A 130,443-nucleotide genomic window follows, 5' to 3' on the forward strand; every position below is an offset into this window, starting at 1 on the left:
TGAACCCGGGTCCCCTGCATTGGGAGCGCAGTCTTTTTTTTTCTTTTTTTTCTTTTTTTTTGAGGGCAGAAGATGAGTTTTATTTATCTCTTTTATCCCACAAAGAAATCCAGGTCTGTGTACATGTGGGCTATGAAAGAAGACAACTGAACTAAAACAGGACCATATCACAAAAAATTAGAATGCCAGATATTTACATCCTGGAAATGTGATGGGGGCATTATTCATTTAATACATAGCTAGCAAAAAAAGTCTAAAATAAGAACAAAAAAATTTTTTAAAGGTACTCAAGTCTCAAATTTTAATAAGATCCTCTATAAACACATTTGTTACCAAAAATTGAAACAGCACATCAAATTTTTATTACAATTCAACACGCTGTTCTGACAGTGCGGTGGCCAAGGCACCCAAATTCTTCAAGTTCCTTCCACACAAGCTAATTTGTTTCACAAAGTGGAACCAAAGTGTATTCAAGTCATTCAAATGCAAGGTAGAAAGGACATAGAAAAAAAAAGACACAGAACTTAATAGGTTATCAAAATATTGGTACACAATCTTTCCCAAGCTACTTCAAAATGATCCTAAAATTACCACCAAGAAAAAATAGTACAAGAATAAGATTTATGGCTCATTCGACTCCGTGTCATGATTACTATAATACTTCTTATTGTAATAATTCTCATCCCTATCCTCAGAAGAATCTCTATGAAACCGGCAAAAACGACAGCTACATCTAATTCTTTGCACTCTTGATCGAGTCTCAGCATCATTCTGCTGTGGTTCTCTTTGAGTGTCAGACTGAGGAACTCCTTTGCCATAGCGTTTTTTAATAGATTGAATCAGCCGTTCCATCTTCTCTCTCCGATCAGTTAACATGGTCCTCACCCCTCGCCTGTAGGGTATGTTTTCACCAAGTAACCGCCCAGTAGGTTGAGGTAGAATAAGTGGCAGTTTGATACGAGGGTTGAGCGTCAGGTTACTGAGGTTCTTCATTAACAGCTCAGACGTAGGTTGAGAGGCAACTGGAGTTGCCTGGGAATTTTCATCGATGGACATTTGAGGAGACTCCAGGGTCCAGGTTGGGTTAACCTCAGATGAATCCACTGGGAGTCTTTTCACAGCTTGAAGCTCCTCTTAGATCTTTGGGTTCAGGTGGAAGGTGATGCTTTAGACTCAAATTGCTACAAGATCGGGAGCGCAGAGTCTTAACCACTGCGCCACCTGGGAAGTCCCCCACCATTTCCTTCTTATCATTCATCTCGGAGCAAATGTCACTAACATTTCCTCAGCATGGCCTTCCCTGACCACGCAATTGTAAAGTATGCCTCCTGGCCACTGCACCACATCACCCAGTAGTAGAAATGATTGTATTCGTTTGTTTACTTGCTTGTTTGCCCATCTCCCACCACGTGATGTCCCTGACGGCAGGCACCTTGCCTCTCACATTATGGCTGTATCTCTGATGTCTGGAATAGTTCCCAGCATGTGACAGGTGTACATGTTTTTAATTTAATGAATAATCTACACTACAACTACATCGTAGAATTCATGAATGTATCATATACTAGACTCCGTTCATCAAACATACCTTAGTTTACCACACACTAGTTTGTTGGGAGTTGAAGACGGATCAGATCTGTTCCTTGACCTTCCAAACATTCCTCCTGGTTGCCTATGGTGCCTGGAGGACGGCAGGTCATAAACAAAACCTTTAACGCGATGAGATCAACACGTTAATAGAAGCGTGCACAAGAAGAGGGATGGAAATCCAGGCTAGGGAGCAATGACTTCTGCCTGGAGAAGCAGGTCATGGAGAGCAACAGACAGGACATTTTATTTGAAGAATAAATAGCAAATGGTAAGGAGGTGAAAGGCAACATCCCATACAAAAGAAATCGTGAAAGAAAATATAAGTGGTGTGGTGGCTTGATGTGGGGAGGGAGGGCACCAGGTTTGGCTGGAGCAAGGAGCAGAACCAGGTTATAAAAGGCCCTTGAATCATAATGAAATCTGCACTTTTTCCTGCAAGCACTGAGGAAATGAGAGCAAAACCCACTGTGACGGTAATCTTATCTCTGGATGTCAAGAACTTACCCTCTACCACTGCAGTCCTAGAAATGCATTAAGAACTGCTCAGGTCTACACCATTAGTGAGGATCTCGTGGCCCAGGGCAGAGGTTACTGAGCGTTGGAGGCTGGGAAGAAGTGGGGACTAAGGATTGGGGATCCTAAAGAGGAAGGGACTTTGGCAGAAGATGTGGGAGTAGAGAAGGCTGGGGGCAGACTGGCAGGGGTGGCGGGCAGAGGCCCCTATGGGTGGTGAGTAAGGGTGTGGTCCAGGGGGTCAGGAGCATGAGGGACAGCACTGGGTCCCAACCTCTTTGGGTCACTCTTTTCCCATCTTCCTCTCATTCTTCTCACTGTGGGCACGTGGAGGGAGTGAGGTGGTGGGGAGGGGATGGATGTGCAGTGGCAGGAAGTGGGTGACAAGATGAGAGTCTTTTCACATGCAACACCAGGGACTAGTGTTGGGAAGGGAGGAACAGAGGCGGTGGGGTGAGGAGGAGGAGGTGGAGAGGGAATCTCTCCTCGCCCCCCTCTCTTTCTATTTTTCCTCCACTGAAGGTCCTATTTTCAACAGATACTCATGGTAGAACCAAGAGAGGAGGTGGGGGGTGGGTGTTGGTTGTCATGTGGGAGACAGGACTGGCTAAACTCAGACGTGATGTGATACAGCGATGATTCTGCAGTGGCAGAGGAACAGGGCAGAGAGGGAAAGCGCGCGCGCGCGTGTGTGTGTGTGTGTGTGTGTGTGTGTGTGTGTGCACGCGCGCGTGGGTGTGTACCTCGGGGGTGGGTGTGTACCTCGGGGGCTATGAAGTGAGGGAGAGGGAATCTCTGGCATCGCCCAGTTGGGAGGAATGGGAAGCGGAGGGGCAGGGGCAAGTGGCCCGCGCAGATCAATGTTGCACAGTCAGGGATGGGCCGCAGCGGACCGGCGCCTCCTCGCAGACCGGACGTCACATGGCCTGGCTCCGCGGTGCCACTGCGGTGGCTCCTGAGAGTCGCGCCGAGAACGCCCTGATGGACTCCCACGGGACTGGTATTTGCCTTCAGTGGAAAGCGTGGCTCCTCTAGGGCAGGACCAGGAGGTGTAGATTAGAGAAAAGCATGCTAGTCATTTAGTCATTTGCTGGTCAGATTGTCTTTTTTTTTTTAATTAGAAAGCTTCAAAGACATATTTCACATTTGCATTTAAGCCTTTTCACCAAACTCCTAGAACAGTTCCACTTCTATGCACTGTTTTTCTAAAACAACACAAAACAGATTTTGGATCGCAAAACTTGCCTTCTCCACCAAGACCCCATTCCATTACTATTAGAAGTAACTGTTCAAACTTAAATTTTGATGGAGCTGGTTTAATTATTGAAACCTCATAAAGGAGCGCATTTAGATAAATGTAACACCTGTATGTATTTTAAAGTCAAAGTATAAGAACCGTGTGGTTATACAACACCAGTACTTTTTCACAGAATTGAGATTTTAAAGCTGAATGTGTACATATATATGTGTAACTGAATCACTTTGCTGCACACCTGAAACTAACACAACATTGTAAATTAATTAGACTTGAATTTTAAAAATGATTTAAAAAAGACAGATGGGAAAAGAGCAAAAACCTCAAAAATAAAAGATATCACTCTAATTATATAAGGAATATATGTAAGCTTATAAATAGGGTTTATCAATTTTTTGAGCATTATATGCACTGTTTGTTTTGGTTTACCAGCAGCTAGTACCTATTAAAAACAAGGTTCTGGAATCTTGCCCTGGCTTCCAGAATTTGGGAGGAACATTTTCTGGAAGCATATTTCTGTGCATCCTCTGTAAGAACAGCTCTGCTCCCACGTGTATGACAATCATTTATGCATACCTACTGGATGCAAGGTGCTGTGGCCACTATTCTGAGACATCAGAGGTATAAGTATATATTTGTATGTGTACAGGCAGAATAATGCTTTACTCATATGTTCTCTCCCACTGGCTGGTGATCCTCTTTAGGGCAGGTTCCATGTCTGTTTTATCTTTGTGTATTTATCTGATTTTAGGACAATGCCTCCACTATAGTTAGGGCTAATTAGGTGTTTGTTGCCTGCTGTTCAGTCTGCTGGACAAAAATGGTAAAGAGACCACAGAAAAGAAGGGTTTGGACAAATCCAGCTAAAACATACCCTTTAAGTGCATAGACTCCAACCTCTCCCAGAGTGTGTTTCCAACATCAAATAGTGATGCACTAAAGCTTTATTTTATTTTCTCCTTAATGAGTAGGCTGGCTAGCCAGGACACTTGAAGCTGGGAATAACAGGCAACGTCATTACAATCTCTGTCCATGATGACGTCATATGCGCTTAGCTCCATCCATTCAGCTTGCACAGCACTGGCTGGGAACATCCTCTGAGGTTACGATACCGGTCAGGTGTCCTGCGTCATCACTTTCCATTCCCTCCGGTGTCTGGAGTCCCATTTTAGCTGCGGGGATCATGCGGGCATGTCTATCACGTCACTTGTAGAGATGCCAGGACTGTTTTGCCTCTACTGTCCAGTGCCCCCACTCCAACACCGAGTGTCACGTACCGTGTGTGCAACTTAGAAGAAGAGCATCCAAGCAGAAGGCTTTGTCTGCAGCAAATGTTTCAGAAAGAAAGTACGAGACATAGAGAACAAACTTACAGTTACCAGAGGGAAAGGGGGGAGGGATAAATTAGGAGAGTGGGATTAGCAGATGCAAACTACTAAATGTAAAACAGATAAATAACAAAGTCCTAAGGTATAGCACAGGGAACTATATATATTATATATATATATATATAATATATGTATATTATATATACATAGAACTGAATCACTGTGCTGTACACCTGAAACTAACACATTGTAAATCAACTATACTTTAATAAAAGAAATAAATACAACAAGGAAAGTGTGAGCAAGGCAATTTCTCAGTGTTAAGTGACAAATTCACTCCCAATATCTAGGTAGCTATAACCTGAAACACCTTCTCCCTAGAGTAAGTGACAATAGAATAAAAAGTCCCCTGGGACTTCCCTGGTGGCGCAGTGGTTAAGAATCTGCCTGCCAATGCAGGGCGCACGGGTTCAATCCCTGGTCCAGGAAGATCCCACATGCTTCGGAGCAACAAAGCCCATGCGCCACAACTACTGAGCCCACATGCCACACCTACTGAAGCCCTTGTGCGCCTAGAGCCTGTGATCTGTAACAAGAGAAGCCACCACAACGAGAAGCCTGTGCACTGCAACGAAGAGTAGCCCTTGCTCACCATAGCTAAAGAAAAAAGGCCGTGCATGGCAACAAAGGCACAATGCAGCCAAAAAAATTAAAAAATAGTAAATAGTCCCCCTCTGAACAGCCAGGGCTCCAATTGTCCTTCAAATCCTCCTGCAATTCCATCAAGATTACCATTCCAAGGGTGCTGGCGGGAATTTTTAGTAACCCATTTTTCCACCCAGGAATATCTCTTTAGGGCAATCACTTCCATTTCATTGCTATTCCAGACCCAAAAAGGTAAAGAGGGAAATCCAGAAATAGAACTGGAGGAACAAAGAAAGCAAAGAGTGGACCAAAATGCTTTCTGAGAGTTATGTGGACTTTGTGGAATTTCCTTTCCCCAGGATCATCAAAAAATAGGTCCTCGCTGCCCTTCTGGGTCCTGCAAAGTTCTCAGCCGTGTACCCCTCCTAAAGTGAACACCAGGCTGGGCAGGTGGGAGCCCTCGGGCTGGGGGTCCTATCAGAGCAGCTGCGCAGAGGGAGCTCAGGGTTGCCAGCTCTCCCTTAGCTGGTTGCCAGGTTTCCGGAGTGTTAGAATAGTAACCAGTTGTTTCTCAGAAACAGAGATGGGGTTATCCACAGCCTCACATGCTAAATTTAAATTTAATGAAGCTCTTTCCTCACCACCCAGATCAGTGATTTTCAACCGGGCTGGTGGCGAGACAAGATCCCTCTCCAGGGGGCTGAGGGAAGCAACCAGCACGTGTAGTTTGAGAAAGCTCCCCGGGTGATTCTATATCCCACCTGCAAACCCCAATGCCTCTTCAGAAAACCACTGGCACGGATCTTGGATGCTGATGGAGGGCCTCTCTAGCTTTTTCTGCCGTTCGCCCACAACGCTCCTGACATTTTGGAGTTAACGTCTGAAGCACTTAGGGAAGATGACATAAGCTCCCTCCCCAATGAACTTTCCCTCCCTGTGAACTTTCTCACACTTAGGAGAGCGTAGCTAAGGAGGCTGGATAGCATACAGAGAACGAGGCGGGTATGATTAAATATCGACAACAGTTGACTGAGTGTCTTAGGTTTGTTCCTTGGAGCTGCCGAAGATTTCAAGTGTAAATTTGGATGCCATCTATCATGTCTTCTGTAATCCCTGCTGAACAGGGATGGTTGCACAGCCTGGAGCACAGGGCTGACGGTGGAGGCAGATGCATCCTTCTACTGTCCTGTCTCAGACACATCTTCCCGCTCCATATCCTTCTCTCGGGCTGTGAGCTTGGGAGGGAAGCTTCCCTCTTGCAGAGATGCCTGGGAGGAAGGAAAGCACAGACAGCATTTATCTCACCCATGACTGAAAAGACCCGATGACTTTCTAAATCCAAATGCATATCAGGGAAACCAAAATGAGCCTGTATTTTCAAAACTGCTGGTAATTTTCTGTTTGGTAAGCTGTGAAGAATTGCACATAATTGTGGGGAAGGCTGTTTCTTGGTTTTGAGGCTAACACTTGAATGGACCATTTAGTTATGCAAATAAAAGGCAAAGCCCCAAATTGGAAAATGAGACCATGGCAGACACCCCTTGATGGCCAGCACAGGGCTTCCCAGCTAAAGACCACATCCATGCCGCACTGGTTCTCAAAATGGTCCTGAGACTGTTTCAGGGGGTCTGCAAGGTGGGAATTATTTTTTTCAACATGAAGACAGTATATGGCTTTGCCACACCCATCCTCTCACAAGTGTACGTTCAAGCTTTCCTGACATGTGATATAACGTGATAATGAAACAGATTGCAGGAGCCAATAGGAGACTCCAGCTGTCTTCTACTAAGATGCATAATAAAGAGATGTGCAAAACAATGCTACTGTACCCATTCATTTTTTTGTGTGTGGAAAATACAAGTTGCATTTAATAAAAATATATTCTTTGGGTGAAACCTATATTAAGGATTTGTTGTTATTCTAAAATGAGTTAAGAAATATTCTTAAAATTTCTCAGTTGTTTTCTTTTTAAAATTATTGTTGTGATAAAATATACATCACAATTTAACATTTTAACTATTTTAAGTGTGCAACTCAGTGGCATTAAGTACATTCAGATTGTTGTACAACCATCACCACTATCCACATTCAGAACATTTTTTCACCCCAAACTAAACTCTGTCCCCATTAAACAATAAGTCCCCAATATCTTTTCTCCCAGTCCCTGGTAATCACTATTCTACTTCGTTTCTATGAATTTGACTACACTAGGTACCTACCTCATGTAAGTGGAATCATTCAGCATTTGTCCTTCTGTGTATGACTTCCATCACTTGACATTTTCAAGAGTCATCTGTGTTGCATCAGAATTTCATTCTTTTTCAAGGCTGAATAATATTCCACTGTAAGTATACACCACAAAATTTCTCAGTTTTAATATCTGCGGTGATAAATTTTAAGAGATATAAGCCACATAAGTAAAAGCTCTTTATGGTTCCACTATAGAAACTGCAGAAAACAAACAAGCAGGAAACAGGTATATGTTTTCTTGGCTTACCTTACAGCCAGCATGGCCATGTGTCTGAGTTCTCACCCATGAGACCTAAAAGTAGATGAGACTTACTTCTGAGAAAGCTTCTGCTTCCTCCCAAAAGGTCCAGGTGGGGGTCAAGGACATGCTGGCTGGCCCCGTCCCCTCCCTCCTGCCTGGAATGCCTGGCTGAGGCAGCCGTATTGCAACTGTGAGGGGCCACACTCGTGGCCTTTTGGATGACAGCATGGGAAAACTGGCCGAGACAGCATCCTTGTGCAGTCTCCTTATTTTTTTTGTCACCTCAGAGAAAGAAACACTGTTTGTTCAAGCTGTTAGTACGACTTCCTGTTCTTAGCATCCAAAGCATGGCTAATGGATACAGTTACTTAAAAGTGCTAAACCTTCTGTGGCAGGCAGTGCTGCAAACTTTGGTTGCCTTGAGAAAAATGTTTTATTCGTTGGTTTTCCCTTACCCATACTTAGAGATTATTCTGTGCCTGAAACAAAAAACAACACACAAAAAGGAAACGTGTCCTCTGGCGGGGCCACGTGTGTGTTTTGAGGGTTCCTGACAGATCAGCAGCTGGGCAGAAGATGGGGGAGCTGTCCCCCCATCCGCCCCTTCCCCTGCACCTGGAATGGTGCCCTTCCCATGCAGTGCGACCCAGAGACCCAGACTGGGAGAGCAGCCTCCCTGGGTGAGCCGCGGCTGCTTTGCTGGGACCCAGGATGCTGGTTCTACACACACAGCCCTTTGTCTCTGATTCTGGCTCTTCTCATTGGGTGTTCATCTCAACTTTTATCAACCTATGGCATTCGGGGTCCTTCTAACTTCACTCTCTGCTCCATCCTCTCGCTGCCTCTGCCATCGATCTAGGTGAAGTCCTCTTGCTTGTGGTTCTGGGGACCTAACACTCCCACGGGATCTCCTCGGGGTTGTCTGGCCAAGCCAGCCAGCCCGGCTGTAAAGGGGAAGAGCAGGGAATACGGCCACTTCAAGGACCTGAGACAATCACCCTGAAAAATGACGTGTGTGAAAACAATGCCTGGAAACAGAGGCACCTAATCACATGTTATTATTACTCTTGTGACTTTCCATGGGTGTCTTAGTAGAACGGGACAACTGGGGAGCCAGCATCCCCTTTCCCGTTCCACCTGCATTCTGCACACAGCACACTTCCTTCTGTGCCTTATTTTTTTCCTTAAGATTGCTTTAACGTTTGCTGCTATGGTGTTTCACTGCTATGAAACACGTGTGTGAGTGTGTGAAAGGGAAAGTGGGGGGGAGGTGAGGAGGTGACAGACCCTGTTCTTTAAGTGTGGAGATTGTACTCATCGTCGGAGACAAACTTTAGGACCCAGGACAGAAGTACTGCGTGGGGTGTGATGGATGAGGGAATAGGATGAGAAGAATTTCTTCCTTGTGGCACGGAAGGTACAGGACCTTCCTAATTCACACTCATTCTTTTTGTTTCCTCTTTCAGACAGTTTCTTGTTCTTTCTTTCAGATTTAACCTCTATAGTATGCACTTGCTATCTCCCATTTGTTTTCTAAAAAAACAATGTCTTCCCTTTATTCCCAGACATAGCTGCATGTTGAGCAGCCAGTCTGGGCAGGCACAACTCTTGCCCTCTAGACTCCCTTCCCAGACTAGGGGAATGTAGACTATGACACTGTGGACACACTGTAATTGTGCTCTTACTCTCTCTCTTCTTCTTCTCCTCTTCCTCCCCTCCCCGCTTCCCCTCCTTCTCCTCCTCCACCACCTCCTCCTCTTCTTCTCCTTCTTCTCCTTCTCCTCCTTCCTGTCCTTCCTCTTCCTCTTCCTCTTCCCCTCCTCCTCCTCCTTCTTCTTCTTCACCTCCCTCTCCCTCCATCCCTCTCCCTCCCTCTCTCTCCCTCTCTCTCTCTCTCCCTTTCCCCTTCCCTCTCCCCCTCTCTCTCCTTTTCACTGCTTTTCAGGACGGCTAAACTATTGCTGTATCATGTGCTGCCGGGTCATAACCAAGGAATGGAAGAGGCTAAACCAAGCCTGTTTATGTGGACTTTCTCAGAGGCCTTACCTGGGCAATTCCAGTGAGGTATCTGAGGGAAGAGAGCACTAGGTACAACTGATGTTTCCATGTAACTTGGTATTGGAAAAAGGAAATATTACAGAAAGAAAAAAAAATCACTGGACAAAGAAAGATTAAGGGGTTTCTTTTAGGTTAACAATAAAAGAGACAGACTAAAAGCTAATTCCCAAATATGTGGGAATATTCTTTTATCCATAGGATTATCATAAGTAACAGGAAAAATGGAACTTTATTTTATTGTGGTTAAAGATAGCTTTCCTGCATTTATGGGACTAGTAAAAAATGTTATTATACAGAGAGGTCACTTCAGTGTGCTATTGGAATGCATATGTATGTATAACTAAGCAAAGTGAATTTTTTCTCTTTCCAATCTGCTTTTCGTCACTTGAGTAAATGAGGTGACACAAGCAGAGCACACTGCATTGTGTCAGCACATAGTATGTGCTTCATAAACTTTACCTGTTTATGTTCTAATCTTGGGATTAACCAACCGACATGAATTTCCTGAATGGCTCAGCTACTGTTGTACACTTCAGATTTGGAGGACGAAAAAGCCAATTCGTCATCTACAAGGTTATTTACCATCCACCTTCTGCATTTAGAAGTGATTCCTTCATCTTCAATGTTCTAACATTTTGCTTACACTTCTAGTGTGGTTTTTTGTTCTTTTTTATACTATATTTTTTTGCATGTGTATCTCCTCTATTTGACTCTAAATTCCTTGAAGTCAAGCATACAGCACTGTTACTGGTGATTTGCACATAGGAATTACTCAATAAATGTTTTTTGGACATAAAAATTTGATTTACTGAGTCAAACTTTGTAGATGCCCTTTGATACTCTTTTTTATTCACGCCATATGTACAGTATCCTAAAAGAATATAGTTACCAAATTACATGTTTTCTTCTGATACTTATTTAAAAGGTGAGGATGTACAAGTGCAAGTTTTGATTTATAGTTGAAAGTATAAAGCTTGACAAAAGAGTGAGATCAGCATTAAATTAAGTTAAAAAGAACTTTGGGGAGGAGAAAGAAATTAGGAATTTGGGATTAACAGATACACACTGCTATATATAAAATAGGTAACAAAAAAGGACCTACTGTGTAGTACAGGGAACTGTATCCAGCATCTTGCAATAACCTATAATGGAAAAGAATCTATATAAAGAATAAACATAACTGAATATAAATATACGTAATTAATATATGTATAAAACTGAATATATATATAAAACTGAATATATGTGTGTGTATATATATATATATATATATATATATATATATAACTGAATCACTTTGCTGTACACCTGAAACTAACACAACATTGTAAATCAACTATGCTTCAATTAAAAAAACAAGAAACTTTGGTATGCTTATACCATGGAATACAATGCAGCAATGAAAAAGAATGCAGAATATCTACCTGTCCTAGTTAAAAGACCTCTAAGATATGCCATTAAGCAACTCTCCTTCTAAGCATCCCTCTTCGTGTTCACAGTAATGACACAGGTTCACCTCTCTTTGTCTCCTTGTTCAAGATCTGGCATCTTAATTCCAACCCATAGCACAGCACTCACGTCCTACAGTCTGTTGTTTTCTAGTTTCTTCCTGCTCTGCTAGTCCATGGTGGGTCTTCCTAAGATGTGACTTCACATACATCACATCCTTGGCCCACCCACATTTCTCAGGAGCCTGCATTTAACAGGTTTAGCGAGCAGTCAAGACTTTGCATAGTCTCACCCCTGTCTAAACTGGAGTTTTAATATTATATCCCACTATCTACTTGAGTTGTGTTCTAGCCAAATTCAATTGGGTGGAATTCAGTGGCTCCCAACAGTCCACTTTTGTTCCCGGAATTCTGGGGATCACGTTGCCCTCCTCTGTGATGAATGCTGTAATAGAGGGCATTAGATCCCGATTCAGAGCATCTGGCCTCTGTTCTCCATTCTTCCCTTTACTAGCAGGAAAGTTGGCTGGTGAATCCAAGTCCTTAGATTCTGCTGCCTCACCTGTGAGATCAATGATTTTCACCTTTCCAACTTCTCCAGGTTGCTATGAGGAGCAACTGAGCTATGCCTGCAGGGGTTTTAGAAAGTGTAAATAACAATACAAGTGTAAGATTTAGTGACTAATAAATACGTAGAGGTTTAAAAACATATATATAACAATACAATTGTAAGATATGAAATCTAATAAACTAATAAAAATGTCTTCAATAAAACCTTTCTCAGCTTTTAATAATCACTTATGGCCAATGCACCTGATTTAGCTGCCTCCTGGTATGTTTATTTTTTGTAAATATCTTCTCTCTCCAACTACATTGTAGCCTTGTATGGAAGAAATTACACTGTGGCCTCTTTGTAATTCCCAACATGTAACACAGTCCCTGCACTCAAGGAGCGCTCATTCAGTAGGGTAGCCTACTGTCCCCACCATAACCAGTAAGTAACAGCTTCCCCTTTCATGTTCAGGTGTATCCCAGTTTGGACAACACGTTTTCTGGTCACCCTATGAATAAGTGGTTGTGGATTGTGACCATGGTGCAGAAGCATCCTTCATGCTGCATTTTATCTGTCTTCTTTTCCCACTTCATTTTCCTGTCTCCGTGTCACAGCCAGATTTTTGACGTTTGTTCTTGAAATAAAGCAAAACCATTCATTAGCGGTTCTTTCACATGGAAAAATAGAATTGCAATTTTCATTTCAAGTCCAGCAGTATGTTAGGATGAGAGAATCATCTCCTGAAAAGCTGTATCCAAAATACGGTTGTTCTCCTTTTGGCTTAGCAGATGGAGACAAGGGCAGAAGCAGGTTGGCACAGAGGTGACCCAGAACAAACTCGATATTCTTCAAGTAGCCTGAGCTAACCCTTTTGATCTGAATGTAAGCACAGTATAAAATCAGCAGGTGACACAATGAGACAGCAATTTAGTTCTCTGATATTTTAAAACATAATTATAATGAGTGGCACAGGGGAGGTGTGTTTTCGGATGTCAATTATCATTGATATCAAAGGGATTAAGAAATTAAAATTTTATTTAGTCCCTAAGCAGTCAATTAAGATGTGATCCACGCAAGCAATGTAATTTGAGGATTTAGATTCTGGTTTCAATTCCTCTGAAAATAGCAGACATTGCCTTGATCTGAATTTAGCATGGCCCTTTTGGTAATAGGTACAATTTGTGAGCGTTCTCTCCTTGGCAGTGGTGGAGGCGGTTTTATCCTCCATGTGCAGAGGACTGCCTTTGAGTTGGGTACCTGTTTGAGCATAAGAACCCTTAATGTGAGAACTGCACTCAGTTCAGACTTGGAGGAGACAAAACTGTTACAGGATGGGAGGATTCAGAATTGATGCCTGTGGCCAGATTTCCCCTCCTGAAGTATGTATATTTTTGGTACAAGCGATGTTGTGTTAGTGTTCAGTATGCTTAGATACCTTTTGAAAAGCACAAAGTTTAAGAGGTGAGTGGTATGTTCAATGAACCCTGTGCTGCAGAATAAAAGCCAACTATTTGCTGGAACCTAAATAATATCTTGTTGGTTTGGATGATGTATCTTACTCAGGTACCAGCATCTTGATACAAATGTTAATCCTCTTATGACTTGGTTTGATTGAATTTAGATCCTGGCTTCTATTTTTGGTCACATTCTTCTGGAAAATGTCTTATGTGCCCCACAAACATCATGCAAGACCCATATTCTGAGGTAGATCTCAGTCTGTGCTCCTGCAAAAAACTCTGTTGCTCCAATGCTGAACTCAAGTGTCCTGCTGGTACATTCAAAGAACGGTGTTTCTTAACTTTCAGACAATGATAATTTAATGGATAGGATTTTCTCAACTTCAGATTATTTTTTTCCATACTTTTCTTTACACTTAAGAACTTGGATTGACCAAAGATAAAATGAATAAAAATTTAGCAAATAAACAAAAAGTCATGCATTTCCTGTTTTCCTTTTTAATGTTCATATTGATGGTTGGAATTTTATATACATCTATTAAATACAGTTATCCTTTCTTTTAGTCAAATTATCTTGGTTTTGGTGAAGGATTTGAATATACCAGTAGCTATCAGAGCCTAGCACAGGGTAGGCACTCAATAAAAGTATGTTGAATGTCTGATTATGGGCTGAATACAACATGGTCTTCCCAGAGAGCATCATGGGATTCTGCAAAGAGTATCCTGTCTCCTGAAGAAGTTGGTGATTCACCGAACAACCAAAGGCAAGACACTGTTCTAGGCCCCTGGAGAGACAAAGAAGAGCTAGATAGTTTCCACCATTCAAAGAATTGATAATCTTAGACAAAGTTTAATTGGTAAAATATGGCAAGAACACAGATTTCCATACTACCATATAAAGAAAGACAGGTGTCTTGGATAGACCTAGAGATGATCATACTAAGTGAAGTGAGTCAGAAAGACAAATACCATATGATATCACTTATACGTGGAATGTAAAATATGATACAAATGAACTTATCTATGAAACAGATACTGAACAGAACTTATCTGACTCACAGACAGAGAACAGATTTGTAGCTGCCAGGGGGTGGGGTGGGGAGAATTAGAAGTTTGGAGTTAGCAGATGCAAACTATTATAAAGGATGGATAAACAACAAGGTCCTACTGTAGAGCACAGGGAACTATATTCAATATCCTGTGATAAACCATAATGGAAAAGAATATGAAAAAAAAAGATTTGTTTTTAAACCATAAAATTGAATCTAGAAGAGATACTTAAATGTTCCTATGAACATCAGGAAAATTATTATACATGTGGAAAATGATTATCCTAATTTCATTCAAAAGGAAAAAAAAGAAAGATGGGTGTCAGAAGAGAGGTATTTTTCAATGGCAGAGTGAATTATTATATCTGATTGGAGGTGATCAGGACAGACTTCATGGTGGTTCTAGCACTTAATCTGCACCCTGAAGGACAAATTGGATGTTGTTGAGTGAATTTAAGATGTGTTGAATGAAATGCAGGAGCAAAAGCAAAAAGTGAGGAAGCATCAGGGCAGATTCAGCAAAGCTTAAGCTCTGTTCAGTGTGTGTGAGTTAGAATAAATTGGGGCCCTTCTGTGTAGAAAGTCCTACAGACCTGGGTAGGGGTTATGGTTATTTAGGAGAGCGATGGAAACCACAGGAAGCTTTTGAACGGGGAAGGTGATGTGACCGGAGCTGCTCTTTGGGAAGCTCCGTACGTATGGGATGGATTTTTTCTCCCTGGGAAGCAGGTAGGATCCTACAACCATCCAAGGAAGAAGTGATGATAACAGCAATGCTCTGTTCTTTAGAGTCCTTATCTTAGAGGACATACCAAGGTCAACATGCAGTAAGTATTCGTTTATTTATTTATTTATTTAGCTATGTCAGGTCTTAGTTTCCGCACAAGGGATCTTCCTTGCGGCATGTGGGACCTTCTGTGGTGGCATGTGGGTTTTCTCTTCTCTAGTTGAGGCAAGTGGGCTCAGTAGTTGTGGCGCATGGGCTTAGTTGCCCTGTGGCATACAGGATGTTAGTTCCCTGACCAGGGATCAAACTCACGTGTCCTGCATTGCATAATGGATTCTTTACCACCGGACCACCAGGGAAGTCCCAACAAGTATTAATTCTTAACAATGAGCTGTACTGTTACCCCCAAGGAGATAATAGCTAAGGGACCTGTCTAACATCTCCGCGACCTTGGGTCCTTAGAGAGGGTCTTTGTTTAAAGTCTGGATAAGTTGTGCTGGCCCAACTGCAAGGAGCGCCACACACTTCAGGGCACCAGGAATTTTTATGGTGATGACGACAAGAAGCTGCAAAGAGTCCTGAAGAAGGGGATCCCTTTTCTAAATTGCACAAAGTCTCCCTTGTATGCAAAAAGTGGGCAGTGGGTACATGATCCTTCAGAGGAAAAGAGGCTTAGATTTCTTTTATTTATAGAGGAGCTGCTCCATGTTGGCTGAGAGCTAACTAGTGCTCTTCATGTCTCGTTTGCCAACCTCCTATCATCCCAGAAACTCTTTACTAACCCTAGTATCTCAAACATTGGCCAAATCATGCCATTCTTAGTGAGGGTGTCCAGCCCTCTACCTACCACCTCGAGATCAAGAATCTTTCTCAGTCATTCGGAGAAAATCTTAATTTAGGCGATGGCTCTTCCAATCTCCCATGCTTTTTGTCCTCTTGCCAAAACTCGTGTAGGTTATCTGTTTCTAGCAGTTAAATGCCAGCTACCCTAGCGAAGCAAAAGAGACAGATTTTGGCTCTATACTTCCCTACACTGTTGACATGCACAATAACAGGACTGTATAAAACCCAAGTGCTATTATTAGCTCTGCCCCCCTGCCCCCCCCCCCAAATACCCCAAGTCAAGAGGTACACCAGTGTAGACATAAAAAGGGAAGTGGATGTTTTCATTTTGTTCCTCCAACTTTGATCCAGCTACGGCTGGCTTGGCCACGTAGCTGTTCTCCCTTGAGCGTGTTTTCAGGCCCCTACAGGATCTCTCCTCTTAGGGGTAAAATCATGTGGCAGCCCAGTCGGAGAAACAAGCTGGGGAGATAGTGCTTGCCTATTATAATTCAAAGGGTGAAGTCCTCCTCCCTCAAAAAATATGTATATATATGTAACAATATTGCTTTCTCCCTGTAAGTACAGCTACCCTTGAACAACACAGAGAGTAAGGGGCCCATCCTCTGCTGTAGCTGAAAATCCACGTATAGTTCATAGTCGCCCTCCACATAGGCAGTGCCTATGTATCCCTGGTTCTGAATTCTTGGGTTCAACCAACCATGGATCTGGGCCACGTAGTACTGTAATATTAACTATTGAAAAAAATCCATGTATAAGTGACCGTTGCAGTTCAAAGATCAACTGTATTCACCTTCTTTTTTTTTTTTAATATTTATTTATTTGGCTGTGCCAGCTCTTAGTTGTGGCACACAGGATCCTCTTAGTTGCAGCATGTGGGATCTTTAGTTGCGGCATGTGGGATCCAATTCCCCAGCCAGGGGTTGGACCCAGGCCCCCTGCATTGGGACTATGGAGTCCTACCCACTGGACCACAAGGGCAGTCCCTGTGTGCACCTTCTGAAATGTAGACATTGTTGCTACAACCTGTTAAGGCTTTTCTGCCTGGTGAAAAGCCCAGCTCACCTGGAGAACAGAGGGGAGGAAGGAGAAAAGGAAGGGGGAGGGGGAGACTGGATCTCACCCTGCCCGATTTTGGCCAAGAGCTTGTCCCCTTATGCACGTGGGTTAACAGACTGGCACAATGCCTGTAACTAAAAGAACAATTTCTCCAATAACTCTGTTTCTTGGGGTGTAGAAGCAATTGAAAAGTTCTTAGAGGTTTTTAAGATGTCTTTTTCAAATGACATTTGTTCATTCACCCAAAGTTTATTTATAAAACCAAAACTACGAATGGGACCAGGTACGTAATTTATGGGGTCCGATGCAAAAAGAAAATGCCAGGCCTTTTGTACAAAATTTCAAAGTTTCCAGTGGTTGTTGACAGCAGAGCATTAAACGAAGCATGGAACCTCCTGAGGGGAGGCGGGGAGCCTGGGGTGCTGCCTAGGTTGTGTGTCCACGCAGAGGCTTTTCTCACCAACTCTCCCTAGACCAGCTTTCTCAACTGCAACAAGCTGGTGTTCCCTGGGGTTAGGTCCCTAGATATTGGCATCGGCTTCATCTGGGAACTTGTTGGACGTGCCCAGCTTGGGCTCCTGTCTGTGTTTTAACCAGCCTCCTTCCAGGTGATTCTGTCTCATGTTCAAGTTTGAGAACCACTGCCACATGATGGATTTTGATGCTTAAAATGATGGATTTTGGTAAGTCAGACAGAGAAGGACACTACTGTATGATATCACTTATATGTGGAATCCAAGAAACACAACAAACGAGTGAATATAACAGAAAGGAAGCAGACTCACAGATGTAGAGAACAAACTAGTGGTTACTCGTGGGGAGAGGAAAGGGGGGAGGGTCAAAATAGGGGTAAGGCATTGAGAGGTACAAATTATTTTTTTTCTTTTTTTAATTTTTATTTTATATTGGAGTATAGTTGATTTACAATGGTTGTGCTAGTTTCAGGTATACAGCAAAGTGATTCAGTTATACATATACATGTATCTATTCTTTTTCAGGTTGTTTTCCCATATAGGTTATTACAGAACATTGAGTAGAGTTCCCTGTGCTATACAGTAGGTCCCTGTCATTTATCTATCTATTTTATATATAGTAGTGTATATATGTTAACCCAACCTCCTAATTTATCCTGCCCTGCTACCTTTCCCTTTTGGTAACCATAAGTTTGTTTTCTGTGTCAGTAAGTCTGTTTCTGTTTTGTAAATAAGTTCATTTGTATCATTTTTTAGGAGAGGTACAAACTACTATGTATAAAATAAGTAAGATGTGAAGGTATACTGTACAACAAAGGGAATATAGCCAATATTTTATAATAACTATAAATGGAGGATAACCTTTAAAAATTATAAATCACCATGTTGTGCACCTTTAACATATAACATTGTACATCAACTATACTTCAGCAAAAAATAAAGACAATAACAAAAGGAAATAAAATACAATACCATGTAAAAATAAACTAAAATAAAATGATGGATTTCAGAACGGAAGCAATCTGAGGGATCACGTGGCCTAACTATCTTGTCTATGAGGACATGAAGGCTGGGGTGAAGCAGAGTGAGGCCTGGAGTTCATGGTTAACTCCTTACTCAACCACTGAATAATTTTTAGAGCACCAAATGGCCTGTGGTTCACCACTCATGGTCACCTTCCCAGTCAAGCCAGCTCATATCCCAATTTTAAAGATGAGGAAATCAAGATGCCAAAAGTGTTCAATGAGCCGATGAGTGGAGCTGGGATTAAAACCCAGCGTTCTTAAATCTCCTGCCCACAGCCCTCTGCTCGGCCTACAGGTGATGCCGAGACCAGCTCAGCCACTCAGGGTGAATGACGGGTGCCACGGAGCATAAAGAAACACAAAGACAGACTTAAGAGAAAGATGGGACTGGGGGACTCAAGACCTCTAGGATCGAGAGCCCCGCTGATTCATCCCACGCTGCTTTTATTGAGCTCTTGGCATCCAGGAAGTAAGATAGCATAATGTTCCCACTCTCCCAGTTATGTCCCACAATTAATGTTTTCTTGGAAGTAACCAAATTTCGCCTTGTGCAAAGGGCCTCACATGACTGGGGGCAGTGGTCCTTGCAAGAACAGCAGGAGAATAGTCATTGCGTGCTCAAGCAGCATTCTAACTTGCACTGACCGGGCATTCCTAAGTCCGCACCCCTCGCTCCTCCGCTGCACAAGCAGGACGTCCTGCCCCCAGGTGCTCAGTCCACGTACTTTAACTACTTTTAGCCATATTTTCTGTTACATTCTCAAGGCTTCAGAAAAACATCTGAATGTTTTCCCACAAGGTAACATGATACAGGTGAGCTAAGCAGCTAGCCACTCTCCACCAGCATCAAAATCCAGCACCAACCAACAGAGCCCAGGAAATGTACAGCTCACAGTGGCTCTCCCTGGGGTCGTGACGAGGACTGATGGAGGCCGTGCCTGTTCTGAAGCTGGTATGTGTGATTTACGCTGTGTGGACTCGTGGATCTCGGCACTGGCACAGAGGTGAGTCTTGGAGTCTATTATCCTAGTCTAAGCAGCTGGCGGCAGAGGGATGCAGCCTAAGTCCTCTGCACTCAAGGTTCTTCAGGAGGCCTGTAATCCCCTCTTCTGTATCCTCAGGTCTGGCCCTTGCATTCCTCTCATTCAGTCCCTTTGAAAGCCTTGGCCCCAGCTTATCATTTTTTCCGTTCTTAGGCCAAGGCTATTTGTAGTTTCTCCACCTGTCACCATGTGTGTTAGGCTGCAAAGGGGGAGTGCAGCTTCGTGAATTGCACGATCCCAGCTCAAGCTCCTTTAGCACACCATGCTTTCTTTGAACGTTCCATTTGAGGAACCCTTCATGAATCTTCATAGCTTTTCAGCTGTTCCGTTTCACTTGGGTTGGGTGATACACACCGAGTTAGATACATATGAAGTTGTTTCATTTAGGGTCTGAATTATTTCCCATTTGTAAATGAGAGATCTTTGACAACTTACTAATTGCAAAATATGCTCATGATTAAAGAAGTTATTGTACCCGTCCAAACCATGCAAATGTTATAAAAGGATTCTTGTAGAAGAAGTACCAATGGAAAGGAAGCAGGAAAACATAGCAGAATAGAAAGTAAGAGGAAAACTTAATTTTCAGAGTGCAATTTACAGTGCGAATGGAAAATAGTCACCAATGCAATAATTAAAGTGGGAAATTATGGAGCGTATTAATCAAAAAAGAAAATAGAATGTATCATAGATCTAAATGAAAAAGTCCTGGAAGATAACACAGAGAAAATCAAGGTGATCTTGGGTTAGGTGATGAGTTTTTAAATACAATACTGAAAGTGCTTTCCACGAAAGGAAGAAATGATAAGTTGACATAGAAACAAACTTATGGTTACCAAAGTGGAAAGGGAGAAGGAATAAATTAGGAGTTTGGGATTAACATATACACACTACTATATATAAAATAGATAACCAACAAGGACCTACTGTGAAGCACAGGAACTCTACTCAATATTTTGTAAAAACCTATAAGGGAAGAGAATCTGAAAAAGAACATATATGTATGTATGTATATATCCAAATCACTGTACACTGTACACCTGAAACTAACACAATATTGTAAATCAACTATAGTTCAATAAAAAAATTTAAAGAAATAAGTTGGACTTCATTAACATTTAAAAAAAAACCCTTCTGTCCTGTGAAAGTTACTATTAAAAGAATGAAAAGACAAGCCGCACACTGGGAGAAAATATTTGCAAAAGATATCTCTCATAAAAGACTGTTATTGAAAATATGCAAAGAGCTCATAAAACTCAACAGTAAGATCTGAACAGACACCGTAAGAAAGAAGACATACAGATGGTAAATAAGTATATGAAAATATGTTTTACATCATATTGTCATTAGGGAATTACAAATGAAAACGATAATGAGATACCACTGTATACCTGTTAGAATGGCTAACATCCAAAACACGGACCACCCAGACGCTGGGGAGGGTGTGGAGCAAGAGGAACTCTCATTCATTGCTGGTGGGAATGCAGAATGGTGCAGCCCCTTTGGAAGACAGTTGGAGTTCCTCACGAAACCAAACATACTCCTACCATACGATCCAGCAGTAGTGTTGACTATTTACCCAGATAATCGTAAAACTTATGTTCATATGAAAGCCTGCATATGAATGTTTATAGCAGTTTTATTTATAATTGCCAAAACTTGGATGCAACCCAGATATCCTCAGTAGGTGAATGAAGAAACAAATTGTGGAATATTATTCAGTGATAAAAACGAATGAGCTCCCACGCCATGAAAATACATGGAGAAAGTGTGAATGCATGTTACTAAATGAAAGAAGCCAATCTGAAAACGACTCTGTATGACATTCTGGAAAAGGCAAACTGTTGAGAGAGTAAAAAGATCAATGGTTGACAGGAATTTGGGGGTGGGATGGGGAGGGTGGTGACCAGGTAGAGCACAGGGCATTTTTAGGTCAGTGAAACTATTCAGTATGATACTATAATAATGAACACGTCATATACATTTGTCAAAATTCAAAGACTATGTAGTAACAAGTGTGAACCCTGATGTAAATGATGGACTTTAGTTACTAATAACATATTAATGTTGGTGCATCAGTTGTAACAAATGTGTCACACCAATTGCAAGATGTTAATAACAGGGGAAATGAGTATTTTTTTAATTGAAGTGTAGTTGATTTACAGTGTTGTGTTAATTACTGCTGTACAGCAAAGGGATTCAGTTTTACATATATATATATATATATACACACACACATTCTTTTTTATATTCTTTGCCATTACGGTTTATCCCAGGATACTGAATATAGTTCCCTGTGCTACACAGTAGGGCCTTGCTGTTTATCCACTCTATATGTAATGGTTTGCATCTGCTAATCTCAAACTCCCAATTCATCCCTCCCTCTCCGCAACCTGGGCAACCACAAGTCTGTTCTCTATGTCTGTGAGTCTGTTTCTGTTTCATAGATAAATTCACTTGTGCCATATTTTAGATTCCACATATAAGTGGTATCATATGGTATGTCTTTCTCTTTTTGACTTGCTTCACTTAGTGTGATAATCTCTAGTTGCATCCATGTTGTTGCAAATGGCATTATTTCATCCTTTTTTATGGCCGAGTAATATTCCATTGTATATATGCACCACATCTTCTGTATCCGTTCGTCTGTCAATGGACATTTAGGTTGTTTCCATGTCTCGGCTATTGCGAATAGTGCTGCTGTGAACATAGGGGTGCGTGTACCTTTTTGAATTATAGTTTTGTCCAGATATATGCCCAGGAGAGGGATTGCTGGACCATATGGCAACTCTGTTTTTCGTGTTTTTGAGGACCCTCCATACTGTTTTCCATAGTGGCTGCACCAACTTACTTTCCCACGAACAGTGTAGAAGCGTTCTAGGGTAAACTAGTATTAAAGGGAGAAATAGGTGAGGTAGTAGATGGGAACCCTCTGTACTTTCAGCTCAGTTTTTCTGTAAACTTAAAACTGCTCCCCCCAAAAGCTATTAATTAAAAGATTTTATAGAGACTTCCCTGGTGCTCCAGTGGTTAAGACTTCGCCTTCCAATGCAGGGGGTGCAGGTTTGATCCCTGGTCAGGGATCTAAGATCCCATGTGCCCCTGGGCCAAAAAAAGCCAAAACATAAAATGGAAGCAATATTGTAACAAATTCAATAAAGACTTAAAAAAAAAAGACTTTATAAATGTAGAGTAGAATAAAGAATTAACCGAGCTTGAATTTCCTACCTCTGGATTTCTTATTATGTGGGGCTATACATTTTCCTTAAGTGACTTGTCAAATTTTCTATTCCTTATAGCCAAAAGTTTCCCAACATGAAGTTTTTGTTTGTTTTTGGTGGTGTTTTTGGAATAATGCCTTTTACATCACTCTGCATTCTCAATGAAAGGGTGAAAAAGTCTTACTCTTCTTACGTGTAAAGCACAGATACACATACAGTATTTAAACAGATTTACAGATTCTCTCTCATATTTCAATTTCATGGGGGAGGGGCAGGTTTTGAGGTGGTGGGGAAGACCAAAAAAACTCCTGGGGTGTAATAATGAAAAAGTGGTTGAGAAACACTGCTTTCATGGAAAAGACTGGAAATTTAGATAGCAGCAGGATGTACCGAAAAGAATATTTAATTTGGTGTCAAAAGACCAGCTACAGGACCTTCATAGTCACCTAAGTCCTTTGGACACATTTTCTCTAAAATGTGGGATTGCACTGATGATCTCTAAAGGTATGTTCAAGTGCTAACAATCTATAATTTTGTTTTTTATTTTTACAAATATGACATGTTTCAGCATTCGAATACAGTATTATCGAAAGCAGTCACAGTGCTAACAGCACCATGTAACCTTACAGTGAAGGAAACAGTAGAAAAATAAAATCATGTTGTCCACATGGGAATTGATAACCGTCTTTGGTTTTCTGTGTAGAGGAAGCGCTTCAAGACGAGCATTGACAAGAAAACTTAACTTTCTCTTGTTGATGGAGATAGGGTTCTGAGAGCCAAATGCAACTGGTCCAAGGGTGGTTGATATGCGACAGGGCTGTTGCCAAGGTATGTAACATCTCGCCTCCCTCCCCACTTCCACCCTCCCCCCACCCCCAAACACACAGACACAGACTCAGTCATGTGTACATCCTTTCGCCTCAATGGATATGAGGCTAGAGACTGTGCTTTGTAATGAAAGTAGAAAGAAGAGGTTGTGTTTGGAGGGAGATTGTGCATCAAAAAGAGGAGGGAAAGGATGGACCAGCTTCTGTTTATAAACTCAGGTGTGTGACGGGGACTTGAGGTACTCCGGGTGGGAGAATGAAGCCTGGAAGTTGAAAGAACTCTTCCAGAACAGAGCCTCTGGATTCAAGCAGAGCTATGTGGTCTTCCAGATCAGAAGATTGGAAGGGAAGCCCATCTCCTGGCCTCTGCGCAGAATCTGACAGTGCCCTGCCATCCCAAGTCCTGGAAGCACTGGGGCTCGGAGGTTGGTGGTCCATGGGTGGGCAGTCACTGAAAGTGGCTTTCAGGGCCATTCCGCCAGACAAGTGGCCGAGGAAAGGCAGGCCTGGCACTGGGAGGAAGCGACGCTAACCAATTGCTATATGAGCACTTGACAATCACCCCTTACATTCTCCAGGAACAACTGGGGGATGCTCTGAGGGGGGCTGAGACCCTGTTGTTATGCATATAAGAGCTGTTGAGTCAGTGGGTTAAGAATGATACCCTGAAATGGTACAGTTGGACCTATTTGCAAAGCAGAAATAGAGACACAGACATAGAGAACAAACGTATGGACACCAAGGGGATGGGGGTGGGGTGGGATGAATTGGGAGATTGGGATTGACATTTATACACTAATATGTATAAAATAGATAACTAATGAGAACCTACTGTATAGCACAGGGAACTCTACTCAATGCTCTGTGGTGACCTAAATGGAAAGGAAATAAAAAAAGAGGGGATATATGTATACATATAGCTGATTGACTTTGCTGTACAGTATAAACTTACACAATATGGTAAAGCAACTCTACTCCAATAAAAAAATAATAAAATGAAGGCAATGTGTGGAGAAAAAAAAAAGAATGATACCTTGTAATGGATCCAGAGCTTTAATGTGGGACGATGAAAACTTTCTGGAGATGGATGGTGAAGGTGGGTACACAACGAAGTGAATGTACTTTGTGCCATTGAAATGTACATTTAAAAATAGTGAAAATAGTTAATTTTAAGTTTTAACACAATAAAAAATGTCCTGCAGAAAAGCTAACTGCCAATCATTTTGTATTATGTTTTCTTTTTAAATAAAATTCATGAAACAGTTGTATGACTGAATCACTTTGCTGTACACCTGAAACACTGCAAATCAACGTTTGATTAAAAATTAATAAAACAGAAGTCTGGGAAAGGAAAATTGGATTAATATTTCTGGGACGTTCTCATCTGTGAAAATGATCTCCGATTTCCTCCAAGCTCTAAGATACAAAGCCTCACAATTCTGTGACTTAATTGGACAGGGATATTTGCAAAATAGGAAGGTTGGATGGATACTGAAGCAAAAAGTAAATGGAAGGTTTCATTTTTCTGTTTTATCCTTTCAAGGTGGGCTCAGCTGTAGTTCTAAGTGTCTCTACAATCTAGAAGCAGACTTCCACGAAATGAGGCACAACTGTGAAGGGTGAGTTTGTGTCTCTTGCATTTATAGTACGTTTTGCCCTTTCTGGGCAGAACATCTCAACACTCTCATACCCCAACCCCTTCCTCTTACTCTCAGCGATGCCCTTGCTTCCTCCACTTCATTGGTGACTCTAAAAGGCCATCAGGCAGGAGCGCCTCTTCTTTGGGAGACCACACGCGCCACCACCCTGCATCTGTACACATCTTCTCCACCATCCCCCCTCCTTAGGAGCCCTGCCCTGTGGGAAGACATTCGGGAACCTTTTTGATGTGGGCCGAGCGATGAGATTCTTGAGCAGTGGAGGAGCTGAGGGTGCGGGGCATGGAGACTAATATCACCCTGTTTGGTCCTGGAGGAAGACTGGTTAGCCAGAGACGGGTAAGATTCCTCAAGGGAGGAACAACCTAAGACAGGCACAGTCGCAGAGGGGCCAACACGGGTGGGGCACAGACCCCTAATATCTGAGAGAGGTCTCCTGCCCCCAGGGCTGTTTTGCTCTCCACCCCCAGCTCAAATCCACACCTGCTCAACTCGGACCCAGGAAGTAAACAAAGATAATTGCCTCAATCATGTGAGGCCTTTGACTGTTTATGAGTGTAACCTGAGAATGTTAGCCCACGAACTCAATAAAAGCAGCCTGGGATGAGTCAGCAGGGCTCTTGATCCGAGAGGTCTTGAGCCCCCCGGTCCCACTTTTCTCTTCAGTCTGTGTCTGTGTCTTCTTCAAGCTTGCGGCACCCGTCACTCACCTCGAGTCGCCGAGCTGGTCTCGGCACTGCCCCTTCCCCATGTGCTCCGATCCCATCTCCTTCCTCGTCACAGACACCTCGCTCCCTGTTTCTCATTTCTTCCTCGAATCCTTACTCCCCTGCTCTCTTCTGGATTCTTTCCCTCAACATTCAAATTTGCTCTAATATGTCCTACTTTTCTGTTTTCCTTTCTTTTCTTTTTTTTTTTTGACTTTTTATGAGTAAAGTTTTTTTCTTCTTTTTTCTCAATCCAATTTTTCCCCTTTACTACTTTGAAAGTCACATACCATATTCCTATTCTGTTAGCAGTTAGATGGGAATTACAACATGATATAAGCTAACTTCTGAAGTTAGACATCTTTATCTTCCTCCTGGACAATGCAAGGACTGTAGAGAACTGTGAAACTGAGCACCTGTTCCTGATTTATATGCTATTGTCATCATGCCTTTAAATAGACATGACATAAAAACATATAGCAAAACACATACGACATAAAATTTACCATTTTAACCATTTTTAAACAGTTCAGTGGCATTAGGTACATTCACATTGCTGTGCAACCATCACCATCAACCATCTCCAGAAAATATTCATCTTGCAAAACTGAAATTCCATACTCATTAAACAACAACTCTCCATTCTCTCCTCACCCAGCCTCTAGAAATGACCATTCTACTCTTGGTCTCTATGAATTTGACTCCTCTAGGTACCTCATATAAGTGGAATTATACAGTATTTGTCCTTTTGTGTCTGGCTTATTTCATGCAACATAATGTTCTCATGGCCACCTTTGCTGTAGCATATGCTGGAATTTCCTTCCTTTCTAAGTATGAAATACATATGTGTATATATCTCACACTTTGCTTATCCGTTCATCTGTCCACAGACATTTGGGTTGCTTCCACTTCTTGGCTATTGTGAATAGTGCTGCTATAAACATGGGTGCACAAGTATCTCTTTGAATCCATGCTTTCAGTTTTTTGGGAGTATATACTGGATCAAAGGTAATTCTATATCGCTGGGTCTTATAGTAATTCTAAATTTAATTTTTTGAGGAACCTCCATACTGTTTCCCACAGCGGCTGCAGCAATTTACATTCCCACCCACAGTGCACCAGGGTTCCATTTTCTTCACATCCTGGCCAACACTTATTATTTTCTGTGTGGGGGTTGGCAGATTTGGTTACCTTTTAAGTAACAGGATGCTTCCGTACTCAAATTTTGTAAAACGCTACTGAGGAAAAACATGGTAGATGGTGAGGTCCTCGTTTCTGGGTGAGATTTTTCCAGAACATACCTCTGTGTTCCTGCAGGTAGTCTTGAGTGATCTGACACTGAGTTCCCTTATGAGGTTGGGGCTTTGTAAGATCAAGTGACTTTGGGTAATAAAGGGAAAATGAAATTGTGTTCCAGTTACCTGTGTGTTTTTAGGGCAGAAGATGGCAAACTTTGAGTGTAAAGGGGTGAACAGTAAATGTTTTAGGCTCTGTTGGCCATGTATTGTCTCTGTTGCAACTATTCAACTTATTGTACCTATAATAATATAATTATTGTACCTATGCTTTGTATTTATAATAATACTCCATTATATGTGTATTTTATCTTGATTTTTTAACCATCAAGAGTTTACTATTTTTATTTCATACAGTTTTTTTTAAGATTAACTTTTTTTCATAAAATGACTTTTCTACAGGATTAATAGATCTGTTTACATATAAAAACAGAAAGGACCTCATTACAGTTAGATGTCACATAAATTACACTGATTGACCTGCATGTTTGCCACTTTTTTGTGTGTGCTTTCTTGCTTCTCAGACCTGCTGGCTGGGTTGACATTCCTTTACTCCGAAGTACATTCTTTAGAATTTCCTTTAGTGATGGTTTATGGATACAAATTCCCTCAGATTTTGCATTTTCCTGAAAAGTCTTTAATTTTCTCTAACTCTTCAAAGTGTTGCAGTTTTAACACTTTAACACACTTTTCCATTGTTGATGAGTAGTTGTGACTCTAAGCGTTGTTTCTTTGTGGTAAACTATCTGAGTTTTCTGAATGACTAAGATCTCTCTCTCTTTGTTGCTCTATGGCTTAACCATGAGAGGTCTTGGGATGGATTTCTTTTCATTTATCCTGCCTGAAATTCAATAAATGTCCAGAATCTGAGGTTTAGGATCTCTCATCAGTTGGGACAATTTTATGTAATGACATCTTTGAATATTGTCTCCTCCCTCCTAGATTCTATTTTGTGCTCCTGCAATTCCTACTGGTAGGACATTAGACTACTTCATCCTCTCCATTTTTTAAAACTTTCATATTTTCCATCTCCTTTTCTCTTTGCTGCATTCTGTTTGTTTGTTTGTTTATCACATCAATCGCTAGGTTTTCCACGTTCTCTTCAGAATACCTGGATTCGTTTTCTATTGCTGCCATAACAAACTGCCACAAACTTTGTGATTCCAAGCAACACAATTGTATTATCTTGCCGATCAGTAGGTCAGAAATTCATTGAGTTTGGCTAGTTTTCTCTGCCCAGCTCCCACAGGGCTGAAATCAGGACCTTGGCAGGACTGTGTTCCTTTCTGGAGGCTCTAGGAGAGGATCTGTTTCCAGCCCATTCAGGTTGTTGGTAGTACTGAGTTCCCTGTGGTTGTAGGACTGACGTCCCCATTTTCTGTCTGGCTGGTAATCAGGATTGTTTTCAGCTTCTAGAGGCTGCCCTCAGACATTGGCTCATGCCCACCTTCTGTCTTCCAAGCCAGCAACAGTGGACTGAGTCTTTCTGACACTTCTGATCTCTCTCTGACCTCAGCTGGGAAATGGTCTCCACTATAAAAGCCTTGTCACCATAAAAAATAATGCCACTTGCAACAGCATGGATGGAGTTAGAGATGATCATACTGGAGTAAGTCAGACAGAGAAAGACCAATATTATATGATATCACTTACATGGGCAATCTAAAAAATAATATAAATGAATCTATTTACAAGACAGAAACACTCACAGACATAGAAAACAAACAGTAGTATGGAATTAACAGATACACACTACCATATATAAAATAGATAAGCAAAAAAGGACTTACTGTATAATACAGGCAATGATATTCAATATCTTGTAATAACCTACAGTGGAAAATAATCTGAAAAATATGTATGTGTATAACTGAATCACTTTGCTGTACACCTGACATGAACACAATATTGTAAACCAACTATACTTCAATAAAAAATTAATTAATTAAATTGAATTAAAGGCTTGTTACTGAACAAGGTTCACTGTGGAACATTGAGGTGCCAAGGTTTGCAGCAGAGAAAAGTTTTATTCATGAGGCAGCGAAGCAAGGACCGAGGAGAACAAATTTCAAATCATCCTACCCCAAAGCGATGGGCTCAGGACATTTATGGGATAAGGAGCGGAATGGGCTAAGGCATAGGGAGAAGGGGGAAAGGTGATTGTAAATAAGAAACAAGTGAGGTAATCATGGTTTTGCACAGGCGCAACTAAGCTAACAGACATCTTCATAGGACACGTGTTCAGAAATTTGGGCTTTAGTATGATCCGAGTGTGGAGCTTTCAACCCTCTGACATCAAAATGTCACGGAGCAGACAGTCGCGCATGCCCGGTTGGAGGGTTGGTAGTCCTAACCAGTCTTAACCGGCCTAAGCTTGAACCAGTCGCAGCTGACTCCAAGTTCCTGAAAATCAACTCAGGCAAACATCTTATTGTTTCAGCCACGTGCCGCTTGGAGGACAGGCAAGTCTTTTGTGGCAACAATTAAAGTGAGCTTGATGGGTGGAGGCAGGTCATAGGTGTAAGGGATCTCATCCATGCCTGATTGCTCTCAGTTTCAGGCTCCCATGTTGACATTGGGCATATCCAGAGAATCCAGAATCTTCTCATCTCAGGATCCATCACCTTAATTACACCTGCAAAATCCCTTTTGCCATGTAACGTAACATTTTCACAGGTTATAAGGGCTGAGGTATAGACATTTGGGGGAAGGATATTATTTGGTTTACCTAAGTATATTTTCAGCTGTGTCTAATCTGTTGTTAAATTCCCCCTCAACCCCTGCTTTTTTTTTCTTCGCCGAGCCATGCGGCATGCATGATCTTATTTCCCCAACCAGGGCTCAAACCTGTACTCCCTGCTGTGGAAGCACAGAGTCTTCACCAGAAAAATCCCTCCTTTGGGTTTTAACTTTGTGTTACTGTAGGCTTTTTTTTTTTTTTTCAGTTCTAGTTTATCTCATTATTTTAAAATATTTTAAAGTATTTTACAGTCCTTTATATCTTCCTCATGTTTTTAATTCTCTTTTATTTCTCTGAACGTAGGAAGCATATTTTATTTTACATTCTGATTTTGATCATTTCAATATCGGAAAAGTCAGTCTGATTTTGATACCTCAGTTTTTTCCTGCAAGATCTTTTTTCTGCCTCCTATCTTCTGTATTTGGGGAGTTTTGAACATGAGCTCACAATCCTTTGAAGTTCATTGACGAGAATTTTTTGACCCTGGTGTTGAAGGTGTCTGGTCCTCCAGACAGCTTTTGGATTTTACTTCTACCAGGAGACTGAGGGCACTAGAGATTGATGGCCTTTTATATTTTGTTTTGTTTTGTTTTGCTTTGTTTAAAATATATTAAGGCATCAGTAACATATCTAATAATGTACACACATTTAAGATGTATAATTCGATAAAGTCGACATATGTATATAACTGTAAAACCATCACCACAGTCAAGATAATGAACATGTCTATCGGCCCCCCCAAAAGTTTTGTCGTGCCCTTTGTAATGTCTCATTTCTGCCTTTCCCCACCCCCAGGCAAACTCATTTGCATTCTGTCTCCGTAGTTTGCATTTTCTAGAATTTCATAGAAGTGGAAGCATGCAATAGATACTCTTTTTTTTGTTTTTTTTTTTTGTTGTTCTTTTTTGGGGGGGTGGTCTGCCTTCTTTCACTTGGCATAATTATTTTGAATTTTAACCATATTGTTATGTGGATGAAGTGTTCATTTCTTTTTATTACTGAATCATATTCTCTTGTATGTATATTAGTTTCCTGGGGCTTCTGCAACAAATAACCACAAACCAAATGGCTTAAAACAACAGAAATTTATTCTCTCCACAGTTCTGGAGGCTAAAAGTCTGGAATCTGGGAAGACCACTCTTTTTCCAGGGGCTCAAGGGGAGAAACTATTCCTTGCCTTTCCCAGCTCCTGGCAAAAGTCTGCATTCCTTTACCTGTGACTGCATCACAAGCTCTGCCTCTGTGGTCACAGTGTCTCCTCCTCTTCTGTTTCTCTTCTCCTTCTGTCACTCTTATCAGGTCACTTACAGTGATATTTAAGGCTCATCTGGATAATCCAGGATTATCTTTTCATCACAAAATCCTTAACTGAATCATAAAAACAAAAACCCTTTTCCCAAATAAGGTAACATTCAGAGGTTTCAGGCATTGGACTTGGGTGTCTCTGGGAGGCAATTTTTCAGCCTACCACAGACTGGATATACCACAATTTTTTTATCCACTCACTTGTTGGACATTTAGTTTATTTTCAGCTTTTTGGCTGCTACAAATAAGAACATTCATGTATAAGTCTTTGTATGTACGTACGCTTTGATATCTCTTGGGTAGATATCTGGAAGTGGATTAATTGGAAGATATGGTAGGCATATACTTAACTTTTAAAGAAACTGTCAAACCATTTTTCATCAGCAATGTCAGAGTTCTGTTTCTTCCACATCCTGGCCAACACTTGATATAGTAAGTCTTTTTAATTCTAGCCCTTCTAATGTGCACGCGATGTTATCTCATTATGTTTTTGATGTGCATTTCCAGAGTAACAACTGATGTTGTTCATCTTTTATGGTGCTTATTTGCCACCCTTATATTTTTATTGGTGAAGTGTCTGTTTAAATATTTTGCCTGTTTTTTAATTGGTTTGCTGGTTTTCTTATGATTGAGTTTTTAAATTTTATTTATTGGCTGTGTTGGGTCTTCATTGCTGCACACAGGCTTTGTCTAGTTGTAGCAAGCAGGGGCTTCTCTTCATTGTGGTGCACTGGCTCCTCACTGCGGTGGCTTCCCTTGTTGTGGGACATGGGCTTTAGGCACGTGGGCTTCAGTAGTTGCGGCACACAGGCTCAATAGTTGTGGCTCACGGGCTCTAAAGCACAGGCTCAATAGTTGTGGCTCGTGGGCTTTGTTGCTCTGTGGAATGTGGAATCTTCCTGGAGCAGGGATCAAACCCATGTTCTTTATATTGGCGGGCAGATTCTTAACCACTGTGCCACCTAGGAAGTCCATAAGATTGAGTTTTGAAACATCTTTACATATTCTAAATATAGGTATTTTACCCATAGCATTTGTAAATATTTTCTCTCGTGTGTAATTTGTCTTTTCATTCTCTTACCATTTTCTTTGGAAAAACAGAATTTCCTAATTTTGAGGAGGCCTGGTTTATCAATGTTTTCCTTTTGTGGATAATGATTTTGGTGTTATATATAATATCTAAAATAATAGTATTTGCCTAACCAAAGAGTAAAAAGATTTTCTCCTAGGTTTTTTTCAGAAATCTTATAGTTCTATGTTTTACATTTAGGTCTGTGATCCACTTTGAGTTATTTTTTGTGTATTGTGCAGAGTATAAATTGAAGTTTTTTTTTTTTTGTATGGTTATTCAATTGCTCTAGCACCATTTGTTGAAAAGACTGTCCATTCTCCAATGAATACTTTTGCAACTTTGTCAAAAATCAACTTCTCATTCACTTTGCTGTACAGCAGAAATTAACGCATTGTAAATCAACTGTACTTCAATAAATTTTTTTAAAAAACTAACAGCTTAAAAATAAAAAAAAACGATTGCTCATATATATATGTGTGGATCTATTTTGGGGTTTTTTACTCTGTCCCATTGATCTGTCTATCGTGATGTTAATACTGTCTTGTTTTGTGTGCAGTAGGTTTATAAAAATTCTTGAAATTAGGTAGTGTTAGCTCTTCGATATGTTCTATTTTGTTTTGGCTACTTTAGATCATTTGCGTTTCTATAGGCCTTTTGAAATTCCATATTTCAATTTTTACAAAAAGCCTGCTATGATTTCAATCATGATTTCATTCAATCCATAGATCAATTTGAGTAGAAAGTACATCTTAGCAATATTGACTTTTCTGACCCATGAGCACAGTATATTACTCCTTTTATTTAGGTCTTCCTTAATAAACTCCTGTAGCTTTCAGTGTATAGGTTTTATGTATCTTCTGTTAGATTTTTCCCTAAGTAGTTCATATTTTTGATGCTATTAATAAATGTCATTATTTAAAAATTACGTTCTCTGATTGTTCATTGAAAGTCTATAGAAATACAGTAGATACAGCAGTCTTGTATTCCTGCAACCTTATAAAACTCATTGGTAGAATGTACCAGTTAAGCCATCTAGGTCTGGAGTTTTCTTGTGGAAAGGTCTTTAACTACAAATTCAATTTCTTCAATCAGACTGTTTAGGACATCTGTTTTTGTTGAATGAGGTTTAGTAAGTTATGTTTTTCAAGGAACCCATCCATTTTACCTAAGTTGTGGGGGTTTGGGGGCATACAGTTGTTCATAATATTCCTTTATTATTGTGAGATAATAGAATATATATATATATATGTTGGTCTCTGCCCTCAGTTCCCGGCACAGAGCTCCTAAAACCCATGTAATTTCCTAACTGGTAAGAGCACTAGGAGCGTTTCTTTCTTTCTTTTTTTTTTTGAAATCTTCTGGCCACGCTGAGCGGTACATGGGATCCCAGTTCCCAACCAGGGATCGAACCCGTGTTCCCCACATTGAAAGCTCGGAGTCCCAAGTACTGGACCACCAGGGAAATCTCTAGGAGGGTCTCTTGTTCTCATATTTGTCTTTGACCCCACCCCTGACACAGGGTTCCTAAAACCCTTGTAAACTCCTAAGTAATAAGAGCGCTAGGAGCATCCTTTGTTCTAATGAGGTGACTCTGGATGGCTCCTGGATGGGGGCTGGTCACCGGAAAGACCAAGCCATGATTACAAGCTAGGAATTTTCAGCCCTGCCCTGTCCTCCAGAGAGGGGCTGGAAATGGAGTTAATAATTTTAAAAAAATGTTTAAATTTATTGTCTGCATTGGGTCTTCATTGCTGCACGCAGGCTGTCTGTAGTTGCAGAGAGCGGGGCTACTCTTCATTGCAGTGCTTGGGCTTCTTATTGTGGTGGCTACTCTTGTTGCAGAGCACAGGCTCTAGGCGCGCGGGCTTCAGTAGTTGCAGCATGTGGGCTCAGTAGTTGTGGCTCACTGGCTCTAGAGTGCAGGCTCACTCGTTGTGGCGCACGGGCTTAGTTGCTCCAAGGCATGTGGGATCTTCTTGACCGAGGGCTTGAACCTGTGTCCCCTGCATTGGCAGGCGGATTCTTAACCACCGCACCACCAAGGAAGCCCTGCAGTTAATTATCAATCATGCTCAAGTGAGGAAGATTCCATACAATCCCAATAGCACGGAGCTTAGAGAGCTTCCAGGTTGGCGAACACATCCACAGTGGGAGGGTGACAGCCCCCAGCTCCATGGGGACAGAAGCTCCTGCACTCAGGACCCTCCCAGACCTCATTCTAGGTATCTCTTCACCTGACCATTTTTCACCGTCCTCTGCCAGGCATTCCTGCTCACCATTCACTGACTGGCCCTTTGGAGTTTCAGCTCTTTGAGGAAGAGTCTTCTATTAGACTTTCTCCAAGGAGTATGCCCTAGCCCTAGTGTCTTCTGCGCTTTGCACCCTGTGTGCCCTTCTTCTTTTTTTGATCAAATGCCCTCAGGGCAAAATTTGACTTTAGATATTAGTTTTACTTCTCATAGCTCCTACTTTCACTTAGTTCTGCTTTCTGGATATGTCTTACTTTAATTGCCAGCTCATTAATGTATTTACATAGATGTTTTAAAATATTACATCCAGTCTCAATTGATTTATTATATTGAACTTCTTTCAATCCCAGGCTCCCATTAGGAAAATTCTAACATTTCCCGGGTGAGAGAATGAAGAGGATGGAAGACGCCTTCCCATCATTTCATAAACCTCACTGCACAGGTAATTACCTCTCTCTATAAACAGAATCCATCCTATCAACTTCTCAAAGGTACTTTGTTCTATTATCAATACAGTCAGGATTATCCCCTTTCTTAAAAGTTGTTTCTGTATAGTAAACATTTACAAAGTTCTTTTGCATATGTTATTTCATTTGTTCTTCATAATACCCCTGATGAAGTATGCAAGGCAGGAATTATTCCCATTTTACAGCTGGGGAAGCTGAAGCTTGGGGAATAATTTGTCCAGCATCACGCAACTAATAAGTGATAGCAGTGGGCCTTGAATCTACATTCTCAAGTCCTGATGATGTGAGATGTGAATTTGATCCTTACAGCAAGTAATTTGCTTACATGTGCTTCTAATTTATGTTTCTTTAAGTTTAAACACATTGAATGCAATGTTAATATAAATATAATATAAAATAACTATACATAAACAATATACATGTAATGTTAATATAAATGGAGTGTTTATGATCAATACTATAGCACAGAGTGTTTAAACATAGTGCTTCTCAAACGACAAGTCAGTGGTGGATCTTGTGAAAATGCGGTCTGATTCACAAGGTCTAGTCTAGGGTTTGACCCCCAGGCTCTGCTGTATAATAAGCCCCAGCTGTAGCTGCAGGTCTGCAGACAGACCACTCTTTGAGTAGCAAGGGTTTCACAATTTTTTTTTCCTTGGCTGTGTTGGGTCTTCGTTGCTGCGTGTGGGCTTTCTCTAGTTGTGGTGAGTGGGGGCTATTCTGTTGCAGTGCCCGGGCTTCTCATTGTGGTGGCTTCTCTTGTTGTGAAGCATGCCACAGCCTTCAGTAATTGTGGCACATGGACTCAGTAGTTGTGGCTCACGGGCTCTAGAGTGCAGTAGTTGTGGTGCATGGGCTTAGCTGCTCTGTGGCATGTGGGATCTTCCCAGACCAGGGACTGAACCCATGTCTCCTGCATTGGCAGGCAGATTCTTAACCACTGCACCACCAGGGAAGTCCCAAGGGTTTTACAATTTGCAAACAAGAACGTACGGCATGAGGGGCAGTAAAGTATCGTTAAAATGTCCTGGATGAGGGACCAGGTACTGTTGGCTCTGATCTTAAAAAAGCCACTTGGGGACTTCCCTGGTGGTCCAGTGGTTAAGATGCTGCGCTACCAATGCAGGGTGCACTGGTTTGATCCCTGGTCGGGCCAAAACCACCACCACCAACAAAAGCCACTTGGCTGCTGTCCACGAGCGGCCCTCCATACCCTTCCCTGGGGTGCACCTCCCCAGCCTGAGACCTTGGTGGCCATGTGATTGAGACAGAGGCTCCCACCAAGTGCAGAGGGTGGTGCAGCACCGTGCGTGCAGCACAATTAAAATGAAATAGCAATAAAAAGCTCAATCAACCAACCACCACCACCAACCAAAACACACTTGCAGGATGCTATCACTTGAAGTGACAGTAGATTTTATAACCCAGGTTTTTCATTTTTACATGAATGGGAATCTAGCTCAGAGAGATAACAAAAGCTGCCTGAGGTCTCAGAGCAGGACGAGAAGCTGGGTCAACCTGACTCCAGCGCCAGTTCCATTCTTCCATCAGACTCGGCCTCTCCAGACACCGGTGACGATTAGCCCTGAGGCAGGCCCCTTAATCCCTCAGCCTCAGTAGGTATCCTCACCTGTAAAATGAGAGGGCAAGACATGAGCAGCAAGATCCCACCACCTCTGATACTCTCTGAAAGTTATATCTCCTTTCCCTCTCATGCGGGAAAAGAGTAGGCGGACAAGACATGGGTCCCCCTCCTACTGCAGAACTTTAGACCTAAGGCAATTAACCCAAGCACAAAGTGTAGTTTAAAATAAAATTTCAAGTGGGAATGTACTCTTTCCACTGTTAGAAGAAGGTCCCTGGATTCTCAGTCTCTGTCAAGTGAGAAAATTGTTTTGCCTTTAGCCTCGAAGCACTTGTCTTATTTTCAACTGAGTTGCCTTGAGGATTTGGAACTTGCCTTACTGTCTGTGACGAAGAGATAACAGCGAAAACTCATCCTATCCCTTTATTGTTGCCAGACCTCCCAGGAGGAAACGTTAATAGCCCTTCAGTTGTGGTCGTCCTACATTTCCTCCACTGGTTGACTCTTTCTTTTGTTTAGACTGTCTGAGTCCATTACTAGGGACTGGGAAAGAGATACTCAGAGTGTAATTGGTCTTTAGAAGGTGTATTTGAAGATTTCTCTTCGATAAAGGAAATAAAAATTCCTGATGATTTTTTTAACTTTCTAGAAAACAAGCATATTTGTATGAACATTCGGAAAAAATAAACCATATTACTCAATCCCAAATACAAAACAAAGAAAAAGGAGACTAAAATAGAATAAAAATTTTTTTGGCTTTCTGGCAAAGAAAAACAACTAGCCTCTTGGTATAGTCAGTAGATCCATACAGCCTGATTAAATTCAAACTAACAATAGCTATTTTGAATCTCTACTAATGAAAGTAGTAGACCATTAAAACATGATTGTCAAATTAATGAGCAAATCCGCCCACAACTAGTTAACGCTGCAGTCAGGGTTCAAACATAGATTTGCCTGATTTCAGACTCCTTAGCTACTGTGGTATACTCCTTTTCGCAAAGGCAGTAATCTCAGTCTTTCTCATTTTAGGGTCAGATTCTGATCAAAACTCGTCAAATATCCTCTGATGCAATTAAAAAAATTTTTTTAATTGAAGTATAGTTGATTTACAATGTTGTGCCAATCACTGCTGTACAGCAAAGTGACTGTTATACACATCCATGTACGTTCTTTTTTTATATTCTTTTCCGTTATAGTTTATCCCAGGATATTGAATATAGTTCCCTGTGCTCTACAGTAGGACCTTGTTGTTTATCCATCCTATATATAATAGTTTGCATCTGCTAATCCCAAACACTTAGTCCTTCCCTCCCCCACCCCCCTCCCCCTTGGCAACCACAAGTCTGTTCTCTGTGTCTGTGAGTCTGTTTCTGTTTTATAGAAAGGTTCATTTGTGCCATATTTTAGATTCCACGTATAAGTGATATCATATAGCGTTTGTCTTTCTCTTTCTGACTTACTTCACTTAGAATCATAATCTCTAGTTGCATCTGATGCAATTTTGAATTTAGTGATTCTCCCCAAGAAAGTGTAAGGAAACCCAAGGCAAAAGAATTTGCCAAACATATGCTTGGAGAAAAGTAGGTTCAACGCTTGTTCTTGAGTGACACACACCCCTGGGCCACACCACTGTAGGAATACTCCCATAAAGCAAGCGAGGAACTTCCAGAATTTTCTCTGAATCAGGTCTGTCGCAGCCAAACAATCTGGACAAAGCAGGTCCAAAGGTCACTTCCTTATTCAGCAAATATTTTTTGAGCAGGTTTGAAGTGCCGAGGGCCAGGGTAGGTGCTGAGGACACCAAGAAGAAAGCAAATCGCTCTCACCGTCAAGGAGCTCACAGTCTAAAGGGGAGAGAATCGCACAAATGAAGGGCTAAACGGTACCATCATTTAGTAGCTGTGATGGAAGTTTCTACAAATGCACGGGTGTATAGGAAGACGGGACTCAGGTCTGATCAGGCGAGACAAGGCAGACTTTACAGAGGAGGTGCGGGTTAAGCTGAGATGTGAAAGATGTGCAGGAGTTTTCCAGGTACCTAAGCGGGAGTCAGTGTTTAGGAAGAAGGAAAAACACATGCAAAGACATGGTTGCCTGGTAGAGCCCTGAGTGTGAGAATCTGATGGAAGGGTCAGGGTGGGGCATAGCAGGAAGCAAGAGCAGACGTACTGCATGTGGGCTGGTGCAGACCCTGATGAGGGGCCTCAGGTACCACACTGGATACTGTAGATTTGGTCTATAAGGCAGAGGAGAGCTACTGGAGAATTTACTAAGGGCTCATCATTGGATTATCATGTTAGAAAGATCCAAAATTCAGGCACTGACACCCTATAGAACCATAAATCCACCAATGGCGTTAGAGAGCTTTTAAGGAATTATTCAAGCCACTACCCAAGCTCTATCAAAATTATGAAGTATGTAAAAGTCTTTGCCCACCTTTCTCACTTCCTCCTTCTTCTCTCCCAGCACCGTGTTCTGTCCTTTAACATCTAACATCCTACATCCCACCCACGCAGGTGTTCCCATTTTCCAAAAGTCCAAATTAAAACTCACTGCCTAGAACCTAAACTCAGATTCACAAGACCATTTCAGACATTGCCTGAATAAAACAATTGGCACCAGTGGATGTTTATGAACAGGTGTGTCCTCTGGCCTTCCAACCCCACCCCCCCCAGGTGTGGGAGAAGGCTCTCCTGGGGTGAAATTGGCTTGAGTGAATCCAGAAGGGCAATTCTGGCAGGGAGAGGGTCTCTTCTCTGGAGATTCCCTATCAAAAATTGTAAATGGGCCCTTTGACCCAGAAATTCCATTTTTGTGAATCTACCCTACGGATAACAGACAAATGACCATGTATAGGGGTTGATTAAGGAAGTAATGGAACATCTCTAAATGTTGATGTCTGTGCTTTAGAAATGAAGAGCAAGTTGCAAAAGTGATTTCTTTTCTGGAAGAAAATTACGTATGTCTACAAAATATTTGTATTTAGAAGAAAACACTCCGAACTCTTCACATCAGCAAACCATGGGTAGGGGGTGGAAACATGCAGGGGCTTCAACTATTTATTTCATACAGTTTTGTACTATTTGTTTTTTTACAGGCAGTACATGTCACATTTATAATAAATGATAGTCTTTATTACTCCAGCTGTGTTCTCGCCAGCTCAAAGAACAATGCATCATCTAGAACTGAATATCACATCTTTTAATCCAGTTTAACTTTGCATTTGATTTTTTTGGTCCGCCTACAGTTGGCTTCTATTGAACTTGCTGTCAGTTAAGACACCTAGGCCTTTTTTTCACAGAACCAGAAAGCAGCGTGGGTAAAGAAAAATAAGAGATAAAATTCAGTCCAATTATTGTTACTTACTGTTAAGAACAGACTAAAAGCAACATGAAATCCTTGCCATTTCCAACCCTTATTCATGCGTCAACCCACATTCTCTTTCCTATTGATGTTTGCAGTTGCCTTGAGTTACCACGAGATTCAGAGTCTCTTAAGAGAGTGAAAAAGGACAGGTGGGTGGCGTGTGCAGGTAGGGCTATTTGACAGTGCTTGGGGGTATTTCAACTGGTTTTCTTATAAATGTACATTTATAAATGTAATGCTTTTCCATAAATTTTTTAATTTAAATAAGATTAAACTATATAAACAATTGTGCACCTTCCTTTTTTTTAATGTAACACTGTATCTCGGATATCTTTCTATATCACTGAGTGTAGATCATTATTCCTAAAGACAGCGTTGTCTTAATAGTGTTGATTTAAATTCTTGACCATCAATCTTTTTTTAATTGAAGTATCATTGGTTTACAATGTTTTGTTAGTTTCTGGTGTACAGCAGAGTGATTCAGTTTTATATATGTGCGTGTGTGTGTATTCTTTTTCAAATTCTTTGAAATATTGAAGTATTGAATATACTTCCCTGTGCTATACAGTAGGTCCTTGTTGTTTATTTTATTTATAGTACTGTATATCTGTGAATCCCAAGCTCCTAATTTGTCCCTCCCTACCTTTCCCCTTTGATAACCATGTTTGTCTTCTATGTCTGTGAGTTTGTTTTATAAGTAAGTTCATTTTTATCATATTTTAGATTCCACATATAAGTGATATATAATATTTGTCTTTCTCTGACTTACTTCACTTAGTATGATAATCTCTAGGTTCATCCGTGTTGCTGCAAATGGCATTATTTCATTCTTTTTTATGGCTGAGTAATATTCCATTGTATGTGTGTGTATATATATCCATTCATCTGTCCTTGACCATCAATCTTTACATGTAGGTGGGAGGAGTTGGGGAGAAGAGGCCAAAGGAAGGGCAGAGATTTTGTAAATTTTATTGTTTAAAAATGCTAACCATCATCTGAGCCTTCAGTGAGCTGTAATCTTTTTATTGGTGGGGTCTTTGCCTTGATGTTGATGGGTGGTGGTTGCTGAAGGTTGGGGTGGCTGTGGCAATGTCTTATGACAAGACATCAATTGACTCTTCCTTTCATGAACAATTTCACTGCAATGTATTTTGATAGCATTTTACCCACAGTAGAACTTCTTTCAAAATTGGAGTCAGTGCTCTCAACCCCTGCTGCTGCTCTATCAACTAAATTTATATAATATTTAAATCCTGTGTTGTCACTTCAACAATTTCCATGGCATCTTCACCAGGAGTAGATTCCATCTCAACAAACCACTTTCTTTGCTTATCCATAAGAAGCAGCTCCTCATCTGTTAAAGTTTTATTGTGAGATTGCAGCAATTCAGTCACATCTTCAGGCTTTGCTTCTAATGCTACTTCTCTTCAATTACTTTCTCCACTGAATCTTGAACCCCTCAGAGTCATCTATGGAGGTGGGAATCAACTTTTTCCACAGTCCTGTTATTGTTAATATTTTGACCTCTTCCCATGAAGCATGAATGAATGGCATCTAGAATGGTGAATCCTTCTCAGAGGGTTTTCAATTGACTTTGCCTAGATCCATCAGAGGAATCACTATCTGTGGCAGCTATAACCTTAAAAAATGTATTTCTCAAATAATAAGACATGAAAGTTGAAATTACTCTTTGTTCGGGACTTCCCTGGTGGTGCAGTGGTTAAGAATCTGCCTGCCAGTGCAGGAGACGTGGGTTTTAGCCCTGGTCCGGGAAGATCCCACATGCCATGGAGCAACTAAGCCTGTGCACCACAACTACGGAGCCTGCGCTCTAGAGCCTGTGAACCACAACTTCTGAAGCTCACAGGCGTAGAGCCCGTGCTCCGCAACAAGAGAAGCCACTACAATGAGAAGCCCATGTACCACAACTAAGAGTAGCCCCTGCTCTCCGCAACTAGAGAAAGGCCGCGTGCAGCCACAAAGACCCAACTCAGCCAATAAATAAATAAATAACTAAATTTAAAAAAAAGAAAAGAAATTACTCTTTGATCAATGGGCTGCAGAATGGATGTTGTGTTAGCAGGCATGAAAACAACACTAATCTCATTGTACATCTCCGGCAGAGCTCTTGCGGGACGAGGTGCACTATCAGTGAGCAGTCATGTTTTGAAAGGAATCTTTTTTTTTTTTTTTTTCCTGTGCAGTGTCTCAACAATGGGCTTAAAATATTCAGTAAACCATGTTATCAACAGATGTGCTGTCATCCTGGCTTTATTGTTCCATTTATAGAGTCAGGGAAGATTTAGCATAATTCTTAAGGGCCCCAGGACTTTTGGCATGGTAAATGAGCACTGGCTTCAGCTTAAAGTCATCAGCTGCATTAGCTTCTAACAAGAGAGTCAGACTGTCCTTTGAAGATGCGCAGTGAGGCATTGACTTCTCCTCTCTTGCAATGAAAGTCCTAGGTGCCATCTTCTTCCAATATAAGGCTGTTTCAACCACGTGGAAAATCTAGTTTAGTGTAGCCACCTTCATTAATTCTCTTAGCTAGATCTTCTGGATGAGTTGCAGCAGCTTCTAGATCAGGACTTGCTGCCTCACCCTGTACTTTCACGTTATGGAGACGGCTTCTTTCCTTAAACCTCAAGAACCAACCTCTGCTAGCTTCAAACTTTTCTTCCGCAGCTTCCTCACTGCTCTCAGCCATAGAATTGAAGAGTCAGGGCTTTGTTTTGAATTAGGCTCTGGCTTAAGGTAATGCTGTGGTTGGTTTGATCTTCTTTCCAGACCACTACAACTTTCTCTGTATCAGCAATAAGGCTGTTTCACTCTCTCATCATTTGTGTGATAACTGGAGCAGCATTTTTAATTTCCTCCAAGAACTTCTCCTTTGCATTCACAATTTGGCTAACTGCTTGGCACAAGAGGCCTAGCATTTAGCATATCTTGGCTTTCAACATGCCTCCCTCACGAAGCTTAATCATTTCTAGCTTTTGATTTAAAATAAGAGATGTGCAACTCTTTTTTTCCACTTGAACACTTCGAGGCCCCTGTAGGGTTTAAGCAGCCGAATCTCAATATTGTTGTGTCTTAGGGAATAGGAAGTCCCGAGGAGAGGGAGAAGGATGGGGAACCGGCCAGTTGGCAGAGCAGTCAGGACACACACACCATTATTGATTAAATCTGCCATCTTGGGCGCAGTTCATGGCACCTCAAAACGGTTACACTCGTAACATCAAAGATCACTGATCAGAGATCAGCATAAAAAATATACTAATAATGAAAACATTTGAAATATTGAGAGAATTACCAAAATGTGACACAAAGACATGAAGGGAGCAAATGCTGTTGGAAAAAAATGGCCCCAACAGACTTACTCAAGCAGGGTTGCCACAAAGCTTCAGTTTATAAAAAAGCGCAATCTTTGCAAAGAGCGACAAAGTGAAACACAGTGAAATGAGGTAAACTGGTAGCATATCCTCTCAGGTGAATTATTTGTTTAAGCCTTTTGTCCATCTTTGTGTTGGGTTGATTGTTTTCTTAGCGTTCCATGAAGAGAGTTTTAAATGTATATTTTGGATATAAACTCTTTGTTGGATATGAGATTTGCAAATGTTTTTATTCTTTTTACACATAACCAGTTCAGCTTGCTAATATTTTGCTAAGGACTTTTGTATCTAAGCTCATGAGGGAAATTGGTCTAGTTGGAATAGACCAATTGGAATAGTTTCTCTCTCTCTCTCTCTCTCTCTCTCTCTGCATTGTCTTTATCTGGGTTTGGTATCAAGATAATGCTGGCTTCATAAAATGAGTTGGGAAGTGTTTCTGCCTCTTCTATTATCTGAAAGAGAATGTGCAGAATTAGAGGTATTTCTGTTTTAAATTTTGTTAGAATTTGCCAGTAAAGCCATTTGGACCAAGATATTTCTTAATACAGTTGATTTTTTGTGTATTGCTCTTGTATCCTGCAACTCTGAAAATTAACTTATTAGTTCTAGTAACTTTTTTGATGATCCCATTGGATTTTCTTCTTTTTTTCCTAATATATATATATATATACACACACACACATATATTTATTTATTTATAGCTGTGTTGGGTCTTCATTGCTGCACGCAGGCTTTCTCTAGTTGTGGCAAGCAGGGGCTACTTTTCATTGTGGTGAACGGGCTTCTCATTGCAGTCACTTCTCTTGTTGTGGAGCATGGTCTCTAGAGCACTCAGGCTTCAGTAGTTGTGGTGTGTGGGCTCAGTAGCTGTGGCTCGTGGGCTGCAAAGTACCAGCTCAGTAGTTGTGGTGCATGGGCTTAGTTGCTCCGCGGCATGCGTGATCTTCCCAGACCAGGGACCGAACCCGTGTCCCCGGCATTGGCAGGCAGATTCTTAACTACTGTGCCACCAGGGAAGTCCCCCCATTGAATTTTCTGCATAGATGGTCATTGTCTGTAAGTTAATTCAATTTTACTTCTTTTCCAATCTTGATAACTATTTCTTTTTCTTGCCTGTTTGCCTTGGGTTAGAATCAGTGTTGAATAGAATTTGTGAGAGCAGACATTAATTGTCTTGTTCCTGATTAGTTCTTGATTTTAGGGGGAAAGCATTCAGTTTTTCAAAATTAAGTATGATGTTAGCTATAGTTTTTTTCTTATTGTTTTTGTTATTTAATTAATTAATTAATTAATTTATTTATTTATTTATGGCTGCGCCGGGTCTTCATTGCGGCACGCGAGATCTTCGTTGAGGCATGTGGGACCTTTCGTTCGGGCATGTGGGCTCTTCATCTCGGGGTCTCTAGTTGTGGCGCTCGGGCTTCTCTCCAGTTGTGGTGTGAGGGTTTTCCCTTTCTAGTTGTGGGCACAGGCTCCAGGGCAGGTGGGCTCTGTAGTTGTGGCACATGGGTTCCAGAGCCCATGGGCTCTGTAGTTTGCGGCATGCAGGCTCTCTAGTTGAGGCATGCGAGCTCAGTAGTTGTGCGCTCAGGCTTAATTGCCCTGGGGCATATGGGATCTTAGTTCCCTGACCAAGGATTGAACCCACATCCCTGCATTGGAAAGTGGATTCTTTACCACTGGACCACTAAGGAAGTCCCTTATTTTTTTACTTTTTTGTTTTTTTAAATAGATGCCCTTTTTCAGGTTCAGGAAGTTGCCTTCCATTCCAATTTGCTGAGGGTTTTATCAGTAATGAATGTTGGATTTTGTCAAATGCTTTTTTTTGTATCTTTTGAGATGATCATATGGTTTTTCTTTTTAGTCTGCTAATATGATGTTACATTAATGGATTTTTGAATATTTAAACCAACCCCGAGTTCCTGGAATAAGTCCCACTTGATCATCAGGGATCAAATTGGTAAAATTTTGTTGAGGATATCTGCATCAATTTTCATGAGAGATATTGATCTGTAGTTTTCTTTTTTTGTAACATCTTTACGTACCTTTGGTATCAGGCCAATACTGGTCTTATAGAATGATTTGGGAAGTAATACCTTCTCTTCAATTTCCTGGTTATGTATAATTGGTATTATTTCCTTCTTAATCGTTTGATTGAATTTACTGCAGAAAAAGGTTTTGTGTGCCTATGCTGGGGGAGAGGGGTGTTTTAAACTACAAATTGAATTTCATTAATAGATATAGGGCTATTCCAATTTTTTACTTCTTCTTGAGTGATCTTTAGTAGTTTGTGTCATTAAAGGAATTTGCCTATTTCATCTAAATTGTTGAATTTATTGGAATACAGTTGCTAATAGTATTCACTTATTATACTTTTAGTGTGTATAGAATCAGCAATGATGCCACCTCTTTCATTCCTGATATAGATAATTTGTGTTTCCTCCCCACCCCTGCCTTTTTTTTCCTGACCAACAGTGTGGCTTGAAGTGTATCAATTTTATTGATCTTCTCAGAGGACCAGCTTTAGGTTTACTGGGTTTTTGTTTTATTTATTTTATTGATTTCTGCAGTGATCTTTATTATTTCCTTTCTTTTGCCTACTTTGGGTTTACTCTGCTCTTTTTTCTAGTTTTTAAGTTGGAAGCTGAGGTTATTCATGTAAGATCCTTCTTTTCTAACATAGGCATTTAGTGCCATAAACTTCCCCTTAAGCACTGCTTTAGCGGCACCCCACAATTTCTAACATATTGTGTTTTCATTTTCACTCAGTTAACAAAAATGCTTTCTAATATCCCTTTTGATTTTTCCTTTCATCCTTGGATTACCTAGAAATGTGTTATTGAATTTCCAAATATCTGGGGATTTTTCTAGAGGTCTTCTTGTTTTTGATTCTACTTTCATTCTATCGTGGTCTGAGAGCATACTTTGTAAGACTTACATGCTCTTAAGTTTATTGACAGTTGTTTCATGACCCTGAATATGATCTGTCTTGCTGTTCATGCTGGTTTCCCATAAGCCCTAAGTCCCATTGGGGTGATGCAAAGGGCCCATCAGTGGAAGTCTGCACGCACTGTGGGCTTCATTATAGGAGAGGAAGACTGAGCTTGGGGATTCATGACTTTCACAGGAAGCAGAAGCAAGACTGTTCTTTGTTCTAGGGTGAACATGACTTCATCTGTCAAGATTGCTCACTGCAAACACTACCATGAGAAATAGCCTAGATAAAGCAGCCAGAGTTCTGCAATTTTGGCATACCTGTAAGGATGTGCGGGCATACTCAGGACCCATGGCGGATTACCCCTCCAACAGACTCACTAAAGTTCTTTTCATTCTTCCGAATTTTTTTTTTTTTTTCTGTATTTCATTTTGGATCTTTTTTTTTTTTTTAATTTATTTTTTGGCTGCATTGGGCCTTAGTTGAGCCATGTGGGATCTTTCATCGTGGCACATGGGCTCTTTGTCGTGGTGCTCGGGCTTCTCTCTAGTTGTGGTGTGTGGGTTTTCTCTTCTCTAGTTGTGGCACACAGCTCCAGGGCATGTGGGGTCTTTAATTGCAGCACACAGGCTCTCAAGTTGAGGCACGTGAGCTCTGTAGTTGTGGCACTCGGGCCTAGTTGCCCCTCGGTGTGTGGGATCTTAGTTCCCTGACCAGGGATCGAACCTGCATCCCCTGCATTAGAAGGCAGAGTCTTTACCACTGGACCACCAGGGAAGTCCCAAGATAGTTTCTATTTTTATGCTTTCAAATTCACTGATCTTTTCTTCTGCAATCTCTAACCTGAGCTTAATTCCATCCAGTGTACTTTTCATCTTAGCTATAGTACTAGTTTTATTTCTAGAAGTTTCATTTGGATGTTTAAAAAAAAATCTTCCATGTTTCTCTTTAACTTTTTGAACTTATGGAATACAATTATAATCTCTGTTTTATCCTTTTGGGTCTTACTTTTATGATTTTATGATTGTTTTATGATTCTTTAGGCCAGTTTAGAGCAGTGGTCATTCCAGGACCAGTCTAGGAATAATAAAGTCCACACTACTACTGGTCTAGGAATAATTCGTTCTACACTACTGAAGCAAGACCTTCCTAAGTCCTCTATGAATTAAATGTTTCTGCAGTCCTGTGGTTGGAGCAGGCACCCACCTGGCCCTGTGTGAATGCCATGCACGGTTCCCTCTAATCCTTTCAGGTGGCTCTTTCCTTGGACTTGGGCAGCTTCCTCACAAGCATGCTCTGATCAGTACACACTCAGGTGGGACACTCAGAAGATCTCCAGAGCTCTTTCTGTGTGTGGTCCTCTCCCCTCTGATATTTTATCCTATGAATACTAGCTTCCCTTTTCTCCCTGGACTCTCAGCTTCATGTCCTCAACTCAGGCAGCCCTGCAGACCCTACCTCAATGGTCTAGCCTGCAAACTCTCCTCATCTGTTTCCCATCTCTCAGGATTCCTGTCCTTCACTACTTGATATCTGGTGTATTGGGAAACCATTGTTTCACATGCTTTCTTTTTTTTTCCCCAGTTGTTTCAAGAGGAAAGGTGATTCTAGTCCTTATTATTTCATATTAGCCAGAAGTCTCGTTACTCATTTCTTAACTTTAGCTGTTTTTTCCCCAAGTTTTTTTTTTTCTTTCTATCCTCCCACTTCAGGGACTCCAATTACACAAATATTAGGCTGCTTGAAGTTTTCCCATCTCACTGATCCTCTGCTTGTTTTTTTAAGTCTCCCTCTTTTTTTTGTCTCTTCATGTTTCATATTGGATCGTTTCTATTGCTCAGTCTTCAAGTTCACTCATCTTTTCTGAGCTGATGTCTACCCTGTAGTTAAAATTCAGGGTATTTTTAATTTCCGGTGTTGTATTTTTCATCTCTAGATATTCAACTTGTGTCTTTTTTAAAATATTCCATGTCTCTACTTAGCACGTTCAGTCTTTCTTCTAGCTTCTAGAATACATGGAATACAGTAGTAGCTGCTTTTAGTGTTCTTTTCTACTAACTCTATCATGTGTCAGTTCTGGATCAGTTTTTTTGTTTTGTTTTGTTTTTTTGTTTTTGAGCATTTGTTTGTTTTTGCCATGCTACAGGGCATGTGGGATCTTAGTTCCTTGACCAGGGATCCAACCTGCACCACCCACCCCCTGCCAAACACACATTGGAAGCGCAGTCTTAACAACTGGACTGCCAGGGAAGTCCCTGGATCAGTTTTAATTGATTGATCTCCTCATTATAGGTCATCTTTCCAAACTTTCCTGTTTCTTTGCATACTTGGTAATATTTGATAGGTGCCAGAAACTGCAAACTTTACCTTAAGTGTTGAATGTTTGTGTATTCCTATGTGTACTTTTGAGCTCTGTTCTGGGACACAGTTAAGCGACTTGGAAACAATTTGACCCTTTCAGGTCTTGCTTTTGAGTTTTGAGCTTTTTCAGGTAGCACCAGTACATCACTTAGTTTAAGCTTAATGCCCCCTCCCCCACTCGCCCACTTCTGAATACTTTATCCGATGCTCTGTGAATTATGAGGTTTTCTGCTCCGGTCAATGGAAAGAGGAACTAGTCCAGCCCTTTGTGAATTCTAAGAATCATTCCTTGTAATCTTTTTGGATGCTTCTTTCTTTGGTTTCAGGTGCTTTTCTCCCAAGCATTCACTGATCAAACTTGAGGGAGACCCTTTGCAAATCTCCAGAGTTGTCTCTGCAGCCCTCTCCTCTTCTGCAACTGGCCTGGCAACCTCTAGCCGCCTTGGTCTCTCTGAACTCACAGTTGAGGGAGACCACTGAGCTATGCCTGGGTTCCCCTTATTCGGGTACATCTTGGAAACCTTCTCCAGGCAATGAGCTGGGGTAATCACAGCGCTCATGCCATTTGCTTCCTGCCTCTCTGGAATCATCCTCCTCCCTTGTCTGATGGTCAATGTCTTAAAAAGCTTTGCTTAATATATTTTCCTTCAGATTTTAGTTGTTTCAGGCAGGATTGTAAATCTGGTGTCTTTGAATTCATCTCATCTGGAACCTGAAGTCCCCCCAGTTTTGAACCTTAACAGTGTTTGTAGTTTCTGGTCCTGTTTCTAATAGTTAAATTTACTCACAACCTTGTTCAACGATTATAATTTTAATCCAAAACTTAAACTTTACACTTAAATCCAAGCGAATTGGCTCAGTCACTATTTCTAAGGATATTTATTTCATCAACAAATACTTGAGCACCTAGTATATAGAAGGCATACTTCTAATTTCTGGGGGTTACAGCTGTGAACAAGACAAAACCTCTGGTCTCATGGAGTTCATATTCCAGTGGGCATGTTTTAAAAAATGTTAGTGTGATGTTATTCGATAATTTGTCAAAGTTTCTTTTTTTTTTTTTGCAGGAAGCTCAAAGCAATAAAACTACGGGATGTAAAAATTCTAAGGAACAATGATGAATCCAGGCATACTTTTGTTGTGAAACCTGTCAACAGATTAGTAGCCCTGAACCACAGTTGTATAGCACTTGTGGGCAACTTTTATTCAATTTGGACATAAGCTGCAGAAGGCAAGTTGCCTGCCTGTCAGCTGGCCTCTGGATCCCCAGTGCCTAACACACGTATGATGAAAAAACGTCAACTTCCTCTTCAAGGGACCTCATCTTGGTTCCTACAGGGGCATAAGGGACAGGAAACAGCCAGCCAGGACGGTAGGGATGAAAAGGCTTCAGTGCAACAACACATCAGGGGGAGATGGGAACCTCACGTGAAGCTGGGTGCTTGTCCTCCATTGCCAGTTGTTTTAAATGTACGACTGGCCGGTGAGAGCAGGCACTTCCTGCCTTTGGTTTGGTTCCTGGCTTTTTTAACATGGTTGGTCCAAGTCCCCTGCCTTGATTTCCCCAGCTGAGGGCAGGGAGGAGAGCTAGAAGAAAGCGGATTCTGTAGCTTCTAAACTTTACTTTTTAGGGGGGGTATGTGTGTGATATCTATGAACAGGTGGGAATAGATGGAAAACGTGAATACGCTGGACAACTTGGATGTTCTGGGGGTGGTCAAGTGACCCAGGCCATGTGTGTCCCTCCTCTGATCCGCGGACATCCACCCACCCTGGGAACCCACCTGGGCGCCCGCAAGACCAGCCGCGCCGCGAGCCAGAGGGTGGGTGGGTGGCTGGGTGGGAGGCGTGCGCTGGTGCCTGCGGCCTCGGCTCCCGGCGCGGGAGGTTTGGGGCAGCGCGGGGAGCGCGGACCCCCGCCGCCCGGCCCCGCTGTCCGCCCGCACGTGCAGGGAGCGGCGAGGGCGGGCGCGGGCGGGGGCCGGGGCGGGGCGGGGGCGCGGCCGGGCGGCCACGTGACGGGCGGCGCGGGTATTAAGCGGCGCGGCGGCGGCTCCGCAGCCCGAGCTGGTTCTTCGCCCGCGACCCAGCGCCCAGGCGTGCCGCCCCGAGAGGACCGCGCGAAGGTCACACCGCGCCCGCCCGCCCGCAGCCCGCGCCTCCGCCAAGCCCCGCGCGCCCCGCCGCGGCTCCGTGCATCCGTCCGTCCGTCCGCCCGAGCCCCGCGCGCCCCGCTGCAGCCCCGGCTCCCCGAGCGCCATGAACCAGATCGAGCCCGGCGTGCAGTACAACTACGTCTACGAAGATGACGAGTACATGATCCAGGAGGAGGAGTGGGACCGCGACCTGCTCCTCGACCCGGCCTGGGAGAAGCAGCAGAGGAAGGTCAGCCGGGGCCGTCTGCGGGCTCGACCCGCGCGCGTGTCTGTGTGTCCCCCTCCTTCCCCCGGGGGCGCCGCCCACCGTGAGGACCGGCGGGAGGGCGCTGGATGGAGGGGCGTGCTGTCCCGTGTCCTCGCGGCCCGGGTGCCCCTGTAGAAAGGGGAAAAGTCCAGGGACAGGCGCGGAGCTGGGCGTCGTGGGTGCGCGCGCGAGTGTGCGTGGGTGCGCGCGCGTGTCACACAAGAGTTACAAAACGAAAAACGTGAAGGGGAGAACCGTGCAGGCGTATCTGTTTTAATGCGCATTAGACCAGAATCTGAAAGCGTCTCAGGTCTGCTCCTGACCCCCTGAGTCTGTGACCTTGGCCACAGAGTGGTGTCTTCTGGCCCCGTTGTGTCCACTTCCCCCTAACCCGGCTTTCCCCAAATAAAAGAGGTCAAAGGAACATTAGCTCCACTCCGATTTTCACAGGGCTGCCCCGGGGAGTAATTGAAAATCACTTATGAAGTGTTCGGGGGCTCCCCGGAGAGGGATGCTATATGAACATCGGACAGTCACCGCTCAAGTAATAGTTATTTCACACTCTATTTGTGGTTCGTTGAGGTAAGCACTACAGGGACGAGGGAGTCAGCCAGCTCTAAAAGTTCCCTTCCCTTCTTGGTTGGCGCTCTCTGGGGGCCCCATGGAACATTCCACTATTTCAAGGTTTCTTCTTGATCCCCTTGGCTGAAACTCTAAGGACTGCTCACCAGGAGGCGAAATGCCGCCTCCTGTTTGACTGGCACAGAGCCTGGCCGGCTCAGGGATGCCAGCCCAGAGCTGCTCACCCAACCTTATGGTGACAGGGTCCTGGCGAGAGCAAAGTGCCCTCTGCTTTTCCCCACTATTTTTCATGGGGTGGGGCGGAGTGGGTTTCCCTTCTAAGGGCCTGCTGTTCAGTGGTAAGGGCTGTTGACCATAAGTGTGCCTGGGAGGGCTGTGTGTGGCTGCTGCTGTGCGTGATTACTGACAGAGCCTGACAGGTACATCCCATACTCCCAACAAAGTGTAGCTGAAGGAGGGAGGCCCCATATTTGGATAATTATCAAATAACCATTTAAGTTTTGTTGTTGTTGTTATTTATAAAATAAGTATGATATTTTCAAATCAAGATTTTTCTTTTGTGGTCTATTCTCTCTTAAGGAAACCACTTACTATTATTATTTTCAAGCTCTACATTCTCCCCCTTAGTTCCTAAGACTTCCAGCATCCCTACCTACTTGGAAACAAGAATGTGAGTGATAAGCAGAAGTTGAGTCTATAAAGAATAAAATTTCAGACCTTCTACACATTTTTTCAACACCTGGCTTGAGAATTATTAATGTGGTGGTATTATTATTATTAGTGTGTCGTCTGGGCTAATCGATGCATCACCAATCAGAAAGAAGTTAAATAATCGCTTTAATTTTTAACAGTGTGTCTTTAAAATGTTTTTCCCACAATTTTGATTACTACATTTTTTCCTGGACTTTTTTTTTTTTAAAGTCTTAAGTCTTTGTTGCAAAGATTGCTTTTTTTTTTTTTTCTGATGAGGAAGAGCAAACTAGCTGAGGAATTGGACAGGTAGTCTGCTTCTCATTTTTGAAAGTAATAGTCTAATGACAATGGTTTATGTTGATTTTTCTAAAATTACAGTATAGGATAGCGTTAATTTTAGTTTCCAAAGGCCACATTGATATATGTCTTCTGTCATATATATATCATTTTTAATTATTTTAAATATAGAATATATAATTATATATAACTTTTAACTTATTCACAGTATTTATGGATATAATTTAATTGTGACTTTTAAAAGTTTGGGATTCCTATGTGAATATATTATTATAATTGTATAGCACTTGTGCATTATTGATATTAAAAAATAGACATACGTCCCGGTCCTAGTACAGAATACTGCTAAAAAGTTTAGAGTGAGAATTCATCTTTTTTCTCACGTAGGTTGAGTGCTGCGTTGTGACATTAGGGAAAAACAAAACAGAACCAAACATTACGTTAGGACATAGACCTGAACAGATCCAGAAATCCTCTATTTCTACTTTTGGTAGAGAACCCACTCAAGTCAGTAAAGTAATACTCAACTGTGAGGTGCAGGCAGCCAGAGCAGTGGCCTCTATTTCTGTCCTATGAGCCAAACTGCTGGAACAGGACAGGGATAACATGCCATTGTTTCTATTGTGGGCTGCCTTCTCCACACTTGCCATTTCAGTGATATGCAGGGTATGAGATCTGTCAACAGATGCTGGTAACACATGATGACGTCTGTAGCGTTATAATGGATGTGGGGCCTAATTATATCCACAGTTTACAGAGTCTCATGGGCTGTACTCATCCTTGCTCTCTGGTGTGGAATTCCTTGCTACGGAAGGACTTAGTAAAAGCATAGTGGTGTGTGTGTGAGATGGGAGTTTTGGGGTTTTTTTTACATAAAATTTACCATCTTAACCATTTTAAAGCATTCGGTTCAGTCTTGTTAAGTACATTCACGTTGTTGTAGAGTCTCCAGAACTCGTTTCATCTTGCAAAGCTAAACTCTGTATAACACAATAACTTTCTATCCCCCCCCACCCCCAGCCTCTGGCAGCCGCCCTTCTACTTTCTGTGTCTATGAATCTGACCCTTGGGAACCTCATATAAGTGGAATCATACACTATTCATCCTTTTGTGTCTGGCTTATTTCATTTAGCCCAATGTCCTCAAGGTTCATCCATGTTGTGTCAGGTGTCAGAGTTTCCTTCCCTTTTAAGGCTGAATAATATTTCACTGACTGTATGGACCACATTTTGTTGATCCATTCATTGATGTACATGTGGGTTGCTTCTGCTTTCGGGTTGTTGTAAGTAATGCTGCTGGGAACACGGATGTGCAAATCGCTCACGTCCCTGCTTTCGGCTTCTTTGGTTAGATACCCAGAAGTGGAATTTCTGGACCTTGTGGCAGTAATTGGTTTTCAGTTTTTTGAGGACGTGCGGTGCCTTTTCCAAAAGGAGGCAGTTTAGAAGATGTTGAGTGAGGATGAGTATGTACAGGCATTTCAAAGTGCTGTCCTCTTTCAGGGGTGTTTAAGACTACTTATATTCACGTAAATGAGGCTCTCTTTAGTGGACTTTTGAAACTTCTAGAGCTTTGGTGTTTAGACGTAAGCTTCTCCTGGAAGCAAAGAGCACATTCAGCCTTTAATTCAACTGCAGCCTAATCAGGAGGTGACTTGTCGGAACAGCAATGCCGAATATGTGTGCTATCTCCGTGGACACAGGGCGCTGTCCTTCACCACTCTGGGAGGCCAGAACAGACCTTTTAAGGAAATGACTGTGTCTTTCGATACATAAAGGGTCCTTACGTCCTTAATCTGTATACGGCTAGATAATCAATACCTTTTTCACCAGCTGTCGAGGGTCGTTTGTTTATTCCACGTTCAGCAGTCTGAACAGTTTTCATCGTTCCCAAAGAAATCCAAGCCCTTCTGTGTATTCACAATTCAGATGGACCAGCTCACCGTTCACCTTGGCACACCTGCTGCCTGTCCTGTCATCAGGCTAAAATGTTGCCATGTGGGGTCAGGCAGTGTGGAAGGACACGTGCTGGAGCAGCTGCCCGTAGGTCCGGATTAAGTAGAGGGCCCAGAACCCGCCAGTTGTCCCTTTCTGTGTTCCGAGGGGCAGCTGCTGGTTAAGGGTGCAAGTGAAGGCTCTTCTCCCCTGCACGGTGGAGTATGCGCGTGCGGGAATTTTTCCTGGGGATAAAAAAGGCACAAATTGTTCCAACGAGGTGAATGATTAATGATGGGCTGGGGAAATGTCTCAGATCCACGAGACCCAGATGAGCCTCAGCTCTGCCTGGTGCCGTCTGTTTGGCCATAATCAAGTCACTAAACCTTTCGAGTTCCATCTCTTCATCTAGAAAATAAAGATAAGGGATTCCTGTCTTTTCTTGCCTCACAGAGTTTTTCAGAATCAAATGGTCGAACTAGTTTATGTCAAGGGGCTTTGTACACTGTACAGTGGTCTGTAAATGTTCAAATATTATCGCTATCCTTGTGCAGCCAATATTTGTTAATTTCATCAGGCGGTGTCATAGTGATCAGCACTGTGATTGAACTTGTGAGGGATGAAGAAGCATGTGATTTTTGTCCCTTCGTGACTTGGATGTACTTTTTTTAAAAATTGTGGTAAATGTACATAGCATGAAATTTACCATTTTAACCGTTTTTAGGTGTACAAGTCAGTGGCATTAACACGTTCATGTTGTGCAGCCATCATCACCATCCGTCTCCAGAACGTTTCCATCACCCCCAAGTTAAACTCTATGCCTGTTAAACAGTAACTTCCCATTACTTCCTCCCCCCGTGTACCTTTAAAGATAGGATTTACAGGCTTGACCACTTAGAACTTAAGGAATTGTTTAATAACAACTGCCAGGTGCTTTTACTATAAAGAGCAAAAATTTTAGGAGATCAAATAAGGAAAACCATTGTGGGTGAGAATAATAGGGAAACAGCTTTCTCAGGGAGTAGAACTTCGGGTGGGCCTTAATTTGCGGAGTAACTAAATACTAGCTGAATGGAGAGGAGAGAGAAACAGAGCATTCCTGGCTAGAGAAATAAGAGTGAATAGTCTATTGTGGGTTTTTTGGGGGCTGGAGGAGGGAGTGATAAGTGTGATGCCATGATAATAATGTGTTATGTAACCCTTTAACACTATCAAAGCACCCTCACATCCAGCATTTCATGGGACCCTCTTACCCACCCTCTGATAAAGAGACGAGGGAACAGGCTCAGAGAGGTGAGTGTAGGAGCAAGTAACCAGGGTGGCCAGACCGGGATTCGGGTCTCCCGACACCCAGCTCCGTATATTGGGTGTGTCTCCTGTTCATGATGTGTTTGAGGAAGTGCAGAGAAGAGAGAGGCTTGTCCAAAGCTGAAGATGCAGATTCAGATTTAGAGAGAAAATTGCATGGGTAAACCGGGGCCGGGTTACAGAGGACCTGGGGTGCCAGGGTGAGCGTAGACCTCGTTCTTTAAGCAGTGCAGAGCTCTGGGACTACTTGAGCTAGAAGGAGCCGTGCGTCAAGCGGAATATTGTTTGCAGAAGAAATCGGAGTGGCTAAAGGCCTGAGGTGGGGGACCCAGGTAGAAGCCAGTCACGGGGACTATATGTTTAAAGTGGTGAGGATTAGAAGCAGTGGTGAGGAAGGCATCAATTTGAGAGTGATCAGGAGGGATTAAAAAAGTATTAAATAACCCCATGTTGTTCCAGGGCAGGCTGTTATATAAATCCAATTAAGCAGACATGATCTCACCCTTAGAGCTCCTGGACTTAAAACTCAAGATAGTGATATTGACAAGTAACAAACAAACTTATGAGGCGTGTCTGCTTATCCCCCAGGAGATGCCTCTGGGTAGGAAGCTAGCCATTTACAGGATGTATCACTTAGTGCTGGGGGCTGAGTGCTGAGGGGCAAGTTGTGTGTCCAGGTGGCCGTTGCCTAAATGGAGGGCTGGAGTTTCAGGTATCCTTTGATGTCCAGAGAGAGTTGCTGATGGGCAGAATTGCAAAGGCAGAATCTTGTATGAACCCCAAGAAACCTCTGTCCCCAGAGGGGCTGTTGTTCTCAAGATGCCCTTTGTTTGCTATGGAGAACCACAGGTGCCAGAGTTGCAAGGTGGAGAAATCACTCCTTGCATCTTCTCTTAGGCACTGCAGGGTGTCCTGGGGTCTGCCTTACCCCTTCAAGCCAAATTCACCAAGGAAGAAACCTGAATCCCAAATAAGATTTTCCGAGAGCGTGGGAGGAGAAATAGAACTCTTAGCTGGGAAACCTAATGAACGCAGCTTCAGAAAACTGTCAGAAAGCCCTGCAGTCAGTTGCTGCAGCTGGGAGACACCTACAGAAAAGGCACAGCTCTGGGTTGGGTGGGGGTGCTTCCATGATGAGCAGAGGAGTTGATAGGGAATACGTTGGAGGACAGTCAGAATTGTACCGCTGTTTCCCTGGGAACGGTACTAGTTCTTCCAGAAAGAACAGAAAGCAAAGATGAGGGGGAAACGCTTGCTAACTACTGTGCTAGACAGATTTGAAAGGAAGGAGGATCTTGAGTGCAAGAAATGGGTCTTTCTAAAGAAGTCTGAGGAACACGTTTTACACAAGCACATGTGTGTCTGAGCACTTCACACTCCCCTCCGGACGCACACCCCGCCCCTCCCCCTCCCCACAATTTTCTTGATCAGAAACTAGATGTTTTTTCCTGCAGTCATATTGAAGAGCAGAATAGAAGTGGTTCACAAGCATGGCCGTTTTATTTTTTTCGTTCCTTTGGCATACATGGATTACAGTCCTGCTAGGGGCCAGGGTTAGAGAATGGAGTCAACACCGCCCCAGGCCTTAAGGCACTTGCACCTTAGTTCAAGAGACAGAAAGGGCAGAGAGAGGCACAGAGGAGGGACACCCAGTTCACCCTGGCCCGTGGAATGAGATGGAGAGCATTTCCAAAGCCCCTCCTGCACGGTACCCTGTCACGGTGCCTGGAAGCATCTTGCTCCCTGGTGCCCAGGTGGGGAACCTGGGAGTTACTATGAGGCTTCCCTTTCTCCCACCTCCTGTGAGCCCACCTCCTAAAATCTGCTGGACCCTGCCCTGTCCTCCTGTTACGTGCTTTACCTTCAGGGTCTCTGCATTTCCTGCCTGAATGGGGTGGTGGTCCCCGCCTCGTCACCTTTCCACGCATCTCTTGTACCCTGCTGCTGCAGGAATGATGTTTGTAAAACACAAGCCTGATCATGGCATTTCCCCTTAAAGCCCCTGTGTGGTTCTTTAATGCCTTCAGGAGGGTGTTCAGACCTCTTGCAGGGGTTTGGGAGGCCAGGCCCGAACCAGCCTCTGTCTGCTCCTCCTCTTCCCCTGAGGCTTCTTGGAGTCACCGTGTTTCATTCTCCCCTTTGCGTATACCTGAGTCCTAACTCCACTGTCCTGGGAGTTCCTCCTCCTCAGGCCCTTCCTCTAGAACGTTGGTCCCAGGGTGCTGAACTATAAGTAATATTTCTGAAAAAAATTTAGTACGATTACATTTTTTTTTGCAATCTTAGTAACTCCTTGAGCTACAAAGGTATTAACTCCAGCTCATATTTGTTTAATGCTCTTTAATGATGTCTTCTCAAGCATTTTTTCATGTTCCAGAAATGATGGACTTCTCCAACTTAGTTCTTCTAAGACGGAGCCTACAAAGATAAACTGGTTAATTAAAAAAAATAATAATTTGCAATTTAGAGATTTGGGGAATAAAAGAAAATCATCCATGTAGATGTATTTAAATGATAATAAAATGTGTCACCACATTAGTGAACAAAGCTCTGGTAGGCTAAATTTGATTTGAAAGGACTATGTTGTCCAGATCGCAAACCTTTACCCACATAATAAAGAAAGTGCCAAATTCATTTAGATTCGGAGAAGTATACGTTTAAATTTGTTCTTCTGAAGGTAAAACCTGGTAAAACAGAAGTTTTTGGAAGACATGCTAGACTTTACAGTAGTGAAAGTGGAAAATAGAGAAGAGATGCATGTGATTCTGCAGTGTGTATGGACACTGGAAAAGAACCGACCTGGGCTGTACTGACATAAGCCGAACCCAAGACCACAGAGTTAGCGTGGTTTTGAGTTGTGTGTGTTTGTTTTTGCTAGGGGATAAATGTATTAGTCATCATTCCTAGAAATTACTATATAATGAAAATAGATTCTCATTAGCCTCCGTTACAACCTTTTCATTAAAAGGCGTGCTATCTTGGTAAAACCTCTTACTTTTTTAGTGATCGTGAGGGTCAAATGGACAAGCAAGAGAACATGAGATTGGGGGGGAGGTGAGAACAGTATTTGGTATTGAAGGTATGACTTGAGTCTTATGCAGACAGTTATAACTGAGATTGGCAACTCAAGAAATCCTTGGGAATTCCCTGGCCGTCCAGTGGTTAAGACTCCACACTTCCGCTGCAAGGGGCACGGGTTTGATCCCTGGTTGGGGAACTAAAATCCCGCATGCCAAGTGACATGGCCCCCTCCCCCCCCCAAAAAAAGAAATCCTATCTTTTAGAGTCATGAGGAGTCTAAGTTCCTTCATTATAATCAAACAGGATGGGAAGATAGTAATGATATAGAAAGTAGGTAATCTGCTTTCATTGCTTTTCATTAGGATTTTAAGATATTTTGTATGCATTAGGTTGAACCACAGGAAATTTTTGACACTGACCATTTTGTCCTCCCAAAATTGCGATTTCTATGGCTCAACCCAATAAAACCACTTTACCACTATTTCCCCACTATATTGGAGGTACTTGACCAAGACCACACAATAGCTAAGCCATGAAACTGAGTTCCACTCCTTTCTGGTCTTACCTCTAATGCCTTTGGTATTCATTTGGGAAAATAAGGGGTGGTGAGATTTTGTAGAAGTTAAAAATGTGAGGTGATATCGAGAAGGGAGGTCAAGCCTAGAGATGTAGGTGTGGGAGTTGTCTGCTCAGAGGCCATGGTTGAAACTGTGAGGAAGGGAAAGTGGAAGGTCTGCCTGCCAGGTGCTGAGGTGAGCGAACATCGAGGGCTCCCGGAGGAAGCAATGATTACCTGAATGTGGAAGCATCGCCTCTCTGGATGAAACATGCATTTATCGGATGCCTTAAAACCACCTGAACTGTCAGAATGTCTTTGATTTTCTTCCTGGAGAAATCTCACCTTGGTATTTCGTTGGAACTTCGCCAATCTGTCTGAATCTGGCATTTGAATCCGTGTAGTCGCTGAAACAGAAACCCAGGGATTTGGCACCATGGAGTGGGAGATCTTTTAGCACATAAGTTATGCTTTCAAAGGAAGTGAAAAGCTGTAAGAAACTATTTATGGTGGTGTGCTCAAGCCTATGACATAAAATCCTCTGCAACTGGAATGGCCACGGTGGGGCTTTATTGAGGAAGACTTTATTGAAAATTTGTAAGGGTTACTGAAAAAAGTAGTTTCCTTACTGAAAAGAATTGGTTTCGTCTTAACATACATAGCATTTAGCCACAAGGTAGGTTTCCTTTTTCTGTTTTATCATTTATGAAATTAAGCAAGTGAGATGAATGATGGTCCTCACTTGGTGTTTTGTTTTAAGGTTCCGAAAATATTAATATTTTGGGTATATCAGTCATGAAAACAGTAAAAGACATAACAGAATTCTAATCAGTTTCGAGAGCGCCCATAGAGGGTAATATTTTTCTATTTTAAGACAAATGTATTTTGGAGAGGTAAGGATCAGGTTGGACTGGGATGTGGGGTGGGGATGTTTCCTGGAAAAATCCAAACCATGTGTTTTACGTTTTACAAAATATAATGTCTGTTCTGTTATTGCAGTTTATGAAATAGGAAGTGTCTGAATATTTCATTGCACACCTTTCCTGTTAAGTTTTGGGACAAAATTTATTTTTTGTTTATTTTCATTTTTTCAGTACAACAACAAAACAAAAATATTCCAATAAGACAGTAAAAGTGATATTTTAATATGTGGATTTTGCCACTGGATTAAAAAAAGAGAAGGAAGGGATTTTGGCATAGTTTTGGGATACTGGCATTTCCCAGTATCCCAGACTATTCACTATATAGGGCAGAGCAGCTCTTTATTGAGACTGTCCAGGCACTGTGTTGACCACATGTATTATTTTATTCGAACATCACAGCAATCTTAAGAGATGAGTATTGTGATTCTCATTTTTCAACCAGGGAGGTTGAGTAATTTACCTAAGGGTGGTTGAGGATGGGGGAGTGGTAGCTGGAAAATGAACACAGAATTTTGTCTAAATTACAAAGATATTCTCTCTCACAATGGAAATTTTATAAAATATGGAGATGCTAATTATTTTATTGCCTATTTTGGTCTGCAAGCGGCAGAGCTGAATTTTGGATCCAGGCTGCTTAACTCCAGAGGTGGTGCTTTTATTTTTATTTTTTTAAAATTTATTTTGTTGAATTTTAGTTGATTTATAACATTGTGTTAATTTCTGCTGTACAGCACAGTGATTCAGTTGTATATATACATACATATTCTTTTTCGTATTCTTTCCCATTATGGTTTCTTACAGGATACTGTATATAGTTCCCTGTGCTATATAGTAGGACCTTGTTGTTTATCCATCCTATATTTAATAGTTTGCATCTGCTAACTCCAAACTCCTAGTCCATCCCCTCCCCTCCCCCTCCCCCTCCCCCTCGGCAACCACAAGTCTGTTCTCTATGTCTGTGAGTCTGTTTCTGTTTCATAGATGAGTTCATTTGTGTCTTATTTGAGATTCCACATACAAGGGATACAATATGGTATTTATCTTGCTCTTTCTGACTTACTTCACTTAGTATGATCATCTCGAGGTCCATCCATGTTGCTGCAAATGGCATTATTTCATTCTTTTTTATGACTCAGTGGTATTCCATTGTATATACATACCACATCTTCTTTATCCATCCATCTGTCAATGGACATCTAGGTTGTTTCTATGTCTTGGCTATTGTGAATAGTCAGAGGTAATGGTTTTTAACCACTGATTTTTTTCTGTTTTTGTTGCTTTTTGCTCAGAGTTTTAACCAACAACTCAGAGCAAAAGCCTGGAATTCAGTATTCCTAATTCTTCACTTACCCAAAACCTGCTGCCCATGCAAAAGGGTGTGTGTGTCTTAAAAATTTCTAGATGGGTCGAGGGGAACATCTGATGAAAATGAGAAGTCTGAGTTTTGAGACATGGCAAATACTGTCCTTCCAAGGTTTTCCCCAAGTCAGGCCCTAAAAATTGCTCTGTCCCACAGAAATGCCAGAGGAGGAGGAAAGGGACCAGAGGAAAAGCCAACTACCCCTCTCAGATGGAGGCTTATAGGACGTGCCATTAAGGGCACATCTTTGGAATTAACTGCTGGTCTGTCTGACACAGTTCCAGAAAGAAGCCAGAGTTCAGGATGCCTAAGTATTTGAGTCAGTTCCCTTTTGGGGCTAGAAAAGGAGACCTCCAGAGGCAAGAGTGTAAATAAGAGCCATCCTCCCTCAGACGTGATGTCTTAGTGGACAGGGATGCTCTCCAACATTTGGGCTCCACAGAGATTTGACCAATGGCAGTGCCAAGGACTCCCTTCACTTTGCAGTGCCAAGGACTCTCTACACTTTACATTTACACTTACTTTTATTTATTTTTAACTTGTTTCTTTTTATATTTTGACTGCGCTGCACTGCAGGCGGGATCTTAGTTCCCCGACCAGGGATCAAACCCGTGCCCCCTGCAGTGGAAGTGTGGCATCTTAACCACGGGACTGCCAGGGAAGTCCCTGTTTTTAACTTCTTATTATGGAAAATTTCAAACATACACAAAAGCAGAGAGAACATATAGCGAATCCCTCTGAACCCCACCAGCCAAGGAAAGCGTAAGTTTCACTAACAGGGGATGCCCGGTTCTTTCTTCCCCCCAGTTTTATTGAGGTGTCATTGACAAATAAAAAGTTCTGTATATTTAAAGTGTGCCACATGTTTTGATAATTGTATACATTGTGAAATAATTACCAGGGATGTTCAGTCCTAAAAGGAAAAAAAAAAGTTTTTATGTTCAACAGACGCTTCAGTCTTTAAATGAAATTCCGAAGCAAAACTGCCAAGTAAGCCGATAGTTGCCTTCCCTGTTTTGAAAGTCCTGTCGCCTCCCAAGACCCCACACTTCCTGCTATCCCTTTGGGCTGTCCAGACCTCCTCCTTGCTCTGCTTGGGCATCTCTCCTAACACCCAGTTCTCCTAGTAATTTCTCATGCCATTAGTGTTGTAATGGTCTATTCCTAAAAACCAAAGATTGCCAAGACTTGCCTTTCCAGGGATCACTGATATTTTAAAGGTGACCTTTCTTAGACAGTAATGCTGTTGTCTAATTCCAGGAGGGGCCCTAATGGTGAATTTCAGCCTTGGTAGGAGAAGAGCACAGAATTGTGCTAAGAAGGCACTGTTGGCAGAGACAAAGCCTTTTGATATCCCATAAATGAGGGTGGTTAACTGCTGTTTGTGGTCTTGTGTACAGTCAGTACTGATAGGGTATTTCTCTCCTCCTGCTGCAGATAAACTGACCCCATAACCTCCCGTCAGGTTTATTTGTCTGGTCGTCTCAGCTCCTGCTGTAAACCACCGCTTTTACTGCTTTGAGTGGGGAGCTTGAATTTAAGACAGGAGGTGGGAACCTGTCTGAAGATGCTGAATTTGATACCTTTGCATCTTTATTTCCTCCACCACCCCCAGAGTACAGCCGGAGGAAGGAGGAGAACAGACATGTAAAGGGTTCTTGGGGAAAGGTTATTTTTAGGGGCAGTCTTGCCAAGACTGCTTCTGGAGCCTTTATGAAGACACAGATCAGGCCCTCACCTGTTTAGGTATGTGAATTTCTAGGGGAGCCCTGGAAGGGATGGGGGTTGCCTGCATGTAGCAGTTCCAGGCCACCTCCTTCCTTACAAAGATTCATTTTATTTTATTTGTTTCCCAGCTTTATTGAGATGTAACTGACATGTAACATTGTGTAAGTTCAAGGGGTACAATGTGTTGCCCCCTCTCTCATTTTCTCTATCTTTTATGAAAGGAAATAAGGAAGGTGGGTGGACTGATTCCAGAGGTAGGGTGACCCCTCATCCAGGTTTGCCGAGGACAATCCAGTTGTGGCTCTTGTCCCAGAGTAACTATAAACAACATCGCCTTTGGCTCTCAGAAGTGATCCAGTTTAGACTTCAAATCTGTGGTCACTCTGTTGGGAGGAGATACACAAGGCCACCTCAGAGAAGGTTAATATAATATTGAGACCCAAATAATTTATGTATAGGACAGTAATGGCTTTTTGCAAAGTGCTGGCCTATTTCTGAACTTGAAAAAATGCAAATAGTGGTGAAATGAGAGTTCTAAAAGTTTGACAGTTTTAAATATGAGTCTAGTAATTTCTGAATCTTGTAACTCATGAGTGTTTTAGAAGACCAAGCCTTGCAGCCAGTGGTGGGAGTGAACCCTGTGTCTGGGGGGTGTGGGACCATTGACCCCACTGGAGGCCTCTCGTGGGCCAGGTTGCCCTCTGAAATCCACATGGCTGTCATCCTTTTGGTATTTTGTATGCTGTCTGCGTGGTTTTATAAATAGCATATATACTCATACCTCAGATAGTTTGATATTAATATGTGTTAGGCTTTAAGGGTGCTTATTTTGCACATTTAAAAAACTAAGGGTTAAACATTATTGAAATATCTGGACCAGTTTCCAGGGTTGGATCTTCAGGGTTGTTCTTGTCTTTTTCTAAAAAAACAATACACACACACACACACACACACACACACACACACCCCTTTAGACACTTGAAAGTCTGGAAGTAAAGTGGTGATAAGTAGATTTACTGTGTGATAAAATCATGTTTAATGTAACATTGTCCCTTCTATCATGAGATACAGATGGGGCTGTCATCGTTGGGGTCCTTTAAGGACTTGGTGGGGAGGCAGGGAGAGTGCTGTTGGAAATACCTGGGGGGTGACAGTGGGTTCTATTGCTGTCACTGGTGTCTGGGTAACTGGATACTAAGGACTCCAAAGGATTTCTCTTCTGTGGTCTGTGGACTTGGACAGTGTGTACCTTCTCCATGGGCATTTTAAAACGTGACATTGAAATAGGGCTTTTAGTGTGAAACGCAAAAAAGTCTTGAAGAAGCACCTCACCGAATGATTAACTTCAGAGATGTAGGCTTGCTGGAATATTAAGTGTTAAGTAGTTTTTCTTTTTCAGGTAAAATGATGGAGACCAAGTGAGGTAAAGCTAGCTAACATAATTACAGATAACCAGGGAGGAGCGAAGAATCTAGCCTAACAAATTGTGTAGACTTTCCCAGGCTACTTTTTTAAGATACATTTTAAGTAATTGCCCAAGTCATATATCTTCACTACAGAAAATATGGAGAAGAAATTTTTAAAAGTCATACCATAGAGAAAACTAGTGTTAGCATTTAGCCATATTGCCTGCTAGATGACTTGATGCCCTGGTAGAGAAGCATATGTTTATGTGTTTTATACTATACTATACGCATATTGTCTGAAATGGCTCAGGACATGAAGACTTTATTATCTGTTTTTACAAACACTTTGCACTCTGCGTGGTTCCCAGGGAAGAACGTCTCGATGGAGGAGATCCCAGCCTGGTTCCCTCCAGTGCGAAGTGGGCAGGAACTTTGCAAATGCCCAGCTTCCCTGTTTTTAGCCCTTCTGTTTTCCAGCGCTTTCCCCATACGTAGAGCGAACCTGTGGACGCACCTGCTTGGGGGCTGTTCCTCGTTTAGAACCATGCTCTGGTCCACACCACCAGTGCAGAGAATACAGTGTATTACAGAGGGCCCTTCCCTTCCAAAGGAACGCTTTAATGTCTCTGTGTAGGCGGCCCTTTATTTGGGTCCCTGAGAATAGTAACAGGATGGTGAACTTGAATTAAAGAATATTTATTTTGCTCTCTGGGTCGTACAGGCGGCTTCCCTGATTGCTGGGATGGGCTGGCGGGGGGGGGGGTGGGGGGTGGGGGGGGGTGGGGAGTGGTGGTGGGGAACACCAGAGTGCCTTTCTGTAAGCTTGAACTCATCCTCGAGAAGGGAATCGTGAAGGTACAATTGATGTTGCTTTTGCCTATCACCGAGCAACAGTCGGGTCTGCCCTGTCCTGGGGCCACGTCTCGCACATAATCACCCAGGCTCCAAGGGAACAAGTTATTTTGGGAAGCGTACCGCAGGATCAATCGTGTGTAAGGCGGTTTGTTGGGAGCCGTAAACGCTTGCTTACCAGAAAGTCCTCAGAGGAATTCTCCACGGAGGTCGTGCCAGCCTGGGGGAGGCAGGTGTGACCCCACACCACTCCGAGCCAGCGGCTAAGTCTGGCTCTTGGCCTCAGGAAATCTTGAAGCTCAGATGACCAGACACCAGTAGCTTTCATGTGGTTCTTCGAGCTTACCGCTTTTTGTTTTCGTTTGTAATACTTTAGAGCAAAAATGACCAGAACTTTGATTCTGTAGAGATTTGATTTGGTCAGCATGTGCTTCCCATCCTCAGATTGTTTGGGAAGTATCAGCATATTTCTAATCGTAACCTTTCCCCCCCCATATGACACTTAAAATGGGGAGTTTCATCAAGATCACTTAACTGTCCTTTAGAAGACAGAAGGCTGTAACTTTCTTTTTTATACGTAAGATTTTGTTTCAAGAATTGAAAAACATCCCTTGGAATGACAGGAGAGGTGGTTTGGATTGTCAGCTAGCATCGGGAGTCAGTGGCTCAGAGAAGTGTCTGATGTCCTTGCTTGGTGGCTTCCCTCTACCTTGAGGACTGTAGCGATGTAGAGATGAGTCATAAGCTGAAAAATAAGGATTAGGAGAATGAGTAATAAGGACTCCTGTAAGTGGTAATAAAATGTTTGTAGGAAATTTTCTTGAGCTGGGAGGAAATTAACAGATGGAAATACTTTAGCTTCTAGAGAGATGTAAAATTTTTCATGAAACAGAGAAAAGTGCTAAATAATTCAACCCCAGTCCAATATTATTTATGGTGATCTGTAGAAGAGGGAACACGGGGACGCACATTGGGTTTTATACGAAAAAGGAACGCAGTAAGCTGAGACTTCAGACGGTTGTCATTTTCACAGGACAAGGGAAGCGTACTGTTGCTGACATCAGCAAGTGATAGACCTCAGTTAGTTTGGTGTATCGTTCTTTTCGCAAAATTCCTGCTCATGTCCTTTCTTATGTTTATTTTTCATTGAAGGAGAATTGATGTACAATGTTGTGTTAATGTTTGGTGTACAGCAAAAGAATCTTTTTCAGAGTCTTTGCCGTTATGGTGTATTACAGGATATTGAATGTGAGTTCCCTGTGCTCTATGGTAGGACCTTGTCATTTATTTATCTTATATGTGTGTGTGTATATGTATATATATATTAGTTTGTATCTGCTAATCACAAACTCCTAATTTATACCCCCGCCCCTTCCCCTCTGGTAACCATAAGTTTGTTTTCTATGTGCATCATTCTTGTGTGTTAATTACTATTTGTCTTCATTGAAATCAGTGAAATTTAGATCAGAATAGTGACTATTTTAGCATACGTGAATGTTGACCTCTTTTTAGAAGAAAGACTCTAAAACTGTTAAAAGACAGTTCTCAAGTAAAGGTAAAAATCACGACTCTTATACAAGTAGAAAAACAAACACGTTAAGATGGAAGCAACCTAAATGTCCATCAACAGATGAATGGAAAAAAAAAGATGTGGTGTATATATACGATGGAATATTATGCAGCTGTAAAAAGCAATGAAACTGGGACATTTGTAGAGACATGGATGGACCTAGAGACTGTCATGCAGAGTGAAGTGAGTCAGAAAGAGAAAAACAAATATCGTATATTAACACATATATGTGGACTATAGAAAAATGGTACAAATCAGCCGGTTTGCAAGGCAGAAATAGAGACACAGATGTAGAGAACAAACATATGGACACCAAGTGGGGAAAGCGGGGAGGGTTGGGGGGGGAAAGCGGGGAGGGTTGAGGGGGAGTGAATTGGGAGATTGGGATACCAAATTTACACTCTAAATATATGCAGTTTATTGTCTGTTAAAAAAAAAAAACAGTTAAGCAAAATGAAAAAAAAAAAGTTATTTAACTGACTAATGAGAAAACTGGGAGAGGTGTTCCAACCAGTACAAAAGGGAATCTGAAGAACAGTCCCATTTATAGATGAGGAGTATTGAAATTAACATCCACATGGCCCCAGATGCTTTTCTGTGGGTGGAAGGAGTGTTGTCCCTGACTGAACAGAATGCATTCCTTATCTGTAGACAAGAAGGACAGCATTGCTCTCGGTCACCTATGGCTTAGATAGATGACTTGTAGAATAGCGTAGAAGGCGTGCTGTAGACGATGCACAATGTTCCCATCGAAGCTCAGATGCTTCCCAGCATAAAGTACCTTGTTTAGCTATTTCCTCTTTCCCGATTCCGTAATTTTCCATCCCATCCTTTCTAGAAGTTACAGAAGAGACTGCACATATCAGGCAGGTCATTCCTTAAACCGGAGTTAGTCTGAGCTAGACTTGGCTTTGTTAAAAAACCTGAAAAGTGTTTTTGTTCCGTTAGGCAGCCTCAAGGGTTTTTAGCACGTTTCTTTATCTATTTTGAACATTCAGGGACTAAATGGAAGTCAGTCTTATGAGCCTGGTGATGGACGTCTAAAATTCATGATGAAAACCAGACCTGGTTAGGACCGACTTTTCAGGGGCTGGGAGAGCCATCTTTAACCTCTCCACTTGAGCCATCCATCAGCCCCATTCTATTTTTAGGTTCCCTCAGCAGTAAGATTGCCTTTTACTTTTTATGAGGTGTTTTTTGGGAGGCAAGATTACAGACTCTTTTTTTTTTTTTTTTTTTTTAACATTTAAGGGTTCTCTAGTTAAGTTTGACATGATAATAATAATTTTCAAAAGCCTGAAACTTGAGCAGATAGAGATTTTTAGCTTTGTGGTGTTTTTTATTTTTTCACTTGAAAAAAATCTGAATGCTGTCTTCTTTGATCTGTCCCAGAAAGTCTAATAAGTTATTATTCAGCAAATAGTTACTGAGTGCCACTAGGTCCTGGGCACTGTCTAGAACACAAAACAAAAATCCCAGTTTCTCTGTGTGTCACTTTTACAGACATTTTTAGAAGGTGGTGTCACCCACCAGGTATTTCTGAGAGGGTTATTCCTGCTTCCCTACCAAGTCCTAAAAGGATTCTATTGGTAACAGCCCTATTTGAGCTGCTTGTAGGCTTTGATATTCCTTAATTAGAGATTATTAGATATTCTCACACTGCCTGAAAAGAGATCCTGAGTCCTGCTTGTAGGCAGTATCTGTTGGGAATGAATCAGTGGGGGAAAGGCTGCCTCTTTTTTTCTTTCACTTTGTCTTTGAGTAATCAAAGTTTTATTTATGAATATTCCTGGTACTCAAAAGCAGTATGTTGGTACCGCTGAGGTATTTATTTATTTATGGCTGAAATTGTCACAGTTTAAGTTTGAAGTATGAGAAATTTGAATGGGTGCTAGCTCTGTTGCATGAATACAGGTATACCTGCCAGTTGCTGATACGAAGGTGAGTAAGGCAAGACTAGAGCCTACTGTGTTCATTTTGTGGTTCTTCGATTCATAATGTGTATGCTTGTGGGCATATAAAAGCCTGGGAAACCAGCTGTGGGCCTTCCATTTGCAATGGAATGCAATGGAATTTGTCTTTCTACACAAGTGAATCTTAAGGCTGTTTGTATGTGGTGTTTTATGAGCGAAGTCCTGATTCCAACGTAGCCCTTCATGTTAACTCTCCCTTAGGAATAAGGTTTTTTTTAAGTACATGGGCAAAATATTTTTATGAGCAAAAACTAGTGTTTCTGAGCACCTTGTACCTTCAGGAAGTTAAGATATGCCAGTGGTGTCCTTGGTTCTTTGAGCGGTGGGGTGAGTACTTGTGATAAAACCAGCGGAGGTGGAGGCCTGGCGTGGTTTGGGATCACAGACCTCCTTGCATCCTTCTTTGTGTACAGCACCAGCCTGTGAAATGTGCTGACTGACAGCATATTTATGCTAAGTTATCAGAGGCGGAGTATCTCCTCTGTTCAAGTAGACGTAAATCATCACCATGGGTTGTCTTATTTTCTATGCGATGACTTACTTCCCTTTCCAGTGAAACCCTAAAACACCTCAAGTTTCTTTCAATTGCCATCACCAACTGCTGTTCTTTTGTGTCTCTCTAGCATTTATATTTGCAAAATACTTTCCAGTCCCTTGCAATTCATCACACTTCCCAGCCAACTTGTCGCATTGGGTTCATGGTGCATTGCTTAGGGGAAGAAATAAGCCACAGGGTTAGCAGAGGCAAACGATTGCATATAGGGTGGATAAACAAGGTCCTACTGTAGAGCACAGGGAACTATTTCAATATCCTGGGATAAACCATCTTGGAGAAGAATATGAAAAAAAGAATATATGTGTAACTGAGTCACTTTGCTGTACAGCAGAAATTAACACAACATTGTCAATCAACTGTACTCTAATAAAATGAAAAGAAAAAGAAAAGAAATAAGCCACAGGAGAGATGAGCTAACATGCCCACACCAGACTCTGAGCTGGTCACAGAGCCAGGCTTCAGATTTTAGGGCCGCTGTTTTTTAGGGGCTGCTAAACTGAGCCGTCACATGCCATGTTATCCAGCAGGATCTTGGAGACTAAGTAGAGATTTGTGGGCAGAGAATAAAAGAGCTGCCCACTGTGTCGTTAGCTGCCTGGTTGTGCCAGGCATGAGAATGTTAGGGCCCCAAATGGACGTCCGAGACATCTGGTAATTGATTGTAGCACACGTGGCATCCTTAGAAGGAACACTCTTCTACTTACGTACTTCTTGCTGTGATTCCATTTTTTAAACGTTGTGTAGTTGAAAAGTGTACTTGGGTGCTTGGCAACCTTGAAGGTTTGAAATTTTTTCGAGATCAGATGATTATTCAATGCTGACTCTGCTGAATGGTCTGTCCCCATTGTGAGTGACCGCTGGGTCCAGAGAGCCAGCCTAATGTTAGAATAAACTCCAGCAGGAATACCTTTTTTGGGCAATTATATTAAAAATTTTTTTTAGGTTTTTTTTTTAATTGAAGCATAGTTGATTTACAGTGTTGTATTAATTACTGCTGAACAGCAAAGTGATTCACTTACACATATATACACATTCTTTTTCTTTTATATTCTTTTCCATTATGGCTTCTGATAAGATGTTGAATACAGTTCTGTGTGTTCTACAGTAGGACCTTGTTGTTGGTCCATTCTGTGTATAACAGCTTACATCTGCTACCCCAACCTCCCACTCCATCCTTCCCCCAAGCCTGGGCAACCACCAGTCTGTTCTCTACGTCCATGATCCTGAGAAACACCTTTTAAATGTTTTTAAAGATGGTTGAGTGCCCGAATCTTTCAATTTAAGGTCATTTGGCTGGTTTTTCTGATGTGATTCTGGAGTGGCCCATTTCTCTGGGCATCGTGGCATCGGCCAGGCTCACCCAGTGCTGTTCCCCGTGTGATGCGTGGGTCAGGGTCTTTCTGGCTGAGGCATGGTAAAGCTTTGTGGTGAACCAGCACGTCTGCTTCCACCAGCCACGTGGATTACAGGAGTTTCTGTCCTGTCACAGCAGCGACTCCATGCCCTTTAGGAGGGCAGCGTCTTCTTTCTTAGATGCTAGAGCTGCCCCTCGGTTCCTCCCTTAACTGGAGATTTTACAAAGTGTGCATCTTTCTAGATTCCCACCCCTCTCCGCCCTGCTTTCTTTTCAAATATTTAAAAAGAACCAGGAAAGCAGTTAGAAGGAATCCCGGCAAATTGGGAATTTGTGAAGTGGAAAAAAAACACTGTTATAATGATTATTGTAAATAGAAAAGTAAATGGGGCATTTTTAGAAAATCGACTTAACAGAGTTGTGGTTTTCAATAGTTTTTTGTGGGAGGCTGTTCAGACCCACTGTGATAATAGGTCTTGTTGCCTGGCTGGCCTTCGTATTTCTTCTCTGCCTGATAACCTTTTGAATTGTTTCATAAAGTTGATCATGACAGTTTTTTTTTGGTAGCTGGGAAAGTGTCAGGACATGAAGGACAAATAATTGCATGGTGTCAGAGTCAGAAATAGAATCTGAGTTCTGAGCCAGGACTGTGGGCTGGACCGGGCTTCTCCTGCCCTCCCCGCTCCCTCTCGGGGACCACTGTCCCCGCTCACCTGGGGCTCAGTTGTCCCGCCCATAGGATGCAGGCTGGGCGTCCACACGCTGAGCCTCTTGATGTCTTTACTCGCTGAGGACAGTGAATGATGAGCAAAGTGAAAATGGTAGAACACTCCGACAGTGCCCCAAACCGGTTTCCACCTGATAGACAATGCTGTTTTTTTTTTTTTTCTTTTTTTTGACGTATAGTTGATTTACAATGTTGTGTTAATTTCTGCCATATAGCAAAGTGATTCAGTTACACATATATATATTCTTTTTTATATTCTTTTCCATTATGATTTATCACAGAATATTGAGTACAGTTTCCTGCGCTATATAGTAGGACCTTGTTGTTATCCATTCTATAGGTAATCGTTTGCATCTGCTAACTGCAAACGCCCAGTGACAATGCTGTGTTATAATTAGTGGATTTAAAAGCTGAACGTTGTTCAGGCTTGCCTGCCCTGAGCTTCACGCTGCAGGCTCTGCCCGCATGTCCCAGCCCTCAGTAAACCCTGGTCTGTTTTGTTCAGAAACGCCCAGTGGCTGTCGTGAGTCTCCATGTTAGGAAATGTGACCTCAAATTAGTATTTTATGTAGTTATTATGAAAATAAAAGCTGGTTAACAAAGGATAAAGGAAATTGATAGCCGTTGTGTTGCCAGATTTTTGTTTAGAGAAAATGAAAGAGTAAATTGAACAGGGATAGTCTTATAGGAGCCAGCCCAGCCCTAGAGCCTTATTGCTAGAAGAATTAATAATTCTGATGGCATGAAATGGACGTATAGTCAGAGAACTGTGTCAGACTCAGGATTGATTTTTTTGGTCTTATTTGTGTCTCCAGGTGATAATCTCTTCCAGGTAGTGATGCAAACTTGTGTTATTTAAACAATATAATCACAAATATTACTCATTTTGATTAAAAGACCTTGTTTTCCCTTCTCTCTTTGGAATAGTCTACAATGTAGGTTGTTATATCTGTAGAATTAATTAACTTAATTAACTTAAAAAAGAAACCAAATACAAATAGATAATGTTCAGTAACTCAAGCTTATCTAACATTTCAATGAGGACATAAGTGTTTTTTGTTTTTTTGCTTTTGCTGTGCCACGTGGCATGTGGAATCTCAGTTCCCCAACCAGGGATGGAACTCATGTGCCCTGCAGTGGAATTGCAGAGTTCCAACCACTGCGCCACCAGGGAAGTCCCTTTTTTTCTTTTCTTTTTTTCTTAATAAGTGCTTTTTTGCCATTAAGCACATTGTACTGATTGTCATGGCATCTAATTTAACTTTGAGAAAGGCAGTGGTCTTAGAGTTCCTATGGACTTGGAACTTTGCTAGTAAGTTCTTCAAGGAAGAAAGTATGGCCTTTGAATGGGGATAACAATTCTTGCTAACAGGTATTCCTGGGAAACTCCTCCAACTGACATTTCTCTTTCTTTTTCTTTCTTTAATTTTTAATTTTATATTGGAGTATAGTTGATTTACAGTGTTGTGTTTCAGGTGTACAGCAAAGTGATTCAGTTATACATATATATATCCATTCTTTTTCAGATTATTTTCCCATATAGATTATTACAGAATATTGAGTAGAGTTCCCTGTGCTATACAGTAGGTCCTAGTTGATTATCTGTTTTATATACAGTAGTGTGTATATGTTAATCCCAAATTCCTAATTTATCCATTCCCAACTTTTCTCCTTTGGTAACCATAAGTTTGTTTTCTATGTCTGTGAGTCTGTTTCTGTTTTGTATATAAATTCATTTGTATCTTTTTTTTTTAGATTCCACATATAAGTGATATCATATGATATTTGTCTTTCTCTGTCTGGCTTACTTCACCTGGTATGACATCTCTAGGCCCATCGTTCCCTTAGCTTTGTCATGAGCATCTTTGGAGGGCGATAAGGGCTAGGAACTTCAGCCTTTCCTATCTGCAGGTAGATGGTTCTGCACTTTCCCATCTTGGTTCTCTTTGTGTGGCTCTGAAAGTTTTTTTAATGTGCTTGTTTTCAAGATGAAGAAAGTATCTACATTTATCACGAGGTATATAGGGGCAGAGAAGAAGCTCTTCTCTAGGAGAGAGGTAGAGGTAGGTTCGAGTTGGAAGCAAGGGAGGAGGTTGGAGGACCTCAGACGTGATGAGTTAGATTCTGGGGTGAGCTCTGGGCTGGGGAGATGTTGGCCTTTTTCCTCAAGGGTCTATGTCTGGTCATAGAACAGCATTTCTTTTAAGAAAGGACACCTGCCTTCGTAATTTGGTTTGAACCAAGGAGCCTCCCTCCAAAACCACATAGACCTACCTTGGTTCCATTCCAGTTCTCCAAGATTTAGTTCACAGGGACCTTAAAGATGCACGTTGCCATCAAACAGAAAGAAAATCCACGAAGAAGCCTTTTAGGTGCAATGCGTGGGATTTTGTCGCTACTGTGGTGGCTTTTGTTCTTATCTCCTCCGTGATTAGCAGGCTTTTCACAGAAGCGGAGGACCATGGGGAAGGCATAGGAGTAGTCTGTAGGCATGGAAATGAAAACTGTAAAGAGAATGAACCGTCTAATATAAAATTCCTTTTCAGAGTGCACTGGCCTCTTTGCAAGCTATTATCACCGAGCGGTTGGGGTCCTTTTTCGCGTTTGAGTGCGTTAGTCACCACCTTTATTGGCGCTTCAGAACACTCATTAAAGAAAGCAAAACTTCATTAGACTTAACTGACTAAATTGACTTTGCTGATTCAATTCATTCGCTGGATTTGCACAAGTGAATAATTACCTACGGTAAATTACATTCATCGTATGCGTGCCTACAAAAAGGTGGTATCCAACAGACGTTCACGGTGTTCCATGGTGGGGGTCAGGAGACCTGCATTGATTTCATGAACAGCGTTGGGGTTCTGTCCAGAAGTGCTTCTGATACTTACATTATGAAGGGGTTTAAATAACATGGGAACGAGGTGAGGTAATTTACACCAGCCATATTTGTCCATTTTTAAGTAGAATCTACATAAAGATAACTCAGTGAATAGTTTATATCATATTTTTTCTCTGTCAACTCCATTTTTAAAAATCACAACTGCGCTATTCTCTTGTGCCTTTCCCAAAAGGTTAGGTCTATGGTTAGTCTCAGTATTGTCAAAAAAAAAAAGAAGAGAAAAACAAACAAAAAACCTTGAAAGTAGTTTTGCTTGCCAAAAATGGGGCCTGGGAAGTTTTTTTACTGTATAAACTTAGTTATCTGGAGGCAACCTAAATGTCTATCCAAGGGAGCTAGTTATGTAAAGTATGATATATTCACGACAGCAGAATACTACGCAGCTGTAAAAAGCAATGCTCTTTGCTGATAGTGAATGATCCCTAGGTTATATTTTTCCTAAAAAATATAAAAAAGCCAGGTGCAGAACAATGTATGTGTTATGATTTGTATTAAAGGGACAGAAAAAAGACGTCTGTGTCTGTGTTTATGTGTAGAATATTGTTGAAGAGAAACACAAGAAATTGAATCTCTCTGTTGCTCCCTCTGGAGAAGGGACCCGGATGGCTGGGAACAGGACTGAGTGGGATGCTTTCCACGTCATAGCTTTTTGTACCACTTGAATTTTGAACCCAGGTAATAGTACGCTCTGGTTAATAATCTTAACTTCAAAAAACAAAATTAGATGATGTTGAGTAGCACTGTCCAATAGGACTTTCTGTGAAGCTACACATGTGGCTTTTGAGCACTCGAAAGATGGCTTGTACAGCTGGGGAATTAAAATTTTAATTTCCTTTAGTTTTAATTAATTACGTTTAAATAGTCACATATGGTTAGCGGCTACCATATTGATTGGCTGCAGACCCAGTGTATATGACTTAGCGTATCTCTACTGTTTAGACCTGACTAAAGTTTAGATGTGTTTTAGGAGAAATAATTATTAGTTTAGACTCTCACAGTAACATATATTATTGTAAATCCAAGAAAATGCCTATATTTTCTTGTTGCCCTAGAATGTAATGCCATCATGTATTTCTTTTTTTAAAATTTATTTTATTGAAGTATAGTTGATTTACAATGTTGTGCTAATTTCTGCTGTACAGCAAAGTGATTCAGTTATACATATATATACATTCTTTTTCATGTTCTTTTCCATTATGATTTATCACAGGCTATTGAATATAGTTCCCTGCGCTATATAGTAGGACCTTGTTATTTCTCCATTCTCTATATAATAGTTTGCATCTGGTAATCTCAAACTCCCAGTCCATCCCTCCCCCACCTCCCTTCTCCCTTGGCAACCAGAATCTTTTCTCTGTGTCTGTGAGTCTGTTTCTGTTTTGTAGATAAGTTCATTTGTGTCATATTTCAGATTCCACATGTGAGTGATATCATATGATATTTGTCTTTCTCTTTCTGACTTACTTCACTTAATATGATCATTTCTAAGTCCATCCATGTTGTTGCACATACAATACCAGCATATATGTCTTGAAATAAGTGCCCATTAGTCAGATTTGAAAATCCTTTCTGTTACCCAGGAAAACCATTTTTATGGAAACTGTCTTTTTGTAGTCTTCCTTGGGAAAAGTCTATTTTTGAGAGGCTCCTTTTCTCATCCATAATACAAGCCCTGTTTGTGTGTCTCCCCCCAGTGTACTGTGCCGGGTACTTTGTTCTTGAGCCCAGCAGCTGTTGTGTGACAGGGGGACAGTTTGCATTCTTAGCCAGCAGCTGCCAGAAGCATTTCTAATCTGGTTTTGGCAGGAAATAGTGCACAAGTGGAGGCCAAATTAAAAGAAGCTTGAAAAATAAACAGAATGACTTTGGGTGCCACTTAATCTATAGTTCATCTTTCTGCTTAATATGGCCCTAGTTATCTGTTAACATGGCTAGACTCTGAGCCCTTCCAGGGCAGGGCTATATCTAATTGTCTTTGAAATCCGGGGTCTAGCCCAGGGCCTGGACTATGCCAGTAGATCATTATTATTACTAGTACTATGATTATTATGTGATTGACTATACTGCAAATTTGTTTCATTGATTCAGTTACTAGCTTAAAACTGTTGTTCATCCAGGGTAAACTAGTTGTAGATAATTAGTGGTTATGGGTCCCTCTTCTCTTCCCCTTTCTACTACACAGTGCCGCCCGCCCTCTGCTCTAAAGTGCGACATTTTGAACATTCTTTAAGCATTATTTATCCATCCCTTCTGCAAGCATGCTGATTTTTGTTGTGTGCAGGGAATAAGCACATCCTAATTTAGTCCATCTTTCCTACAGAGTAAGAGGTTTACAGAAGGCGAAGGCATAGGTGTAAACATGCTACCTTTTAAAATTTTTTATTATTTTTACTGAAGTATAGTTGATTTACAATATTTTTTAAGCAGTTTTTTTTTTTTATTTAAATTTTTTGGCTGCGTTGGGTCTTTGTTGCTGCATGCAGGCTTGCTCTAGTTGTGGGAAGTGGTGGCTTCTCTAGTTGAGGAGCACGGGCTCTCGGCCCTCGGGCTTCAGTAATTGTGGTATGTGGGCTCAGTAGTTGTGGCTTGCGGGCTCGAGAGTGCAGGCTTAATAGTTGTGGTGCACAGGCTTAGTTGCTCCGTGGCATGTGGGATCTTCCTGGATCAGGGATTAAACTTGTGTCCCCTGCATTGGCAGGTGGATTTTTAACCACTGCACCACCAGGGAAGTCCTACAGTGTTGTGTTAGCTTCAGGTATACAGCACAATGACTCAGTTATACACACACACACACACACACACACACACACATGCATACGTATATATATTCTTTTTCAGATTCTTTTCCCCTATAGTTATTACAGTATACTGAGTACTGTTCCCTGTGCTCTACAGTAGGTCCTTGTTTGTTATCTATTTTATATATAGGACTGTGTATATGTTAATCCCAAACATGGTACCTTTTTAAACTGAAGGCAAAAATTCCCCAGGTGGTTAGACCAAATAAATGAGTTTTTTAGGTCTCTAAAGAGGAAATTTTATTAAAATGTTACCTTCAGGCCTCAAATCATGCTTTCCATCCAATTTGGTCTGCTTTCTCTTGAAGATCCAAGATGCCCCAGCTTCTGGTCTCCCTGGAATGTGTAAGATGTCAGGCGTGGTCCAGGCGGAGGGGCTGTGCGTGTTACCGGGGCTGTGCTCAGCACGGTTTGCTTCTCTTGCAGACCTTCACCGCCTGGTGTAACTCTCACCTCAGGAAAGCTGGCACTCAGATCGAGAACATCGAGGAAGACTTCCGAAATGGCCTTAAGCTCATGCTGCTTTTGGAAGTCATCTCAGGTGAGTCATAAACATTTTTGATAGGTGTTGTACCCCTATTTTACACATCCTTCTATGTCTGAGCAGTAGACATGCATCTGTTTTAAAAAAAAAAAAAGCTCCCTTTGAACCTGGCTGGGCAAGAACATGGTATTATTGGCAAAGAAAACCTTTCCAAAGAGCAATCTGCCTGGAGTTATTTTTCTGTTCCAAAAAAGGAGTGAATTCTGTCTAAAATGGGCTTATTAAAATCATGTTTCTGTCTCCCGCCTCGAAACAGAGTAAGAGAAGAGAAAATGACATTTTTATGACTCCCCACCAGGCTGTCCTCTCTAGTCTTAGTTCAGCTAGTGTGTATTCCAGAAATTGTCTTTCACGCCAAAGGCCAGTGTACATGTTGGCTTCACTCTGAAAACAGGAGTTAGAGTTCCCGAGGGGTTATACCTTGCCCTGAATTTCACCTGGCTGGTTTATTTAGGCTTTGGACTGGAGAATGGATCAGACCTGAAGAGTTGTGGCTGGGAAGGATGAAGGATGAAGGAAGGGCTGCCCTGATTCGGGTATCTTCATAATCCCATGTCTGAGATGAGCCCTGTGATTTGAACGAGGCTCCCTGACCTCCTCTCACAGCTGGTCAGCAGTTTCAAGTGCTGCAGGGACCCCAACCAGCTTCTCTCTTACTCATTCGTACAGTGACTCAGAGACAAAACTGGACTGTCCCAGCAGATCTGAAAAGCATATGGCCTTAATAGCACGGCTCCCCTCTTTGTCCATTTCACCTTGAAAGTACTGTGATTTGTAGAAACCAGGGACACATAAGGAGCAGTCAGATAACAATTTCTGTTTAAGGAGGGTGCGAACTCTGAATTTTGGCATTTTGATTCTGCATCGAGGGGCTCCTTTCTCCGTGTCTACGCGATTCTTTCTTTACCCGACAGGGGAAAGGCTGCCCAAACCTGACCGAGGAAAGATGCGATTCCACAAAATTGCTAATGTCAACAAAGCCTTGGATTACATAGCCAGCAAAGGCGTGAAGCTGGTGTCCATCGGGGCGGAAGGTAAATGGGGTGTGATGTGAATGACCCTGACCATGCACCAACCTCCTTGTGGGGCAGTGGGCCTGAAGCTGGATGCCTTCTTCCCTCCCCCATCCCTCCTCCCACCTCCTGTGTCCGCCTCTCTGCCAGGCTCTGGGCACTGTGAACGGGAGACCAGGCTCTAGGATCATTTGTAAAAAATAGAGTCAAGGGACTTCCCTGGTGGTCCAGTGGTTAAGACTCTGTGTTTCCAATGCTGGGGCTGCGGGTTTGATCCCAGGTTGGGGAACTAAGATCCCACATGCTGCGTGGTAGGACCAAAAAAACCCAAAAGTAGAGTCCAGTATGATGCTGTCTCCTTCAAACTGATCATCCAAATGAGAAAGAACTTTTACATCCCAGTGACCCTTAATAAGAACTAATAGGAAGGATCTCCATTCTCTGTGGGCAGTTGGGAGTCCTGGTGAGTCTGGCAGGAGCTGAGACTGCCCTGCCTCATTCCATACGACTGAGTCCAAAACCCACCAACTGGGGAGCTCGGGAAGAGCAATCAGGGTACAGATGAGCCAGTGTTCTCTCTGTTTGATTATTTAGAACCTTAACTCATCTAGTCTTTAAACCTTGGAAACCCCTGGGTTGTTTTCAGTGACTTTGCATCTGCAAGATTTGTGCTCAGAATTCATTTAAACTGAAGACATTTGGTCATGAATACTACATTGATAACTAGACACACTGCGACACTTACAAAAACAGGAACCGGTCTTTCTGGATGTGTATTTTCCAATAGCTCTGAGGTCAAAACTTACAGGAGACTCATAACTTACAGGAAAACTTTCTGTGCTGATTATGTTATCTTTACCCACACTTGTCGCTGTTTTTTCTTACCTAAAGAAATTGTTGATGGCAACGTGAAGATGACGCTGGGTATGATTTGGACCATCATCCTCCGCTTTGCTATTCAGGATATTTCCGTTGAAGGTAAAAGACAGGGTTAAAAACCTGATCATATTAAGATCCTTAGAGTAATTTGTAAGTTGAGCTGATGAGGTCAGATCTGGATAGGCTTTTGTAAAACTGAACAGTCACTGATGTGATTGAATGAAAGACAGGCAACTTGGGTGTTCACAAGTTTTCTATTTGTATAGAAAAGGACCCCATCAATGCTGTTTCATTCATGGGGGTGGAGTCATTTTGGAAGAGATGAGCACATGTTCAGAACAGAAGTTGCTTTTCATAATGAGCATTTTTTGAGCTGCTTTAATGCTTGTTATACTAGTAGGTTCATGACTATAACAGTTCTTTAGACTTCACAGCTTGAAATGCTTTTTTTTCCAAGTGCAAAAAATAATCGATTGAAATCTGAATTTGTTCATTCGTTAGTTCTTTCCTTTTTTTCTCTCTCTCTCCCCTCCTTCCCTCCCTCCCCCACTTTTTTTTTAAACAAAATCTCTATTGTCATCATGTCTTTGGGCCCAATAACTGTTCCATCATCGTAATATAATCCTAGTCCTTGGCACTGCCACTGAAGATACAGATCTTCAGTCTTTTACGCCCACTTCACTCCAAAATATTTTGATGAATTCAGAACTGTTGAAAGTGTCAAATTGACATTTTTAAAATTAGAACTTGGTCTGTTTAGCACGCGAATCACAAAATGTATAACTGCAGAACATACTTAGGGGTGGTCTGACTTGTGCAGCCAGGCAGCCTCCTCTAACTTCATCACCTAGCAGGTAATCAGGCACCTGAATGGTCAGGGCTGGGAGCATTGTTGTATAATTCTGTCCAGGAATTTATTTATGTCCTCTAAAAATCAAACTAAGATATAATGATATTAAAACCTCAGTAATTCAGGCTCAGGAATAACAGCCAGCTTGAATTTATAAAGAGTCTGAATTTGAAAACTTTCATACAAGGTACTCTTATTAAAGTACATTTCTTTCATGCTAGTGAAAATAATAAGATGCTTTTGAAAAGTTCCTGCTTTATTAAAGAAGAAGAGTTTGTGATCATTTAATCAATTTTATATACTTCAGCATTTAAATATTTAAACAATTGAGCTCACTTGATAGAACAAAAACTATTTTTAAAACTCTTGGGACTTCCCTCGTTTCCAATGCAGGGGCTGCGGGTTCAGTCCCTGGTTGAGGAACTAAGATCCCACATGCTGTGGGGCACAGCCGAAAAGTAAAAACAAAACAAAACTTTTTCACACCATTGCATTTGCTACACTAGCAAATCTTTTTCCCACAAATGTTACAGATGTGAGCTTGACCTCAGGTTTTTCTCTGATTGGTTACAAATTTCAAATTAGTGATAGTACTAATTGAAAACTTAATTCTGTTTCAAATGTAACTATGAATGGTGTGATCCATTAGGGGTTTTCCCCCGAATTATTATTAATGTGCCCAAGATAAGATAATCAAATCGTAGTGTTCTGCAAAACATTGTGATAGAAAGATATACTAATTTGCTTTTCAGAAGACTAAGAAATAAACATTCAAAAGTGTGATTTCCTGTCAAAGTGCTTAAATATCTTCAAGCAGAAGTGTCCTACACAGCAGATGAAGTTAGTTTGCTAACTTATATTTTTATTTGTTCTACTCTCATGGAGTCATTTCTTAACAACCTCACTTAATTTCTGTAAGTCTACAGAAAAATTGTCTAATTTATTTTAATGATGTATATTATGTAGAAAAAGACAGTGTTATTACACTGAATTCTTTGAGGAGCCACTCTCCTTCAACAGAATGATGGGCTTTTTCCAAGAAGGAAAATGAGAGATTGACCTATGTGTTGTTGAGGGCAGTGCAGAGAAGCCCAAGTAGCTGGTGTTCCTTGGTGCATCCTAGGGTTTTCATGATGGAATGACAGATGACACTACCTATTTATAACATGCTTTTTATACCTACCATTAGGGTTTTGTGTGTGGACTTTTCAGGTTTAATCTACACCTGCAGGGGGTGGGTTGTACCCCAGCGATTTGGCACAGATTTGTAACCTTTTGCTGAATGCCTCAAAATGGACTTGGGGGACTTCCTAGGTGGTGCAGTGCATAAGAATCCACCTGCCAATGCAAGGGACACGGGTTCAATCCCTGCCCCAGGAAGATACCACATGCCGCGGAGCAGCTAAGCCCGTGCACCACAACTATTGAGCCTCCGCTTTAGAGCTTGTGAGCCACAACTATTGAGCCCATGTACCACAACTACTGAAGCCCATGTGCCTAGAGCCCATGCTCTGCAACAAGAGAGGCCATTGCAATGAGAAGCCCGCGCACCACAGTGAAGAGTAGCCCCCCTCGCCGCAACGAGTGAAAGCCCCTGTGCAGCAATGAAGACCCAACACAGCCAATAAAATAAATAAATAAATAAATAAATATTTTTAAAAAATGAAAAAAATGGACTTGGGGTGGGAGAGAGTCAGCTTTGTTAGAGTAGGCAATTCAATATGGAAAAAAACTTTGTTCAACATTCATAGTCTAAGAGTGTTTCAGACATATTCAGACAGAAATTAGGTGAAACTCAGTGACATAAATCTAAGCTTAAGTGGCAGTTATAAGGTTGTATCAATCTACTTTAGCTATGTTTACTTTTCGAACTTAAATTTCATTTAAACTTTATAAAAAAGTTTGGATTACTTCCTCCTATTGTACTTTTTCGTACTAATTCCATTGGGCAGGACCCCAAAGGCAGGCAGTTGTGTGTGTAGCAGAACAACTAGGTATGGAGTTCCTTATTGCAATATCTGTACCAATTAATATTTTAATGAAGTCCTAGAACTTTCATTCTTTTTCCTTAGTAGGAATTTGCTAGATAAGAGACATGATCAGGAATCATTCAAATTATTCTTAGAGCACATGGGATTTTGGGGGTGGTGGTATTTGTTTCATATGGGTTATGGGTCAAAGAAAAGTGTGAACTTGAAATGGACAATTTAGATAGATAATTATAAAGTATTTATTTGATGTGACAGAATCAACTTTAAGCTCTTACTGAAATGGAAGGCCAGGGCCCAATGTTGGTTAAGAGTCCACGTGTTCATAGGGGCTTTCTAAATTGTTAGCATGTGAGCACAAGCAGAATCCCAGGTTATGTCAGTGGCTTTGAGGAGCTGTTTGGATGTGTAAAACTTTGGATCCTCTAAGAAGCAAGTGCCAAAGTGGTGTTAGAAGCTGTCTTAGTCTGTTTGGGCTACCATACAAAATACCATAGACTGGGTGGCTTAAACAACAGGTATTTATTTTCTCACAGTTCTGGAGCTGGAAGTCCAAGATCAGGGTGCCAGCCTGGTTAGTTTCTGGTAAGGGCTCTCTTCTTGGCTTGTACACAGCTGCCTTCTCTCTGTGTAGAAAGGGAAGGGAGAAAGGGGTACTGGGGGTGAGAGAGAGAGAGAGAACACTCTGCTGTCTCTTCTTATAAGGGCACTAATCCCATCATGAGGGCCCCACCCTCATGACCTCATCTGACCCTAATTTCTTCCCAAAGGCTCCATCTCTAAATACCATCACATTGGGGGTTAGGGCTTCAATCTATGAATTTGAGGAGGATGCAGATATTCAGTCCATAGCAGAAATGCAGGAGATTTGTTGGGGTAAATGCCTGCAGAAGGTAAGGGTCTGGAGAAGCAGGAGATGGCCGAGTGCCTTCAGGCATAGTGCCTGGCTGGCACCTGTGCTAGGGAAGGAAGGGTTTGGGAAAGAAGAATCTCATTCTGCAGAGTGGTCCTCAGGCAGTGGTCCTTGGCCTCCGTTGCTCAGAGGAGTCCCACGTGTGGCAGGAATGGCCCAGCTCTGGTGCCCCTCCCTCACTCAGTCTGTGGCCGGAGAAGCCCTGAAGAAACATGGCCTCTGGGGAATGCAGGGGCGGATTCAGAGTGTGGCAGCTGGGATATCACTTCTGTCCTGTGCTCCCGGCAGCGGGACGTCTGAGCAGCACATCTTCGTGGCTGCCACTGGGGGTGCTTGCTTTCTTAACTTGATCAGAACCCAAGTGGCCAAACTTGGAATTTGCCAATAAAAGCTTTTAAGTATTTTAAAATCTTTGGGGAAGGGAATAAATACATTTCAGACACAGTGCCCTCTGTGAGTTCCATTTACCTAAGAATATAAATTATAAATGAGATGAATAAGTGAGTTGTCATAAATTACACACATTAAAAAAATTTTTCATCCGAAGGGCAAGTTACCAGTAACCCTGAAGTCTGATTTTGTATTCATCATGTCGTAACTTGCCGCTCCTCCCGCATTGTCCATTTTAAGTCCCTTCGAGTGGCATCAGAAGTCAGTCACCGGGGACAGGGTTGCACCTCCATCCTTTTGCAGAGACTTGAGAAGGGGCGATGCCTTTGGCGGTTGGCACCCTGGGAGGTCTCTTAGCAAGTGACTGGAAGTTGGGGGAGTGAAGCGGTGAGTATCTCCCTGTGGACACTCTTTCTTGGCTGTCATTACAGAAACCTCTGCCAAAGAAGGTCTGCTGCTTTGGTGTCAAAGGAAGACCGCTCCTTATAGAAATGTGAACATTCAGAACTTCCACACCAGGTGAGCATCCAGGGCCCTGAGGTCCTTACATTCTCTTTGGAATCTGGGTTGGCAGGGAGAACAGTGCTTATATACTGCAGTGTCTCCTCCTCCTGTCTGAGGGGCATTTTCTGTATGTAGTAGAACGCAGGCTCTAGAATGACTGATGCTTAGGGCGTCTCAGGGGAAAACGTTGGCCTAAGGTTTGGGGGGCCGGCGCTGTTTGTGAGTGAGCGTCACGCTGGGATGCAGCAGGGATGGCTTCTCAGGGACAAGGAGAGACCGCAGCAGGGTCTGCGCATCCCATGTAGGCCCTCCACCCCCTCCCTCTGCCCCGTCGTGCCCGAAAGACGCTTCGTAGGCTGGGATTGGAGAGAGGAGAAAAGTCATGTTTGAAAAACTATAGGGAACCGAATGAAGGAAATCCAGAAATAATCTGAGGGTGTGATTTTGTCCCTTGCTTCAGTCTTTTTTCTCGTGCACATCTTTTGTCGGGCGTTTATATTTTCTCCCATGTGTGGTGGGTTACCTGTGAATATACATGGGTCCCCGACCCCCACAGATAACCAGAGAGATGAAGGATACGGATGAGCCACGAGGACAGCCTGGGGAGATAACTGTGGTCAGGCCCTGCGTGCACACAGGTGAACGGGAGCCTTCCTGTCCCTACAACCTGCTCTCGATGGGAGGAGCCAGGAGGGCCGGGACCTGCTGGGTGTCAGAGGGCTCAGCCTGGCCTCCCACTCACCTTGTTGCTTTTCTTCCTCGAGCCCTCTGACAGCGTAGCCCCTGGGGTTTCCTTCTTCTCCGACCCTTCAAGGCACAGGCTCCTGGTCTTCATGAACCTGCTGGTCATCCCTGGGGGCCTCGTAGACTGGGGGTTTCTGGGAACAGTGAGCGCGGGTATCTCTGGGCAAACAGAGTGGAAATCCACACGCTCCCTGCCAAGTCCCTCAGCTGCGTACACGTCTTTGCCTTTAAAAAACAAAACAAAACAAAACAAAAAAACCAGAGGGACTCTCCTGGTGGTCCAGTGGTTAAGAGGCTAAGACTCCGCGCTTCCAATGCAGGGGGCGTGGATTTGATCCCTGGTTGGGGGACTAAGATCCCGCATGCTGCGCAGTGTGGCAAAACAAAAGGAAACAAAACGAAACCCAAAACAGGAAAGACCCTTATGAAGAAAGACAGAGGAGAAGCTGGGAGGACTGAGTGCCCTGAGGAGTGTACTCTTGGAAGAGTGTGTCCTGGGCATTTCAAGGTGGTTGTCCTTGTGTCTGTCCGTTGGGCAGACTCTGGGGTCAGGAGCCTTGGAGAAGAGAGAGAGGAGGAAGCTGGGTCTGCAGGGCACTGTGGGAGAGGAGCAGGGGGGCAGTAGGGAGCATCTTCCCTCCAGTGCCTGGCCAGTTCTCCCAGCACAGAGGGGAGCGGGGCAGGACACGGGGGTGGGGGTGGCAGGGTCCCAGGCAAGGCTGGGCCTGAAGCTGTAGAGGGGAAGGAGACTCGTAAGGGGGTGGCAGGCCTCAGCAGACCCCGGGAGGGAGATGAGCATTCAGGGAAGGGGCCGGGGCCTCACTGGGTGGGGGAGGGAGGGAGGTACCTGGGGCCCCGGGTCCCAGATTCCAGGCCAGTGTCCGACCAGGAGCAGCCCCTGGGCGCGGCTGCCGCCTCTCCATTAACCCGCGTTCCTGTTCCTCCCGACCGTGACCGTCGTGCAGCTGGAAAGATGGCCTTGGACTCTGTGCGCTCATCCACAGACACCGGCCCGACCTCATTGACTACTCAAAGCTGAACAAGGTCATTCGGGGGGGCCCGGCATGCTGTGTGCGTCCCGCCCCCAGCATGTCGTCCTGAGAGTGAGCTCTCCGGCGCTGAGCTCACACCAACACCCAGCTGCCGCCTGCACGCCCGCCCAGCTAGCCTGACGCGGGAGGAGGACAGGAAGCGTGGCCGGGAAGATGCTCACCCGTTATAACTAGAGCAGGACAAGACCCAAATCCAAGTCACCTTTTTGCCCACAGTACGACATATTTGTTGCTTTGGCTTGATTTACTGTGAAAGCTTTTATACATGTTTTTAGGGAGTTTACATTCCCGGCTTGTAAATATGAGAAGTGAAGTGTCTATTTTGGGGGAGGAAGAAAGGTTCAAATACCCCAAGCCTTCTTTTTAAATTCCTCTCACCTTTCCCAAAGGATTTAGTTGCTGACATATTTACTCAGAGTTGATTAACTTGTTTCTCACACAAGGGATGCTTCATGATTATCTTGCTATTGATAATACGGTATTAGTTGCACCCTTAGAAAAGAAGTTTGGCTCATAAAAATAAAAAATACAATTACATTAGAAAAAAAAAGAAGTTTGGGGGATTTTTTTCCCCTCTTTTCAGGACATTCAACTTAGGGAACTTTTTTTGTTTTCCAGCTTAGGAAACTTTATCCTCCCTTTAAGCTTAAGCTTTATTGTGCTTAAGTTTCAAATAATCTGTGAATTCTCTTTAAAAGTAGTTTGTGATTTGTGATGGAAAAAAGAAGTCCTGGCCCCTGCGGAATCTTGTGGACAATCCGTCTGCCCTAGAAATAATGCCGTGTACAGATTTCAGACAGAAAGCATTGTCCGCCCCATGGCCAGTCCTGCCAGGAGCAGTCGGGCACATTTCCTCTGGTTGCTGGTGTGCTTTGCTGGCTGTGCACCTCGTGTTGCTGTGTTTGGTGTGGAATGCGGTCCTGCTGCATGCTGCCGTCACCGTCACCGTCACCATCACCGTGTGGACTGGGGGGTGGGTGGAAGAGTGTCCTGGCTTTTGCCACCTTTGCAGTTGTCATGTGCTCACCACCCCTCCCCTGGCCTACCGACGGCGGGGCAGCGCATGAAAAAGTACCTGTATCCTGAAGATGAGAACTCCAGTACTTGAATGGAAGGTTACCTAAGGGAACAGGACAGCCAGAGTTTCTCAACCTCCCCAAGCACATTCTCATTCCTGAGTTATTTTGAAACATTTCAAACATAGAGATGGTGTATGTTTTTTTCAGTTACTCTTTATGTCATTTGCAAAATGAAGGGGTTGTGTTAGATAGACCTCATTTCATTAGCAGTTTATAATGGTCAGTTTTTATTGCAAAAGGTCAACAGGCCTATGGTAATTGGCCACCTGTGATGGGTGAAAAAACGATAATAATTAACAATAGCAGTTAATACGTCTATAGCCCTAGATCAGACACTGTTAATAAATAAGTATATATGTTTATTATATATGTATTAGTATGTGTTCTGTATATGGATATTACATATATTAGTTTTATATACATATATGTATGTTAATATTAATACATATATTTTATATTATACATACACAGTCATTCAATTTTCATAATGCCCAGTAAACTATATGATATGATGCATCTATAAAGTAGGTACTAATTATTTCCCCAGTGTTACAGATGAAGGGAGGAATTCTGTAATCTTCTCAGGGTCAGATGCTTGGGAGGAAAGAAAACACTTAATCGCCACATTTTCTCTCTTTATGTTGCAGTCTAAGTGAGATAGCTTTCACAAAGCCTCAGAATCCTTACTCTGTTTTTAGTGCTGAAAGGTTTCTTATATGCTAAGAACAAAAAGAATGAAACTTTCACTCAGCTATTTGGCTTTATAAACATTTGCGTAAAATATGCAGGTAAGACTCACCTTATCATATGGCTGCTTTTAATGACATGATTGTATGCTGTGTTAAAACAACATGGAGTTGAAACAATGTTTTGCCTGAGATGCTGGTAAACTCTGAGAGGCCAAGAAGCTGGCTTTGGTGTCTTCCTCGCGCAGGGGATGTTTCTGAAGCCTGCCTGTGTGATTGTGCGCATTGCAAAGCACTGCAGATTCTGAAATGTTTCAATGGCTTGGATGTTAGAATTCATTACAGTCATCTCCGGACTACCACTGCTTTTCATTTTGATTTTTCTGTCTTATATACCCCTATCCCATTTCAGATTCACAATACTTAATCCCTTCAGAAGATTAAAACAAGAAATGTTAAATACATCTTTTCATTTTTCAGTATTTCAGTTAAAATCCTCTGGTTAAATGTAAAGATTTTGTTACATTACGTGTATATTTAACCAGTTTTACTGTGGAAGACAAATGCAATCCTAAGAACAAAAATTTCTTAACAGTTTTCATTTACAATGTTGTTTCTGTGATTTCTTCTCCTCTTTAACTTCCTAGAAACCGAGCTTTTGTTCTTTGTAGCCACCTTGTAACATTTCTTCAGTGAGCTAAAGTTTCACCTAAACATGCTAAAAGCAGCATGTTTTCTAATATTTAAAACATAAATAAAGTTAGTGCAGTACTAAACATTCTCCACAATCAGATCTGGAAAGTGTATGCTTCATGCTTCCTTTTGGAATCATCTAGATTTTTGTTATCAAGAGTAGAAAATAAATGCTAAGGTATTCAGGGTGTTTTTTGTTTTTTTAAGAGCTTTTATTGAGATATAATTGACATACAATAAACTGCATATATTTAAAGTGTACAATTTGATATTTTTTTCTTATTAGTAATGTATATATGGCAATCCCAATCTCCCAATTCATCCCACCCCAACCCCCCCGCCAGTTTCTCCAGGGTGTTTTTTTCCCATCCATGAAAAAATATCTCACAACTTTCCTGCCAGCCTCACTGTATCTGTTCTCTTAAACCTTTTGCTTACGTTTTATGAATTAGCGTGTGCATGGATTGGGTACTTTTCATGCCATTTTTGATGTTTCTCTAAATGTTTGAAATGTTAGGGAAAAGATAAGAAGGAAAATCTTATCCTATTATGGTTACGTGTGGATGGGAAAGTTTCCTCCCCAAAATGAGGTATATAAAAAACATTCGTTAAGTCCTCTTCAGAAAAATATGTTAAAAAACTGGTTATGCTGTTTTCCATGCAGGATGACCCAATAGGAAATATCAACCTGGCCATGGAAATTGCAGAGAAGCACCTGGATATTCCCAAAATGTTGGATGCTGAAGGTGAGATGAAAATTGTGTTTATTGACTTAGAGAAAATCTGTGGGCTCCCTATGTTATGGCCACGCATGGGGACTTGTAACCTTTATAGCCAGGTTACATTGGAAGCACATAGGATTCCTAAGAAGTTTCTGTCATTTACCTTATGAATATTAGAGAATTTCATGTGTAGTTTGTTCAAAATTATCTTTCAGAATCCTGCTCGAAACCAAGTCAGCAAAACTATAGTGAAAGGATTTGTAAAAGGTTCACCTTTGGCAAAGAAACAATACTTTGGTTTGTGATTTTTAATGGAGAGCTTCCTATTTTTATTTTCTTTTTAACAACAGAAAGTATTTCTTTTTTTAACCACATAGGGAGAAATTTAGCAAATAAATCTCCTTGTGCTTTAAGACTTCACAAGGAAAAAAATATTTCCTTCCAACTGGAAGTTATAGAATTGCAATCTAGACTATGCAGTAGTTGTTCATCATGTGCCTCTCAAACTGTCACGTTTCATTTTGCATTTTGTCCAAATTAAAGTTAGTTTTGCTAGAGCTGGAACCTCTCAATATTTTGCAACTTAGTGGCCCTTGTGCTGGGGACAAGTTTCAGTACCTTCCGTGCCCTTGATTTGAGATGAGTTCCTGTGAGTTTAGCTCTGGCACGGCATTGAAAGCACAGAAATGTGGGGACCATTCCTTTGTTTCACTTATACACGAGTCACTTCTCTCAGCAGATGCTTACTGAGCACCTGCTATATGTAAGACCCTAGAGATGCTGCGGGAGATGATGAGATGTGTAAGTCAGGGCCCGGCCCTCAGGGAACTTATATTACTGTGCTTGTTGTTAATCTTATTACTCTCTGTTGGTTCATTGCTTCTGCTAATTAGCATCGTTGGGGAAAAGCAAAGACATTGATTCTAGTCAGTTGTCAATCTTCTTTTCCTCCTTATTTTTGGTGACTGCATCACAGCTGTTGTAACAAATTACCACCAAGTAGGTGGCTTGAAACAACAGAAGTTTATTCTCTTGTAGTTCCAAAAACTAGCTCTGAAATTGGGGTGTTGGCAGGGCCACGCTCCCTCCAAAGTCTGTAGAGGAGGACCCTTCCTTGCTTCTTCCAGCTTCTAGAAGCCCCAGGTGTTCTTTGGCTCATGGTAGCATCACTCCAGTCTCTGACTCTGTCTTTACATGGCGTCTTCCCCCTGCATCTGTCTCTGTGTCTTTTTCCCTCTTCTTATGAGGACACCAGTCATTGTGGCTTAAGGGCACACCCTTCTCCAGCACAACCGTATCTTAACATGATCACATCTGCAAAGACTTACTTCCAAAAAAAGTTCACATGCACAGGTACCAGGAGATAGGACTCCACCTGTCATTTCTGGGGGCGCAGTGCAACCAAGACTATCAATTAGGATTCTAATTTTGCCCGCCTGTTTAGTTATTTTATCAAATACCTGTATTATTGGGTGTTGAACACACTTGAATACGCCCTTTGGAATTATGGTTTTTCAAAAACTTGGAGAAAGGCAGTAAAACAAAGAAGTCTCGACACAGAAAAAGTACCTTTTCCTCTTGTCCATCTGTCCTCTCTAAGCTAAGTTTACATTCAGGTGCCCTGTCCTTTGGCCCTTCTGCACGATAAATAACTACCCAGAGTTTACTACTTGAATCGATAGCTAGGATGCTGAGGAGAGGACAGAACAGACGACATTTAGTTAAATTCAATTTTCCGTTCATTGATGCCTCCCTGATTTCCTGCAGTTGAGGGTGAGCTTGGGATCACCACCGTTATTACTCTGGCAGGCTAACCATCCTCTTGTTCCTGGGTTTCCCTTGGTGTCTGAGTCCTGGTCTGGGCGTGTGCTCTGCTTATCCCCTGAGTGCAAGGGATGTGTTAGCACTGTTCATTTCCTGCCCCCTTGTGACACATCCTAGTGTCATCCTACTTTTCTTTTTCTTTCCTTTTTTAATGGCTCAGGAAAATGCTTGCATACGACACTATTTTTTTTTTTTTGCAGAGTAATTTCTGTAAGAGTCTTCTGGCGAAAGAGTTATGAACTTGACTGACTTGGGTGAGGGGCATGCTGTGGTAGAACCAACTCCCCAACAGATCAGCCCCCACGTGTTAATTTACCCTTTGCTTCCTGGCGACCTGCATCCAGACTCACTCTCCCTATGGCTTCCTCTTGACATGTTCTTACTTCTGCCACTCTTTTACTGTAATGTCTTACACCGGTCTCCTCCCCTCAGATCACTAATCCCTTTGGTGAATCCTTGCCTCCCTTCAACTGGCCCCCCGCCCGCTGCTGTTAATCTTACTTCTCGGCACTTGTGATGGTCTCTGAACCCTAAATGGGGATTTTCGAGTGGGCTAATTGGGCTACTTGGCCATGAACCTGTAGTGAACACTGGTGGAACTCTTCCTCATCTTATCTTCCTTGCATGCTTTTAGAAAGGTTATGAAAGTTGTTTCTGTTTTCATCCCTCTGATGAGTACTGGGTGTAGATCTGTGGGTGCCTGTGTTCTGTGTGGACTTGCTGACCGCTGGGTCCTGCATCTATCCAGAGAGAAAGTGCACTGTGGAATTCTGGAGGTCCGGCTCTGTCCATGGATGTGACGGACTTGCTAGTTGAGGGCGCTGCTGAGCTGGCCGTGTCCTTGTCTTTGGTGGTTCTTAGACATACACATGGAGTAATGACTTTGCAAATGTGACCTCTTGGATTTGAGCCAAAGTTTGAACAACCCAAGTGCGTGGGACTGGGGGGTGAGAGTCATGACTTTGGCCTCTCGGAGGCAGCCCTTAGCAGGAGCCTGCTGCTGTCGGGACATCCGAGCAGTTAACCCTTTCTCCACGCAGATTTAGCATCACTGCCAGCCCCTATGAGAGAGCCATAATGACTTAGGTCTGCTGTTACTGTCATGCTTTTGCGGGTGCACAGAAGGTGAGGATGTAAAACACGGGTCGCCACTTACCCTTTACCTTCTGTGTCTTGATTTTTTTTTTCCAGTTGTCTTTCTCTTTTTCCTCCCACCACTCCTCTGAATAAGGAGACCCGTCTGGTTCTGAGGAGGCAATCATTTGTCTTTTTCAGTCCAGTTTTCTTTGAAACTTACTTTCTGTCCATGCAGTGGTACGCCGTTCATCTTTGTGTTCCGGAAGATTCCATGCTGTTCCACATCCCCACATCCTTTCTATTAATATCCTCTGGAAACCCAGTGACTTGGTTTCACCTTAGGGAATCACGAGGCACCTTTTTAACTGCATTCTGTCCAGTGACTGAACTGAGTCTAAAGTTAGAAAGTAAGTCAGCCAGGAAAGGGGTGAGGCCAAGGTGCGGAAGGAAGGGGGTGTGTTCCTGTGGTTCTGTTTTCTCTCCTCCTGGTGGCTGTCTCGGCAGCTCACACAAATGGTGGCGAGAGTTGTAGTTAGTAAGCGCAAGCCGCGTATGCCCTTCTCTTTAGGTGCTTTGTTCCTCGGGGTGTTTCTAGCAATGGTGTGGTAAGTATGCCTAGAAGGGTTAGAAGACACGCGATCTTCAGTGAACTTCATCCCCACACAAGCCAGGGCCATGCACAAGCAGGAAGCCAAGGATTACGAGGTAGTGGGGGGGAGGGATGTGAAAGCCGAGCTGGGGCCAGAGAGGTCTGCCTGTGTCCCCGCATCTTGCAAAGGGACACACCTTGCTCACAGCCGACGTGGCAGATGACCTGATCTGGTCAAAAGACGAGAGGACGGGCCCCCACAGGTCCCAGAAGTGGTGACCCTGGTGACCGGCTCTGATAGGCAGCACACGGGTCCCATAGCAAGGCCTTGCCTGCACTTTAAAAAAACCCATCCATATGGCATCTGAAGAAATGGTACTGGTGAACCCAGTGACAGGCAAGAGTGGAGATACAGAAGTAGAGAATGGACTTGAGGACACGGGGCTGGGGTGAGGGGCGAAGGGAACGCTGGGACGAGGTGACAGGGTAGCATAGACATATTTACACTACCAGCTGTAAAATAGATAGCTAGTGGGAAGTTGCTGTATAACAAAAGGAGATCAACTTCATGGGAGATGCCTTGGAGGGCCGGGACGGGGAGGGTGGGGGGGAGTCGCGGGAGGGAGGGGATATGGGGATATGTGTGTAGATGCAGCTGATTCACTTTGGTGTACCTCAGAGACGGGTACAAGAGTGTAAAGCAAATATATTCCAATAAAGAGTTAGAAAAAAAACAAAACCCATCCAAGGGTGGGGAGGAGAGAAGCCCTCGGTGTGATGATGTTAAAAAGAAAAAAAAAACTGCTTGAAAGCATTTTGTTCACGCATGTGTCAGTTCTGTACAGCCTTCCTGAGGGTCAGGACGGGGGGCCCTAGAAACACAGAAAGTCAAGTGCAAGCCAGTTCATTCTTCCCTTGGTTCACCCTGGTTTCTGCTCATCTGTGCATGTGTCTGTTCTCTGTGTTATTTTCCCCTCCCTCAGACATCGTGAACACCCCCAAACCCGATGAAAGAGCCATCATGACATACGTGTCCTGCTTCTACCACGCTTTCGCGGGCGCGGAGCAGGTATTTAACCCTCGTCCACCCGGTTGCCGTGCTGCTCTCGTTTATCGGTTTTAGTTGTGTGTGTGTGTGTGTGTGTGTGTGTGTGTGTATGCGCGCGCGTGGGTGTGTGTTCCTGCCCTTCACATCTTACCTGGGACTCTTTCTAAGCGTCTTGTAGTGACCTAATATGGCAAATCCAAACTGAGAATGCTTTTTCACCCTTCGATGGTTCCTACATGTTCTTAGCTCTCTGTCTTTATTGCTTTTATTTCATTGTGGGGAATATTTGTGCTTGAGGACAAAACAAGGGCCATGAAAACTGAGCCACCGTGATTGTGCCGTGAAGGGGGTATTTCACAAGGGGAAGTGAACGCCTTTCCTGGGCCCTTTCCCGTTCTCTGCCTGCAGATTGACTTCACTGTTCAGTGACGTGTTCAAACATCTTGCAAGACGAGTCTTAGTTTAACTGAAATAGCGAAAGGATAACAGTGTTAAAACCTCAAAACAAAACAAAAAAATCACACTCCTCAAGACAAACAGCCCAAGGGACTTCGTGGGTGGGTGTCCCTCTGCTTTCACCGTGTTCCCCCATTTCTGCTTCCTGTCCTTCCCGTATCTCTACTTGCAGAGTCCTGATAGACGGGAGTGGACAGAGTACGTGTTATTTCTGTGATCTCTTTAAGACCAACACTAGGGTACTTCCCTGGCCGTCCAGTGGTTAGGACTCCACGCTTTCCCTGCAAGGGGCCCGGGTTCCATCCCTGGTCAGGGAACTAAGATCCCACAGGCTGCCTGGTGGGGCCAAAAAAAAAAAGAAGAAGACCCTCACCAGCAAACGATGATCACTGGAAATCAGACCCTATTAGGGCTTCAGAGGGGAGGCTGGGGGCCAGGCTGCAGGCCTGGAAGCCGGGCAGGTCTCATGGTCACGGTTTAAGGCACTTGGCCACTCCCGGCCCAAGCTCTCCTCCACAAAACGACAACAGGGAATTATTGATACCTCAGCAGCTACTCACGTGGGTTAAACACAGTCTTAAAGCAGGTTCCACCCCGTGGAACGTTCCCATCTAGCACGCTCTACGTGTTCCCTTCCGAAGAGGCCGTCCTTGAACTCAGTGCAGGGATGGATATATTCAGGACGCAGTCCCGCTGCTTTGATAGCCCATGTGACTCGGAGAGTTCTTACCCCGTAGTCTTGAGGTCGGCAGGGGGCTCAGGTGGACGCCCAGGGACCGGAGGTTTTCGTTTCCTCGACCCATCGATTTCTGTTACTAACTGCTTGATGTTTCACAAGGCTCATGTTTTCGACGAACGCTATCTCCCTGTTATTCCCTACAGTATATCCCGCCTGCCGTGTAAGTCTGTGTGAAAACTGTCCCAAAGGTGTGAAATGACCCATAGTGTGAAAGAGCCGTGCCCTCAGGCTTACCCCACCCGATCCCAGAACCTGCACCACTTACAGCACACGCTGTCTCCCCCGGTCACCCCCCGCCCTGCCGCCTTCCGTCTGCCTCGTGTACGCGCATCCCTGGCCACGGAGCCGTCCTGTTTACCTATTGTGTTTTGCAGGCTGAGACGGCGGCTAACAGGATATGTAAGGTTCTTGCTGTGAATCAAGAGAATGAGAGGCTGATGGAAGAATATGAAAGGCTAGCAAGTGAGGTAAAGGAAACGGGTCCCCGCGGTCCTGTCCGTCCCCACCCCAAGGGCGAGGCACAGAGGGTGTACACAGATTGTCGGTGTTGTTTTTTTTTTCTTTAATTTGCATTTTTCATCTCAGACAGAATAAAAGTAGGAAAGTACCCTCGCCCTCAGGGGTCGTTCGTCTTGTAGCAGCTTAGTTATTGTCACGAAGGTGATGCTGCCGGTCTTTCCAAGCATCACAAGGCACAGAGGCAGTTTGCATGTGACAAGAAGCAGCATGGGATTCCATCCTCAGCTCTGCACCTCCGGGGTCGGGCTCCCCTCGATGACATTGCGTTCCTTGCTTTTTTCCTGCTGCATTGGCTATTGACATCACATAGGAGGTGCTCTGTATTCAGAATCCCGGCTCCATGCAGTGACTCCGCACCTGAGGAACGTACCCAGGGAGGCGAGGCTCAGCCTTGTGTGTGTATTTTAATATCTAGAGGGAACCTTGGGGGAGGCAGAGCCCTCCGTCCGAGACCTTTGAGCATGAGTTTCCAGGATGCGTTTCTTTTCGTCCTTGTTAGAGCATAAATGTCAACTAGGCAGGACCCGGGTGAGGTCCACAGCTACCTCCTCTCTGGATTGAACTCCGTCACAGTGATAACATCAGAGACCAAATAATGTTTTCTCTGATTGACTTTGGCTGATGTTTGGTCTGTATTTCGCAAAGCCTCGGGACCCTGGGAATCAGGCTTCCCAAGCAGTGGTGTGTACTAGTCCAAGCTGACGATATTGTTTATATTTCCTGCTGCTCTGGGGAAATTCCATTTGGCAGCGTTGTTTAATGCCGGTGATCCACGTCAGGGTTGAAGGATGACCAGGAAAGACGCTCCTCAGTAAAGATAGCCTTCCTTTTCTTAGTTGGTCCTTCGCTTACCCTCCTCCCATAGACTGTGCAGGGCATTTGTAAGGCCTCAGTAGTAATTCAGGAGAAGGGGGTGTACTTCATACTTGGGAGTCACTGCCATTTTCACTTTCATCCTGTGGATGTCCTTGAAAGCTAGCTATTAAAATACAGTATCCTTTGGCATTGTGTCAGTCCCAGATTTACAATACTTTCCTCTAATTAGTAGACCCGTTAGGTTTGAGCTGATTTAAACTGGAAGCACAGTTTGAGTTAAACCCAGTGTTTTCCTGTTTTTATTTATTTATTTACCGTGTTCCGCCACGTGAGGTTTTGTTTTTTCATCTGAAAGCTCCATCCAGCATTTGTCTGCTCATGTCTGGTCCCCGAGTTTCCTGTAAACGTCCCATTTTTGTACACCATGACTTGTGCCGACTCTTGAGTTTTCGACCTGTGTGGTGTCGTGGGGATGACGGCAAGTGGCCCTGGGTGGGCACAGAAGTTTCCATTTGTGCCCTCCTTCCAGCCAGAGCTGTCACAGTCAGAATTCTGTAATCTTAGGAGCATTCAGTCAATCCATTCCCAATTGTTAGGTGCGGCTGTTTCTTAATTGGGGGGGGTGGTTTGCTGCTGGTGTTTTCAGCAGTTTCTGTGTGTGTGTGTGTGTGTGTGTGTGTTTTGGGAGCAGCTTTTGGAATGGATTCGGCGTACCATCCCCTGGCTGGAGAACCGGACCCCCGAGAAGACCATGCAGGCCATGCAGAAGAAGCTGGAGGACTTCCGGGATTACCGCCGGAAGCACAAGCCGCCCAAGGTGCAGGAGAAGTGCCAGCTGGAGATCAACTTCAACACCCTGCAGACCAAGCTGCGGATCAGCAACCGGCCGGCCTTCATGCCCTCCGAGGGCAAGATGGTGTCGGTGAGTAGCCCCCCAGATCCTGGGGGAGACCCCCTCCCCTGTTTTTTTTTTCCCATAAAGTCCTTCCTCTGATGGGCCACTGAGAAGAGGCAGTGACTGTAATTTTGGCCCTGTGACCACCTCCCTCTGGATGTTTCCCTCCCTGCCCTCGTGCCGTGCTCGGCTCTGCTGCTGTTGGTGCCGCACACCCAGCAGGCCCCTCACAAGCACCCGGTGATGGTGCTTCCCGTCCTCTCCGCTCTGCCTGCAGGTGAACCCGCATCTAGGTCGCAGGCCGTCTGCTCCCTCCTGTCACCACCTCCTGCTTCACCTCCTCCGGGGCTCAGTCCTACGCGTTCCTCCCTCCCTGCATCATCAGTTTCTCCCGCTCGCTTTGCTGGGTCTTTCGCATCTGCCTAGGAAGCACTCTAGAATCTGCCAGATGAAAATGCAAACGTCCTGTGACTCTGCGTCTCCCTGCAGCAACTGTCCAGTTTCTCGCTCCCCTTTGCAGCAGGACATCTAGAGAGAGTTCTTTATGGTACTGGTTTTTGGTCCCTTCCCGTTCCTTTACTTCTTTTGCTCTTCCAGCCGGCAGTAAGTAATCCGGCTTCTGTCCCCCGGAAGACGGACTGTTCTTTTCAAGGTCAGGGGCATCCGTGTTGATGGCCTAGTTGTCACTTTTATTTTCATCGTCTTTGTAGCTGTAACCAGTGCCTCCTTCTGGAAACTCCTTCTGCTCTTGAACTTAGCTGAGTTCCTCCCACCTGACCACCAGTCCTTCCAGTCGCTGCTCACAGCTTTGCCTCCTCCTGTCTCCGGGGTGTAGGTGGATGGTTCCTGGGTAGAGGGATGCTGACCCTCTTGTCTGTCTTGACACCTCCAGGTGATCTCATCCAGACCCGTGGCTTTAGTTACCAGCTGTAATGGGAACGCCTCCCAAATTTTACACCTCCAGCTCTGATATCGGCCCCTTGTTCCAGGTTCATAGAGCTGCTTGGATGTCTCAAAACCTAACATCCAAGAGTCCTGCGCCAGTGATCTCGTCTTAGGAAATGGCTTCACCATCCCTAAGTTACTGAAGCCCCAAACCCAGGTGTCATCACTGAGCCTCCCATTCTGTCACTTTCTTGCATACAGTTCCTCAGCGAGTCCCATAGGCTCTGCATCCAGATTATAGCTTAAATCTGAGCCCTTTTCTCCACCTTCACTGCCTATGACAAGCCACCAGTGTCTCTCCTTCGATCCTTAGTAACCCCCTCACTTGCTTTTCTTGTTCTCTTCTCCCTAAAATACATTCTCTACATAGCGGCTGCCATCGTCTTTTTAAAACATAAATCAGAGCACGTCTCCTTCCTTCTCAAAACCCTCCGGTGACTTCCCAAAATATTTAGAATAAGATCCAGATTCCTTATCCAGGATCCGACGTGGTCTGACCGCCACCCGCGCCCTACTGACCGCATCCCTGGCTGCTCTGCCCCTCACCCACTACGCGGCCACATCGCCTGCTCTGGTCCTTCCCTAGCCCAGAGCACACCCCCTCCTCCGGCCTTAGCTTGTCTCCCACTTCATCACATACCTGGCTTTTCCATCACTGGGATCTGGGCTCAAATGCCACCTCCTCAGAGGGGTCTCCTCTCAGGAACCCGCCTACTGTGCTCTCATCAGTATCACTTGACCGTGATTTGTCCTTTGTTCAGGACGTATCACTGTCGGAAATAGGAATTACACGTGTTTAATTCCTCATTTATTGTGTTTCTCCCCCAACAATCATGAAAGCTACGCAGGGGCCCAGGGAACTGTACAGGTGCTGTTCACCCTTACATCAAAGTCTGGCACTGTGCCCAGCACGGGTGGTGCCCAGGAAACAGTCAATTGAGTCCAGGTGCTGAGTCAGAGTCATTTTGGACCAAGTCACTATGAGGCTTCATTTTCTTGTAGCCAGAAAATTAAAGCCCTGTTAGCCTCTGTCCACATCTGGAGATGCGTCAAGTATCTGTTTGCTTATACGAATGACGATCTTCATCTTAAAAGGGCCTGGTGATAGCAAAGGCGTTAGAAGCAAAACAATTGAATGGTTATTTAGGGCAGGTGGGCGGCTTAGGGAAAGACACGAAAACACAGAGGAAGATGCTGTCGGATGTCGTGGAGGGGGTTGGTAGAGAAGCCCGGGAGGCCGGGGTGTAACGGACAGCCCGTGCTCGTCCCCCCCACCCCCAGGACATCGCGGGCGCCTGGCAGCGGCTGGAGCAGGCGGAGAAGGGCTACGAGGAGTGGCTGCTGAACGAGATCCGGAGGCTGGAGCGCGTGGAGCACCTGGCGGAGAAGTTCCGGCAGAAGGCGTCCACCCACGAGACCTGGGCTTACGGTGAGTCCACAGGGTGCCGTGAGCTGCAGACAGAGCCACACCTGCAGTGACCACTGTCCCTGGTGCCTGTGACCCTGTGGGCAGCTGTCCTCGTCCCTCTCTGGTCTGCTGTCCCAGGTAGGACGGTTCCTCAAGAGGTGGGTGTGGGGAGTTCCCTGGCGGTCCAGGGGTTAGGGCTCAGCGCTTTCACTGCCATAGCCCAGGTTCAGTCCCTGGCCGGGGAACTAAGATCCCACACGCCATGCAGTGCTGCCAAAAAAAAAAAAAGAAAGGAAGAAAGAAAAAAAGAGGCAGGTATGAAAATGGATGTTTTTTACAAAACAGGACTCACATTGTGTTCTTCTCACACTTATCTACATGGGTAACCACCCTGTCCTTGAGGTCTGGCCTCCTCCTGACTCCCCCCACCCCCGCTTCTTCTGTCTGGTTCCGCAAGCACCTGTTTATTCGCTGTGGGTCAGACAGCCCTGGCCCAGACACTCGCTTCTGCCAATAGAAGGTTTATGAAATGCCGCAAAGCAACATGATTTCCCACTTGGAAAGGTAGAATGCGAGATATGATTTTTCTATAGTCTCAACTCCCTCGTTTCACTTAGATTCATCTACTCCTTTCAGGCCTTGCAGACATACCTGTTTCCATGGCCATGATGCTGTGGTCATGATATCTTTTTGGCTCTGTGCTGTTTGCTGAGGTAGTAGAACAAAACATCCCCCTCACCACATGGTGATCTATTTTGAGAAAGGGCAGGGAGGTTCCCCTCATCCCTTGGGGCCCCTTTGCTGTCTCAGTGCTCAATTGTTGGTGTTGAGACGGTCACAGGCACAGACGTGCGGCCGGGCAGGTAGACGCTTCCCAGCGCTGACACATCCCAGTTGTGGGCCGTGGATGCATTCTCACCTCTCAGGGCCTCATTGTCCTCTCCAAAGCGGGATAACATTCATACCTCCCTCACAGTGCTTTGATGAAGATTTAATGAGTCTGTGTTTATAAAGTATTGACATTGGTGTCTGGCACATAGTAAGTGCTGTGTTGTCGTTGAATATATGAATGTTGGCTTTCCGTGTCTAGCTTTGTGGAATTAAATTCTTAAAGTTCATCAACCAGGGAATAAAAATGGGTCCAGTTATAACCACAGCAGTTGCTTGACTTAAGAAATATTTGTAGGGAAATAGGTGGAGTTTCGGAGAGAAATGTTTCTAATGTTATTAGAAAAAAAAAATCAGAGGCTGCATTTAACTACATTAAAAATGTAAAGCCTTCAAACAAAAAGAATTGGAGTAAAGGTTAAACCCATGGGCAGACAAATAGAGTACAAGTGTTTTATCTACTAATCCCAGGTAATTTCCATGAGCTAGTAATTACTAACTTAACTGAGCATCACAAGGGAAAGTCAGATACTTGTTCCTTAGGATTATGAATAACACAGACTTGTTATTTAGAGTGTGCTCAGCGTGCTTTCTGCCCCGTATTTGTAGACACGAGCTTTCAGACCACAGAGGGACTCGGGGCCTCAGCAGAGTGACAGCCTGAATTCCAGTTGAAATATTGCCTCTGCCTCTCAGGGCCTGCCCTTCTTTCCTCCTCTTGGTTCTCTGGAATCACCCAGGACTTTGCAAAGAGGCTGCAGGGTGACAGTGCTCACACTCCCTTGCTACAACCGTTGCAGGCAAGGAGCAGATCTTGCTGCAGAAGGATTACGAGTCGGCATCTCTGACTGAAGTCCGGGCTCTGCTGCGGAAGCACGAGGCGTTTGAGAGCGACCTGGCGGCGCACCAGGACCGCGTGGAGCAGATCGCGGCCATCGCACAGGAGCTCAAGTACGTGCTGTCTGTGACATCAAGCCCTGGGTCCAAGCGAGGACTCGGTGAAGAGCTTTCCTGGGTGGGACAGGGGCCTTGCCTTTCCTGTCCTGTCCTGAATGTATGAATCGAACCAAGCCAGAGCACCCTGTGATGGGGTTGGTCCTGCTTTTTTCTTAAACACTGACCTCCACTCTGGTCCTTTGGGTGTGGTAGCATCCCTGTATCCTCCCATCGGGCAGCACCCCTAACCCCAGCACAGGCAGCTGCGTTTCCACGAGGATAAGACATGACAGGGGCACAGGCATGCAAAGGCAACCTCACCCAGGCCTGGGTGCAGGAGACAGGACCACATTGCCCGCCCAGAAACCGAAAGCAAGACACCTCTGAAGAAAGAGACATTAAGGCCCCACTTTTCTTTGTCATCAAATAAATGCTGTTTCATTTTCATGCTTTTTATTTTATGGGAGGAGCTAGCATGAGGTTGAGCCCAGGCTGGTGTAAGCCCCAGTGGGGAAGTTGTAGGTCCTGCTGGCCCAGGAGCTGCCCTCCCAGAGAGGGGCCTCCCTGCAGTGTTTCTAAGCCTTTTTTTGTTTGTTTTTCTTAAAACCCTTGCTTCCTTTTGATAAATGCAGAATTTCACTCCCTACTTCTCTGTCCCTCGTAATAACCACTGATATATCTGCACAATTTTTAGAGCGCATCACATGATGATACAATTAATAATAAATGTTATTATGATAACGTTACATTTTAAGACTCCTGTGTTCCTCCCTTTCGACTGGAGCAAACTCCTTAATTAACAGAGATGGCGTCTTTTAACAGTATCTTCTTAAGCGTCTTTTAACAGTATCTTCTTAAGCAGCCTTGCGCAAGTATATTCTTCATTATTTATGGCCTTCATATGCAATTTGTTCACTGTATTTGTGGCCCCACTGTTATCTTATTTCTCTTACGCTTCTCGAATGTAGGCTGTTTGGCTGGCTGTTCACAGTTACAAATAAAAAAGGGGGGAAAGCTCAGGCAATGTAATATCATAGCTCCCATAAGTAATTTGGAATGGTTTTAAGTGCTTCCCATTAAATTTAAGTAATACTTTTATATTATTATTATTATTCCTGGTATCCCCAATGCGTATTTCTTTACACAGTCGAGAGGAACCGCAGAATTTAAACCTGTGCTCATCTTACTATTATTAGTCTCTCTTTCCTTTTTACCTTTTCTAAAATAACGAATGTGTTTGTGCAGTTCTCAAAGTGCCAAAAAAAATTGTATGCACAACTATGCAAACCCTAAGTCCTTGAAAGCAGGTATGTGTAGAGCTAATACATATGAATTAAAAGAGGAACACGCACCCTAAAGATAACCCCAGAGGGATATGTGTTGATGTCTCCATTGTGGAGCAGGAGAAGGTTCCTAGGTTTCTGTTTTTTGAGACCTTTCTGCTCTTCAGCAGTTGCATTTTGAAGAGCCGTAACCTTCTCACTTTGTATTCAAGGCTGTGCACATTGCTGGTGTGTTTTGGTTGGTTTTGGTTTTCTGGTTATAATAATAAGCATAGAATCTCAGTCCATCTCTGTGAAGTGTGTATGTGTATGTAGAAAGCTGCTCTTAAGAACTGGACAGACTTTCATTGGGTGACAGGGAGCTTCTTACCCACTGAAAGGACACTCAGATCACAACCGTACGCATCTCTTTTATTCACTAACGTTCAATAAGGACAAGCTAGGACCATTTAAGAGAAAAAACAAGTAATAAACAACTATTGCCTTAATTTAGAGTTGAAACAAGAGGTAAACTTAAGCTTCAGAGAAATGGATTTGGTTGGATAGGAGGGAATTCCCTGAAAACCTCACCTTGGACCATTTTTGAAGAAGTCTCCTGAAGGTGTCTTTAAACCTCCCTGCATCTTGCTTTCATCTTAACTAAAAGGGTGATTACATTTTGTCCAGGATTCAAATTTTTTTATCTGCAGAGATACTAGGTTAACCTTATAGTCGAGAATTTGCTTGAATGGTAAGTTCACATTATTTCACATCACAAAGATCCCGTTGGGGATGTACAGACAGGGCTGGTGGTGAAGAGGAACCATGGAGTGAGAAATCATTTTGTTCCTGCTGTCACACAAATGGCATAAGACTAGTCGGAATCTTTTGTCAGAAGAGGAAGGACTCTGTCCTGCCGGGCTCAGAGTCCCAGAGCCCCTCCTGGACATGGGGCTCCATCCAGCCCTGTGCCCTTTGAGAGCAGCCAAGGACACAATGGGGTGCAAGCTGATCCCTCCCTCCCGCCCTCCCCTGTGACTCATTTGATGTTCCCGTCACTGTGGCTTCAGCACGGCCCCCGGGACTGTCCTCCAGGTCAGATACTTGGCTTCATTTACAGGTACATCACCACTTAAAAATAATGCACTCCGGGGGCCTGGCCAAGAAAACACAGGGAGAATAAAGTTAGCCAGAGGCATCAAGAAGACGGCATTTCTCCCTATTTAGAAATCTGTTGACCAGCAAGAGTTTTCCTAATTCTTCTCGTGATGTATCAAGGAATAGCCATCATGTTTGCAATGGTTTCGCTGAACAAAAGCCTGAAATACCCTGCCAGTTCTCCATCAGATATATATTTTTTTAAATTATTGTCTGTTTATTTTGAGCCCATGTCCACTTTTCTCCATGTCATCTGGGAAAGTCAATCTTTATTTTCCTTCCCAACAGTGAACTGGACTATCACGATGCTGTGAATGTCAACGATCGGTGCCAGAAAATCTGTGACCAGTGGGACAGGCTGGGGACACTCACTCAGAAGAGGAGAGAGGCCCTGGAGGTGCGTCTCCAAGCCACCTGCTGGCACGAAATCTTCTAATAGAGGCTGTTTCAATAAGTCACTGTTACTTTCTGGTTTTCTGTGGCACGGTGTGTATAAATCGAAACAGATTATCTGGTGAAAGGAGCATCTACAGAGAACATGGAAAGTAGGAGAAAGAGGGAAATGGAAAGTTGACAATTTTGTACTGTAATTTATCCATACAGCAGTGATGCGTACTTTTGACTTAAAAAAAAACAACCAAAAATCCAGTAGTAATGAGATAACAGTATAAACTCATTTTGTGTGAAGTAGTAATGGCAGTGAATTTCCCAAAGTCCTCGTTTGAGAGTAAATTGAGCTGTGACCGAGTCAGGCAATCAGAGGAACGAACATTGAGATGTGCGAAGGGAAAATGGCAACACACGTTGAGGTGGGGAAAAATGGGTATGAAACAGAATCAGGGTGAATTTGGCTGTGTTCAACTATAAGAGTTGGAGAAAGAGCAGTTAAGTGTCTGGTTCTTAGCTGAACCTAATCATCTCTCACCATAGAAGACCCAGACAACGTGAAGGAAAGAAGCAGTTAGCAGTTTTCTGAGTCTTTGTACCCTGACCCCGATGAAACTTCTAACACAGGTGATATCAAGCTCCCTGGGTGCCAGCCAGCTATTAACACATCCACCTAAAGAAAAATGTTGAGAGAAAGGGAAGACCAGGCGTGTAACAGAGACAGCTCAAATACTTTAGAACAGGAGGAAAAATGAATCTAACTATGGAAGACTTCTAGATACCAGGCACTTCCCTGCTGGCTCCCATCCTGTCTGCCATAGGAGATGTGCACAGCATCATGCTTGGGGGCTTGAAGACTTGTGCTTTTATATGCCCAAAAAGGCAAAGAGGGCCTCTGCATGAAATCCTGGATGAGGATTTAAGAACATGAAACTGTAGTTCCTTCTGTCTTCTCTAGGTAGGCAACTTTTGGGAAAGGCACCCTGTTGATTATAAAATGAGGACGCCACCCTGAATTTTCTGTGAACCAGCATGTTAGGGTATCAGGTCCTGTAACTCCTGAAGTACTGCTTCAGCTGAAAGCAAGTTCCTATGTACCCTATAGGCGTGGAGTCTCAGTTTTCAAAAGAGTAGCGTGTATTTTAAATACTTTCAGAACAACGTGACTCTGGATGTCATTAAATCCATCTGTGATTCAGAAGACACTTCGGAGACCTGCAGGGCTCAGTCTAACCATTTGAACACTAGTTAATCTTTTGTATACACACGCTAATGATGAGAGGGTTGTGAGGAACAAACTGTCAGATAATCGTCTGTTGGTCTGGAGTGCATCTTTCAGAGGATTTTTCATGATTTAATCTGTGACGACACTTGCTTCTGTTTTATCTTCAGAGAACTGAGAAATTGCTGGAAACCATCGATCAGCTTCACCTGGAGTTTGCCAAGAGAGCTGCTCCCTTCAACAACTGGATGGAAGGAGCCATGGAGGATCTCCAAGACATGTTCATCGTCCACAGTATTGAGGAAATCCAGGTACTGAGCCCAGCTCTGTGCTCTCCCTGTACCAGAAATGAGTGGTAATTTCAAAAACTTAAGAGTTATCCTTTTTGTTTTGTTTCATTTTTTAATTAAGAAAAATGTGGCTAGAAAACCCAAAGTACCCTTTGACCTTTAGCTTAAAAATACGTATTCTACTCTGTTGCAACTAAATCAACGTCAGCCAGATAACAGTGAATACATCTGAAAAGGTCTGTTCTTGAACACAGAATGAGAAATCATATGAGTAAAACAGACCTATATGCTCTTGGATTAAGTCACAGCAAGTTATGAGTTTATTGGCTGCTGAGTTAACTACTTTGCAGATGTTCGCATATTACTGTTCATTAAATTAATCTATAGTTTTGTCAGATCCTAAAGCATAAAAAAACACAAGTCCGCACCTTCTGCCTCCCACAATCCAAAAGGTTCTGCTTTTGATTTCCTTCTGGGGCTTCAGAGTTGTCAATAAGACCTCTAAGTGATCGTGTTAGGGAGGAGAGCTCCTCTCAGGACCTGATTTATTTAGAGACCATTGTGTAGTGAATTTGATATGTCATGGAATACAAAGAGAAAATACGTTTAGATTCTTTTTTCTGTAAAATAGGTAGCTCATCGAAAAGAATCCAAATATAAAAGAAATACTGAAGGTTGGGGTTTGAACCCACATCTCCCTGCCAAGGAGCATTCTAGAAGGGTTTGCACTGGGGGGTAAAGCGAAAGAAATTACTTTGTTGCACATGACCTTTGTCTTCTAGGCTGGCAACCTAAAGCCATGTATTTTTGGAATAAGTGAGACGTGTAAGTGTGCCTTGGAAGCCATGCTTCATGCATGAAGTAGTTTCTTTGTTTAGTGAAAGGTGTGCTGGCAGCTGACCCATTGCAGCACCTGAAATGAGTGTTTGCCCTGGAAGATGGTCCACATGGCACCTCCGTAAGGGGCTTCTGTTTTACACTTTAGGGTCCAAGGATAGGGTTGTTAAGTGGAGGTTTTATAAAGCCTAAGGGGAAGGAGTTGGTTTGTGTGGCCTTTTTTGGGGGGAGGAGGGGGATGTACTTTCTGGTGGTCTTCCGTTATCAAGGCAGCAAATGTGAGGTTCTTTTCTTGGGCTAAAGGTAAACCTGGTCCAGCTAAGTTAAGTCTGTGTATCCGTGGCGAGTAAGCTAGGAATCCTACGTGATGAAATCAAACATGATTTTTTTAAAAGAGAAAATTATTTTTTGAAGACCTTGGATTCCTAGCCACCAGTGAGTCATCAGGAGATCCTGTTTTCCATTTTCAAGGAACTTGACTTTTGTGCACCAGATAGCTTTTCTAAGACATCCAGAATTTGTCTTCTACCGGCGATTCCTGCAGTTATCAAGTCACTGATACGCGTGCCGAAGGGAACAGCAAGCCTGTACAGTTCACACGGAAGTAAGCCGGGTTTTCTCCGCTCTGTCTCTGGCTTAGAGCTTGATCACTGCCCACGAGCAGTTCAAGGCCACGCTGCCCGAGGCGGATGGTGAGCGGCAGTCCATCCTGGCCATCCACAACGAGGTGGAGAAGGTGATCCAGAGCTACAGCATCAGGATCAGCTCCAGCAACCCCTACAGCACTGTCACCGTGGACGAGATCCGCTCCAAGTGGGACAAGGTGGGTGGCTGAGGGGCAGGGGTGGGGTGAGGCGGACGTTCTTGAAGCCCGGGTGGAGGGAAGAGGTAAACCCCTGGGAGGGTTAGAGTGACTGCTTCAGACATTTCACAGATGCAGTAAGAGATACAGTGGGGCGTATTAAAAGTTTTAAGAGTTTATTAGAGCAAAAATTAGTTCGAATCAGGCTGCATCCAATCTAGCAGACAGAAAGGAGCCCCAAGGAGCTGTACAAAATGGAAGACTTTTATAGGCAGAAGGGAGTAGGAACAGGAAGTTGTCTGGCCAAAAAAACCAGATTGGTTATCGCAAAGTTGCTTCCCTTTAGGGCAGGGGTCTACCCGGCAGATGGTCTCACTAGTGCTGATCAGATGATTCCTGATTGACTAGTTTCAGATTCCATTTCTGGGAGGCGGAAACTGTACTAAAGTTAAGTCTGGGTCTGGTAGTGTGGGACTTAGCGTAAGCAACTCTATTTTGGGCCTGTTGTCTTGTTTTTAACAGATGAAATTTGTTATACTTAAATACCATTCAGCAGCGTCTGCGATTTGTAAGGAAAGAAAGTAGAAATGATTTTCCTTAAGAGAAATCTTATCAATGTTGGCAAACTCAGTACAGGTTTTGGTACTAATACCATAGGGAAACTTCTTAAATCCCCAACTGAAAATTTGGTGGAATCACTTTTTTGGGTTTTTGGTTTTGGTTTTTGATGTGGACCATTTTTAAAGTCTTTATTGAATGTGTTACAGTATTGCTTCTGTTTTACATTTTGGTTTTTTGGCCATGAGGCATGTGGGATCTTAGCTCCCCAACCAGGGATCGAACCCACACCCCCTGCATTGGATGGCAAAGTCTTAACCACTGGACCACCAGGGAAGTCCCTGGTGGAATCAGTTTGCTGCTAGTACTTCATTAAAGAATTTTTAGAATATAGGATAGACATGTCCCAAGTGTTTGTGAATTTTAAATGTGGGGAAATTACTCAGAAAACTTTATCTGGGGAACCAAAGGACTTCCTGCTAAGTTACTGCCTCGTATATTTTGGGAACCTGTACAGATTTAATTATAGTCCAGTGGGATCTTTTGAGCCTTTTTTGTCTCATTCTTAAGAAAGATTTATTTTCATGGTTTAGATTGGGGCATGGGCATCTTAGTATGCTACTACAGAGTCTTTAAGGAAGAAGTCCACCAGGTGGATTTGAGGTGGCTTGCTATAAAAACACACAAGCAAAAATTGTTTAGTTATAAAGAATACAAAAGAGGAAAAAACCCAAACAAACTAGGTATGGGAAAGAGAGTGTTCATCTCAGAGACAGTAGTTAGCTATTGTGTTTGACCTTAATTAGCTCTGGTCTTCTGACAGCCAGAGTGAAAAGGGAAACGTGTTGAGCTAGGTAGTTTCCTTGAAAAAAAAAAAAAAAAGGAAATAATATAATTTCTTAAAGTGAGACAAACTTTTCTCCTGTCACTGTTATAAAGCAAAATTTGCCAGAAGGAGTTTTGTAAAGGGGACATTGAATAACGTCTCTAGCAACAGTTTTGCAGACACAAAAAAGGCTTCTGAAGTAGCTCTTTTGTCTGTGGCTTCAAAGAGAACTGAGGCATAGCATTAAAATGTAAATCACAGGGTACAAATGGAACAGAAAAGATGTCGGCCAGGTGCGATGCTTTCCTGCGGTCCAACTTTATATAGGACTGAGCTTCTGAATCTGGCAGGGATTCTCAACTTTTTTGTGTCTTGGATCCTCTTGGTAGTCCAGGCAAGCCCATGGATCCCTTCTGATGATAATATGTGTAAATTCTCTAAAAAATTTAAGGTTACAAAGGAAATAAATTACATTAAAAATAGTTATTAAAGTATATTATATATATATGCATAATGGTATCTTTGCTGTACACCTGAAATTAACACAACATTGTAAATCAACTATACTTCATTAAAAAACAAATTAAAAAAAAAGGTGCAAAATATATATATATTTAAAGTTGGGATATAGTAATGTATGTGCTAGCACATTTTAAACCAAGATCTAGTAGCATGTCTAATAACTGTGCATAGTGATGAGTGTACGTGATATTTTGAGAGGCAGGCAGTAACTAATGTACATGAGAATGTCTGTGATTTCTATTGTGATAAAGTCACAGTGGATTTGGTGCCTACATTCTTAATCAAAGGAAATGCTTACTTTCCATTAGAGATGGTGAAAATAAAGATGTCCGTTTTCCCTCATTCAAGTTCACAAATCCTCTGCACTCTGGACCCAGCCCCCCCAGGGTTAGTGCTACAGGCCGAGAGCCCCTGGCTGGAGGAACGGTCAGTGTTCCTTGTGCAGACTTAGCCAGTCTTTCAGCAGGCACTTGCGGCACTGGGTGGCAGTCAAGGCTAGACTGAGCTCTCCCTTTAGTCCCTGAAGTAGGGGCTTCCCCGCTGCCCTGCCTCTCCCCACCTCCCCTCCCCCCGCCCCCTCCCCTCCCCCTCCCTCTGCTCCCACCCCTGCCCTTCAGCCACCACCACATATCCTGGTCACGCCTCTTGGACCACAGCTGGCCTCTGACGCCTGTTGCCCTTGAACCCTGGCAGGTGAAGCAGCTCGTGCCCATCCGGGACCAGTCGCTGCAGGAGGAGCTGGCCCGCCAGCACGCCAACGAGCGTCTGCGGCGCCAGTTCGCCGCACAGGCCAATGCCATCGGGCCCTGGATCCAGAACAAGATGGAGGTGGGTCGGTGCCCTTCAGAGAGAGCTTGTCACAGCCTCCAAATCGGTCCCTGAACCGACACAACCACCCCTCTCCACTCAGTGCCGTGAGAGCACCGTCCAGGCCACCCTGGGCCTGACTCTTGGTGGCCCCTAGGCTCTTGCAGCCTGTGTGCCCGTGAGCCTCTGTGCAGGGCTGGGGGCGGGGGCGGTGACAAGGCTGTTCTTGCTGCCATCCATTCATTCTGTCATTAAAACTGGTGACGGGGCTCTTTCTCAGTTTTCAGCCTCTGCAGGACCTAGATTTTTAAACCATCCGTCCCTAAGGAGGATGTGTGAAGAATCACAAAAACTTGGCATTTTCAGAACATTTAAGGAAAAGCAATCTTTGAATGACACAGATTTCTAGGTCCATTTTATCACGAAGAACAGCCAAGAGACATTTACTGGTCTACTTATTTTTCTCCCAGCATCCCTTTCGGTGATACAATGTTAACTTTTTTCTTAAAGAGGAGGACATCTTAAAATCTAGGAAATTCTTTTGACGGGTGATGAAGCATCCAGTGGTCTGAGAGTTCCCTGGAAGCTGCACTCATGCAGACCATCCCCCAGCCTCCTCCAGAAGGGGCAGCTCCAACCCAGGGAGGCTTCTGTCTTCACTGGAAGAGGCTGAAACGGTTCCTTCCTTACCCACCCATCTTGCTTTGCTTTTATGGATCTTGGTTTTTTTGTTTGTTGGTTTTTTGGTTTCTTTTTCTTTCTTTCTTTCTTTTTTTTCCTTCTCTAGACAGACTAGAACTAGAGCTTGTTTCATGCTGTGGTACTGCCCTGTTTCCCACTTTATCAGAAAAATCAAGTGTGTCTGGCTGCCACCTAATGCCAGCCTAGCATCGGAAGCAGCATCAGGAAGGCTGATGCCCACATAGTTACCTGAGAGGCCGGCTCACCTTGTCTGCCTCCCCTGTTCTTGCCTCCACCAGGAGATTGCCCGGAGCTCCATCCAGATCACGGGAGCCCTGGAGGACCAGATGAATCAGCTGAAGCAGTACGAGCACAACATCATTAACTACAAGAACAACATCGACAAGCTGGAAGGCGACCACCAGCTCATCCAGGAGGCCCTGGTCTTCGACAACAAGCACACTAATTACACCATGGAGGTACGGCCGCCGCACGGGCACGCACTGCCCTGGTTTCTGGTTGTGACCTTTTCCCCTTCTCAGGGTGTTTTCCTCCCACGTTGGTCTTCATCTGTTCCTGTTTCATTCTCTGAGTATGAGAGTGAGCGGTCATTAAACCTTTCCTGTTACTGTGTGTGAAAGAGCTTTGCGAACTAGATCAAGCGCTGTATATTATATATTTTGTCTTCCAAGTGCCAGTTGTCACTGTTACAACCCTGGTTCCCCCTTCTGGGTACTTCCCACTGCAGAAGCTCCCCCAAAGTGGAGAAGTAGAATTAAGTGGCTTAGCTCAGGCTGCAGAGCACGGCCCAGGCCGCCTTTCCTTCCTCCACGTTCCCTCGTACCCCTGCTTCCTCCAGACCCCTCTCCTCCACCTGCAAGACCTCTGAGCCCATTAAGGGGGCAGAAGAGATAATGAACAAGCCAGGAAAACATGAAATCAATATCAGGAGGAAGAAGTATGGCTGCCCTTAAGTGAAATAAACAAGCTGGTAATTTTTTTAAAAAAGCGCAGGGAAGCCCTACTCTCCCTTTGCGTGGACTCTCGTGTTACGAGCGTGAGGGGGCAACACTGCCCTGCTGGGAGGCCCGGGAGCTGATCATGTCCTGTCTTCCTCGGCAGCACATCCGTGTGGGCTGGGAGCTACTGCTCACCACCATCGCCAGAACCATCAACGAGGTGGAGACCCAGATCCTGACGCGAGACGCCAAGGGCATCACCCAGGAGCAGATGAATGAGTTCAGAGCCTCCTTCAACCACTTCGACAGGGTACCTCACTCCCTTGTACTCATCTGAAAGGCAACCCTTGAGACATCAAAAGATGTATTTGAAATAATAGTCATGCTACTATTTTAAGTCTTAATGTCCTTATAAAGCTTATGGGGAAACCGGATGATGAAGGCTAGAGGAAAAGAGCCACTGAAATGAAGCGTGCTAAGCTCTGATGTCGATCCAGGGGACACCAGGTCTAGGTTTGCGGGCTGTTTTATACAGATCACTTAACGAATGCCTTTGTAGTTGGGAGCAGTGCTGGGTTTGTTCTAAGGGAAAGTGTTTCCTTAGCAAAATGTGGTTTTGGGATTTAGGTCATTTTCTAAGGACTTACATACAAAGCTCTAATGAACGTTTCCTAATTAACCATTTAGGTGACGCACCTGATGAAAATTAGCCTACTCTTTTGCCGTAAAATTTAATTTCCTTTTTTAATTAACAAAATCAGTTCATGGAATGTTGAAGGAAAACACACCAACAAAATGGTGATCGTATAAAAAGTTAAGTGCCACTCTTCAAATATTATCTAGCATTTTGATTTGAATACGATTGAGCAAAACCAGCGCTTCACAAGAAAACGCCCGGTTTGCTTATCATCTAGTTAAAAGTGACTCCTAAGGCCACATTCTGTTTGTTAAAAGATCCCTAACGAAGTATATTTCATTACTTTGCCCGGGGGACCCTGTTTATGATTTACAAATATCAGTTAAATGGTTCTTAAAATGCCTCTGCACTACCCCAGCCATATGCAGGCCTCCTGGAGAGTTCAGAAAGTAGACTTCTCATCAGGGAGCGGAGGCATAGAGAATTATACGCAGAGGTGGACATTAAGTTAGCTTGGCCTCAGCACAACTACTGTGCAGAACATGCTGTAACACTGACCTGACTTCCTTCGGGTCAAGTCCTTTTCCTCCTGTGGGTGGGAACCGATCAGTGTCCCTACAGACATCATCTGGGCTTGTTCGAGGACAGCTCCCACGCGTCTGGGCCCCCTCGTAGGAAGAAAAACACCACATTTATTTGAATCTAGGATAAGGAGACTGTCTTTCGCAACTAAAGTCCAAAAGCACACAATGCAGAACCTGCCAAGTTTAGAAGTTTCCATTAAGGATTCTGTGTCTTGGCGGGACGTGGGCCTGAGAGTGGCTGTGGGGTAACTTTCCAGTGTGAGTCCTTGCCATTCTGTCACCTTCGGGGGAATGTTACAGGTGAGAACTGCCTGGGCCGTGGGGGCGTGAGGGTTTCTCGGAACACGCCCGCTGTGCTCGGCCGTCGGTGGCTGGCAGCGGGCAGCTCCCGACAAGGCCATTTTCACTGGCGCTGGGTAGTCCCTCCTGCTTTCTTGAACGTGTGGTCTCCTGTCATATTTGACTGCTGTTTACCCTCCCTTCCCCCTTTTCCCTTTCTAAGAAATAATTTTCTAATGTCCTTGTGTTGGGTCTGTCCTCTAAGTCAGGGGTGACCTTTACAGATTCTCTGGCAGGTCTCAGAGTGTGCCTTCTCTTGCTGGGCTTTGTCCCCTGGTCAGGTAGAGCTGTTTATTCCTCGAACTCTCGGCTTCTTTGTGTCTGTGTTGGCAGAGGAAGAACGGCCTGATGGACCACGAGGACTTCAGGGCCTGCCTGATCTCCATGGGTTACGACCTGGTAAGGCAGAAGCTGAGCTTCCACTACGATGCGATATTCTGTTGAGCTTTGATGCGTATTATGGGAGACAACTGCCTTCAGCTGTGGCCGTGCCTCTGGGATTGGTTGATTTACATCGTCTAGGGTAACATTTTTTGCAGGTTTGCCTGGCGCCATATAAAAATAACGTCACAGAACCAGAACTTATATTTTCATTCAGTCATTGGTCAGCTGGGTTTTTCTCCTAGTGAAGGAAGAGGATGTAAACTTTCCTGATGATTTTTAATCAGCTTTAATTGAGAGAGAATTCACATACCGCACCATTCACCCATTGAAAGGATACACTTCAGTGGCTTTTCCTGCTGATCTTTAAAGTGCTTTCTCCTCTGGTATTTTAGAAGATAAAACGTTTTTAGTAATAAATCAGCCGAGAAATCTGACATTTCCCTGTGGGCTGTGGGGGTGCCCATATACCCTCACTTCTCTGTTACCCGCTAATGTGTAATGTTGAACACGAGCTGCTCTGGTGCCTCTCAGAACCATCAAATAAGCATCATGAGAACCGTCCTCTGACCTGCCTTCTCTTTAGTAGTAGTATTCTTCTCGGCTGTGGTCTGAGAAAAGGCCTACCCCTCTTTGAATTCCTCTTCTGTAATTATATTAAATCCCAAAGGCAACATGGGTCAGAGAGAGGAGGGAATTCTGACTTTCAGGACCTTCTGGGTTGACGCTACAGCAACGTTTAAGATCACTTGATGGCAGTAAACTTAAGTCACTGGTAAGGGGAATCTGTTCCAAAAATAGAAGGGAAATCAGGGACTATTCACGTTTTCAAGCAAAAAGCAACTTGCGTGCCAACAGGTAAAAGCGGGAGAAGGGCACGGTTAGGAGTTGTGGATGTTGAAGCACACGTCTCTTTACACCCGTGCCCAGGGTGAAGCTGAGTTTGCGCGCATCATGACCCTGGTGGACCCCAACGCCCAGGGCACCGTCACCTTCCAGTCCTTCATCGACTTCATGACCAGAGAGACGGCCGACACGGACACAGCGGAGCAGGTCATCGCCTCCTTCCGCATCCTGGCTTCTGACAAGGTCTGCATGCACGCCTTCTCTCCTGCTTCTGCCACAGGCCACTGCTTTGTTCTACTAAAAAAGGAAACAGTGTCACAGATAAGAACCATTTTGATACTATTGCATTTGCGCCACATCAGCACTGAATTCAGAAAGCAGTAAACCTAACAGCAGAAAGCAGTAAACCTAACAGCGGTGTACGCATTTGTGCTTGGTCTTTAAGGGGAGTTTTATAGAAGGAACCAAGAGTATGTATTTTGCAGTTTTTTGTGTATTTTTCTGGTCCAACCCTACTTTATATTCTGGGTTGGTAGATAAGACTCTGAAAGAAGAAACCACTCAATTCAGAAGTTGTAAAACTGGGAACCTTCTCTCAAGGACCAGTGACCCTGACTCTGTGCCCAGCCCCTGGAGCAAAGTTAAAGAGAACCATTCAGTCATTTTAAAAACTGGCAAGTTTTTCATTTCATGTAGCCTAGAAATTAAGTTGGAGTTTAATTGCAAGTTCAGAATTTTCAAATCTCAATATGTTTTTATATTTCAAGGCAATATAAAAATATCTCAGTATGTATAAATTCAATTTGGGATATGATTCCTTTACCCTGGGTTCTAGCTGAGAGCGAAAGGAAGTTAGGATTCTAAAACATCAGCTCGGCCATGTTTATTACCTTAAAAAAACCTTATCAGACAAGATAAACTATCTTTAAAATAATCACGTTTGTTTTAAAATGAATCCTTTATCATGGGGACAGGGGTGGAGGGGAGAAAATCCAACTGATGTGGGAGATAAGAAACCGAGGCTTATCTAACCCCCCAAAAACCCTACTATAAATTACAATATGATATTTGCTCTTTATTTAGCTTGACGAGCCAGTCTGTTTTATGAGAATTATCCTATTTCCTCTTGGACATATGACATTCAAAAGAAAAAAAAAAAAAGACACCACTGTTCAATGTCAGTTTTGTTTTGTTTTAGGAAGAGGTTTTCTCCAGTGGCAACATGCCTCTAGTTTTTTAATAAACTGTATAGGAAAGTGACTCCATTTTCTAAAAGCATGTATCACATATATTTAAAAAAAACAAATTGATTATTTTAAGTGAAATATTCCTACGTTTTCATCAGTGTATGATGTAAACCAGCCTTCCCTTTATCTTTCGGGTATGAAATTTACATCATAGTATTTTTCATCTGCATTATGTTTGAGAAGTACTGATGGTACTGCTCCCTTTGCCTTTATGAAACATTAAATTTCCTGCTGGCCAGAAGAGGAGTTACAAATAAAACTCAGCCTTTTGTTGGTTGTCTGGTACTGTGCCCATTAGACTCCCTGCCTTTAGTCCTTTTTTTTTGTAAATTTTTTTTTATTGGAGTATATACAGTTGATTAACAATGCTGTGTTAATTTCAGGTGTACAGCAAGGTGGTTCCGTTAGTCCTTTTTTAAGCGTACACAAATGCAAGCCGTGGATAAGTATTTAAACCACTTCTGTCTCCAGTGTTTTCTGCAGTTGATGTTGCAAACACGCGTGTGCTTCTTTTCCAGCCATACATCCTGGCGGAGGAGCTGCGTCGCGAGCTGCCCCCTGACCAAGCCCAGTACTGCATCAAGAGGATGCCGGCCTACTCGGGCCCAGGCAGCGTGCCAGGTGCCCTGGATTATGCCGCCTTCTCCTCCGCGCTCTACGGGGAGAGCGATCTGTGAGGCCGGGGTTCTGTAATCACTGGTCCCATCAGAATGCAATAAAAGCTGAAGTCCCAGTTTGTTTCTTGGAAACTTTGACAAGCTTTATTCAGTTAAGAGAGAGGAAACTTTTTTTTCCCAGCTCAACTATTGCCAGCAATGTGATGTGGCTGAAGTTAAGTTTTTCCAGTAGGTGACATAGTGTGCTTCACGAATAGGTTTCTTAATTTCTGAGTTTTTAGCTAAATGCAATGAAATATCAGGGGTTTTGTTGGTTTCTTTGATAAAACAAACCAAATGACTTGAATAATGTGATATTAGGAAGACCTAAGGACAGAGGAAACAGAATGGGAAAATTCCAAAATACCCAAGATTCAAGGCCAGAAAAATAATAGTAAATGTTTGATATTTTTAAAAATATTCTTCATATATATAATATGCTTATATGGTTATCTCTAGGGGAATATATTTAGGATACTGGTGTTTTACTTTCTTGCTTATCCAAAGATTAGCTATATTTAAGATAAATGGTACTGTCACCTCTTTAGCTAAATTTAATATTGTGAGATGGAACTTCCAGGAAATAGAGACAGACTACCCAAAAGATCTTTAGTGCTTAAAACATTTTAGATAGAGATTATAGCCAGCTCTTCACTATTTAGGACTGTGTAGTCTAATTAGTGGGTTTCAATGCCTTACTCATCCTCCAAAGTAGGGACCTCAGGAAACATTGAAGTCAGTTTAACTGCCAGGGTGGAAGATGGAATCACTAGGTAAAATGAGTTTTTTAGGATTATTTATTGATTCCAAGTTTCTATGCTTTTTCTAGAGCTCGTTAGTATGTTGGGTTCTCAAGAGATGAATGTATATAAGTGCTCTGTTTTAAACAAACAAGTGTCTACAGCAACAGTTCATAACAGCGACAAGTCAAAAACCGGTACCTTTATAAGCTCTCCAGGCAGAACTTCTCCTTTATGCCTTCACTGTTATGATCTGGTAAAAAAGAAGGTGTTAGGAGAGAAGAGTTAGTAGGAAAGGACTAGTTCTCCACAACAGGAGAGGTAAGTTCTTTCACTCTAGAACTTTTACATACTTCAGTGAATTCGTTTCGTGTAGTGGGAGTTGCTAGACGTTTCTGCCAGCGCTTGGTGCGTGTTCCTGCTGTGATTGGATGGTGCATCCTAACACATCCTGAGTCTGGTTCTGTCCACATGGAAGCCCCATGCAGAGGACGCCACTGGCTCCCACCATCAGCTAGATCTGTCATTTATTTTCCTGCTCTTGCTACCGTATGCTGTACCTCCCCTGTTTTTCCATCTTGTTGACAGCTTGTGGAGAATAAAGCAGGAATTCTTTTTACGTCTGAGTCCTTAATCATCAGGACATGAATCATAAACGAAAACAGTTGTAAACAGCAATTAAAGTGTTTCTAGACAAGCAGTAATGTGCCTGTTACCTACAGTCTATTTTCTCAGATTTTTGTAGATTTCCACCAGTAGTTGGAATGTGATATTTTCCATTTATGACTGTCCGGTAACTTAATACTTTTACACAATTGGCCCATTTAGAACTTTCAAGCTTTATAAATTTCATTTAGTTTGCTTCATTTTATTTAGTTGATAGTTTACAAATTCCTGAAATAGCTAAGTGCTTGAGTTCAGTGCCAAACACTTTTGGGATGGTGTTTAGATGAACTGTGACTCCTTACTTTACTTCAAGCAGGTGCTATATTCCAGCCATAACCATTAAAAAAAAATGGGAAGTTGTTCTGCCTTTGAGGCTACTAGGGGGATTTGTGGTGTTTTAGAATAGGTACAGGTAGTTCATCTACCTAAAATTTTAATTTCTTTTCAACATTCAGGCAAGAGAATGGATCAGTACTATCTGATAAGTGAAAAAAGGAAATAAGCATGTAATAAACATGTTCATACTCTTATTTTAGAAGTTATTTTTATTTCTGAAGCTGAATTATTGATTAAACTCAATTTGTAAAAGAAGAGGAATCCCTGGTTTTTATTATTTCAAAGAGTAACTAGTTTCTTTGGTTAACCACAAACTTTCCTCACTTAAAATCTCCATCATCTTTAAAAACTCTCATTTGGTTTAGTATTTGCCTCTCTTAAATTGTTAGGGACTGGGGACTTCCCTGGTGGTTAAGAATCCTCCTGTCAATGCAGGTTTGATCACTGGGCCGGGAAGATCCCACATGCCGTGGAGCAGCTAAGCCCATGCACCACAAGTACTGAGCCCATGTGCCACAACTACTGAAGCCCACATGCCTAGAGCCCGTGCTCACCACAACTAGAGAAAGCCTACACGCAGCAACAAAGACCCAATGCAGCCAAAAGTAAATTTAAAAAATAAAAATTAAAAAATATATTAACAAAAATTATTGGAGACTGGCTTGTTGGGTGGAGGGTAAATTTGAGATGAGACATTAAGGTGGACTCAGTTGGAGGCAGCGATGAATGGATTAGGAAGATGAATGGATTAGGAAGAAATTTTTACCGGGAGATCACTTCAGAATCCCCAGTAGGTGTTTTGAAAATGTGTGCATCCCCAGCCCTAACCCCAGGGTGTCAAGTTGCTAAGGTCTAGGTTATGACCTGGACTTCTGCATTTTTTGAAAGCTCCCTGGAGGATTCTGATAACCCTCAATTGAAAACCACTGGATTAGAGGTAATAGAAAGTAGTAATCAGGAAGTTTAAGACAACTGGAGACGCTCTTACTGGGAAGGTTAATAGTAGGACCATATGATGGCAGGCCAACCCCTGCACCAGCTGGTTGGCGCTATACAAATGCATGGCAATGGGTACACTTGGCTTCATATTCTTTCCTGCTATGTACCTGATTGTGAATGTTCATGAAATAAACTGGAGGTGAGCTCTCTACAGCCTTTAAGTGGAAAGAAACAAATCTAAATGATACAGAGTCAGAAACTTGTATTTTAAGGAGAATTGTTACCAAGCTGACTAAGATTCACCCACAGTTGCCTTGGAATATTTGACAAGAAGGCATTGAGTGTGTCTAACTGTGTCCATGAACTTTCTCAAATACCCAGGAGCCTACACAGTGACTGTACTGTCCTGTATGAGGCGTTCTCATATTTCAGATGGACTCAGCAAAGAAGGAGACAGGTTTTTTTTTCTTCTCTTTTGGATTCATTAATTAATAACAATATTTAAGCAACTGAGAAACCATCTATCTCCACAGCACTGCAGACTTCCCGTTGATGAAACAAATGGGCAGGAGTGACGGCAAATCACAGCATCAATAAGAAATAAATAGCTTTTTTTCTTTTGGTCATCTGTTTAAACATAAGCAGTTCTTTTCAACTACTTTCAAGAATAATCCTTAGAACAAAGAACAAGCCCAATTGAGAAGACCTAAGTAGACATTTCTTCAAAGAAGCATACAGATGACCAACAGGCACATGAAAAGATGCTCAACACTGCTAATTATTAGAGGAATGTGAATCAAAACTACAATGAGGTACCACCTTACACCATCCCCAGGCAGAGAGCTTGTTGTAGGCTCCATGCCTGACTTTCAGTAGATTTTATTTGGATCTCCCCAGGCCCTGAGCATACGTTCTTTTCACGGTGAGTCTCAGAGTGTTTTAAATGCCTGGCCATCAATAGGGACACGAAAAGATGCTCAGCACTGCTAATTATTAAAGAAATGCAAATCAAAGCTACAGTGAGGTACCACCTCACACTGGTCAGAATGGCCATCATTAAAAAGTCTACAAATTCTGGAGAGGGTGTGGAGAACAGGGAACTCTCCTGCACTGTTGGTGGGAATGTAAATTGGTGCAGCCACTATGGAAAACTGTATGGAGGTTCCTCAAAAAACTAAAAATAGAGTTGCCATATGATCCTCCAATCCCACTTCTGGGCATATATCCAGAGAAAACTATAATTTGAAAAGAAATGCACACCAGTGTTCACTGCAGCACTATTTACAATAGCCAAGACATGGAAACAATTTAAATGTCCATCAACAGATGAATGGATAAAGATGATGTAGTACATATATACAATGGAATACTACTCAGCCATAAAAAAGAATGAAATAAATGCCATTTGTAGCAACATGGATGGACCTAGAGATTATCTTACTAAGCATAGTGAGTCAGAAAGAGAAAGACAAATACCATATGATATCACTTATAATTGGAATCTAAAATATGACACAAATGAACTTATCTACAAAACAGAAATAGACTCACAGGCAGAGAAGAGACTTGTGGTTGCAGGGTCGCGGGGGAGGGATGGATTAGGAGTTTGGGATTAGCAGATGTAAACTAGTATATATAAGATGAACAACAAGGTCCTACTGTACAGCACAGGAAACTATTCAATATGCTGGGATAAACCATAATGGAAAGAGGATGAAAAAGAATGTATGTATATGTATAACTGAGTCACTTTGCTGTACAGTAGAAATTAACACAACATTGTAAATCAACTATACTTCAATAAAGTAAACAAAAAAAGAATAATCCTTAGAATGAGTTAGCCAATTAGAACAGCACCATTTGAATAAAGAAGGCAGCACACTGGTAAAAGGAATGCTTTCTGAGACAACCACAGTTTTCAAGTTTCACTAGATAAAACCTGTGGCAATTGTTTGTGTGATTTCTTTTGAGTTGCTGTGTATTATACAAGAAGGCACTTAAAACATATTCAGCCAAGCATATAATATTTCCGTGACAATCTTGAACTTACTTCATCTTATAAAATATTCAGTATGTACTATTTCATGTTACTCAAAAAATAAAATTCATGCTAGATACCAGACCAATTAATTTTTGGCAGTTTATACTTTACTCTTTCATTAAATACTTTGAAAAAGTTTGATCAGAATGTCTTAAGAGGGGACTTCCCTGGTGATGCAGTGGTTAAGAATCCGCCTTCCAATGCAGGGGAGGCGGGTTAGATCCCTGGTCAGGGAACTAAGATCCCACATGTCGAGGGGCAACTAAGCCCACGTGTCGCAATGACTGAGCCAGTGCTCTAGAGCCCAAGCACCACAACTAGAGAGAAGCCTGCGGGCCACAATGAAGAGCCGACACGCCACAACCAAAGATCCCTCATGCCACAAGGAAGATCCTGCGTGCCACAACTAAGACCAGAGGCAGCCAAATAAATAAATTAAAAAAAAAATGTCCAAGAAAATGGAATTAGTTCCTAATTTTTTTGTTTTTTATTTTATAAATTTATTTATTTTATTGGCTGTGTTGGGTCTTTTTTGCTGTGCGCGGGCTTTCTTTTTAGTTGCAGTGAGTGGGGGCTACTCTTCGTTGTGCGCGGGCTCCTCATTGCCGTGGCTTCTCCTGTTGTGGAGCACGGGCTTTAGGCACGTGGGCATCAGTAGTTGCAGCACATGGGCTCAATAGTTGTGGCTCACAGGCCCTAGAGTGCAGGCTCAATAGTTGTGGTGCACAGGCTTAGTTGCTCCACGGCATGTGGTATCTTCCTGGGGCAGGGATCAAACCCATGTTCCCTGCATTGGCAGGCGGATTCTCAACCACTGCGCCACCTAGGAAGCCCTATTTCCTAATTTTACGCATAATTTTTGTTTATTCCCAAACACGACTTCAGTACACAGAAGCACACACACTTACCAAAGGCTTGCCACCCCTTTTAGCATCCTCCTTGCTTCACAAATAACTTAAAAGTGTAGCTACATGTTATATTGCATAAATAAATGAGAAAAATTTACATAATGAAAATTTTAATTCTATTAGCAGAACAGTATTTTAATCTTGACTTAACTGCCTTTACAAGATTTGTTGCAATATTTATTTCTCAATGGTTTTTATACTATTCCTCAAAATGCTTTGAGTTTATTTGAACTGAAAATGAAGTCAGATTTTTTTTTTAAACAACAGAAAGTGAGGCAGATTTAGTTAATCGTTTAGCCTTATTTGGGTAATTAGGCTACACGGGGGACATTTTCCATTTTTTCAATTATCTAAATCTGTGGCTCCAATGTTTTGATGAAAACGTAATTAAAGCACATGATAATATGAAAGCATTTTATTTAAAAATAGGAATTGGCAAAAGTATGTTGAAATTAACAACTTCCCCTGACTCTTCCTGATTATATTGGACTAAATAAGGAGTCTTTAAGAGAAAAACAGCAGGCATCATTCATAGTAAGTTCAAGTGATGACACAGCTATAGCTTAGGTGAAATCTGGGTTTCTGTTTCACAGATCGCCCCAGTGACATGGGCTGTACCCTTCCTAACTGCCCTATGGGAAGAGGAATGTGTATATGTTTTAAGCCATTGTATTTAGAATCTCCGTTACAACAGCTTAGCTTTACCCTAAATAATACATCATGAACCTCGACAGCTTCCTGACCTGGCTGTATAGCTACACTTACCATATTTTAGATTGTACTAAACATTTTCACTTTCATTTTTTAATCTCTCAACTTATCTTTATATGAGCTTAGATGATGAGAGAGAATGACATTTTGCACCAAATTCAACACATTCATTCATTCATTTTACAACCACTGCGTTTCATTTCAATGGGAAGCTGTGTGGACACCAAGCTGTTGCTATGGAATTAATTTATTAATTTTTTGTTTTATTAATTTATTAATATTTTATTTAGTGCCTCTTCTTCCAACATCTGGCAGCCCCCAAATGGTTATGAGAAACTAGCTGTTCATTGCCGCACTTCCTCTTGATAACTGTGGAAGGCTGTGGGGTGGGGTCTTAACAGGCAGCTGGGGGCTGTGAGGTCAAGCAAATCTGACTGCAGACCTCAAGCATGTGGCCTGGGCAGGGCTGGCCTTCTTGTCAACTCTTCCTCGTCTGCCCTATCAGAAGAAGGAAGGTTCTTGCACATACCTAAAATTCTCTTGTGAACCATGTTTGGGGAAGTAGCAAATTAAAGATAGGAAGAAGATCTCAGGGGAATTCCCTTGTGGTCCTGTGGTTAGGACTCCGCACTTTCACTGCCCGGGGCCCGAGTTTGATCCCTGCTTGGGGAACTAAGGTCCCACAAGCTGCGCAGGGCGGCCAAAAAGATTTCAGCAAAATTACATCCCAGATATCATCTCATCTACATCCCTTCATTTGATGGAAATGAAACTCAGAGAAGATAGGTCGCATACATTATGACAGCTGCTGTTCATAGCAGTCCCCTTGAATTACCAATAAATATTATCATCCTCACTCTACCGAAGCGGAGACCATAATGGTTAAGTGGTGGTGATCACCCAGCTGGCAGAGTTGAGGCTACAGTTCCTAACTTCTAGAATTCTTGACCTCCCAGACTGTTTCTATTTATGTCCCAGAAAATGTACACATTCGCTATTATTATGAGGTTAACAATGAAACTGGTTACTTACAGCCTGGAAATCAGAGACAAACCAAGTCTCTCAGACACTGCAACCCAGTAGTCTTTCCTGAGAAGTCCAGTGTCCAATGAGATTACAGAATTGAAGTTCTTTATCCCCTGTAGACTGCAAGTTCTTTAAAGACAGGGATCATGCCTTATTTATCTTTGGATCCTCACTGTTTATCACAATGCCTGCATACAGCAGGAGCTCAATAAATCTTTGTTGAATAAATGATAATGTCTCAACTTCTAAGTTTGGGGTTGTTTTGTTTTTGTTTTTGTTTCTGGCAAGGGACACGTGGCCTGGGTCAGTGTTTGCACCTGTTTCATGCCAATGCCCACCACTAGCTGAAGCTTGTCTGTCTCTTTCTGTCCCAGGGCTTAGTTCCCCAGAGATTTCCCAGAGACGTGGCCCCTGGGTGAGGGCTGTCCACAGGGCAGCTCACTGGTGATGGATACTCCTGAGCTCGCTGCCAGCTTCCTAAAGTTGATCTCGGCCAGAAATGAGCAAATGGCCAATAAGCACATGAAAAGTTGTTCAACGTCACTAATCATTAGGGAAATAGAAAATTAAAACCACAGTGAGACAGCCACAATGGAAAGCAGTATGGAGGTTCCTTAAAAAAGTAAAAATTGAACTACCATATGATCCAGCAATCCCACTACTGGGCACATACCCTGAGAAAACCATAATCCAAAAAGAAACATGTACCACAATGTTCACTGCAGCACTATTTGCAATAGCCAGAAGATGGAAGCAACCTAAATGCCCATCAACAGATGAATGGATAAAGAAGATGTGGCACATATACACAATGGAATATTACTCAGCCATAAAAAGAATGAAATTGAGTTATCTGTAGTGAGGTGGATGGACCTAGAGTCTGTCATACAGAGTGAAGTAAGCCAGAAAGAGAAAAACAAATACCGTATGCTAACTCATGTACATGGAATCTGAAAAAATGGTACTGATGAACCCAGTGACAGGGCAAGAATAAAGATGCAGGTGCAGAGAATGGACTTGAGGACACAGGGTGTGGGGTGAAGGGGAAGCTGGGACGAAGTGAGAGAATAGCACTGACATATATACACTACCAAATGTAAAACAGATAGCTAGTGGGAAGCTGCTGCATACACAGAGAGATCAACTTGATGATGGGTGATGACTTAGAGGGGTGGGATAGGGAGGGTGGGAGGGAGGGGATATGGGGATATATGTATAAATACAACTGATTCACTTTGTTGTACAGCAGAAATTGGCACAACAGTGTAAAGCAATTATACTCTAATAAAGAGCTAAACAAACAAACAAACCATGAGATATCATTTTACTCCTATTAGGATGGATATTAACAATAAAATGAAAAACAAATGTCGGCAAGGATGTAGAGAAATTAGAACCCTTGTATGTTGCTGGTAGAAACGTAAAATGCTGCAGCCATTATGGAAAACAGCTTGAAGTTTCTCAAAAAGCTGTACCTATACCACCAAAATCCACTTAATTGTATGCCTTAAATAGGTGAATTGCATGATATGTGAATCATATTTCAATAAAGGTGTTAAAAAAAAAGACAACGTAGCAATCAGCTTTGAGGGGAAAAGGTTGTGTATCAAGAATTTCATAGGCAGCTCGCTAGTTGTCCATGTAAATGAACAGAAGAAAGACATTTTACACGTGGCACAGTTTAGAACGTCTATTATCTATGTGCCTTTCTTCAAAAAATTACTTGCAAGCAAGTAATACCCTTTCCCTTCCTACCCATTTGTCTTTGTCTGGGCTGCTCTAACAAAACACCATGGGCTAGGCGGCATATTAACAGCACATACTTCTTTCTCACAGTTCTGGAAGCTGAGAAGTTCAAGATCACGGTGTCAGCATGGTCAGGTGAGAACCCTGTTCTTGGTTGCAGACGTCCCTTTATATCTTCGCACGGCAGAAGGGACAAGGGAGCCCTGCTGGGCTGCTCGCCTAAGACTCCCAGCTGCGTTCGTGAGGACTCCACCCTCCGGACTGAGCCACCTCCCAAAGCCCCGTCTCCTGGTACCATCACATCGGGCATCAGGATTTCAACACATGAATTTGGAGGGGACACAAACATTCAGCCCAGAGCACCTTTTTTTTTTTTTTTTTTTTTTTTTTACATTGCAGTCCAAATCTCTCTCCTTCCATCACTTCCTCATATTTTGAAGGAACTGCTTCCTTTTCTCCAGTCAGTCGTTTTCCATTTGTAATTTCCATGATTCCATTTATTATGATCTGCTTTGTCTTGTTCATTCATAATTTGTCTTGTAGGATCTCTGGGGAAGGAATCTTATTTTCAGCATCTTTGTATTCCCCAAAGCTTGGTGCTTAGCCACGTCAGCTACTTAATTGGCCCTTGTTTTACTGAATTTTCTAAAGCTCTGCTGTCAATATTAATTACACATTTTGATAATCTGAAAAAGGCTATAGGCTTCAGTTTCTTTGAAATTATTTAGCTCCTGATAAAAAAAATGTTCAAGATTGAACACACTACGGAACTAATCCTGCAATGTACATTAATGATGTTTGACAAATAGAATGGATGAATAATTGGTGATTAAATATTTACCTGAAGAAAAATACATTATTTAATTTTAATGTTTTCAGGCTATAGTTCATTACTGTGTGACCTCCAAATTGATGGCTTTATAATAAGAACGCTTATATTAAGGTTCTTAATACCAAATGGCTAGCCAAGTGTAAAAGCTACCTCACATACTTTTAGAAGTACATGACACTTATACATGGGTAGTCTTAATCATACACCAGGTATAGTATTTTTCCATTTTAAATGTGAAGAGTGATACCAACATGGTTGTCTGTCACCAGAGAAAGGCTCGCTTTCTAGAAAGACCCAGGCAACAGTTGAATGGCTTTGAAGACTAGTGTTGTCGAACCATGACAACCTGAGGTATGCAATCTCCATTGTAGATACCAATTGCACCTTCATCTCAGGAACATGGTTAAAGATCCCAGCAACCAGGTGAGCACTCCTGAGTTTCCCAGTCTGTGCCTCCATTCCCAACCAATACTTGGCCCCACTCACCACATGTGCTGAGAGACAGGTGTTTCTTTACCAGGATTAATGCCTTTAATCAAATTACACTCAGCTTGACCTGGGGATTATTTTGCTTTATTTAATGTTAACCTTAGTGAGATTTATCTTACCGCTGGCAAACTAAGGAATCATATTTCCAGTTTTAGAGAATGATTAGAGCTTTCAAATTACATCCTGGTTAAGACAAAATAATACAAAAAATTCTCTGCCAGTAAAGCGTCTGCGATGAAAGCTGGACTAGCAGTGTTCATCTGATAATGTCCAAAAAATGGTGACTGCACTATTTCTCCAGTAATTTATTCTTGCAAACATTATTTATTCACATGCCGCTGTGTGCCAGGTAGTAAATGTTGCTGTAGCTAGGACCAAGACAGAAAAAGTCTGTACTAAAATAAAACTTTCTTAAACTGAATCAAAGACTTAAGTAAACAAGGCAAGAGAGCAGGCAAAGCACCTGCCCTACCAGAGCTCAGGAAGGTGTTGTACTAACACTCTGGGGACGATGTCTGGTGACCTTTAAACATTAACCTTTTAAACATTAAAGTTTTACCTGTCCCCAAGGCCAAGTAGGAATATCTCACATTGAAAATGTAGCATATTTAAAATTCCAGAGATTCACAAATGAAGATAGCAATTGTTTAATTCTAATGACGTGGCAACATTTTATAAACTTACATTATTCTGTAAATTAAGGCCAGCAAATCTGAGTAACAATTGAAATTGCAAGCCATTTGGTGTGTCCATTTTTCTGGGAGAGGGCTCTTTCACCAGCTACTCAAGGCGAAGTACTGGCTTACTGATAAAGAGAAGGAATGCTGAAAACAGTTTTCCCAGGATTGAGGTCCAGCTTCAACAACTTGTTTTTTTCTCTCTCTCTCTTTTTTTCCCTCTCTCTCTTTTTTTCCCCCTTTTTCTTCTTGGTTAGTTAAGTGAAACAGTGGGGGTGGAAAAGGAACAAAGAACTCTGTAACTGGCTGTGGTCAATGAATTGCAAACACCGTTGCACTCTGACCAGCCAACCTCTCTTTACTTTGGTTTTCTCATCCGTAAACAAGGATGATAACAGAAACTAGCTTATAGGGATCCTCTGTCATGGCACTGGTCTTGCTATGTAATGATATATTTGATTATCATTTGTGGTGCCCTCTAGGCTCACGGCCTGGGTCTGTTTTGTCTCATTATTTTAGCTTCAGTGACTGGCACAGCAATAAATATTTGCGAAATCAATGCCTCAACAATTCATAGGATTTCAACAACTGGATCTTTAAAGGCCAGTGTAACAAGAACTCCTGTCTTTTAATGAGTTTGATTATGTCCCCAAACCATAGAATTTCTAGGTTTCAACTTGATTATCTTTTTTTTTTTTTTTTTTTTTGGCCATTCTGTGTGGCTTGCAGGACCTTAGTTCCCCAACCAGGGATCAAACCCATGCCCTGTGCTTTGGGAGTGGTGAGTCTTAACCACTGGACCACCAGGGAAGTCCCATTGGCTTGATTACCTTAATTGCACTTCACCTTCCAGTCTGAGCCAGAAAACAATACTGGCTACTTCACTTAATTCTTTTACATCTCTTCTATACGGAAGTTTTAAAGGAAAACAAAAGCAAAACACTAACTGGGTTTAGGTTGCTGAACTTTAGATTAGTTTAGATCACATTGAACTTTAACCAATTTCCTTTTGGGGTATGAGTAAAGAATTTGTTCTCCTCGAACTCTTTTCAATTGAAAAGTTATTTCTGATTTCCCTCCAGGTTTAGGATACAATTTTCCAGGATTCAAAGACAGAACTTTAAAAAGTGTTTGTCAGATCACTTTCTCCTCCTTATATCTCATATGAGGATATAAAAATCAGATAGATTAGCAGTTACCAAGTTTAGCTGTCAGTTCAACATCTTAAGTAGCACATTCATGTCTGTTAAACAAAAATATTTGACTACTCTTAGGCAAAACCAAAAGAAAAAAAAAAACAACAACAAACCAAACCCAAAACAAAATCACCACCCCCAAACAATAACAAAAACAACAAAAACCCCAGAAACCAAAAAATCCAAATCATAGCAGAAAAAAACAAAAACCTAAAAACAGAACCCTCCACACAATGCATTTTCTGAGAAAGTTTTAAAATAATTCTTACAATCACCTACAAGAATCCTTCCTTGTCTCTTCCAGCTTCTGATGTTTGCTGGCAATCCTTGGAATTCCTTGGTCTTCTCAATGAAAAATTAATCAGTTGATCTAAGGAAGAAATGGAAAATTTTATTTGAGCCAAATTTGAGGATTATAACCTGGGAAAAGCATCTCAGGAAGCTCTGAGACCTGTTCCGGCTGTTAGAAATAAAGGCACTGTTATCTAAGGTTTTTGAGACAGAGGGCTGTACATCAAGGATGTATTATTGACAGTTTACATAATCTGGATCTGCAGGTACAAGGTGGTGGGTCATGTGACCTCTTACAAGATCTGGAAGGAATGTAATCTTTTAAGGAGTTGTCTTGCTGGTGCTGGCAGAATGTTGCTCTTCATGGTTGAGCAGGTATTCCTGCTGATGGGGAAGGTTTGGTCCATATGTAATGTAGACACACAATGCACAGCGGTGGGAGAGAGAAGGCCAAAGGGCAGAGAATTTTTTATGTTTAAATTTTTCTTGTCTTGCCACAAAATATGAATTTTACCTCACGGTTTGTAGCTGCATCACACCAGTCTCTGCCTTCACTGTCATATGACTGTTTTCTTGTGCACCTCTCTTCTTTTCCTATAAGGACAGCACACCACTCCTATATGATTTCATCTTAGCTTATTACACCAAGGACCAGCCCATATCCAATTAAGTTCACATGCTAAAATACCGGAGTTTAGGACTGACTTCAACATATGTTTTTGGGGGGACAAATTCAACCCACACCAGTATTCTTGGGGCTTTTCTTTAAGTTGTGTGAGTTTTTGTAGTAGGAATTCACTGCCCCTTTAGGCATTACGTATCCCTTTAATCTCGTTTCCTTTTATGACTAAGAAAATACTGAATTTGGTCAGTTTTAGCTGAGAAAGTGAACTTCTGATGACTTGCTAAAAACACAGATTGATATACAATACCTGGAATTTCTACTAGCATAGGGGATAGCAAATGACTAGGTGCC

At 42.8% G+C, this 130,443-nt stretch overlaps 2 protein-coding genes across 2 annotated transcripts; one reads left to right on the plus strand and one right to left on the minus strand.

Moving 5' to 3' along the window:
• Nucleotides 1-621: 621 nt before the first annotated feature.
• LOC130854250 (uncharacterized) lies at nucleotides 622-50,992 on the minus strand. Its single transcript, XM_057736976.1, has 2 exons — nucleotides 50,503-50,992; nucleotides 622-1,103 (listed from the first exon to the last, which is right to left on the minus strand). The coding sequence occupies exons 1-2, from the start codon at nucleotides 50,990-50,992 to the stop codon at nucleotides 622-624; spliced, it is 972 nt and encodes a 323-aa protein (XP_057592959.1).
• ACTN2 (actinin alpha 2) lies at nucleotides 50,802-118,866 on the plus strand. Its single transcript, XM_057736226.1, has 21 exons — nucleotides 50,802-51,116; nucleotides 78,098-78,212; nucleotides 79,130-79,249; nucleotides 80,120-80,206; nucleotides 84,680-84,767; nucleotides 86,462-86,540; nucleotides 89,671-89,752; nucleotides 94,202-94,287; nucleotides 95,836-95,928; nucleotides 97,488-97,718; nucleotides 99,918-100,065; nucleotides 101,733-101,883; nucleotides 104,577-104,685; nucleotides 106,068-106,208; nucleotides 107,665-107,847; nucleotides 110,426-110,560; nucleotides 111,520-111,699; nucleotides 112,343-112,489; nucleotides 114,073-114,138; nucleotides 115,051-115,209; nucleotides 116,732-118,866. The coding sequence occupies exons 1-21, from the start codon at nucleotides 50,991-50,993 to the stop codon at nucleotides 116,888-116,890; spliced, it is 2,685 nt and encodes an 894-aa protein (XP_057592209.1). The 5' UTR covers nucleotides 50,802-50,990; the 3' UTR covers nucleotides 116,891-118,866.
• The last annotated feature ends 11,577 nt before the right edge of the window (nucleotides 118,867-130,443 follow it).

This window comes from Hippopotamus amphibius, chromosome 5, assembly GCF_030028045.1.
Source record: "Hippopotamus amphibius kiboko isolate mHipAmp2 chromosome 5, mHipAmp2.hap2, whole genome shotgun sequence".
NCBI lineage: Eukaryota > Metazoa > Chordata > Mammalia > Artiodactyla > Hippopotamidae > Hippopotamus > Hippopotamus amphibius.

What these genes read in the sequence shown, in the direction of transcription:
- ACTN2 (XM_057736226.1), top strand. Translation starts at nt 50,991, where the DNA reads ATGAACCAGATCGAGCCCGGCGTGCAGTACAACTACGTCTACGAAGAT. An exon ending in GCCATCGCACAGGAGCTCAA is followed by an intron (nt 101,884 to 104,576) that starts GTACGTGCTGTC and finishes CCTTCCCAACAG; the next exon opens with TGAACTGGACTATCACGATG. An exon ending in GCATCCTGGCTTCTGACAAG is followed by an intron (nt 115,210 to 116,731) that starts GTCTGCATGCAC and finishes CTTCTTTTCCAG; the next exon opens with CCATACATCCTGGCGGAGGA.
- LOC130854250 (XM_057736976.1), bottom strand. Translation starts at nt 50,992, where the DNA reads ATGGCGCTCGGGGAGCCGGGGCTGCAGCGGGGCGCGCGGGGCTCGGGC. An exon ending in CGCCCAGGTGGGTTCCCAGG is followed by an intron (nt 1,104 to 50,502) that starts GTGGGTGGATGT and finishes AAAGACTCCCAG; the next exon opens with TGGATTCATCTGAGGTTAAC.